We start from the raw sequence: 144,179 nt of genomic DNA on the forward strand, positions 1-144,179 counted from the left end.
CAGTTTCAATAGTTTGTGTCTTTTCCAATTTTTTTTTATGTTATTTACTATAATGATAAAATCTACTAATATTTAGACTCTTTTGAATCTGATTTCTGAAATAGGCCTTTGATAGTTTATGTAACAAGTACTTTCTGGTGGTGTTAAATTTAATTATGAGTGTAACCTGCTTCTATTTTAGTGTGGGATATATATGCTTAAGTTTTATTTTTGCTAAAATCCGTGGACAAAACCGTAACTGATCCGCGAGTCACGGATTGGATTGGAACCGAACCGTAGGACTTTTGGTCCGGACACGAATTTCATTTTGTAAAAACCGTGACTAGTGGTTTGGTCCTTGGATTTCTAGAAATCCGAACCGAACCGGACTGCGAGTAGCCCTAATTTGAACAATGTAAAGCTAGTGAAGTATATACTTTTTATAAAAAGTGGTCTGGGTACGTACAATAGTATTTTACGTTTAAAGATATGTTTTGTACATTTAAAAGAACATATATCCCTGTTTTTCCACCCAAAAAAGAAGAAGATATGATTATTTTACTATCACAAGGTTGAAAAATAAGTCATTTTAGTAACTATATCTCTCTGTAAATCAAATCAAGATCCATTTTATATTGTTATAAAGAGTTCTCCAAGTACTAAAAGACGAGGCAAAACAACTTTAAGAATAAAGAACTTTTGTTTATAAAAATTGAGTTGAAAGCAAACCATTTAAGAGATTGTCCGATCCACTAAGGTTATAACACTTTTTCGGTTATAACACTTTTTCGGTGTCTAACGTTCACTCTAAATTCCATTTTCCACTCATATTCCTTGAGATCCTTAATCTGTTTGGAGAGTCGAGAGTATTCAATTGCAATAGATCTTTTGGGAGAATTGAAAGTAGACAAGGCCATCTGTTTTAAATTTTTTGGGACAATTTTGTTGGTATTTATAAATTTTGTTTAACTATTACTGTTTTTTACAATATGATTTACCGAAAGTGGCTAAGTATCAACCATTGCCTCTCAAACTAAAAGCCTCCGTAATTTACTTTTTAGTCAAATTTCGTATCTCGATGCGGTGACCAGGCATCACTAGGTTGCTCGATTTCTCCGTACAATGGCTATACTCCTGGAGTTAGTCAGTAGCATAGCTATTGTCCAAAGTCGTGGTCGTGGTTTTGTGGAGGTGGTGTGAAAAGAGCGCTTGATCCAAAAAAAAAAAGAGTTCCATTTTTTACAAACATTTTCCATCAAAATCACCTCACTTTTCTTCCACTTTTGATTACATTACACCGTACTCAAAAAATTAAAATAAAACTCTTCAGAAGATAATTTTTGCCGAAGCAAACGGAGCGTTAGGACTTAGGAGATGCTTAACACCTTTTGGGCCCGTTTGGATGCTGGATTAGGTTTGGGGGTATTATGTTAGAAGGGAGGATTGAATAGTAGGAGGTTATTGGTTAATAAGGAATGACTCACATTGATATGATGTTTATGGATGTGGTATTAAATAGTACTTTGTTTGGATGATGTATTAGAAAATGGGGATAAAATAGTACTTGGTTTGGATGGAGGATTAATTGGGGGCATAAGGAAGGAGGATTGATGTAAAAAGCTGTTAAATGATTTTTTTTGCCCTCATGTAGTGTTTTTTGATAAAATTTGTTAGTTTCATTATAATTAGAATAAATATGTATTTACCATTAATTTTTGATAAAATAAATTCATTTAAACTAAAAAAAATTTAAGCCTTACAAATTTCGAATTTAAAAAATAAACGAAATTCATAAAATTAGTTTTGTTATAGTATTCTGTAAACTTTAATTTTTTGTTATGAATTTTTTTTAAAAATAAGATTTATATGGTTTATTAGTTTGAAAGTAATTCAGTTTATCTTTAAATTGTTTAAACCGGATATTTGTTTGAAAATGTTTAATAAAAATACTTCATAATTTTTAAAGTAGAAAATTTTATCATTTTTTAAAAATGTTTAATAAAACTGATATTTTATGAATTTTGTTGAGAAACCAAAATTTATAAAATGAATGGGGAGTAGATGGTGGTTAGAAACATGTGGGTGTTAGTTGAAATGCTTAAACCACAACCTCGCCTTCAAATATAAGGTTGGAAAATTTCAAACGTAGGGTTAGATCGTCGGTAACTTAATAAACCGGTAAGACCGGGATCGTACCACAGGGAATCAAAGATAGCTTAATCGGATTGTAGGTTTTATATGGTGGGATTCGGCGTTTAAGACGGCCAACTTGGTTTTGCTTTAAACGGTGGAATTGCTAAGTTAAAAGACTAGAAAAGCGGTTTGTACTTAGTTAAAACAAGCAGCAAGGTCTAGGGGATTAAACCGCCCGATGACTTAACCTATTTAATCGTTCTTCCTAACAACTCAAGCTCAAGACATAGACAATCTTGAAACCAAAGCACTCAACGTTAAAAGCCGAGCATAATCATGGTTTTAGCTCAGAAATGATTTAATCTCATTTAGAAAATATTTAACTCAAACGCCGGGAGCATTAAAAGCCCCAAGCCCCATGTGCAAGCCGAAGGTTAAAACTCCGGACAACACACGGTCAAAGAAGGTATTAGCCCCTTTGGTTTGGCCGAAAATTAGAGATTAAACCTTCTCCTTACTAAAATCATGATCAAGTCAAAGAAGAACCATTAAAACAACTAAGCCGTGAGGAAGATATCACCCCATGACCAAGCCTAAGAGACTACTCAACCATTAAACAAGAATAAAGCATGCTAGAAAATTGAGACATTAGATTTAACCAATAAAAACGGAAATAAACTTGATATTAATAAAGATTTAGTCCGTACAAACAACTTTAATGAACAGAAAAATTACAAACAACAATTACTTTAAGGTGTTCTTGAAGGAATTAGCTAAGAAGCTTGGAAAGCCATAATGGAATTTTGCTAGGAAAGTGAAAAAGACTTAAAGCTAGGTAGGTGTAGATAAAGGGAGAGAGAGAGGGGGATATTTATACAATTCACCCTCTCTCTCCACAAAAATTTCCCAGAACTTGCCAAAAGTGGCAAGTATTTCATAAATGGAAAGTTGAAAAAGGTGAACAAAACACAGATATTTCTCCAGGCAGTATCGGTACTGGCCAACTCCCAGTACCAGTACTGGGTCTTCAATTGACTGGAAAAACACAACTTCTGCCAAATGGGTACCAATACTGGCCTCTTCCCAGTACCGGTACAGGGTCTCCAGAAATTAGTGTTTGGACTGCCCTTGGTTTGAATGGCCCGACGACGACCCGACCACCTCTTGTCACTTAATTAATCACCCAACGAGACTTGGTGGGGAGCTGCCATGCGGCCTTGGATGCTTGGATGCTTCCAAAAGCAATCCATGGCGACAAAAACCGCCTTAGTTCCATGTTTTACGTGAAACTAAACAAAAACAACCTTACGTGCAGTATGGAATAAAAACGATAACTTAAGGAATCAAACGCTACAAATTAAAGGACTTTAAGCTCCAACATTATACAATCTTGGTCACTTATCATACCCCCCAACTTGAACGTTGCTAACCCCTAACAATGATATAACAAAATACTAAAGGAAAACCTAGCAATCCTTCCAACAAAACAACTACGGCACATGCTCTAACATAACCGACTTGCAAGAGTTCAAAAACCAATCCGTTTATTCCACAACAACTCACAACACGTTTCCAGATGAGCAACTAAACGCTAAACAAGTAATTAACAAGCATCCAACAGGCGTATCTACTATCAAAAGGCGGATACGACACTTCTAGCTACCTTTTAAACAAAAGCAACCATATTCCACAAAAAGGAGCTCGGAAACAGGCGCAGTGAACAAAAATGCCATGCCTTAATATGTAGATAGCACCATTAGAAAGAACACATAACTACAAACTGAAATCTTTGCTACCGAAAGGAAATATGCCACAAACTAAGCATGCCAACAATCAAAAGTTGAATCAGAACGGAATCAAAGCGTACTAAAGATCAACTAAGGGCTTTAAAGCTTATAACGACCTTGGTTAAACAAAAGAACGGTTAGCAAAACGAGTGGCGGCCATACACTAGGTTGGTTTACTACCCTTGGCCGCCACCAACTCCTAACTACCAAGGCCACCACCAACTCCTAACTACCAAGTCAAAGGCCACATGTGCCGGCCTCAACAAAAACTTCCTAAAACTACTATTTACGAATTCAACTACCAAAACTAAAATAAGATAGGATAGGTGGGCTGTCAACCACCAAGCACCTTGACAAGTAGAGGGATTTTCTAACAACTACTACCACCGACTCTAGTCGTCATCCTCATCTTCATCTTCATCTTCATCCTCCTCCTCATCAACCACATGTTCCTTGCCACCCCTTCGGGCGCTCGACTCACCACCACCACTAGTACCAGCCCTGTGCACAACCTCAGGCTCCTCGGGAGTGGACTCTCTCATATTTGCCTTGGTGGGAACATACACGTCACCCTCTCTCCCACATCTAGCTGCTATCCACAACATCCCTCTCTTGATAGCTAAGACATTTCTCCTTGTACGACGCATCTGAGTCTCGAGCTTCTTCTGGTTTGCCTGCACTGTCTGGAGTTGAGTAGCCATGATTCCCATATATTTCTCAGTCCTCCCGGATTGAGTCCTAGCACTAGGCATAGGGAAATCGAAGCTGTCGGGGAGAGCTGGCTGCGAAAGTGATTTGTTTTTCTCCAATGAGCCACCCGTAATTGGACCGGGAGTTCCGGAAAAAAGCTTTTCCGGAGTTAATACTCCTGGATCCTCGCAAATAGAGGTCACCATAGCCAGAAAAAGAATATTAGGCTTTGACGGACCCGACCGCTGTCTAAACTTCATCATCTCCCTCCAAATAAACAAAGCCCAATCAACCACCTCCTCACCAGAACCAAACACAAAAATCACCTCCCCATCCTCCTTGCGTGGTCACTTCTCAGACTCGTGGGGAAAAAGGTTATAGTGTACCACCGTATTGATAACCCGATATTTCTCAAACAATTTGCCATGGACACAACGGTCATTTTTCAGTGGTTTATCGGTAAGAGCATTTTGAATTTCCTCCTTTGTCTTAGACCATCCTTTGGCAGGGTACTTCATATGGAATCAATAAGGGTACTTCTTATCGGGCAATAAGGGTACTTCTTATTGCGCAATATCTCCTCACAATTGAGGTGATCGCCTTATTTAAATACAAGATGTACAAGAATTCCTCACAGTAGATAAAAGTTCACAAGACCGAACAGAAATTTACCCGTCACACAAACTAGGTACTGTCAACAGTGGACTGCTGAAATAACAATGTGGTGTTTAAGTAAGCTTAACATTTGTGGTTCCTAACACATGCGCTACCACAAATACCTAGTCATACTGATTACTACAACAAAATAGTGTCCCAAGAGATAAGAAAACAGGGCATACGACTGTTTGAATCGTCAATGGCTTCCATCAGTTGTACAAAGAAAGGACAAACGTACGCCTCTGCGTATGCTCTTCTGCAGTAATAATTATCTCCAACAAAAATTACATTGAAACATCTTTGAACACAACCTCAAATTTTCACATTTTTAACTATTTTTTTCACAGGAAAGCACTGTAGGCATAGCAAGTTAATTCTTTAGGTTGGTCCTTACACCCAGACAAGACATTTCTTTTGACTCTCGATGGAAAACAAAAACTACTTATTAATCTTTTCTTTTCTTTTCCTTGGAGCCAACCAGTCTAAAGTATGTTCCGTGAAGACATTTCCCTTTAGACAAAAGCCACAAAACGTCAAAATTGCTAGAGGAAAAAAACTCAAACAAGTCATGACCACTAATAAGTCTAAATTGTGATCAAGTATGGCTAGTGCCTCTCTTGCCTTGTATCCATCCCTTGGCCTACCAGATAAGATCAAGAAAAAACCAATCACTTGTGAATTGAGTGTTAGTGGATAATGTTTTAGATTTGAATCCCACAAATAGCTTAAATCCATGTGTGAAATGATATGGATGACATAAAAAATCTACAATAGGACTCAATCAAATAAGGCCATTTGTTTTGTAATCTGGAATTTCATCATTTGTTTTATAGAACAAATTTTTTTTTTTTTTTTGGGTACTAGGAATTTCATCATTCTGGTAAAGATTACTGCAAATCGAAGCCAATCAACAGTAAAACCCCTATTTCATGGACCGGAAATCGAAGCCACAGTAAAACCCCAAAACAATTTACTGCAAATCTAAGCTACAATAAAACCCACATATCAGTTGCACTCACCGGTGGTGTTACAGAAGAACGGGGTAAAATAATACCCAACGAAAAGAAGTCGCCAAACAAGGGCTTAGGTGGTGGGACCAGGTATAAAACAGGGGTATTACTAACACCCTTTCGTAATGAAGCATCCAAACAGGCCCTTTCTTTGATAAATTAACGGCATGGCGCCTTCAACAGAATCTTCATCTATAAAACGTAACCTGATTTAATAGTCCTTTTACAACAACGAATATGTATACCAAAAATGATTGAACAAATGTATCACAAGGCCAGACAATCAAGCTAAGGCTACACAGTTCCCCCCGATTTGGCTCTCAGGTTTATTAAGTTAAGCTTCATAACCTTTTGTTCAAGGATTTTGTCGTTCGACTAGAAATGGTTTAAACGTCATGAGCACCGCAATTGCCTCGATCACATTTAGGATGAAGAAAATCATGTGGTCACCTGCATTCAAATAAAGCAGTTAGTACTTGGTACAAATTTCATAGTAAAAGATAATATGTTAACATATGTTTTTTTGACAAGGAGCCATTTTGTTATTTTCATTACCGACTACTCTCGCACCCAAATGCGGGATGCCAAAATCCTTGCTTTGGCTTAGCCACGACCCTGGCTCCAATATGATGTAAGGCGCACGGCATTGCTAGCCCCTACCTGAAAGTATGGTCCAATTTGGACCATCCAAACAGCTGGCCTCGCAGATATGTTTTTCTGGGCCCTAAGCTCATAGGGCGCCTCTTGGACGAAAATGTCATGCACTATTGTACGTCCATCCAAGACATTATCCGCATCAAATGTGTGATGCCCAACAAACTGATTATGCGTCATGTATGTGGCAATAACATGATTCTCGACGTTAGAGATCCACTTTTATGTTGCCATTAACGAAGCCAAGTGACTTTTCGACGAGTGGTACCTATAGCACACTACTTGATGCTTCCTTGATAATAAAACTGATATGACAATGCAGTGGTGATGATGGAAGTTAATCCAAGATATGCTAGAAGCCACCTAAATGGCGTGTGTTCCTTGTCTCACATTGCTATTTCCACAACAATCAATTCTGCCACAGAAGTCATCCAATTTTCCATTTTTAGCGGCGAAAGTCGGTATTGTTAAGCATTTCATGACATTGCTCCCACACCACTACCAACCATTGATAAGCATTTTATCATTCAAAAACATCAACATTCGGAGAACCAGTTGGTGCTTAGTGAAGTTTGCTAGAGTATCTCAAAACTGAGCCAAAACTAAGTCAACTTAATTCCTAAAAGTACTTTCTGAACAAAATTCCAATTTTGGCCGCAATTATGTCTGTAGAATATGTAGAAGGCCAACAATGGGTGCTCGAAATTAGCCACAGAAAGCGGAAAAGTCAACTTAGTAGAGAGTTGTAACCTGGAAAGAAGGCAGCATCTTGACGCTTTTGTGTCCAAGAAAAGCTGCATAAGTTAATAGCATGAGTCTAAAGTTACATGAATATACATAAATGAATATACAAAAACAAGACAATAAAATCAAAACATAACTGTCAATATGCACAAGCACTTTCCAATCGAAAGCTATAGAGTCAACGTTGACTACAAGTATGGGTTGTTACTGAACGGCAACAAGTTGTCCCAGTAAGCTTTAATTATCCATCAGGTTTAGAAGTTTCGACTATAATCAATAAAGATGGAAGACAGAAGTCTAATGTTTGTTTCAAAAGCCTGATTGAAGTACTGATATGAACAAAATCAAACTTTGCTTCCCATCCTACTTTGTGCCGCTATTTTCTTCACTGGAAGTTATGCCAAGATCCTGTTTAAGCCTTAATACATGTTCAACATAGAGACATGTCATGTTTCAAACCGGAAAAAACAGACAATAATAGGAAATGTTAAGATGCATGTCTGACATGTTAGCTCATGTTTGGTGTAGGCGAACACTTTACACACGTTGCACACAAACCAAAGCACGTCAACGCTCCGTCCTGTATTTGCTTCCAAATTAATCAAGTTCAGTTTTCCTTCTTTAGACTAAACATCCTTAATAGGACAAGATGTTGACTTCATATAAAACAAAATTTAGGTCATTTTAAAATAAGGGGAATTTTTCACGATTAAAGAATTTGGGCGTTTCCATATTACAAACTATAAATTGATGAAATATTTTCTTATTAGTCCCACTAGGAAAAGCTGTACCAGGGATAATAAGAGGCTCTGATTATGCGTTCCCTCAACTTCAAAAGGGAAAATGGCTACCAAAATTAAGCAGGCACTCACATTGCTCCTCCACCAGCTGGACCGGCAGCTTTAAAAAGTGACATTGCAGTCATCGATATGCCATTTGCAGCTCCTCTTTGGTGTTGATCCTATCGTTGCAGTATCAACTCAAAGTGAATCATAGAAGACATAATGCTAGACAAATTTATAATTCCAAAAACAAAGAGGGGTAGTAATGGGAAAGAAAACCGAAAAGAGAAGAAAAATTACCACGGCTTTGTTTTGCAGTATGAACGTGCCAGTAATAATGGACACCTGGCAAAAGCCAAAATTGTGAGATAACTGTTGACAAAATTGAAAGAGGAAATCGGGATCAAATTCTAAACTCATCAAAAGCGGTATGCTTCTTGCATAGCATCAGGACAATCATATGCAACCATAATATTGCATGGGTGCATATTCTGTTGCGTTTCTAATTATAGAGTAGACCTTTTTAAATTTCTGGAAGTTAAAATAATATCTTCACATACCTGCACAAACGCATTCACCACTACAAATAAATGAATACAACTTGTCCCAAAAAGCTTTATCCTTTTAGCTTGAATCTACTTCGGTAGTTAAATACCAACATGACCTAAGAAGCACAAACATTATATGAAGGATGGTGCCGTGTTGGTATTGAGGTGATGCTTTAACATAGTATGAGAGCTAGGTTTTCAGAGGTTTTTCCCCTTTGTTTGTGCCATAGTTGCACTTTGTTTCGTCGTGATCCATATGTTCCTGATCCTTTGTTGACCTCTCCATGTGCGAGTCGAGGGTCGCACGTGCGGGAGAGTAACAGCATTAGTCCCACATCGGTTAATTAATACCTCAAAAACTAATATATGAGTTTGGGCGGCTTCTTCTGCCAATCGGTTTTGAGGTGGATGCCTTAAGAATACGTTTTTACTGTTTCCCAATGCAACAAAAGGATAACGAAAAACTATTTTGCTAAATGGCGAACTTGGAAGGGCTTATATAGAATCTCCAAAAGGTAAGTTTGCACTCACAGATAATATGTTCTTCACCACAGATGCGCAGCCTAGCAACAGTGAGAGGCTGAACCCAGTAAGCAGGGTCATGTAGGGGAAACTTGTCAATAGCGGTATGGTCAACACCTACAAGAGAGTAGTCATACATTATGTAAAATGAAGTCAGCATACTCTGCATTTGGAAATGCCAAGAAAACATCACGTTATGAGGATTAATTGCTTACTCCACAAATGCGAGCTACCATGATAGGGCCAAAAATCTTCTCTGCAATTGGATATAGAGAAAGTTGAAATACTAGAAGCCCAAGACCTGAATTTTGAATAAGCATTCAGAAATCAAATCTTCAGTACACGTGTTCTAATCTCTGAATAGACATTACATGCTAGGCAGAAAACTGGGTGGCTTGTCGGGGGTGTGAGCGAAGAGGAGAGTTAACAAACTTGTATTTTCCTAATAGATATCAATTTGAGTAGATACCAGTAGGATACTTTTGTTGTTTTTCTGGGATAACATTCTCCTTTTGAGTATCAAACAAATTTCCAGAAGGGCCACATGTGCTCATTAAGACCATCAAAAAATGTTTCTGGCAAGCAATAAAAGTAAGTTGAACTTGAGCCTGTACGATGCGACTAACACAAAAGCCAATGTCCAGCTATGAGAACACACAAAAAAAAAAGAAGCAAAAACTTGTCTGAAGAAACTAGCATAAACTCGTCAATTGAAGAGAGTGCCTTAAAGCTTTTTGGGATTTGGATGTGAAACAATTTCATTCAGACCACATCAAATGTAAATGTCTGAGTACACTGTTGACAACTGTACCTGATACAGCGAGAATTACTCCAACATTGTCAGTTGAATAGCTCAAGCCCCCGTCTTTTCGTGGGCTTTCGGCCCATAGTGAGAATATCTGCAGAAGGATATTAGTTTCCGCAGTTAAAAAAGAGAGATTATTTTCCACATATAAAAGACCTATCGACAGAAGAAAGAGAACTGGTAGAACTAAGCCAGTAAAGTATACTAACTAATGTACAAAACATATCCTCACACAAATTACTTGAAGAAAATCCTACTAATATAATTAGGATGCACACTATTAAATTTGGAGCAGGATAACAATTCTAACTACACCATGTAGCGTCACGGTAACAGTTCAGTATATGACTATATGTAAATGCATACGATATGAAAATAATACACCCAAGTAACACACTATATATGAACATCAAGTTACATAGAGAAATAAGTTTTGATAACTAAGATGCATATCAGACAAATTAAAAGATTTACATGCACTTAAATTGAAACTTACGTTAAGTCTTTAGTTGTCAGTAGAAGTGTAGAAGTATTCAAGCGTCAAATTCTATACAGTACTTAGGTTTTGTACATGATTGATTTGGATTTTTGACAACTTCATAAGTTCAAATTCGCATTTAAATCCATCTTCCGTTAATTGCCAGTTGTCAATCGGAAACTACTCTCGTACTTAATAAGTTCTTTGTTACTCCTATTATCTAACCTACCTTAGTGTAACACCTCATACCACGTCCTGAAACCGCACAGCGAATTGTTTCCTCATAATGAAGTGACACAATCCCTTTTCGGCGGCATATGACTTAATGGCGTGAAACAAAATGCACCATCAGAAAGTATTAAGACCATATATTACCAATTTACCACAGTGAGATACCAGAAGTGACGTAGGACAGGATTGACTAAAGGCCAAGTATAATCGAAACACAAAAACAGTTGATGTTTTGAGGCTGTGAACAGTGGACGTGAATGGTGAAAGAGGAGAAGAAGAAGGGCTTTAAGAAGATAGATCTAGGCCTCTCACCTAGGTTACCAAAGGCATCACACCTTAGGCCTCTGTAGCATCACACCATAGAATAGGATTGCATCACACAATCTTCAAAGCTTTAAGCTCTTGTAAATTCTTATTCATTCGACGATTTGTTCCTTCATATTCTCGAAGTACATCAATTTATCCTAATGTGTTTCATACCAAAGCCTGTTCTAATTCCCTAGATGGCCGTGTAGGATGAATGTGTCATCTAATGGTTGCATGCATTGAATCAAACTTCCCTAAATGAAAAGTTGAAACGCTCATGAAAAGTCACCGCCTTAAATATTCCAGCCAAAGGAATACAAATCAACCCAAAACAATGGATCTTCTGAAATGCTGAACAAAACAGTATGACTATCAAAGCTTGTTCCAAGAAGGTGAACTTCAGTTATGGACAAACCTCTGTGTAAGCCATATCATGAAGTGAGAAGATGCAATAAACAATGATTGAGGACATCAAGGGCCAGTTCTTGATTAGGCTATTCTTAGAATCAGGTTCTCTTCCTTCAAAGTCCTTGGTTATTTCTTTCTCAGTAGACCCACGGGACACAGCCTCCACTGCCGCAACCGAATCTTCACAAGGGTCCTTATGAATGTGTAATGTTTCCTGCCATTTAAACATGGAGAAGCTTAAACCCTGTAATATGGAAGTTAAGGTACTAAAGTCAACTGCGCAAAAGCCAGCAAGATAGCCAAATCATGATGTTAGACGTCCTCCCATGTTGACCAATAACATGTTTAAATGAAGGAGACCCAATTGTCACCTTTGTCCTCAATGGTGTTTTAGGTGTAAGAGTGAGGAATCCTCTGATTACTATGGCATCATCCTTAATTGCACGTAAACGCCTAGCACACAAATGCTACTGGTCCGCTTTAGGGGCTTCCGATACAACAAGAAATTAAAGTTTTGTGGAATTATACAATTTTCCAAATTTTTGGGAGAATTGGTGAGAGTGCCATGCCCTTTCTTTAGGATAAGTTCAATAATGTTAATTCTTTAATATGCTTCTTGCTTGTTTTTGGGCTTCAGTTCGTCCACCATTTAAGGGGATTCCTTTGTTTTTAATTTGTAGAAATTGGAAGGCGGTCTGTGATTTGTAGCTAGAACCTTGCTGGGTCCTTTTATTCTTCCTTTGGTGGACTACTTGTCCCCTCCCTCTCGTACTGATTGAAAAAAGGGAAAAGAAAAAAAAAAAGATGAATAAAACCCGACAATACAGCACCAGGATCATGAATGATGAATTATAAGGAAAGGGTTCAGGTTATTGTTGATACGTACCGGAAGTCGAAAAGTAACAATAGTCACCACCAATGCAAAAAATGATATAAATAGGCAAGGCAAGAAGTATGGAAACCTGCAGTAAAAGTTTGTATGTTGCGACATAAATACACTTTCAAGAATTCCAGGAGATTCAAACTGAGAGTTGAATACATGAATATAGCAGATTGAGCAAAAGATTAAGGTTACCTCCCGAATACAGAATCTTTGGAAAATATAGTTGGATATTTCTCTGCAGGCTAAATTCAATCGGAAAAATATTAAGGTCTTAAAACAAGATACTAGCACACAGACGAGGGATAAACACAAACTAGCTGCAGAAAGAAACCACCTTTCAGATATTCAAAGGAATCAATGCCTCATTAAGGATACTAGAAATGTACTAAGGGTCAGTTCCCCATTCCAGCCAAGGTGAGTGAAAATTGTGAAGGCCGAGAAATAGAGTTATGCCATAAGCCACATAAAGTATCCTCCAAAACTTAGTGGGAATTCACAGAACTCCTATTGAATTATTGGATTCCTTCTTCAAAGGGCGATAACTCTGCTTAGTCTTCTATAACCCAATTACGAGAACTCAAATGCAGCTCCCTAGTCTACAAAATTGAGTGGCCAAACCGTGTGAAAACAGGCATTCATCTTTTGGCTTTTTTGTCATGGTGGACTGTCAACCAAGGGAAGAGTTGGAGCATAGGGTTTGCCGGCTACGAAACAAGATGACGAATCCCACTATCATTTGGAAGTTGCTTATAGGTATTATGCAGCTATTTGAAGCGAACTACCATGCAGTACTGATATAAACAGAGGTCCTTAAATAATAAAGCTGATAGGGGCATTCTACAGTATATTAAAGCCAATAGTTTCATTAAGAAAATTAGAAGACAGACCATTGAGAACTCAATGTAGTCAATCTATAAGCTTACTTTTGCTGATGCAGTTTACTATTGAAGGAGGAAAAGGAATGCAGGTGCTTTTTCTCAGAAGAAGAGGACAATGTCAATTCTTATCATCGCAAATGAGGACAGTAGTAAAGAGGACAAGCGCTTGTCCCATCCCAAAATAACCCTAATATATACCCAAGCCATACCCTAATCAAAATAGTACATTTCTTTTCTTTTATACTGAGATGAAGCTATCCCGATAAGACTTTTTTCCTATGCTTAGCAAGCTCAAAAGTCTTATTGGGATGCTCACAACTACGATTTTTATGATATCCCCAGGACCTATTCACATTTGTCTCTTTTTTTTGTTGTTGTTGTTGTTGCTTTTCTTGGTTTTTTGGATCATGATCCTCTTTGTAGAAACCAAAGCACATTGAAGTACCTGAGCAAGAAAGCCTCCCAAAGCTGGGCCAATAATCAATCCGATACCCCATGCTGTACTAATCTGACAACAATAAAACATTCGGAATTTCTTTAAATCGGGAAGAAGCAGGCCACTTCAGGCATCAACAAATTATACGAATTGCAAGTACTAAGAACATAAAACTTACTGCTGAAATTCCTAAAGCTTGGTATTCCTCGCGGAAAATTTCAGCCGCATATGCCTAAGCACCGGAAAAGTAAAACAACATATAAAAAATAAGTAACTTTTAACAAATGTAGCATCTGAGACCTTTGAAACCTAAGAAGCATGAACACTTAAAGAAGGTGATGTGTTCATGTCCGACATGGGTCGGACAAGGACACTAATCGAACACATGACGATTCTCTTTTACGTGTGCATAATAGTGAACCAACAATCTTAATTTGGCCATGTGTCCGACACTCTTTTTTGCAACGTGTCCAACCCTTTCTTTGGTGTCTATGACGAATAAATTATAGGTGATCAAAGTAGGAATTTGACATATCTAACACGTTTGAGACGCTAACTTGTGATTTAAAAAAAAAAGAATCAGAATTCAACATATCTGTAGGATATTCAAAGTAGGAAAATAATAATTGTTTCAACAAATCATATTTAAATTCACTTAAATTTGTCAGAAAATCTTTTTGGGTATCTTGCGGATTCTTATGTCGTGCCCACGCCGCATTTTAAGAATTTCCTGAGTCTCGTGTCAGTCTAAATTCTTCTAACTTATTCTATCTTTTTTCTATTTAATTAGTGACATAAACTTACGACAATACTTATCTACACACACGCGCGCAACAATGCATTAAGATATATATTGCATAATGTATCCCCAACACGTTTATGTCCTTCCTTTTAGAGAAAATAATGTCTCTGTGTGTTCGTGTCATGGCGTATATGTGTCCGTGTCCAGTGTGTGTCTTAGTTTAACCCGTAACATTCCATATTACTTTCAAGTGTGTAAGAGAGGAATAAAATAGAATTGACAACGGTACCTTCACTGGCCCAAGTAAACCATTCAGACTTCCAAGAAGAAATCTTGTAGAGATGGCCATCCAATAGTTTACACTAAGACCAAAGAGTGTGTTGAAAATAACCCTAAAACGAAGCAAGGATCAAAATGTACTGAGAAAAAGTACATAGTAGGGAAGTTCTGATATAAAATGGACCAAAGAATAGTAACATAATTCAGGAAAACCCGGTTACTAACACTGCTGAAGTGCCTATGATCATGACCGGCTTTCGACCATATCGATCAGCTACCATTCCCCACAAAACGGATGTTAGAGCTCTTCCAAGCATAAATGAGGAGCCTTCATGGAATTAGCACATTATCAGAACTTTCTTAGATATTTAGACTGAGCCAATACAATATTACAATCATTAGTTGATGTATCTTCACTATCGCAAATGTGGACAGGAAATCAGCTCACCCACATAACCTGCATAGTAACCAATTTCTTCTTCTGTTTCGGCAACCTTGAAGTCCCTTATCTGCAAGAGAATCAAAGTTCATATGCTGAAGCTTATATTGTTCACGTATATTTTTGCAATCTTGTCACTGGATATACATTGAAGCTTCAAACCAAATGAGATAAGCTTTAAAAGAAATTCTCATGATCCACTCGGTGCACACAGGACTTCATTTAAGCTCATGGAGCTAGCTGACAGAAATTTCAGAAGTTATTTTCAACTTAGATGGAGAGTTATGTTGGAGCTATTTCAAAGTCTTCCTACTTCCTTCCATGTCACCTTTCTCATTAAAAAACTTCAAAAGCTCAAAGGAATTGAATGAGCAAACAAAAAGTTGAGAACAATCAGTCAAAAACAGACGTTGGTATAGTTATCTAAGAGTGGTAGGTAGCAGTTTCTAACGACCATAATGACATGGAAAGATGTTTTCTTTCCTGTTTACTCTTCTTTCTAACGGTATGTTGTTGCAACAATTATGGATGATGCAAGATTAACATGAATAGGCATGTTCATGCAAAAAGACAGTGGTTCCCAAGATAGCGGTTTGTGTTTTCATTTTTAACTCTTCTGATTAAAAAAGGCATATAAAAGGATCCTGTTTTTATTTGATATTATGAGTCAACCTCGACCAAACAATGTTATAGCACCTAAGAAGGAGAAACAATATCCCAGGTAGGGAATTAAGAACTTCTGAAACCATAAAATTGCCTTATGCAGATAAAATGGAAAGTAAAGCAAGATGGAAATACCAACTGTGGCAAGCATAGTAACATTGATCTGGAAACAATAATATATGCCCACTTTCGGTCTATCTTTAGTTCTTTACACGTGTGTGGACAGATATAATACAAGCTGATTATATGATTATCTATGAATTGTTAAAACAGATACTATCCCTATATCATCTTCAATATCATTCATCTATGTATGCTCACCATAAAATAAAGGAACGGAAAGAGAGACGATATTGGCAGCGCTGAAAAAGTAATAACAAAATAAATATGTTAGGGCTTGGACGTAAATGATTAACAAAACGACTTGACTAAGCCGTTGATAAACATTGCACAGAAAACAAGTATAGGCCATATACCATATTCCAGTTTTTTGTTTTGGAGTATATCGCATGACCGCTACACATAAGCAGGTATGAAAATCATTATTCCACTTTGTGATGATTTTCTAGTATTGGGTAGGGGTAGTCAATTCGCATTTACCTTGGATGGTGTTCTGTGACATTTTGTCCCTCATCTATCTGTTTCTTTGTGCACTTTCGCTCATACGTCAATCAAACCTATCAAAATGGTAGTACTGCTATATTGGTATCTAACTTCTGTTTTCCCTTTCATGGTAAAGTCGATCAAGCTTAGCCTCGGAAACAAATGGAAACTCTTGTTTGGCACTCACTGAAGATTATAAAGGGAAGGAATTTGATGTTTTTTCAAGTTAGTCCATGTCTACTTCTTTAGGTTTCGAGTCTCTAACCTCTTGACTAGAGCTGGTTACCATGATCTTCACTAGTTCATGCAGGAGCATAATATTCCATTCTTGTTTCTTTTCATGATGTTCCGTCATCAATTATTGGATAAATGGCAAGAAAGAAGAAAGCAAAGGTGACCACTATCATCCCATATAGGAAATTATCTCACTACCACTTACTTTTAAGCTGCCTGCTTTTGTAACGCTAACACATCTCAGCTCATTAGTACTAGAAATTATGACTTGTCAGTTATCACAAAATGCACAACTTTTTAATTCAAGTACTCAACAAGTATACAAGACAAAGACCAAGGACAAGCTTGTGTTCGGAGTTCCCTTCATTTTAAATGGATTCCAAGCACAATTTCATGACAGTTCCATCGAAATCTATTACCACGAATGGCACCTTTTGCAGACTAGTTGAAGAATGAATTCAACAAAGTTCACTTATTATCTGAAGATTTTTAAGTATCCTTGAACTCAACAAAATCAGGATTTTAGACATTACTCTAGTGCCAGTTCTCCAACTCCTAAAAGCCCATAATTCCAGATTCAAAATGACAGATTACAATGGCGCGAATTCAGGAGATTCAAGAAAATTCACCTGTGCAGAGCACCACAATCCATATCGAGACGAGTTCCTTGATGGGCATCCCGCGCTGCTTCTCCTTAAGCTCGTCCACTTTACATCCCGGGCAGTTTTCGTAGTAGTGTTTCTTGAGCAGGCTCTGCTTGTTTTCCCCTCCCATTTTGTATCAATCCCCAAATACTCAAATGCAGTTCAACTGCAATGCTTCCTTTTTTTTCCCCTTTATACAGAAGAAGAACACCATAATATAGTAGTAGTACAAAATAGTGTTAGAGACATAGTTGTCAAGCATATTGCATCTGCAAATGAGAAATTTATAATAGAAAACAGGAACAATAATACATGCATATAGCATTACCAACAAGAAACCTTCAAATGTTGTGCTCCAACGTCAACGTAATCGAGCTGGGAACATGGTAGTCCACATAAATAAATAAAAAAACACATGTATATATAGAAAGAGATTTAATTAACAAAACGTGAAATCTTAGAAACATTGGATCTTAGGAGGCAATAAACCCGAGGTCCCAAGCGGTGACACGGATGTGTCATGATTAGGCTTAACTCCGTTGCATCATTGCTCGCGTAAATGAGACGCTGACAGCTGAGATTCCGTACGAGAGAGAAGGCAAAAGCCAAAAGGAATACAAAAACAAATCGACCAGAGTTTGGACAAAGATAACCAATGAATGCGATGGACTAATAAAACCAATCTCCTAAATAATGATGTGCTAGCTTGGGTGTCTTGTTTCGATGGTTTCATCTGTGCTACCCGTCCATGATTTGAGCTGAATTTTCTTAAGATAACAGATTCTTACGCAGATACATAGTGTTTGGTCTGCTTAAGTCTTTGAGTCGTTCACCCTGGTGTGTTTTTTTCAGCGCTCGTGTCTTAAATTTGATAGTTTTAATCATTCTTATTTTATTGTGACAATATCTTTTACCTTCGGACACCCGAAATGAATTGCCTGTTGATAAAAACCATTCCCTTATTTTAAGATTTATTTGTTCAACTTTATAGAAGAAAATAAAAAGCCGTGAGACAATTGACTTGCTAAAGAGTGTAATAATTTGCGATTGATTCACGCGGAGTTAAGTCCCATTCATTCACAAAACTACAAAACTGGTCCACAAAGGACGACAACGGATGCAGGTCCACCCTGGGAGTGCGCATCTATGGTCCCATTCATATCAATCATATACAATTTGTTCACCCAAAGGTAACTTTGTCTAAAGATCTTTTATGCTACCAAGCACCCCGGTGCCAAGCGGGTGCCGAGCGGCATCCAACTGTTCATTTCGATACGGACGGCTCGGATTGAATCTGAACGCATACAGATCTGAATCGTCTATTACTTGGTCAAAATCCGAGCAGTCAATAGTCGAGATGAACGGCCGTCCGATACCGCTGCCAAGCACCACGTGCTTGGCAACATCTTCCAATCCCTTTTTCTCCGGTGTTGTTCCTCGGAGCTTTTTCGGGCTTTATAGCTTTTTTGTTGTCTTTATTCAATTTTTTTCGTTTCTATTTATTTTGTGTCAAATTTTTATGAATTATCGATTCGTCTCGACGAGAAGAATCAGAAAATAATTTTTTTTTTTACTTATACCCCAAAAAACGATAATTTAATGCAAAATGGACAAACGCGAAAAAAAATTTAGTAAGGACAAAACAGAAAAAGCCAGAAAGCCCAAAAAGCTCCTTAGAGGAACACCTGACCTCAGGCTCCTTTCTTGTAAACTTGATAGAAAAATTCGTGCGAAAGTTGTTTGAAATTAGCTTGCCTAATAAGCAAATCATACGTAAACAACTAAACACTTGTTAATTTATCAGACCAGACTTCTTCTTTTTTTGGTAAGTAAATTTATTTATACCAAACACGCATAGAAGCTACAAATCACAGGGGCATACTGCAAGGATATCAGAACAACAAAGAAAGGAAACCTATTCTCCGCGTGTTTGGTATAAATGAATTTACTTAACAAAAAAAATAATATATTAAAGCTACATGGCCCCTGCCTAAATATCACTATCGATGAATTTGGTCATCTCGAATCCCCGACAACTAAACCCAACATATGGTGTAGTGCAAACTTTTCCAAAAACGTGGCCCCTGGTTAGATATGACTTTGATTAAAGGTGTGTTTGGCTAGAATTATGCGAAGTGTTTTTTTTTTTTTTTAATTATTTTTGCTGAATTTCTATAAACTTGCAACAACATTTCCTAGAATAGTCACTTTTCTTGCCAAAAGGAATCTGAAAAAGAATAAAAGGAAGAAAAAAAAATCCCTATAGACTAAAGGAGTTCGAAAATGTCATTTTCTCTGTTTTGTTTTTTTGAAGGACAGAAAAGATTCTATTAATTTTTTAAAACAAATTACAAAAATTGAAAGAATTCTAAGCACAAGGCATCACAACGGGGGAAGGAGATAACATGAGAATACATGCCATCATATTCTCATGTTCATAAAATTTCAACCATCCAAAAATAAAAAGTGAAATAGAGCCGACTTGCCCCAATCTCATCCGATGGACTCGGCAGATACTTTACGAATCAAAGAAAAAGGATAACATTTTTCATGGGAAATCATAACATTTTGGTGCGTTTTATTACTTAAAAAAAACCCCGTAACCTTTTCAGTAATGCAGTTCGTAACATTTTCATTACGAATAGAAATATTTTGGTGCGTTTCATAACTTTTTAAAAAAAAATCTCGTGACTTTTTTGACAATAAGGTTATTAACATTTTCATTACAAATCATAATATTTTGGTGCATTTCATAATTTTTTAACTAAAAACTCATAACTTTTTAATAGTAATATATAATCAATTATGCAATCGGTCATGATCAAGAACAATCAATCAGGTAATCAAATATGTAATCTATTATGTTAATATTCAATTCCGTACCCAATTAGACAATATTATTAATTTTGCCATTGAGTACGATTGGAAAACAATGTGAAATCGATCACTCAATTGGTTTTGTAATCGATGAGTCTTGGCAAGTCCTAGAATCAATTGAAGAGTTTCAATAACACTTGTAATCGATTATCTTATCGAATTAGAGTATTAGTTATTTGTAATTGGGTTACGAGCACCAATTTACAAGGCACTAATAGTACATCCGCCGCTCATGGACTCACACACAATGGATGTAGTGTCCTGTGATTTATACTTTGTACTTCATACACGATATAATGATCTCTCCTACCGATTGGCAAAAAAAAATAGTACGTCCGCTGACCAAAAAACTAATAGCATGTCCTAAATATTATTGTCTCTTACAGATAACCTAAAACACATTGGTAAATTTATCTTGTCACGCCCTCGATTTTCAAGATAATTACAGATGATTTTCATAAATAAGACCTCACAATTATTTCGTATGATAACCCAAAGAGTCCAGTATTCCCATTTCCGTAATTGCATTTCAAGGTCCAATAGTTTCCAAAATATTACATCATTAGCTCAACGGCCCAAATTAACTTAAGTATCAAGTGTCAAAAGAATTAAGAATTTACAAATATTCCTTAATCAAAAGAGTTACAACTTAAGTTACAAATACATCTTTCAAAAAAAGAATTTACAAGGATGAATTGGTAACTCCTTTGGTTAGCTTTCAAAAAGGGTATGTCCACACTCCAAGCATTCCAGTCATGCAAACTACTGTCCCAAGTTAGCACCTGAAAATGATGTAAGGTTTGAGCTACACTAGCCCAGTAGAAAAGTCTACACAAACTCTATATGCAAATGAGATGAAAGACGCCGATGGAACATAGACTTTCGGATAACAAAGGAGCATGGATAAGACACAAGCACTATATTAGAAATTCAGAACGTAAACGAACACTTCACTCTTGTCAATTAACCTATCTTTGTTCTTTGAATTCCTTTTCACTCATCTTTCGATCTTCACACATCCACCTCATATGGTTACATTCCAACCGCTTAGTATCTCATAAGTTCCCTATGGATCCTTGATGGGCACACAAGAAATCCTTCACATCGTCACATCACGATATCAATCAAAAAACATTCCGGGCATTAGGACCCCGTATACCCAATTTACATTCCGGGTGATCATGACCCCGTACATCCAATTCTCATTCCGGGTTCTAGGGACCCCGTATATCCGATTCTCATTCCGGGTTCTTAAGACCCCGTATATCCGATCCATGTTCTGGGTGCTCGGGACCCCGTAAATCCAAATCACACATTTGGTTCCCAACTTCAGGTTCAACAGAAATCAGCCCTTACATTGCATGTTTCTCGTTTCATTGAATAGCTACCCTTTACGTCATCTTATCCTTCACCTGTTCTGAAACCGTCGTTAATTCCCCTTTTGGCATTCTACTAACCTTTCACTTCAAGTTAAACCTATACCCCACGCATCAACTACTCACTGCGGTTTTCAGTTTATTTTAGGCGGTAACATATCACATTTTATCCGTAATCCATTAACATCAATCCGTTGATCATAGTTTCCGTGATAATTAACTCAATAAGTTCATTCAAGTCCATCAGACAAGGTTTTATGTATAAAATAGGCAGCGTTCTCGAAATACAAGGAAGAATGCATTAACGAACCCAATAGAGTCGATGAAAGGCTCCAAGAACGGTTTGGAAGAACGTATGAAAAGTTGCTGAAAGATACTGTAGCAGCTCAATCACCTACCTGTAGGTGATTGAATCCTACCGGTAGAAGAGAAGAATTCGGCACTTTACCTACCGGTAGGTAAAGAAATCCTACCGGTAGAAACTGCAAACAGAAGAGCCAACATTTTGAATGAAACGACTTTGTACTTGGCCTACCGGTAGGTGATTGAATCCTACTGGTAGAAGAGAAGAATTCGGCACTTTACCTACCGGTAGGTAAAGAAATCCTACCAGTAGAAACTGCAAACAGAAGAGCCAACATTTTGAATGAAACGACTTTGTACTTGGCCTACCGGTAGGCAAACAAGTTCTACCGGTAGATGGATGAATACATTGAGCAGCTTGACCTACCGGTAGGCAGGAAGTTCCTGCCAGTAGCCTACCGGAAGTTCCTGCCGGTAGAAACTTGATACGTTGAGCAGCTTTTGAGCTGCTGCAGTACGTTTGAGCTGGTTGAGGGAAAAAGTTCTTACTTGTCCTACCGGTAGGCAAGAAGTTCCTACCGGTAGGGAGAGTGTTTTCGAGACGATTTTTGACAGAATTTTCAGATTTCGATCCAATCTCAATAACTAACAACACAAGCTCAAAAATGATACAAGAACACTCAAATAACATATAAAGAGAGGTAGAATTCCCTACCTCGAGTATCCAAGCCGAAACCAAAGAGATTAAGCAAGCCCTAGCTTCCGAAATCCCAATCGAGCTAAATACACCGAACCGAGCTCTATCCAACGCAATACAAGCCCGATTACGCAAGTAGAAGATGGAGTTGAGGTTGATTGTTGTGGATTTTGAGTTTGGAGGAGAGTTTTTGGGGGAGAGAGTGAGAGAGATGAAGAGAGCCGGGAGAGAGAGTGAGAGACCGAGAGATGGAGAAGGGAAAATAAATCCCCTGCCACACACCACACACATATATATACACCATATTACACTAATACCCATATCTCCCAAATCCTTGCACATTAACCCCCAACCAAAATTTCCGCATTAAACCATCATTTATCCCTATATAAACTTTAAAATTATATAAAGAAATTTACGGGTCTCTACATATCTCGTGACCATCACTTGCCTACCCATTAACTTCTTTGTTAGTGTTCCCTACTTGTTTATTTCGGATGACCAATTTCGCTATCCTTTTTAATTGGACTATTATATGAAAGTTCACTATGCAATTAAAGGTATTGTGAAAAATATTAAACAAGATAATATTTATATAAAAAAAGTTTGGGCCAAACATATTTGCAAACACTTTAAAAATTCTGTAAAAAAATGCCTCGACTTGACCTTTTATTTCATTATGACAATGATATCCTTTTGCCTTGGTAATTTTCGAGACCATTGTTCTTCAAAGAAGTATATTGTTTTCACTTAAAAAATAATTTTAGCTTCAATTTTTCTTCTTAAAAAGAAAACAGTAAAAGAACAGGGGCTAGGATGTGACGAGAGTTTCATGAAGGGAAACACAATGAATTGGACGGAAGACAACAGCGAAATCAGGAATCTAATCTCTCTTGGGTTAACTCAAAATTTATATACATGAACCAAGAAAAGTTTTATAATTAATGTCTAACAAATGTGTATATAAATACATAAATGTTCAAAAATGTATAAAAAAATGTACATTATTAAAATTGTACCTTACTGAAGTTGTATGATACGTTGTTTCAGAAAGTACAAATCATTTATTATTGATACAAAGTCGATATCTTCAACAAGTTCTGTTTTAATATAAATAATCATAGAATCCGCAAGAAAATGGGAATAGGAGGGGCTGTAGTGCACCCGCGACACTACATGCGGCGAAACTATGCAGTGCGGCCGATCCGACCGTCCATCTTGGCACGGACGACTTAGATTTAATCTGAGCTCTTACAAATCCTAGCTATCTATTGTTCGGATGAAAATGCGTGCCGTTCATTGCCAAGATGGACGGCCGAATCGGCCGCATTACACGTGCAGTGCAAGTGGTGCACTACAGCACCCCAGGTCCAAAAAAATGAGGTGGGCTAAAATTGATTGATTAAAATTTTACACATAAAAAATTTATATTTTTAAATTCACCTGGGCTACAGCCCTCCCTTGGTTGTGAATACTTCCGCCGTTGACGGAAGAGATAGAGGCGACGACGGACAAACTGGGATGTGCGGCAGGAACAGACAAATTGGGAAGAGGGACGACAATGGGTCTAGGGTTTGGTCGAAAGGGAAAATATTGGTTGCGCAAGGTTTGGTAGCAAGGGGAATTAGAAAGACAATGCGATTATTTTCTTTTTAATTCTTTTGGTTACCTATTGTTTAGGTAACTGGTAATGTGTTGTAATCTATTGTACCTTTTCTAAGGGTCTAAATTATGTCTTAAGCATATCTAATGACAAATGATGGGGTGCATATTATACACACCCAAATAAAAAGTGTATATTAAAAGCCTTTCCCAAATCTTGTATTTTTTATACTACACAATTTGATGTATCTTTTAGTATTGTTTGCATTGGAATATTGGTACGAAGTCAGAGCATTGGAATATTGGTACGAAGTCAAAAGTAAATGAAAACACACTTGAATTTTGTGATAAGAAGTTAATATGGCTCAACAAAGCAAAATAAACAACGCCCCGATAAATTTTTAATGAAAATAAGTATCTTTATTTTATATGAGAAAATTCATGAGCTCGTCCAAACTACCCAAACGTTGATTTGAGAGTGATTTGAATCGTGAAAAGCTACTGAAATCTACTTTTTATAGAAAGTGGTTTGGGTACAATACGTTATGTACATTTAAAGATATGTCTGTACATTTCAAGAAACATATATATCCTTTTTCTTCCACCCAAAAAAGAAGATATGACCATTTTACTGTCACAAGGTTGAAAAATAAGTCATTTTAGTGATTATATCTCTTTGTAAATCAAATCAAGATCCATTTATATTGTCATGACGAGTTCTCCAAGTACCAAAAGATGAGGAAAAACAACTTTAAGAATAAAGAACTTTTGTTTATAAAAATTGAGTTGAAGCAGCCCATTTAAGAGATTGGCCGACCCACTAAAGTCATAACACTTTTTCGGTGTCTAATGTTCACCCTAAGTTCCATTTTCCACTCCTATTCCTAATCCTTAGGTATTCCTTGGGATCTTGATTTGTTTGGAGAGTCGAAATTATTCAATTGCAATAGATCCTTTGGGAGAATTGAAAGTAGACAAGTCCATCTGTCTTAATTTTTTTGGGACAATTTTTTGGTATTTATAAATTTTGTTTGGCAACAGTGCCTTTTTTTACAGTAGGAGATTTCCCGAAAGTGGCTGAGTATCAACCATTGCCTATTACACTAAAAGCCTCCATAATTTACTTGTTAGTCAAATTTGTGATTTTAGAAGCCTCCATAATTTACTTGTTAGTCAGATTTGTATCTCAATGCGGTCACCAGGCCCCACTAGGTTGTTTATGGATTTCTTCCGGACAGTGGCTATACTACTGAAGCTAATCAGTAGTATAGCCATTGTCCAAAGTCGTGGTTGTAGTTTTGTGAAGGTGGTGTGAAAGGAGTGCTGATCCCAAAAAAAAGTTCCGAGTTGGAAAAAAATCACCTCACTTTTCGTCCACTTTTGATTACGGTACACCGTACTCGGAAAAAAAAAAAACTCTTCGAAACATAACTTTTGGTGAAACAAACGGAAAGTTAGTAGATGCTTAAACACCTTTTCATTGATGAATTAACGGCATGGTGCCTTCAACAGAATCCTCATCTATAAAACGTGCGGAGTAACACGATTTAATAGTTCTTTTACAAGAACGAATATGTGCACCAAAAATTACTGAACTAATCACGTGATTCAAGCTTTCACTTGAACTCAACAATGTATACAAGGCCACAGAATCAGATTTAGCTCCGAGGTTTATTAAATATTTAAATTAAGCTACATAAGCTTTTGTTCAAGGATTTTGTCGTTCGACTAGAAATAGTTTAAATGTCATGAGCACCCCAATTGCCTCAATCACATTTAAGATGAAGAAAATCATGTGGTCACCTGCATTCAAATAAAGCAGATAGTACTTGGTACGTGATAAGTGCCAAAATATACATATTTTGGCCCTCCAAACTACATTTATTAGTCATCTATTCTTGTTACTTTATAATTATTTTGTTCATTTTTCTGTTTATAGGTTGCTCGAGCTCGGTTTCCAAGATTTTGGATAAAAACAGAAGTTAGAAGAAGTTTTGGGGTTAAAGTGTTGAGTGCTTTGGAATTGGATGGCTAATTTAATATTAGACAATATCCGAGGGATCAACATGTGATTTATGCATTCAAACCCTATATAAACAATATGAGCCCCACTCAGCTCTGGCTGGGGAAAAGAAAAACGAAAAAGAAAGGAGCGGCTTTGGTCGACGAAACGAAAGATGCTGTTCTACATGGAGATTAACCCAACATCTTCTGATTCTCTCTGGTCCATGGGCAACTAATCATCTTTCTTAGGGTGTAGATGAAACCCTAACCAAGTAACTATGTTTTTATGTTGATTTTGGATTTCGATTGCCCAAACGATGCTTGTATAACATTGAGACTTGTTTTTATGATTCACCGTTATTCTTCCAATCTAGTATTATGTATTTGTTTTCTGTGATTGCAAATACATAGTTATACACCGATATTCTTTGTGCATGAAATTGAGAATTAGAATAATCTATGCCTAGGAAAGACAAATCGTGCCTAGATTAATTAGTTATAAAATCGAAGACGATTCGTGCCAATCAAAAATAGATTATGTCTGGTTTTCAATCACATGCAATTTTCTTGGCGATATCACTAGGGCTTGTAGCTTTTAGTGAATCAATGTTGTTTTGGTAGTCGGTTTCTTAAATTAACATAATCGTTTGGTTACGAAGTTAGGGTGGATTCAAAACCCTAAGACCTTTTTCCATATTTGAATTCGACATCTCTCTTGTTTTTAATTACTTAGATACTTTTAGTTAATCAAACTCCAATCACTCTTTCTTGAATTGAATTAAGAATCAATTTTAGAAATAAATAACTTAGCCTCTTGATCCTCGTGGTACGATACTTGGACTTAAATCACTATTCTATTTGAATTGAGGTTTTCGCTCAGTTTTAATTATTTATTTTTGGTGTGAAAACGACATACCAAATTTTGGCGCTGTTGTCGGGAATCAAAAGCACGGTTGTTTATTTTGAAGATTGGTTCGTATTTAATTCCTAGCTTAAATTTTATTTTATTATTTTTCTTTCTTTTCTCTCATTTAATTGTTTAGTTCAGTTGTTTTCGTGTGGACTACTTACTGTCACGTCAAGAATTTTCAGCTTGCTACAAGAAGACTTGAAGAGCTCAGTATTGCTATTGGGCCTCTCAAGACACTCCCGAGAGAAAGAGCACTATGAGTTTTTTGTTTTAGTAGTTTGCTGCATTAAAGCTACTAAGTCCACATTAGTTTAATACCATGACTGGATAAGTTAGTTTAATACTGATCTTCGTTAGTGCGCTATCAATTTAATACTATTAGTGAAGTCTGCACTGTGAGTTATTCTTGCTTTCACTTGCTAATTCTTAATTACTGTGAGTTTTCATTTAGTTGTTTGCTAGCAGCGATACTTGTTACACATAGAGTGGTGTTAATTTCATATGCTAGGGCGTCGGTCTTATCATCGAGACTTAATCCCTATTGACCCTGAGTTAGAGAGGACTCTTAAGACTATTCGAGCCGTTAAACGTTCCAATAGACCTAGCAACTCACTTTCAATCATGGCGTTACGCAATAATCAAGAGAATCAAGATAGGCAATTGAAGGAGTACTTTGCTCCCCCTGCATACACATCACCTTCTTGCATCTTGCTGCCCACGATCACGGCAGCTCAATATGAGATTAAGTCTCACACTCTTCAGATGCTCCCATCCTTTCATGCGCTTGACAATGAGGATCCTTTCAAGCATATTGATGAATTTGTAGAGAAAAGTTCCACTGTAAAAATTCAAAACTTTTCTGATGATGCCCTCAAGCTAAAACTTTTTCCCTTTTCACTTAAGGATAGAGCCAAAGATTGGCTTAATTCCTTGGCAACAGGGTCTATCACTACTTGGGCCCAATTACAGCAGGAATTCCTTACAAAGTACTTTCTCATAGGTAAGACAATCTTGTATAGGCAAGCTATCACAAGCTTCTCTCAGGTTGATGGCGAGCAATTTCATGAGACATGGGAAAGACTTAGTCAGCTTACTCGAAAGTGTCCCCACCATGAAGTTCCTAAGTGGCAGTTAGTACGTATTTTTTATGACGGATTGTCTGAACAGCACCGTCAAATGGTTGATGCCTCTTGTGGTGGGACTTTTATGCTTAAGACCCCGGACGAGGCATGGTTGTCATTTGATAACTTGAGTAATAATTCCCAACAACATGCCTCGGCCGCTAGAAGAGTTAATATGGTGGCCTCAAATTCCCAGTAGCAAAGAGGGATTTATGAGGTTGGGCACTCCAACGATTTCTCTAACCAAGTGGCCGCTTTGAACAAAAAATTTGACCAGCTTCTATCCCTTGGTCATGTTCCTTCTCGACCTTCTCAGCCTTCATATTTTCAGGAGGCTTGTGCAATTTGTTCGAGTCCTACTCACTTCGTGAGTGAGTGCCATATGGCTTCCCAATTCCCCGAGTTTGTTCAAGAGCACGTTAATGCTGCTCAAGGGTTTGCCAGACCCGGTAATGATCCTTATTCTAATACATACAACCTGGGATGGAGAAATCACCCAAATTTCTCTTGAAAACAACAAGCTCCGAGCAATTCTCTTGCTCCACCCCAAAGGCCTATGTTTACCAACTCTGCCAATCCTTCAGCCCACCATCCGACTCAGTCACTACAGCCATATCAGTACCATAATACTCCTCCACCTTAAAGAAACTCTGATTTTGAGGATATGGTGCTGTAAGCTCTCCAAGGGCTTGAGGCTAATTCGCGTAAAATTGAAGCGAATACACAAACCGTCAACTCTCACACACAATCCATTTCAAAGATAGAAGCCCAAATGGGGCAACTAACTAATGCACTCAGTCGACGAGAGGAGGGTAGGTTACCGAGTCAACCAGTAGGCAATCCTAAAGGTCAGTATGTCATAGAGAATGCACAAGCGAATGATCCTTACCATGAGCAAGCCAAGGCAGTAGTGACCCTAAGAAATGGGCGTGTACTTGACACTAGACCTGAGGGCAACAAGGGTACTTTAGAAGAGTCCGTCACTAACTCCAAGAGTTCTTAGGCTACGATAGACCAATCACCGTTGAGAGAGGATCCATTCTCTCCTCCTCAATCGAGCCCCACTCCTGGATCCTATGTACCCAAAGCACCATTCCCTACCCGGCTTGACTCTCTTTCTCCTCTTGGTAAGAAAGGTGCTACCATAGAAAATCTGATGGAGGTGTTCAAGCAGGTGACAATCAATCTCCCACCATTCAGCAAATCCCTTCGTATGCGAAATTTCTCAAGGACCTTTGCACCCAAAAGCGCAAAACTCGGACTCATGTGTCCAAAAAGGTCCTTCTCACCGAATAAGTGAGCTCTATCATCCAGCATAATACTCCTCCTAAGCTCAAAGACCCAGGTGCTCTAGTTATCTCCTGTGTTATTGGTAATCATTCTATTGAGCGAGCACTCTTAGACTTAGGAGCAAGTGTCAATTTGCTCCCTTATTCAGTTTACGAGCAATTTGGGCTTGGTGAGTTGAAGCCCACGTCAGTCACCCTCCAATTAGCTGATAGGTCAATTAAGGTGCCACGCGGCATTATAGAGGATGTCCTTGTCAAGGTTGAAAACTTTTATTTTCCTGCCGACTTCATAGTACTTGACACGGAACCGGTGCATAACCTTAGAACGCAAACACCTATCATACTCGATCGCCCCTTCTTAGCTACAGCTAATGCTAGCATCCATTGTAGGACTGAGGCGATGGATGTCTCCTTTGGTAACCAAACCTTGCGCTTAAATGTTTTCAATGCCTCCGAACAACCTCATCAAGAGGAAGACTGCTTTGCAGTTGACATGATTGATAACTTAGTAGAGGAGGCACTACCTTATATTCTTAATGAGGACCCATTAGAGGCATGTTTGGCTCATTTTGGCTTTAACAAATTTGATATAGACCAGTCTATTGAGGAGGTAAATGCTCTACTTGATGCTTTACCTCTCTTGGATTTTCCCCCTTGGAAAGCCGTAGTTGAGCCATTGCCTCATCTTTCTAGTACACCGGCTCTTCCCTCTATTGAGTGTCCACCCAAACTTGAGTTGAAGCCACTTCCGTCTACACTCAAGTACGTTTTCTTAAGACCGAAGGACGCCTTACCTGTTATCATTGCTTCTGACTTGACTGATGACCAGCAAAGTCAACTTTTAAGGGTGCTTGGAGAGCACAAGGGTGCCATCGGATGGTCTGTAGCGGACTTGAAAGGCATTGACCCCTCTGTTTGCATGCATCGCATATATTGTGAAGATCATGCGAAACCTACTCGTGAGATGCAACGGAGATTGAATCCGAATATGAAAGAGGTTGTGATGAAGGAAGTTGTGAAATTGCTTGATGCGGGTATCATTTACCCCATCTCCGATAGCAAGTGGGTGAGCCCTACCCAAGTGGTGCCCAAAAAGTCAGGCATAACTGTTGTTGAAAATGAGAAAGGAGAGTTGGTTCCCATGTGCACCACCACTGGTTGGCGCGTATGCATAGACTATCAAAAATTGAATTCCATGACTAGGAAGGATCATTTTCCATTGCCCTTTATTGATCAAATCCTAGAGAGGTTAGCAGGCAAAAGCTATTATTGTTTCCTTGACGGTTATTCAAGATATAATCAAGTGCTTGTTTACCCAGAAGACCAAAAGAAGACCACCTTCACTTGTCCTTTTGGTACTTTTGCCTACCGGCGGATGCCATTTGGACTTTGTAATGCACCTGCGACCTTTCAAAGGTGCATGATGGCCATATTTTCTGACATGGTGGAAGATTTTCTTGAGGTTTTTATGGATGATTTTTCTGTGTTTTGGGACCTCTTTTGAGTGTTGTCTCCAAAACTTGTCTAAAGTTCTTCAACATTGCAAGGAGACAAACCTAGTCTTGAGTTGGGAGAAGAGCCATTTTATGGTTCAAAAAGGTATCGTGTTAGGTCACATTGTCTCCAAGAGGAGGATAGAAGTTGACAAGGCCAAGGTCGATCTCATCTCTGGGCTTCCACCCCCTACTTCTGTTAAGCAAATTCGATCATTCCTTGGGCATGCAGGTTTTTACCGCCGCTTCATTAAAGACTTTAGCAAGATTTCTCGACCTTTGTGCGAACTCCTCGCCAAAGATACTCCTTTTGTCTTTGATGAAGCATGTCTGCAAGCTTTTGAGAAGTTGCGTGCTTTACTGTCGTCCACTCCGATTATGCAGTCCCTCGATTGGAACCTCCCCTTTGAGATTATGTGCGATGCATCCGACTATGCAGTTGGTGCAGTATTGGGACAACGGGTGGACAAGGTCCCTTATGTCATCTACTATGCTAGCAAGACTCTTGCGGATGCGCAATTGAATTACACTACTACTGAAAAAGAGTTGCTAGCAGTAGTTTTTGCTTTAGATAAGTTTCGTTCATATCTCTTAGGATCCAAGGTATTAGTGTACTCTGATCATGCCGTTTTGCAGTATTTGCTCTCAAAGAAAGACACTAAGCCTCGGCTAATTCGATGGATCCTTTTGCTACAAGAGTTTGATTATGAGATTCGGGACAAGAAAGGTTCCGAAAATTCAGTAGTGGATCATTTGTCTAGGATTCTGGTAGAAACCTTGAGTGACCCTCTTCCCTTCAAGGACTCATTTCCGGATGAGCAACTTTTTGCAGTGTCACAGGTCAATCCCCCATGGTATGCTGACATAGTGAACTATCTTGCTATAGGCAAAATCCCTTCGCATTGGTCCAAGCAAGACAAGGACCAATTCTTTACGCAAGTTAGGTTCTATTTCTGGGAGGATCCAGAATTGTTTAAGTATTGCCCAGACCAAATTATTCGTAGATGCATCCTTGAGAGTGAATTCCATAGTATTCTTGACTTTTGTCATACTCTTGAGTGTGGTGGCCACTTTAGTGGAAAGCGGACTGCCGCTAAGGTCTTGCAAAGTGGCTTTTATTGGCCAACTCTATTTAAAGATGCACATGAGTTCTGCCAAAATTGCTTAAGGTGTCAGCAAACCGGGAACATGTCGCATCAAGACATGATGCCACTTACCTCTGTTCTTATTGTGGAAATCTTTGATGTGTGGGGAATTGACTTTATGGGTCCTTTTCCGTCCTCATTTGATTTTGAATATATTCTTGTGGCAGTGGATTATGTCTCGAAGTGGGTGGAAGCGGTAGCTACTAGGACTAATGACCACAAGGTGCTGGTCGAGTTCTTACAAAGTAATATCTTTAGTCGATTTGGCTTTCCACGGGCAATCATAAGTGATGAGGGTACCCATTTTATCAATCGACACTTCGCGGCTTTAGTGCAGAAATACTCGATCACTCATAAGGTAACCGCTCCTTATCATCCTCAAACAAGTGGTCAAGTCGAAGTGTCCAATAGGGAGGTTAAGAGTATTCTTGAAAAAACGGTGAGACCCGACCGTAAGGATTGGTCTCTCCGTGTAGATGATGCATTGTGGGCCTATCGAACAGCCTACAAGACTCCCATTGGCATGTCTCCTTATCGGATGGTTTTTGGTAAGGCGTGCCACTTACCGATTGAGTTGGAACATCGCGCGTTTTGGGCCATAAAGAGATTGAACTTCGATATGGATGCCGCTGGTTCTACTCGAAAGCTCCAACTTAATGAGTTAGATGAGATTCGCAATGATGCCTATGAGAGTTCTAAGATTTATAAGGCTAGGACAAAAGCTTTCCATGATAAGCATATTAATCGTAAGTCATTTGAGCCTAACCAAAAGGTGTGGCTCTTCAATTCTAAGTTGCGTCTCTTTCCCGGTAAGCTTCGGTCTAGATGGGATAGTCCCTTCACTGTTGTACAAGTTTTTCCCCATAGTGCAATAGAGGTGCGGAACCCACATAATGGTAAAGTTTTTAAAGTTAATGGCCAACGTTTGAAGCCGTATGTGGATGGTATTTCGGATGGGGAGGTGGTTGAGTCTATTGAATTGTTCAACCCTAAATATTTAGACTTTTGAGCTTTCATGACGTCTGGCTGAAGACGTTAAACTTAGCTCTTTTTTGGAGGAAACCCAAGTACTATATGCATGAGTTTTCTTTGTTTTAGTCACTGATTCATTCTTATGTTTTTGCCATTTTTTAAAAAAAAAATTGTTATTCTTTTGTTTGCTTTTATTTTTTATATTTTGTTGTTGTGGAGGGTAACATTTTGCAAGTTCGTCCGTTCACGTTGGGGGTCTCCCTCTCGCTATATTGTCCCCTGCTTAGTTCCTCCTGTTCGAGGTGATATATTTCCTTTCTTTTTGCCATTTGTCCTATCTTTTAATGTTCATGGTTTCAATGCGGACATTGAATGGTGTAAGTTGGGGGGAGGGATCACCTTGTTTTACAGTCACTTTATTTCACAGTTAAAAAAAAATTAAAAAAATTGAAAATTTTTGAAAAAAAAATAGTTGGATTATTTTTACATGAGACTTGAGACTTGTTGAGATTAGCTATTGTTTGATTGAGCTGAGATGTGATGATCATTGCTTGGACATCTCTATGGCATTGTAGTTCTTTTTGCTAGCTTGTCGAGAGAAATTCGTCATGGCACTTATTCTTAGCACTTTTGCACTTCATGTTTATGTGGGCTTTGGTCGCTTTGTGAGTTGCATACTGACTGTTCTTAATGGCTTGTTTAGTGGAGACTTATGCCCATGTGAGTTTAGAGCCTTACCTTTTTTTTGGAGTGGGTGTCACATAAACTCTCATTTGTCATAGTAGAACATATTTGTAGTTGATCCCATTATCTTTGTTGTCAAGTATTGGGAACTTAATGTGATGCTTATTTATCTCTTGGGTTTGAAAATTTGCATGGTTGTGTTGCCCTTGGGAAAGGATTATAGGCCGCCTTTGATACTTTGGGCCAGTTTGTTTCTTTCTTTCATACATTTATCCCTTGTGAGCCCATTTGAGCCTCTTGCATGATAGCCTTTTCTTGTTGAGCTCTACAATCCATATTGTGTCTTGAGAGGGGATATTGGATCATGTGGAGGTGACTTGTTGAAAAGAAAAAAAGGGGTGAATCATATTCTTGGTTGCTGGTGATCTTCCCATTTTCCAAAAAAAAAAGTGCATAAAACCAATAAAAAAAATAAAAATAAAATTGAATGGAAAAGGGAGATACCAAATCATTATTGAAAGAGAAACACTTGATCATAATGTGGGATTGTGTTGAAAAATAGAAAAAGGAGATGTGGTGAAGTTGAAGAAAAATAAAAAGGACGAGAAGAGGGCACACTTTGTGAAAAACTTGCCCTATATGAGTTGTTGTGAGCCTATTCTCAGACACTTAAATATTTTACCCTACCCTTGAAACACTTTCCCTTACCTAACGCTACAAATTGAATTGAAAGTCCTATTTGATCCTAGGGGCAATGGGATGTGGATTGATGGAAAGAGAAAGTTCCCAATGCTTGCATTCTGTTCATGAGATCATGTGTCCACTTTATAGAGCTTTCTTTTCGTGTCTTTGTGTGTGGAATACTTTGTTTTCATGTTGCATAACTTCCACCGCACATGTTGAGAGTACATAACATGCACCTTGTTTTTGAGTGAATTCATTTGTTGAGTGCATGACACGGTAAAATTTGAAATCGAGGCTCGGTCCGGAGAGCATTTTTAGTTGTTTCTCACCTTGCGACCAAGGTCTTTATTCAGACACGTTAAGTGTAAGTGCCATGGCTTATTTTTATGATTTGATAGCCTCTAGAACTACGCTTGCCTGGTATGTTTCTGCGATGGTTTCATTTTCTTTGCTTGAGATATCGATGAGCTGTCTTATAGGTTTTTAGGTCTCTTGTGAAAAAGATTCACAGTGTTTGTGGGAGTTCATTGCTGTAAACCCCTCGCGAGACTGCACTCGTCCTCCAGGGATCGCCTAGGGGTTCAAAAGGCTTATTGCATGGGCTAAGTGCAATCGTGAGTCCTACGAAAGTGGCATAGTTAGAATATATCTTATTGTTTCCTTTGCTCGGGACTATCAAAGTGTAAGTTGGGTGGTGTGATAAGTGCCAAAATATACATATTTTGGCCCTCTAAACTACATTTATTAGTCATCTACTCTTGTTACTTTATAATTATTTTGTTCATTTTTCTGTTTATAGGTTGCTCGAGCTTGGTTTCCAAGATTTTGGATAAAAACAGAAGTTAGAATAAGTTTTGGGGTTAAAGTGTTGAGTGCTTTGGAATTGGATGGCTAATTTAATATTAGACAATATCCGAGGGATCAACATGTGATTTATGCATTCAAACCCTATATAAACAATATGAGCCCCACTCAGCTCTAGCCGGGGAAAAGAAAAACGAAAAAGAAAGGAGCGGCTTTGGTCGACGAAACGAAAGATGCTGTTCTACATGGAGATTAACCCAATGTCTTCTGATTCTCTCTGGGCCATGGGCAACTAAGCATCTTTCTTAGGGTGTAGATGAAACCCTAACCAAGTAACTATGTTTTTATGTTGATTTTGGATTTTGATTGCCGAAACGATGGTTGTATAACATTGAGACTTGTTTTTATGATTCACCGTTATTCTTCCAATCTAGTATTATGTATTTGTTTTCTGTGATTGCAAATACATAGTTATACACCGATATTTTTTGTGCATGAAATTGAGAATTAGAATAATCTATGCCTAGGAAAGACGAATCGTGCCTAGATTAATTAGTTATAAAATCGAAGACGATTCGTGCCAACCAAAGATAGATTATGTCCGGTTTTCAATCACATGCAATTTTCTTGGCGATGTCACTAGGGCTTGTAGCTTTTAGTGAATCAATGTTGTTTTGGTAGTCGGTTTCTTAAATTAACATAATCGTTTGGTTACGAAGTTAGGGTGGATTCGAAACCCTAAGACCTTTTTCCATATTTGAATTCGACATCTCTCTTGTTTTTAATTACTTAGATACTTTTAGTTAATCAAACTCCAATCACTATTTCTTGAATTGAATTAAGAATCGATTTTAGAAATAAATAAATTAGCCTCTTGATCCTCGTTGTACGATACTTGGACTAAAATCACTATTCTATTTGAATTGAGGTTTTCGCTCAGTTTTAATTATTTATTTTTGGTGTGAAAATGACCTACCAGTACGAATTTCACAAAAGATAATATGCAAAACACAATTGAGTTAACATATGTTTTGACAATGAGCCATTTTGTTATTTTCATTATTGACTACTCTGGCACCCAAATGGGGGATGCCAACATCCTTACTTTTGCTTAGCCACGACCCTGGCTTCGATATCATGTAAGGCATGCGGCCTAACCCCTACCTGAAAGTATGATCCAATTTGGCCCATCCAAACAGCTGGCCTCGCAAATATGTTTTTCTGGGCCCTAAGCCCATGAGGCGCCTCTAGGATGAAAATGTCATGCACTTTTATACGTCCATCCAAGACATTATTCACATCCAATGTGCGATGCCAAAACTGACTATGCATCATGCAAAGCTCAACTTTTATGTTGCCATTAACGAAGCCAAGTGACTTTTTGACGAGTGGTACCTATAGCACACTACCAGATGCTTCCTTGATAATAAAACTGATATGACAGTGCAATGACGATGATGGTAGTTAATCCAAGGTATGCTAGAAGCCACCTAAATGGCGTGTGTTCCTTGTCTCATACTGCTATTTATACAACCATCAATTCTGCAACAAAAGTCATCCAATTTTTTTCTTAGCGGCGAAAGTCAGTATTGTTAAGCATTTCATGACATTACTCCCACACCACAACCAACCAACCATTGATAAGCATTTTACCATCCAAACATCAACATTCAGAGAATTAGGTGGTGCTTAGTGAATTAGTTTGCTAGAGTATCTCAAAATTGAGCCAAAACTAAGTCAACTTAAATCCTAAAAGTATTTCCTGAACAAAATTCCAATTCTGGCAATAATATATGTCTGTAGAACATAGTATGTAATAGGCCGACTATGGGTGCTCGAAATTAGCCAAAGAAAGACGGAAAGTCAACTTAGTAGAGAGTCGTAACCTGGAAAGAAGGCAACATCTTGACGCTTTTGTGTCCAGGAAAAGCTGCATAAGTTAATAGCATATGTCTAAAGTTACATGAACATACATAAACAAGACAATAAAGTCAAAACATAACCGCCAATATGCACAAGCACTTTCCAATCGAAAGCTATAGAGTAAACATCGACTACTAGTATGGTTTGTTAATGAACGGAAACAAGTTGTCACAGAAAGCTTTAATTATCAGGTTTAAAAGTTCCAACTATAATTACGTAAATTTGGAAGATAGAAGTCCAATGCTTGTGGTTTCAAAAGCCTGATTGAAGTACTGAAATGAACAAAATCAAACTTCATTCCCCATCCAACTTTTTGCCATTATTTTCTTCACTGGAAGTTATGCCAAGGTCCTATTTGAGCCTTAACACATGTTCAAAACAAAGACATGTCATGTTTCAAACTGAAAAACAGACAATAAAACTAAAGCACGTTAGCGCTCCGTCCAGTATCTGCTTCCCAATTAATCAAGTTAAGTATTCCTTCTTTAGTCTAAACATCCTTAATAGGACAATATGTTGACTTCATATAAAACAAAATTTAGCTCATTTTAAAATAAGGGAATTTTTCCACGATTAAAGAAATTGGGTGTTTCCATATCACAAACTATATTTTGATGCGATATTTTCTTATTAGTCCCGCTAGGAAAGCTTTACCAGGGATAATAAAAGGCTCTGATTATGCATTCACTCAACTTCAAAAAGGAAAATGGCTACCAAAATTTAGCGGGCACTCACATTGCTCCTGCACCAGCTAGACCGGCAGCTTTAAAAAGTGACATTGCAGTCATAGATATGCCATTTGCAGCTCCTCTTTGGTGTTGATCCTATCATTGCAGAATCAACTCAAAGTAAATTTATAATTCCAAAAACAGATAGGGGTAATAATGGGAAAGAATAGACCGAAAAGAGAAGAAAAATTACCACGCTTTTGTTTTGCAGTACCAACATGGCAGTAATAATGGACACCTGACAAAAGCCAAAATTGTGAGATAACTGTTGACAAAATTGAAAAGAGAAAATTGGGATCAAATTCTAAACTCATCAAAAGCGGAATGCTTCTTGCATAGCATCAGGACAATCATATGCAACCATAACATTGTATGGGTGCTAATTCTGCTTCGTTTCTAATTCTAGAGTAGACCTTTTTATGCGGTGGAGTCCTTTGATGGAGATAAATGAGGGGGACGGCATCTGTAATTAGGCTCTGTTTGATAACCGGGATTGGCCTTAACTTGAGATTGGGATTGGGATTCTTTGAGGATGCAGGATTAACAATGAGGTCATCTGCCCATCCTCCACGTTTGTTTTGCATGGGATTCAATGATGGAATTGTTAGTACCATGCTTGTTTAGGACCGGATTAGATCGGATTACAAGTGATTTCCCTTTTTAATCCTCAACCATAAGAATAAAAGAAAAAATGCAGTTAACTATTGTCATTTTTTACCCCCCAAAAAAGTCAAATGATGTAAGGGTTAACTGAACCACTTTCTATGCCAGTTGAAAGTGGAAAACAAAATAAACAGAAAAGCAAAATGTTGTTCTCTACCTTGAAGTTGGAGGATGATGATTGATGATGAACAACTCACATAATAATCACATGGTATGGCACCCCAGATTGGATAAATCTACATGTCACTTTAAAGTTGCACAGATAATATACACAAGGGTAATTTGAGTATTAAGGTAACATACCATGGGCAGGTTGGTCATCTAGCATGGGTGGGCTTGGGATGGGATTACCAATACCTAGTCCCCCATGATATTACTAATACCCTTAGTTTGGGGGATTCAAAGTCCAATGTGACTAACACTTCAACCATGCATTCTCAAACCAAACGAAGGATTAAGGCCCCACCACCTTACTAATCCAATCTCATGAATGAAGAGGCTTCTCAAAACGGGTCTTAAGGTTTCCGATCCACGGGATGGATGGGTGAGGTAGTTGTTTGAAGAAGTATTATGCTGAGTTGATCACGAAATAGAGTGGCCATGGTCCCTTTTTACAAGGTTCTAAGCAATGATTCCAGGGATTGCAATGTTGAGATTTAAGCTAGCACTGAGGAAGGTCCTATGGTTTATGTTAGCAAATACTTAGCAGAACAGGTCGGTGAGATTTCTAATGAGGTTGAGGCAAGGTTTACAATGAAAGGGATTGATACTTTAAGAAACGCTGATAGAGGGGTGGAGATCTTCAATCTAAGCGGAGCCTTCTAGCTTCTAACTTTCATTCAAATGAGGTGGCTCAGATGGTCTTAAATCAAGATTAGGTCATTGACCTTAGTTGGTGCATTTCTGATTTTCATATAATTTGTGTTGTAGGTCTGTTGATAACCCCATTGGCATCTGCGCGACAGTTATTGGGCCTCCCATCCCTTTTTAGGGATGAGAAGGTGTTAGGGTGAAAAGTGAGCATTGTAGTAGATTCATTGAAGTCAAAGTTCTAAAACAAGGAATTAATCGGCGATTCCAGATTAATCAAGGCTGGCGGGGCCTATCCGATTAGGTCAGACTAACAATTAATTGCCGATTACTAATTAATATGCACCGACTAATCGCTCGCAGGTGGCCGACCGCTCAACTCGCGCCTAGCGACTTTTAGAACATTGATTGAAGTAGATTATGCAGCGGTGAAGGCATAACCGCTAGCATCCGCAATAAACCAGGTAATGAGGAACGGTTCACCATTTCCTCCAAATTTCAATAGGATGGGTTAGTTTGATATACTCCTCCTGATTTGGTCAGAAAAGGTTGCGAGAATGGAGTTTTGGCAGGTCGACGGAGTGGACAGCCTAGCAAATGGTTCCGTTTTGAAGAAAGATGACAACGAGTGAGGGGCGTGAAAATGAGGGCCGTGAGTGTAACCCAAGAGCGCGGCTGGTAGATTGACACGTTGTTAGCTGGGAGAGTTGGATACGGATCAAAAATGTCAACAGTTAGACTTGAAGAAAATGACGGTGAATGAAGGACACGAATGACTTTAGCTCCTCATAATTTCAAATTTAGTAGGATTCCACCACTGTTGGGGTCGGCAGCCCGATGCATGGCTAGAAGGGGAAAAGGCAGACAGGATTCGAGGGTAAAAAAGAACGAGTAAGTGGTGGGGGTTGGACACTTGGACCGAGTAAGGTAAAGACCCAATGTTGCAGCAAAGTTGTCACTGCCGAACAAGTGGGCTTAGTATGCAGTCCCAATCATTGTCATGGGGTGTTGGCATTTTAATAGCACGTTTTGTCCCACTCAACCAGCTATCAACCATTCTATGGCGGAGGCTTCAATCATTGTAAACACATATTACTATACCCGAGATTCACATTCTTCTCTTATTTCAGCAATGGTGTGAGAGGGTGTCAATGGGAGAGCAACAATGGTTTTTTTGCAGTGAAGTTAGAGAGGAGGGCGAAGAGGAAAGAGTAAGGGGAAATGGTGGTGTTTGATAGGGCAGATAGAGCTCAGGAAACTTCGATAGGTTAGGTAGAGCTTTGCTGACACAACATGATACGGGTGTGGGATACGTACAAAATGCTCAAACTGGATATAGCTAGCATTTTGAACGTTTTCTAACTGAAAGATCTTCATTTTGAAAATACAAAGCAACAGCTGCATCAGATTCTTGCTATTCCTGAAGGTGTGCTTCCATCAGGTAATTGGGAGTTCCACTTATTTCTTCTAGATTGCATGCTGCAGATTGTCAAAGTTTACTTGATAAAATTTTGGTTAGGATACACTCTTGGTCTAATAAACTTCTGTCATATGGTGGCAGAGCCCAGTTAGTGACTTCTGTTCTGTTTAGTTCCCAAGTTTATTGGAGCTCTATTTTTTTTCTTCCTCAAAAAGTACTTAAAGAGGTGGAAAATATATTGAGGGCCTTCTTTTGGTCTGGTCCTGAGCTAAAGAATACATGTGCTAAGGTTGCATGGATGGATGTTTGTGTTCCCAAAAATGAGGGTGGTTTGGGCTTTAGGGCTCTAATGGACTGGAATAAGGCAGCTATGGCAAAACATTTATGGGCTATTGCCCTTAAGGCTGATACCTTGTGGATAAAATGGATTCATATATATGTAATTAAGGATCAGTGTTTATGGAATATGCCTACTCTTACTTTTGCCTCCTGGACCATTCAAAAGATTTTCAAGCTAAGACCTATGGTGCAGCCTTGGATTACTTGTGTGGTAGGGAATGGAAGAAACACCTTTTTATGGTTGGATAACTGGCACCCATTGGGGCCTTTGTTTGCAAAGTTTGGTTCAAGAGTTGTATACAATTTAGGTAGGAGCCTTCAAACCAAAGTTGCTTCTATCATTGTCAACAATTAGTGGCAGTGGCCTAGGGTCAGACATCCAGATATTAGAGAAATTTTGAGGACCGCCCCAAACTCTTTGGTGCCTAAAGTATCTCATGAAGACTCTGTAGTGTGGAATCTGAACCCTAATGGCAAGTTCTGTAAAGACCTATAATTTCAAAAAAAATATTTAAAGGTTTAATAGATATTGAAAATTGAGGAAAATGTTATTTTTGTTAAGATTATATGAAATTGGGGTTAATGTAAAATTTGTGGAATTGACTTGATTTGGGGTTAGTATGCTAGAATCGTAATGGGAGGGAGTGCTAGTGTAATTTTGTGGGTGTGTGAGTATATATAGAAGAATGTGTGTGTAGGGGATTAAAAACCCCATATATCTCTCTCTCCTCACGTCTCTCTCAGCTCTCTCCCTCTGTCTTCGGCTCTCTCTCTCTCTCTCTCTCTCTCTCTCTCTCTCTCTCTCTTGCTTCTTTGAGCTCAAAAACCCACCAATCGACTGCAACACCTTCATACTTCGAGCTTTAATTCATCTCTTACGTGAGATTCGAGCCTTGGATCGCATGGGTTTGGGCTTGGCTTCGTTCTTGGAGGATTTCGGAGCTTTGGAAGCTAGGGCTCATTCGTTGATCTCGTGTTTGAAGCTTCTAACCTTGAGGTAGGAATTTCTAATTCTCTCTATATGTTTATGAGTTGATTCGGTGTCTAACATGTACCAAACCTAGATTTCTCAGATTTCGTTCACTGGGTACATGTAGCACCCTTAACTGCTACATATACCAAAACCCAGATTTTATGTTCTGTTCGCTGGGTACATGTAGCGCCCTTAACTGTTACATGTACCAAACTGAAATTTTTTGAAAAGTTTCTCCTTCCATGGTTTGGACCCCCAATACTTCTAATGCCTCCTCGACACTTCCAAACCACTTCCTAACATGGTTACTTGTATCTCGATAATTAGTCGCTCTCGTGTCCTCGGGCCCTTGTTCTTGGGAATTCAAAGTAGGAAGTTAACTTGAAATAATGTCAAATGGTGTTTATGCATTAGAGTGATTATGGGGACCTTTGAGACATGTTTATATGATGATGCAAGTCTAATGTATATATTTCTTAGTGTGATATTGAGGTTTGTGAATTGAAGAATATTAAGGGATGATGAATTAGACGTTGTGGACTTGTTAAACACTGTGTGTGACGACAAGGCTGGTTGCTAAATAGAAAGTTGGATAAATCATGAACGAAATACGAGAAGTTTACACTTAATGCCTTGTAGTACGAGGGATCAATTCAGATAAAGAGTTTGGAAACAATATGGAAGTATGAGTTAATATGTGAACCGTCTGCTTAACATTGATATCTCACTCTTATCTACATTCTTCAAATTAGAGTCTTGGAAATACATAGGATGAAAAGTGATACAAATGATGTGAAATAGATGTACGGGGTCATGACTATCCAGAATGTATTGTGGGTATATGGGGCCCTAAGACCCGGAATGCGAAATAGATGTACAGGGTCACGAGTACCAGGAATGTATTGTGGGTATATGGGGCCCTAAGACCCAGAAAGTTTCTTAAGGTCACTATTTGATGTGTTAATGGAGAATGAGTTACTTGGACGCATGTTCGACCTCTCTGGGAAACGTACGAGGTTCTCAAGACCCGAAATGTAAGTCATTGAATATAGAAACGTGCGAAATGGAATCATGGATAAAAAGGAAATACAAAGGATGATTTATAGTTTGACTAGCGATAGTGAAGTACTCCTTGAGTCTTCAGTATCCATCATGAAGTTGGTGTCCATTGCATTCCCCTTTCTTAGTTTAGGCCTCATTTCTTTATGTTCAAATCTCCTCATTTGCATATAGCTTGAGCATAGATTTCTCTACTTGGCATTTGTTTTGCTCAACCCTATCAATCTTTCAAGTACAACTCGAGGACATTAGCATGGAGTGCTTGACGTGCATGCAACTTCTTTCGAAAGCTAATATTGGAGAATTACTTAGACATTTTTTTTTTGTAAACTCTCATTTGGGAAGTTGTAATTGTAACTTTCGTTCATATCCTTGATTTAGGAGTATTATAATCACTTAACTCATCTTTTGACTAATCTTTATCAATTTGGGGGCGGGAGTGTCGTTGTTGCAATCTTTTGAACTTGTTAGTACATAGTAAATGAATATGAGGAAGTCTTTTGGGTATTTATGAGTATATCGCGGTGGATTTTCCTTTTAAAGCTAATATTATTATTATGTTGAAAATTGAGGGCGTGACAAGTTCTCTGTGCAATCTGCCAAGCATGCCTTCAGGAATCCTAAACATTTGGTAGCCTAGTACATTATCCAGTGGTTGTTTGATTTAAACGTGCTATCCCCAGATGGTCCATTATCCAGTGTTTAGCTGTCTTAGGCAGGTTATCCACCAGGGATAGATTATAGGTTTGGGGGGTGAGAGCATATTCTCATTGTGTTCTATGTGCCGATGCAGTTGAGAATCATAATCATCTTTTTTTCCAATGCTTCTATGCTCTCCAGTTTTGGAGGGGTTTGCAGACTAAACTCAATGATCCTTGTTCATTCAATGGGTTACCTGAGATTGTGGAATGCATGGGACAAGGTCATAGTGGTTCTGAGTTCTCTAGCTTGGTCTCAAAAATTGTCCTAGCAGCAGCTATTTACCATATATGGGGAGAGCATAATAGAAGAATATTTCAACATTGTGGCCTTAGTGTTCAGCTGTTGGTGGCAAAAATTGTAACTAATATTAGAGCTTGCATATGTTCATGGCGAAGAGTTCAGAGGTCAACTGCAAACTTCTCTCTCTTCCCTTTCGCACCTTCCAGCTCGGATTTTCAAAGAAACTTGATGTTTCGGTTTTGAGTTTCAAAGTGTAGGTCATGGTATTTCGGTTGTCCGTTTTGTTGTTAAGAATTCTAGTTTTGGTGGTCATGTTGACCATGTTGTTCTCTGGGGGATGCCCTTGTGATTTGTATCTTGTTTCTTTGTTCTAAGTAATATCTTCAATTACCCAAAAAATCAAAAAGGTCCAACAAAGAGGAGGAGAATAAGGGATTCGGACCTAGCATTGACCATATTGAAGCTTGTTTGAATTATATACCCAATGAGATTAAAGCATGGCGAAAGTAGATCGGAGCATGGGCTTGTGTGTGTGTTTATGTTTTCTTTTCTTCTTGTGTGTATCATGGGCTGCAGGGCATGCTGTTCTAAGAGAAAAGTTTTATGTGGGATTTACTCCATAACATACGTGTTCGAATTGATCCCACATCGGTTAATTAACACCTCGGAAACTATTATATGAGCCTGGGCGGCCCCTCCTCTCATTGCCAGTTGGTTTCGACTTTAAGGTGGATGTTTTAACATGGAATCAGAGTTAGATTTTCAAAAGCTCTTCCTCTTTGTTTGTGCCGTAGTTGCACTTTGTTTCGTTGGATCCATATGTTCCGGATCCTTTGTTGACCTCTCCACGTGCGAATCGGGGGTCGCACGTGTGAGGGTGTTGGAATTGGTCCCGCATCGGATAATTAGCACCTCAAAAACTAATATATGAGCTTGGGAGGCCTTTTCTCTCATTGCCAATTGATTTCGAGGTGGATGCCTTAACTTTAGGTTGTTGACCTCTCCACGTGCGAGTCGGGGGTCGCACGTGCGAGGGTGTTGGAATTGGTCTGGGCGGCCCCTCCTCTCATTGCCAGTTGGTTTCGACTTTTGAGGTGGATGTTTTAACATAGAATCAGAGCTAGATTTTCAAAGGCTCTTCCTCTTTGTTTGTGTCGTAGTTGCACTTTGTTTCGTTGGATCCATATGTTCCGGATCCTTTGTTGACCTCTCCACGTGCGAGTCAGGGGTCGCACGTGTGAGGGTGTTGGAATTGGTCCCACATCGGATAATTAACACCTCAAAAACTAATATATGAGCTTGGGAGGCCTCTTCTCTCATTGCCAATTGATTTCGAGGTGGATGCCTTAACTTTAGGTTTCTACCACTTTCCAAGTGGAACTGAAGGATTCCAACGAAAAACTATTTTGCTAAATGGCGAACTTGGAATGGTTCATATAGAATCTTCAAAAGGTAAGTTCACACTCACTGATAATATATTCTCCACCACAGATGCGCAGACTAACAATAGTGGGAGGCTGAACCCAGTAAGCTGGGTCATGTAGGGGTAACATGTCAATAGTGGTATGGTCAACACCTACAAGAGAGTAGTTATACATTATGTAAGCATACTCTACATTTGGAAATGCCAAGAAAACATAAAGATATGAGGATTGATTCCTTACTCCACAAATGCGAGCTACCATGACAGGGCCAAGAATCTTCTCTGCGATTGGATATAGAGAAAGTTGAAATACTAGAAGCCCAAGACCTAAATTTTGAATAAGCATTCAGCAATCAAATCTTCAGTACATGTCTACTAATCTCTGAATAGACATTACATGCTAGGCAGAAAACTGGGGGGCTTGTCGAGGGTATGAGTGGAGAGGAGAGTTAATGAACTTTTATTTTCCTAATAGATATCAATTTGAGCAGATACCAGTAAGATACTTTTGTTGTTTTTCTAGGATAACATTCTCCTTTTGAGTATCAAACAAATTTCCGGTAGGGCTACATATGCTCAACAAGACCATCAAAACATGTTTCATGCAAGCAATAAAAGTAAGTTGAACTTGAGCCAGTACGAAGTGACTAACACAAATCCCAATGTCCACTACAAGAACACAAAAAATTAGCGAAAACTTGTCAATTGAAGAGAGTGCCTTAAAGCTTTTTGCGATTTTGACGTGAAACAATTTCATTCGGACCATATCAAATGTAAATATCTGAGTACACTGTTGACAACTGTACCTGATACAGCAAGAACTACTCCGACATTGTCAGTTGAATAGCTCAAGCCCCCGTCTTTTCGTGGGCTTTCAGCCCATAGTGAGAATATCTGTAGAAGGATATTAGTTTCCACAGTTAAAAAAAAGAGATTAGTTTCCACATGTGAAAGACCTATTGACAGCAGAAAGAGAACTGGTAGAACTATAGCCAGTAAAGTATAGTAACTGATGTACAAAACATATCCTCACACAAATAACTACTTGCAGAAAATCCTACTAATATACTAATTAGGATGCACTCTATTAAATTTGGAGCAGGATAACAATTCTAACCACACCATGTGGCGTCTTGGTAACAGTTCAGTATGACTATATGTAAAATGCATACGATATGAAAATAATATACCCAAGTAACGCACTATATTTGAACATCCACTTACAATAGAGTAATATGTTCTAATAATTAAGATGTATATCAGACCACTTAAAAGATATACATGCATTTAAATTGAAACTTGTGTTAAGTCTTTAGTTGTCAGTAGAACTGTAGAAGTATATATTCAAGCGTCAACTTCTATACAGTACTCAAGTTTTGTACATGATCGATTTGGATTTTTGACAACTTATAAGTACAAATGCACATTTAAATCCTATCTTCCGTTAATTTCCAGTTGTCAATCAGAAACCACTCTCATACTTAAGAAGTTTTTTGTTACTTCCATTATCTAACCTACCGTAGTGTAACACCTCATACCATGTCCTGAAGCACATGGCACACCGCATGGCGAATTGTTTCCTTATAATGAAGTGACACAATCCATTTTCTGTGGCATATGACTTAATGGCGTGAAACAAAATGTACCATCAGAAGTTTTAGGACCATATATTACCAATTTACCACAGTGAGATACCAGAAGAGATGTAGGACAGGACTGAATAAGGCCAAGTATAATCAAAACACAAAAACAGTGGCTGTTTTGGAGCTGTGAACAATGGACGTGAATGGTGAAAGAGAAGAGAAGAAGGGTTTAAGAAGATAGATCTAGGCCTCCCACCTGGGTTACCAAAGGCCTCTTTACAATCACACCAAAGAATAGGATTGCATCACACAATCTTCAAAGCTTTAAGCTCTTGTAACTTCTTATTCAATAAATGATTTATTCCTTCATACTCTTGAAGTACATCAACTTATCCTAATGTGTTTCATACCAAAGCCTGTTCCAATTCCCTAGATGGCTGTGTAGGATGAATGTGTCATTTAATTGTTGCATGCATTGAATACAAATCAACCCAAAACAATGGATCTTCTGAAACAATAGATATATCAAAATTTGAATTTTGGTTTAATAAAATGGACGATCTGATTTATGTCAATGATAATAAAGAGAAACTGTCCATTTTACAAAGCAAAATTCAATTTTTGATACTCTTATCGATATCCGATCAAGTTTATTTTTTGCATGGATACACTATTATGTGGAGTCTACAAGATGAACAGTTCAGATCAACAATAAATACACGGTAGGACCGAAAAAGGTGGTGGTAAAAAAGTAAAATTTTTCACCGCCAGCGGAAAGAATTTAATCTCTATTCCAAAGGAGTAGAATTTTAATCCGTTGTTATCGTAGCGATAATGGAAGGATATGAGTAATTCAATTGTAGTCCAGTCAAACAAACGCTCCAGAAAGGATGAGTAATTCAATCAGACTAATAGTGGGGTAATAACCATGTCACATCTCCCGAAATATTTTATATCCCATGCTTTGTAGGATTAGTTGTTCAAGGAATACGAAAAATTCTCCATCTGTTGTTGCATGCACATGTCAGAAATAATTTCACCCGGGGGATCTGTATCCACGTCTAATCTGACTGATCAAACAGACCCAAAAAGCATTATTCCCTGATTAGTCTCTTCGCGAAATCGCAGTCTTATCTCCACGAATCCCGTCATCTACTTTAAAGTAAAACATTTCTTCAGTAGCTCTGGAAAATTAATAAAGAGATAAGTTTCGACTTCGACCATTCTTGTTTCCTACGAGGTTAGCTTATCACTAATCAGCATTCGGCACCTCTCTCTCTCTCTCTCTCTCTCTCTCTCTCTCTAGCTCTGCATCGTAATTGTCGGAGAATGATCGGAGCTCAATTCTGCGTTCCTACATTTCCGGCGTCCGGGGGTCGTACACATCAACCGTATGCCGGCCGTCAAATTCGGAGCCCACTCAATTACTCTTCTTGTTGTTTTTCTTGTTCTTCTTTTCGCTTTTCATTTCAATTGGATCACGGGAAATCTCGTAGATCACAAATTCTCGTGTCCTGTAACTCCTCTCCCTTCCTAGGTATGGCTTTACTTTGTTGTTGGTGGATATGGCAAGCACGGAATGATTTTATTTTCAATGGAATAGCTTGGGCAACGGATGCTGTTAGTAGGAAAGCGCAAGGTGATTTTTACTAGTTTCAGGAAGCTAACACTAAAGTCCTCCATCCCCCATTGAGTTCCTCTTTGATGGGGACCTTGGTATGGCAGCGACCTGAAATGAATGTGCTGAAGATAAACATCGATGCGGCGGTTTGCAGGAGCTCAAATACTATTGGCATAGGGGCAGTGGCTCGAAGGGATAATGGTCAGGTTATAGGTATTTTTCTAGCTATTCATGATGAGATCAACTCGTCCAGAATTGTTGAAGCTTTGGCCATTCGCAATGGGTTAAAACTGGGGACTGTTCTAAAGTATCCTAAGGTGCGTATTGAATCGGACGCGGAGGCAATTGTGAGGAGTTGCAGTGATGATCAAGACCCTTCCTCCGATATTGCAGTAGTTATTCATGATTGTTTAGTCTTGAAGAAATCTTTCACTTCCTGTGTTTTTGGCTTTGTTAAACGTAAATGTAATAGGGTTGCGCACTGTTGTGCTCAAAAAGCCATTTTCAATGGTATGTCCAGTCTGTGGACGTCCATTTTACCCCCATGGGGTTCTCATCTCTCTGATGTTTAGGCTTTGCTTATCAAATAAATAACAATTTTCCCACCTTTTGCCACAAAAAAAAAGAGCTGTAGGGTATAATTAGAAATTTTTCACGGGCTAAGAAAAAAAATACTGGACTGCGAATAGTTGCCCCCTAACTTTTTTTTGGGAGAATTACATCTCAGTGGAAAAGAACTGCAATTTAAATACAGATATGTAAGAAGCCGTTTGTTAGGGTTTAAAAAGGGAGGGAGTGACAGAAGAAGGGTGTTCTGTTAGTAGGATAAGGTAGGAGGAGAGAGCTTATCCTTGGATTTGGAGGGGGTCTTTAAACTAACGACCCAAGCATTAGGCTCTGTTTGGAACTCAAGAAAAAAAAGGAAATTTTTTTAAATTTTTTTTATTGTTTGGTTGAAGGAGAAATAGAGAAGAAAATAAAGATTTCAAGTTTAGTAAATAGTAAATTTTCCCTCCCATCTTCCTTCTCTTTTCTTTTCCTTTACTTTCCATAGGTTCCAAACGGATTCGGATGGAGAAGTCAGAAGTAAATGAAAATGCACTTGAATTTTGTGATAAGTAGATAATATGACTCAACAAAGCAAAATAAACAAAGCCCCGATATATTTGTAACCAAAATAAGTATCTTTATTTTACATAGCATTTTGTATGAGAAAATTCATCAGCAGGCTACTCTAAAACATTGATTTGAGTGTGATTTGAACTAGGGCTGCTCAAAAAATTCGGTGAACCGTGAAACCGGTCCGGACCGAACTGATTCATACCTTTTGGATTTTGTCCGTGGATTAATGGTCTGGACACAGATTGAAAAATTAGAAAACCGTGACTCGAGATTCGGTCCACAAATTTTCATTACGAAAACGTGGACTAACCAAACCGGACCATGAGATATTTATTTTATATAAATAAATAATATATGTGTGTGTGTATTTATATAATTAATTGTTAGTAATGTTAAAACTTTTTTCTACCAATTGTAATATTTTATATTAATAATGGGATATAGTGTAGATGCATATAAAATATAGGAGGTAAATCTAGTTTTTTTTTTTTTTTTTATAAATTATGGGTAACCCTAGTTCAATTTCAGTAGTTCGTGTCTTTTCCAAATTTTTTTTATGTTATTTACTATAATGATAAAATATACTAATGTTTAGACTCTTTTGAATCTGATTTTTAACGTAGGCCTTTGATAGTTTATGTAACAAGTATTTTCTGGTGGTATTAAACTTAATTCTGAGTGTAACCTGCTTCTATTTTAGTGTGAGATATATGCTTAAACTTTATTTTTGCTAAAATCCGTGGACAAAACTGTAGATCCGCGAGTCACGGATTGGATTGGAACCGAACCGTAGGACTTTTGATCTGGACACGAATTTCATTTTGTAAAAACCGTGACTAGTGGTTCGGTCCTTGGATTCCTAAAAATCCGAACCGAACCGAACTGCAAGTAGCCCTAATTTGAACAATGTAAAGCTAGTGAAGTATACTTTTTATTGAAAGTGGTCCGGGTAGAATAGTCTTTTTACGTTTAAAGATATGTTTTGTACATTTAAAAGAACATATATCCCTGTTTTTCCACCCAAAATAGAAGAAGATATGACTATTTTACTGTCACAAGGTTTAAAAATAAGTCATTTTAGTAATTACATCTCCTTGTAAATCGAATCAAGATCCATTTTATATTGTTATAAAGAGTTCTCCAAGTACTAAAAGACTAGGCAAAACAACTTTAAGAATAAATAACTTTTATTTATAAAAATTGAGTTGAAAGCAAACCATTTAAGAGATTGTCCAACCCACTAAGGTTATAACACTTTTCGGTGTCTAACGCTCACTCTAAGTTCCATTTTCCACTCATATTCCTAGTTCTTACATATTCCTTGAGATCCTTGATCTGTTTGGAGAGTCAAAAGTATTCAATTGCAATAGAACTTTAAGGAGAATTGCAAATAGACAAGGCCATCTGTTTTAAATTTTTTGGGACAATTTTGTTGGTATTTATAAATTTTGTTTAACTATTACTGTTTTTTACAGTAGGATTTACCGAAAGTGGCCGAGTATCAACCATTGCCTCTCAAACTAAAAGCCTCCATAATTTACTTTTTAGTCAAATTTCGTATCTCGATGTGGTCACCAGGCCTCACTAGGTTGCTCATGGATTTCTTCCAGACAATGGCTATACTGCTGGAGTTAGTCAGTAGTATAGCCATTATCCAAAGTCATGGTTGCGATTATGCGGAGGCGGTGTGAAAGAAGCGCTGATCCAAAAAACGAAGTTCCGCGTTTGACAAACATTTTCCATCAAAATCACCTCACTTTTCTTTCACTTTTGATTACATTAAAAAAAAAACTGTATTCGATAGATAATTTTTGCTGAAACAAACGGAGTGCTAGGAGATGCTTAACACCTTTTCTTTGATAAATTAACAGCATGGCGCCTTCAACAGAATCCTCATCTATAAAATGTAAAATGATTTAATAGTCCTTATACAACAACGAATATTTTCACCAAAAATTACTGAACAAATGAATCACAAGGCCAAACAATCTCGCTAAGGCTATACATTTCCCCCCGATTTGGCTCTCAGGTTTATTAAGTTAAGCTTCATAACCTTTTGTTCAAGAATTTTGTCGTTCAACTAGAAATGGTTTAAACGTCATGAGCACCGCAATTGCCTCGATCACATTTAGGATGAAGAAAATCATGTGGTCACCTGCATTCAAATAAAGCAGTTGGTGCTTGGTACAAATTTCATAGTAAAAGATAATATGTTCACATATGTTTTGACAAGGAGCCATTTTGTTATTTTCATTACCGACTACTCTCACACCCAAATGCGGGACGCCAACATCCTTGCTTTGGCTTAGCCACAACCCTGGCTCCAATATGATGTAAGGGGCGCGGCCTAGCTAGCCCCTACCTGATGGTCTAATTTGGCCCATCCAAACAGCTGGCCCTAAGCTCATAAGGCATCTCTCGGATGAAAATGTCATGCGCTATTGTACGTCCATCCAAGACATTATCCACATCAAATGTGCGATGCCCAACAAATTGATTATGCATCATGTATGTGGCAATAACATGATTCCCGACGTTGGAGCTCCACTTTTATGTTGCCATTAACGAAGCCAAGTGACTTTTCGACGAGTGGTACCTACAGCACACTACTTGATGCTTCCCTGATAACAAAACTGATATGACAATGCAGTGGTGATGATGGAATTTAATCCAAGATATGCTAGAAGCCACCTAAATGGCGTGTGTTCCTCGTCTCACATTGCTATTTCCACAACCATCAATTCTGCCACATAAGTCATCCAATTTTCCTTTTTTAGTGGCGAAAGTCAGTATTGTTAAGCATTTCATGACATTGCTCCCACACCACTACCAACCGTAGATAAGCATTTTATCATTCAAAAACATCAACATTCGGAGAACCAGTTGGTGCTTAGTGAAGTTTGCTAGAGTATCTCAAAACTGAGCCAAAACTAAGTCAACTTAATTCCTAAAAGTACTTTCTGAACAAAATTCCAATTCTGGCCGTAATATATGTCTATAGAATATGTAGAAGGCCAACAATGGGTGCTCGAAATTAGCCACAGAAAGCCGAAAAGTCAACTGAGTAGAGAATTGTAACCTGGAAAGAAGGCAGCATCTTGACGCTTTTGTGTCCAAGAAAAGCTGCATAAGTTAATAGCACAAGTCTAAAGTTACATGAATATACATAAGCAAGACAATAAAATCAAAACATAGCTGTCAATATGCACAAACACTTTCCAATCGAAAGCTATAGAGTAGACGTTGACTACAAGTATGGGTTGTTAATGAATAGCAACAAGTTGTCCCAGTAAGCTTTAATTATTAGGTTTAGAAGTTCCAACTATAATTACTTAAATTTGGAAGACAGAAGTCTAATGTTTGGTGTTTCAAAAGCCTAATTGAAGTATTGAAATGAACAAAATCAAACTTCGCTTCCCATCCTACTTTTTGCCGCTATTTTCTTCACTGGAAGTTATGCCAAGATCCTATTTCAGCCTTAACACATGTTCAACACAGAGACATGTCATGTTTCAAACCGAAAAAAACAGACAATAATAGGAAATGTTAAGATGCATGTCTGACATGTCAGCTCATGTTTGGTGCAGGCGAACACTTTACACACATTGCACACAAACCAAAGCACGTCAGTGCTCCATCCTGTATCTGCTTCCAAATTAATCAAGTTCAGTTTTCCTTCTTTAGTCTAAACATCCTTAATAGGACAAGATGTTGACTTCTTATAAAACAAAATTTAGGTCATTTTAAAATAAGGGGAATTTTTCACGATTAAAGAATTTGGGTGTTTCCATATTACGAACTATAAATTGATGCAATATTTTCTTATTAGTCCCACAAGGAAAAGCTTCACCAGGAATAATAAGAGGCTCTGATTATGCGTTCACTCAACTTCAAAAAGGAAGATGGCTACCAAAATTAAGCGGGCACTCACATTGCTCCTCCACCAGCCGGACCGACAGCTTTAAAAAGTGACATTGCAGTCATAGATATGCCATTTGCAGCTCCTCTTTGGTGTTGATCCTATTGTTGTAGGATCAACTCAAAGTGAATCATAGAAGACATAATGCCAGACAAATTTATAATTCCAAAAACAAAGAGGGGTAGTAATGGGAAAGAATAAACCGAAAGGAGAAGAAAAATTACCACGGCTTTGTTTTGCAGTATGAACATGCTAGTAATAATGGACACCTGACAAAAGCTAAAATTGTGAGATAACTGTTGACAAAATTGAAAGAGGAAATCGGGATCAAATTCTAAACTCATCAAAAGCGGTATGCTTCTTGCATAGCATCAGGACAATCATATGCAACCATAACATTGCAAGGGTGCATATTCTGCTGCATTTCTAATTATAGAGTAGACCTTTTTAAATTTCTGGAAGTTAAAATAATATCTTCACATATCAGCACAAACGCATTCACCACTACAAATAAATGAATACAACTTGTCCCAAAAAGCTTTATCCGTTCAGCTTGAATCTACTTCGGTAGTTAAATACCAACATGACCTAAGAAGCACAAACATTATATGAAGGATGGTGCCGTATTGGTTTTGAGGTGATCCTTTAATATAGTATCAGAGCAAGGTTTTAAGAGGCTTTTCCCCTTTGTTTGTGCCATAGTTGCACTTTGTTTTGTCGCGATCCATATGTTCCGGATCCTTTGTTGACCTCTCCACGTGCTAGTTGGGGGTCACACGTGCGGGAGAGTAACAGAATTAGTCCCACATCGGTTAATTAACACCTCGAAAACTAATATATGAGCTTGGGTGGCCTCTCCTCTCATTGCCAATCGGTTTTGAGGTGGATGCCTTAAGAATACGTTTTTACTGTTTCCCAGTGGAACAAAAGGATAACGAAAAACTATTTTGCTAAATGGTGAACTTGGAAGGGTTTATATAGAATCTTCAAAAGGTAAGTTTGCACTCACTGAAAATATATTCTTCAACACAGATGCGCAGCCTAGCAACAGTGAGAGGCTGAACCCAGTAAGCAGGGTCATGTAGGGGTGAATTGTCAATAGCGGTATGGTCAACACCTACAAGAGAGTAGTCATACATTATGTAAAATGAAGTCTGCATCTGCATTTGGAAATGCCAAGAAAACATCACGTTATGAGGATTGATTGCTTACTCCACAAATGCGAGCTACCATGATAGGGCCAAAAATCTTCTCTGCGATTGGATATAGAGAAAGTTGAAATACTAGAAGCCCAAGACCTGAATTTTGAATAAGCATTCAGAAATCAAATCTTCAGTACACGTGTTCTAATCTCTGAATAGACATTACATGCTAGGCAGAAAACTGGGTGGCTTGTCGGGGGTGTGAGCAGAGAGGAGAGTTAACGAACTTGTATTTTCCTAATAGATATCAATTTGAGCAGATAACAGTAGGATACTTTTGTTGTTTTTCTGGGATAACATTCTCCTTTTAAGGATCAAACAAATTTCCGGTAGGGCCACACGTGCTCAATAAGACCATCAAAACATGTTTCTCGCAAGCAATAAAAGTAAGTTGAACTTGAGCCTGTACAATGCGACTAACACAAAAGCCAATGTCCAGCTATGAGAACACAAAAAATTAGCAAAAACTTGTCTGAAGAAACTAGCATAAACTTGTCAATTGAAGAGAGTGCCTTAAAGCTTTTTGGGATTTGGATGTGTAACAATTTCATTCAGACCATATCAAATGTAAATGTCTGAGTACAGTGTTGACAACTGTACCTGATACAGCGAGAATTACTCCAACATTGTCAGTTGAATAGCTTAAGCCCCCGTCTTTTCGTGGGCTTTCGGCCCATAGTGAGAATATCTGCAGAAGGATATTAGTTTCCGCAGTTAAGAGAGAGAGAGAGAGAGAGATTATTTTCCACATATAAAAGACCTATCGACAGAAGAAAGAGGACTGGTAGAATTAAGCCAATAAAGTATACTAACTGATGTACAAAACATATCCTCACACAAATTACTTGCAGAAAATCCTACTAGTATAATTAGGATGCACACTATTAAATTTGGAGCAGGATAACAATTCTAACTACACCATGTAGCGTCTCGGTAACAGTTCAGTATATTACTATATGTAAATGCATACTATATGAAAATAATATACCCAAGTAACGCACTATATATGAACATCAACTTACATAGAGTAATAAGTTTTGATAACTAAGATGCATTTCAGACAAATTAAAAGATATACAATGCATTTGAATTGAAACTTACGTTAAGTCTTTAGTTGTCAGTAGAAGTGTAGAAGTATTCAAGTGTCAACATCTATACAGTACTTAAGTTTTGTACATGATCGATTTGGATTTTTGACAACTTCATAACTTCAAATGCGCATTTAAATCCATCTTCCGTTAATTGCCAGTTGTCAATCGGAAACTACTCTCATACTTAATAAGTTCTTTGTTACTCCTATTATCTAACCTACCTTAGTGTAACACCTCATACCACGTCCTGAAACCGCATGGCGAATTGTTTCCTCATAATGAAGTGACACAATCCCTTTTCGGCGGCATATGACTGAATGGCATGAAACAAAATGCACCATCAGAAAGTTTTAAGACCATATATTACCAATTTACCACAGTGAGATACCAGAAGTGACGTAGGACAGGATTGACACAAGGCCAAGTATAATCAAAACACAAAAACAGTGGCTGTTTTGGGGCTGTGAACAGTGGACGTGAATGGTGAAAGAGAAGAGAAGAAGAAGGGCTTTAAGAAGATAGATATAGGCCTCCCACCAAGGTTACCAAAGGCATCACACCTTAGGCCTCTATAGCATCACACCAAAGAATAGGATTGCATCACACAATCTTCAAAGCTTTAAGCTCTTGTAAATTCTTATTCATTCAATAATATGTTCATATTCTCGAAGTACATCAATTTATCCTAATGTGTTTCATACCAAAGCCTGTTCTAATTCCCTAGATGACCGTGTAGGATGAATGTGTCATCTAATGGTTGCATGCATTGAATCAAACTTCCCTAAATGAAAAGTTGCAATGCTCATGAAAAGTCACAGCCTTAAATATTCCAGCCAAAGGAATTCAACTGAACCCAAAACAATGGATCTTCTAAAACTACCAAACTACCCAGTGCATTTATCATGGACCGCATCAAGAAGCTTACAGCACGCAATCACAGAAATGCTGAACAAAACAGTATGACTATCAAAGCTTGTTCCAAGAAGGTGAACTTCAGTTATGAACAAACCTCCGTGTAAGCCATTTCATGAAGTGAGAAGATGCAATAAACAATTATTGAGGACATCAAGGGCCAGTTCTTGATTAGGCTATTCTTAGAATCAGGTTCTCTTCCTTCAAAGTCCTGGGTTATTTCTTTCTGAGTAGACCCACGGGACACAGCCTCCACTGCCGCAACCGAATCTTCACAAGGTTCCTTATGAATGTGTAATGTTTCCTGCCATTTAAACATGGAGAAGCTTAAACCCTGTAATACGGAAGTTAAGGTAGTAAAGTCAACTGCGCAAAAGCCAGCAAGATAGCCAAAATCATGATGTTAGACGTCCTCCCATGTTGACCAATAACATGTTTAAACGAAGGAGACCCAATTGTCACCGTTGTCCTCAATGGTGTTTTAGGTGTAAGAGTGAGGAATCCTCTGATTACTATGGCATCATCCTTAATTGCACGCAAACGCCTAGCACACAAATGCTATTGGTCTGCTTCAGGGACTTCTGATACAACAAGAAATTAAAGTTTTGTGGAATTATGCAACTTTCCAAAATTTTGGGAGAATTGGTAAGAGTGCCATTCCCTTTCTTTAGGATAAGTTCAATAATGTTAATTCTTTAATATGCTTCTTGCTTGTTTTTGGGCTTCAGTTAGTCCACCATTTAAGGGGATTCCTTTGTTTTTAATTTGTAGAAATTGCAAGGCGGTCTGTGATTTGTAGCTAGAACCTTGCTGGGTCCTTTTATTCTTCCTTTGGTGGACTACTTGTCCCCTCCCTGTCGTACTGATTGAAAAAAGGGAAAAGAAAAAAAAAAAAAAGATGAATAAAAACCGACAATACAGCACCAGGATCATGAATGATGAATTATAAGGAAAGGGTTCAGGTTATTGTTGATACCTACCGGAAGCCGAAAAGTAACAATAGTCACCACCAATGCAAAAAGTGATATAAATAGGCAAGGCAAGAAGTATGGAAACCTGCAGTAAAAGTTTGTATGTTGCGACATAAATACATTTTCAAGAATTCCAGGAGATTCAAAATGAGAGGTGAATACATGAATATAGCAGATTGAGCAAAAGATTAAGGTTACCTCCCGAATACAGAATCTTTGGAAAATATAGCTGGATATTTCTCTGCAGGCTAAATTCAATCGGAAAAATGAGGTCTTAAAACACGAGAGAGTTACAAAAACAAAAAAGGCAAACAAGATACTACCACACAGACTAGGGATAAACACAAACTAGCTGGAGATTCAAAGGAATCAATGCCTCATTAGGGATACTGGAAATGTGCTAAGGGTCACTTCCTATTCCAGCAGATCTCTTAAAAAAATTCCGTAATTTAAGTAAGATGAAATGAACAAAAGCAGGAAAAGATACGAACTAAAGAGGGAAAGAAACCTTTACATATTGGAAGCTAAGAGCAAAATACAATTACAAAACTGACTTGCTGCTACCTTTTGCTAAGATTATGTAATAACAGAGCTACAGCATATTTGATGAATGACACCAAGTAGTTACGTACGCATACTGGCACATTCACAAAGAATTATTATTGTAGTCAAGCAAAGGAAGCAAAACCAAACAAACACAACGTCAATCCAAATTTCACACCCCTGTAAGTCGACAAGTAAAAAAGATTTAGGACATCAGCATCAACTTTCTCGGATAACAGACGCACAAGTCTGAAACATTCAACTTTGATGAGGGAATGAAGAAAAGCAAGCTTAGGTATCTAATCTCCAGAAATTTTCTTTTTTTGGGTGAAGAAGTCATGCATGTGACATTGCTGAGATTATCAACCAAGGTGAGCTAAAATTGCGAAGGCCAAGAAATAGAGTTACTCCATAAGCCACATAAAGTATCCTCCAAAACTTAATGGGAATTCACAGAACTCCTATTGAATTATTGGATTCCTTCTTCTAAGGGTGATAACTCTGCTTAGTCTTCTATAACCCAATTACGAGAACTCAAATGCAGCTCCCTAGTCTACAAAATTGAGTGGCCACACCAACAGTGTGAAAACAGGCATTCATCTTTTGGCTTTTTTGTCATGTGGAGCATGGGGTTTGCCGGCTACCAAACAAGATGAGGAATCCCACTATCATTTGGTAGTTGCTTATGGGTATTATGCAGCTATTTGAAGTGAACTACCATGCACTACTGATATAAACAGAGGTCCTTAAATAATAAAGCGGGTGGGGGCATTCTATAGTATATTAAAGCCAATAGTTTCATTAAGAATATTGGAAAAAAGACCATTGAGAACTCAGTGTAGTCAATCTATAAGCTTACTTTTGCTGATGCAGTTTACTATTGAAGGAGGAAAAGGAATGCAGGTGCTTTTTCTCAAAAGAAGAGGACAATGTCAATTCTTATCATGGCAAATGAGGATAGTAGTAAAGAGGACAGGAGCTTGTCGCATCCCAAAATAACCCTAATATATACCCAAGCCATACCCTAATCAGAATAGTATATTTCTTTTCTTTTATACTGAGATGAAGCTATCCCGATAAGACTTTTTTCCTATGCTTAGCAAGCTCAAAAGTCTTATTGGGATGCTCACAACTATGATTTTTATGATATCCCCAGGACCTATTCACGTTTGTCTTTTTTGTTGTTGTTGTTGTTGTTGTTGCTTTTCTTGGTTTTTTGATCACTGGCCTTCATCTTTTAAATAAAGTTTAGGACATCCACCATGATCCTCTTTGTAGAAACCAAAGCACATTGAAGTACCTGAGCAAGAAAGCCTCCCAAAGCTGGGCCAATAATCAATCCGATACCCCATGCTGTACTAATCTGACAACAATAAAACATTCGGAATTTCTTTAAATCAGGAAGAAGCAGGCAACTTCAGGCATCAACAAATTATACGAATTGCAAGTACTAAGAACATAAAACTTACTGCCGATATTCCTAAAGCTTGGTATTCCTCGCGGAAAATTTCAACCGCATATGCCTAAGCACCGGAAAAGTAAAACAACATATAAAAAATAAGTAACTTTTAACAAATGTAGCATCTGAGACCTTTGAAACCTAAGAAGCACGAACACTTAAAGAAGGTGATGTGTTCATGTCCGACATGGGTCGGACAAGGACACTAATCGAACACATGACGATTCTCTTTTAGGTGTCCATAATAGTGAACCAACAATCTTCATTTGGCCATGTGTCCGACACTCTTTTTTGCAATGTGTCCAACCCTTTCTTTGGTGTCTATGACAACGAATTATAGGTGATCAAAGTAGGAATTTGACATATCTTACATGTTTGAGACGCTAACTTGTGATTTAAAAAAAAATTCAGAATTCAACATATCTGTAGGATATTCAAAGTAGGAAAATAATAATTGCTTCAACAAATCATATTTAAATTCACTTAAATTTGTCAGAAAATATTTTTGGGTATCTTGCAGATTCTTATGTCGTGCCCATGCCGCATTTTAAGAATTTCTTTGGTCTCGTGTCAGTCTATATTCTTCTAACTTATTCTCTCTTTTTTCTATTTAATTAGTGACATAAACTTATGACAATACTTATCTACACACACACACATGCGCAACAATGCATTAAGATATATATTGCATAATGTATCCCCAACACGTTTATTTCCTTCCTTTTAGAGAAAATAATGTCTGTGTGTTCGTGTCGTTTCGTATATGCGTCCGTGCCCGGTGTGTGTCTTAGTTTAACCCATAACATTCCATATTACTTTCAAGTGTGTAAGAGAGGAATCAAATAGAATTGACAACAGATACCTTCACTGGCCCAAGTAAACCATTCAGACTTCCAAGAAGAAATCTTGTAGAGATGGCCATCCAATAGTTTACACTAAGACCAAAGAGTGTGTTGAAAATAACCCTACAATGAAGCAAGGATCAAAATGTACTCAGAAAAAGTACATAGTAGGGAAGTTCTGATATAAAATGTACCAAAGAATAGTAACATAATTCAGGAAAACCCGGTAACTAACACTGCTGAAGTGCCTATGATTATGACCGGCTTTCGACCATATCGATCAGCTACCATTCCCCAAAAAACGGATGTTAGAGCTCTTCCAAGCATAAATGAGGAGCCTTCATGGAATTAGCATATTATCAGAACAATCTTAGATATTTAGACTGAGAGCCTTCATGGAATTAGCATATTATCAGAACAATCCTAGATACTTAGACTGAGCCAATACAATATTACAATCATTAGTTGATGTATCTTCACTATGGCAATTGTCGACAGGAAATCTGCTCACCCACATAACCTGCATAGTAACCAATTTCTTCTTCTGTTTCGGCAACCTTGAAATCCCTTATCTGCAAGAGAATCAAAGTTCATATGCTGAAGCTTATATTGTTCACGTATCTTTTTGCAATCTTATCACCGGATATACTTTGAAGCTTCAAACCAAATGAGATAAGCTTTAAAAGAAATTCTCATGATTCACTCGGTGACACAGGACTTCATTTAAGCTCAGGGAGCTAGCTGACGGAAATTTCAGAAGTTATTTTCAACTTAGATGGAGAGTTATGTTGGAGCTATTTCAAAGTCTTCCTACTTCCTTCCATGTCACCTTTCTCATTAAAAAACTTCAAAAGCTCAAAGGAATTGAATGAACAAACAAAAAGTTGAGAACAATCAGTCAAAAACAGACGTTGGTATACTTATCTAAGAGTGGTAGTTAGCAGTTTCTAACGACCATAATGACATGGAAAATATGTTTTCTTTCCTGTTTACTCTTCTTTCTAACGGTATGTTGTAGCAACAATTATGGATGATCCAAGATTAACATGAATAGGCATGTTCGTGCAAAAAGACAGTGGTTCCCAAGATAGCGGTTTGTGTTTTCGTTTTTAAACTCTTCTGATTAACAAAGCCATATAAAAGGATCCTGTTTGTATTTGATATTAGGAGTCAACCTGGACCAAACAATGTTATAGCACCTAAGAAGGAGAAACAATATCCCAGGTAGGGAATTAAGAACTTCTGAAACCATAAAATTGCCTTTCGCAGATAACTTGGAAAGTAAAGCAAGATGGAAATACCAGCTGTGGCAAGCATAGTAACATTGATCTGGAATATAGAGTAATTTAGAAACAATAATATATGCCCACTTTCGGTCCATCTTTAGTTCTTTACACGTGTGTGGACAGATATAATACAAGCTGATTATATGATTATATATGAATTGTTAAAACAGATACTATTCCTATATCATCTTCAGTAGCATTCATCTATGTATGCTCACCATAAAATAAAGGAATGGAAAGAGAGACGATATTGGCAGCGCTGAAAAAGTAATAACAAAATAAATATGTTAGGGCTTGGACGTAAATGATTAACAAAACGACTTGACCAAGCCGTTGATAAACATCAAACAGAAAATAAGTATAGGACATATACCATATTCCAGTTTTTTGTTTTGGAGTATATCGCATGACCACTACACATAAGCAGGTATGAAAATCACTATTCCACTTTGTGATGATTTTCTAGTATTGAGTAGGGGTAGTCAATTCACATTTACCTTGGATGGTGATCTGTGAGATTTTGTCCCTCATCTATCTGTTTTCTTTTCTTTCCTTCTCGCCTGTTCGAAACAAAATGTGTTTCTAACTTTGTGCACTTTCGCTCATACATCAATCAAACCTATCAAAATGGTAGTACTGCTATATTGGTATCTAACTTCTGTTTTCCCTTTCATGGTAAAGTTGATCGAGCTTAGCCTCGGAAACAAATGGAAACTCTTGTTTGGCACTCACTGAAGATCATAAATGGAAGGAATTTGATGTTTTTTCAAGTTAGTCCATGTCTACTTCTTTAGGTTTCGAGTCTCTAACCTCTTGACTAGAGCTGGTTACCATGATCTTCACTTGTACATGCAGGAGCATAATCATTCCATTCTTGTTTCTTTTCACGATATTCCGTCATCGATTATCGGATAAAGGGCAAGAAAGAAGAAAGCAAAGGTGACCACTATCATCCCATATAGGAAATTATCCCACTACCACTTACTTTTAAGCTGCCCGTTTTTGTAACGCTAACACATCTCAGCTCATTAGTACTAGAAATTATGACTTGTCAGTTATCACAAAATGCACAACTTTTTAATTCAAGTACTCAACAAGTATTCAAGACAAAGACCAAGGACAAGCTTGTGTTCGGAGTTCCCTTCATTTTAAATGGATTCCAAGCACAATTTCATGACAGTTCCATCGAAATCCATTACCACGAATGGCACCTTTTGCAGACTAGTTGAAGAATGAATTCAACAAAGTTCAATTATTATCTGAAGATTTTTAAGTATCCTTGAACTCTTAACAAAATCAGGATTTTAGACATTACTCTAGTGCCAGTTCTCCAACTCCTAAAATCCCACAATTCAAGATTGAAAATGACAGATTACAATGGCGCGAATTCAGGAGATTCAACAAAATTCACCTGTGCAGAGCACCACAATCGATATCGAGACGAGTTCCTTGATGGGCATCCCGCGCTGCTTCTCTTTAAGCTCGTCCACTTTACATCCCGGGCAGTTTTCGTAGTAGTGTTTCTCGAGCAGGCTCTGCTCGTTTTCCCCTCCCATTTTGAATCAATTCCCCAAATACTCAAATACAGTTCAACTGCAATGCTTCCTCTCTCTTTTTGCCCCTTTATATACAGAAGACGAACACCATAATATAGTAGTAGTACAAAATAGTGTTAGAGATATACTCCAGTTGTCAAAGCATATTGCATCCGCAAATGAGAAATTTATAATAGAAAACAGGAACAATAATACTATGCATATAGCATTACCGACAAGAAACCTTCAAATGTTGTGCTCCAACGTCAACGTAATCGAGCTGGGAAAGAGATTGGATCTTAGGAGGCAATAAACCCGAGGTCACAAGCGGTGACAGGGATGTGTCATGATTAGGCTTGACTCCGTTGCATTACTGCTCACGTAAATAAGACGCTGACAGCTGAGATTCCGTACGAGAGAGAAGGCAAAAGCCAAAAGGAATACAAATTACAAATCGACCAGAGTTTGGACAAAGAAAACCAATGAATGCAATGGACTATAATAAGAAAGCTCTTTTCCGAAAACGAAAAAAATCTCTTATTTTTTAAGAAAGTAATTTCAAGTTAAAAAATTATAAATTTATTAAAATTTAAAAATATGCAATATGAATCTTATTTGAAAGATCTCATCGAGATCTTTTATACGATGCAAAAAAAAATTAAAAATTTATTTTTCATTTATATTATTTTTGAATTTAAAAATATGAAATAAGCTGCTTATTTTTTTAAAAAATTTCTGGAACGAAACCTAAAACCAATCTCCTATTGATGTGCTGGCTTGGGTGTCTTGTTACGATGATTTCATCTGTGCTATCCGTCCGTGATTTGAGCTGAATTTTCTTAAGATGAGAGACTCTTATGTCGATGTATAGTGTTGATCTGCTTAAGTCGTGTTACTCACCCTGATGTGTTTTGTTGCCACGTACATGTGCATTGAATATTGATTCACGTGGGGTTAAATAAGTCCCATTTATTCACAAGGTAAATGCTAACCGGTGCTGACTAGCGCTGGTTACGTGGGGTCTCAAAGAGTCATAATGAATAGTTCCATACAATGTCAGGCACACAGAAAACGATATCAGCAGGCGTAAGTATCATTGGACTTCTATACACTTTTGACCTCAGTTTTCCTCCTGACAACCCACACCCACCCACGTGACCCACCTACCCCCCAAACCGATTTTTCATTCCTCTTTTCTCACATTTACCCCCGCCAACCCAGCCCCCCTCCCTTCTTTCTTTCTTTCCTTCCAGTTTGGTTCTTTTTTTCTTTTTCTTTTTTTTTTCTCTTTATTTCTTTTTTTTTCTAGTTTGAATTATTTTCTCCTTTTTAATTTTTAATTATTTTTTTTATTTGTTTCTTTTTCCATTTACCTCCTTTCTTTTTTTTTTTGGTTAACTGAAATTTTATTTTCAATTAAAATTGACTTTATACTTAATAAATTTATATTATTTTAATTAATTTATTAATTTATCTTAACAATGAATTCTGGTTGGTGGTAAATTTCGGTGTATAATTGCGACTATTTATGGGAGATGCTCTCCCCACTACGAACATCATTCTTAAATGACCAACTATCTGAAATTGAAAAGTTGTAGTCATCCATTGTTCTGCCCCGAATTTTTCACTGCGGCGTTCTTAAAAAATTTTGTGTACATAGTCTGTGAAGAAAGCCTAAGTAACCATGCTACTAATCAAACTATTATTTCTTACATTTAAAAAATTTGTTCTTTCTTTCTTACACAATAGGTTCAAGTCTAATTCTAGGTTTTGTAAAGTAATTGAGAGAAAAAAAAAATGTTTCAATTGATCATGTTTATCCAACTATTTTTTTCCCATTTTTTTGTCCTTTATAGATTAAAAATATAGTTACAAAAATAAGTGTTCTAATTTTCAATCCGTTTGAACCGGTGCAAAGTTGTTATTTTTCTGATTATTTCATCCTAAATGCTCATAATAAATTTTTGGCTCCAAGACCTTTCAATGGACACGCTAAGAGAGTCTTGAAATTAAATAATGAGTCTTAGGGTGTTTGTTGCCTTAAACCAAAAAATTCATTATGACCATTTAAAATAAAATAATAAAAAAAAACGATATTTGCTCTGATTTAACTGAATTGAAAATTAAAGTACTTAAATCTTGAATTATATTTTTAAATATACAAAGGGTGTATTTATAGAAATTAAATAAATAAGATATAAGTAATTAAATAAAGAAATAAATTAAAAAGTAGGGGGACCCGGGGGCTTTGCTGCCCCCATGGGCACAGTAGCCCCTACTAAGCCCCTAAAACGTTGTCGTTTTAGTTATTAAAAAAAAAAAATCGAAACCAACCATTTGCAATCCTATGGAGCAGAAACGTGATTATAAGAGCCCTAGAGACAAAATTTGATTATATCTCTTTAGAATAATATGATCAGAATAAAAATATTTGCACATCCGTTCAAACGGATTAAAAATTGAGGCACTTAATTTTTTAACCATATTTTTTAATATATAAACGGTCTCAAAAAATTAAGTGCTCAAATTTTTACTCCATTTAAATCGGTGCAAAGATCTTGTTATATGGTTAAAAAAATTAATTTGTACCGATTTAAACGGAGTGAAAATTTGAACACTTAATTTTTTAGACCTTTTATATATTAAAAAATATGGTTAAAAAATTAAAGGCTTCAATTTTTAATCCATTTGAACAGGTGTGCAGATATTTTTATTCTGATCATATTATTCTAAAGAGACATAATTAAATTTTGTCTCTAGGGCTCTCATAATAACATTTCTGCTCCATAGGATTGCAAATCGATGGTTTTATTTATTTATTTTAACTAAAACAGCAACGTTTTTTTTTTTTTTTTCTACATTGTAATAAGCAAATTAGTATGGATAAGCAAACTTAACAACAATACTAAAAAAACACATCACATTGTAATAATTAAAGTTACAAGTCTTTTAGCAAATAACCAAATTCCACCCATTCCATAACCAAACTTAACAACTTTTACCAATAACCAAAACTCAATAATCAAACCCAATAACCAAATTCAAAACTAAAAAACACCCCACATTAGAATCGTCTCATCGAGAAGAATAATTTGGTGTGGTCGGGTGCGTGATTAGAACTCATTTGTAATTGGACATAGGTGCATTGCGTATTGTGGGGGTTTTTTTATAGGGATGCAAAAATAACCAATGTGGTGGTAAAGTTTGTTAAGTTTGATTATGTACTAAATGGATAATCAAATGCTGACGTGGCACATTTTGGTTATTGATTTTGATTATTCTCATTGCCGATGCTCTAAGTTAGTATCAAAAACTAAAATAATACTTGGTGATAATAAAATGGAAGCGGAAAGGAGCCCCAAAATGGACACAGTATACAAGACTAATGTGAAAAAAGAAATTTTTTTTAAAATGTAAATGTAACCATAATGCTAAAAATAATAATAAGTTGAATAGATATTTTTTTATTTCACAATAGGAATTCAAAATATGAAAAAAGAAAAAAAAATTTGACCAAACCCCTTGTATTGCTTCTCCCATTGGACTGGTTTGTGAGAGAAAGGGAGAGGAGAGGAGGGAGTAATTATTAGCAGTTTGCTCTCTAACTCTATAAGATCTCAGGTTTGAAACATCTTATGTGGAATCAACTTCTTTGGAGGTAGTCCATAGACTCATACAGAGCTTTGTTCTGTCTTTAATTAGAATTCTCGCAAGCGAACGGTTGAATTGGTCTTCCGAAATTAGTCGAGGTATACGAAAATTGATCTAGACACCTGAGTTATCAAAAAAAAATTACAAAAGTGGCTTTAGGTGTTAGAAGTGGCTTCAGGAGTAATTTTTTAATCTCGACTCCGTTCCGCTAACAACTTATTTCACTTATTTCGTTTTGTCCTTATTTAAATTTTTTCTCGTTTGTTAGTTTTCCGTCAAATTTTTTGACTTTTTGATTCATCTCATCGAAAAAGTAAAAAAAATTTCCTTCTACCTAAATATTTTGAACAATAACCACTTTTGCGTAAAAAAAAAAAAAGAGGTTGACTTTTTTTTTACTTAAAAGTGGTCATTGTTCAAAATATTTGGGTAAAAGTATTTTTTTTTTTCCTTTCCAAATCAAAAAGTCGCAAAAATTTGGCGCAAAACGAATAAAAGAGGAAAAAATTCAAGGAAATTGAATTCTACACTTTATTTTTTGACATCTACACTCTTTCTTTTGGATTTTAGTGTTGTAAGTGCATGTAAATTTTTTGCTAAAAGACAAAAAAAGAATGTAAATGTCAAAAAAGATAGTGTAGAATTCAATTTCCAAATTCAATTGTGAAGTGAAAAACTCCGAGACATTGTTTGGGGGCAAAGTTGTCACTTACAAATTACTTTGCAAAAGAACGTGGGCTGCCCTGTCTTCTCTGAGCAGAAAGTACCACTTCTTAGCTGTCTCTTAAAAGTTGGGCAATGAACGTTTTACAAAGGACATTGCAAATTCAATAGCGGGACCGTATCCATTCACAAAACTGGTCCAAAAAGGACGGCGACGGATGCAGGTCCACCCTGGCGGTGCGCATCTGTGGTCCCATTCACATCAATCATAGTGTACAATTTGTTCACCCAAAGGTAACTTTGTCTAAAGCTCTTTTATGCTATCAACCACCCACGGTACCGAGCGGCATCCAACTGTTCATTTTGATACGGACGGCTTGAATTGAATCTGAACGCATACAGATCTGAACGGTCGCCCGACACCGCTGCCAAGCACCACGTGTTTGGTAACATCTCCCAATCCCTTTCTTCTCCAGTGTGTTGTTCCTCAGAGCCTTTTCGGGCTTTATAGCTTTTTTGTTGTTTTTATTCAATTTTTTTTCGTTTTTATTTTTTTTGTGTCAAATTTTTATAAACTATCGATTCGTCTTCACGAAAAGAACTAGAAAAATAATTTTTTTTACTTATATCCCAAAAAAAATGATAGTTTAACACAAAATAGACAAACGTGAAAAAAAAAATTGATCAAGGGCAAAACGGAAAAAGCCGGAAAGCCTCCATTCTTGTAAACTTGATAGAAAAATTTCGCGCGTATAAATGAATTTACTTTTAAAAAAATATATACATGGCCCCTGCTTATATCTTTTTTTTTGAAAGAGGCCCCTGCTTATATCACTATCAATGATTTTGGTCATTTCAAATCCCGAAAACTAAACCCAAAATATGGTATAGTGCAAACTTTTCCAAAAACGTGGCCCCTGGTTAGATATGACTTTGATTAAAGGTGTGTTTGGCTAGAATTATGCGAAGTTTTTTTTTTTTTTAATTATTTTTGCTGAATTTCTATAAACTTGCAACAACATTTCCTAGAATAGTCATTTTTCTTGCCAAAAGGAATCTGAAAAAGAATAAAAGGAAGAAAAAAAAATCCCCATAGACTAAAGGAGTTCGAAAATGTCATTTTCTCTGTTTTGTTTTTTTGAAGGGCATAAAAGATTCTATTAATTTTTAAAAATAAATTACAAAAATTAAAAGGATCCTAAGCACGAGGCATCACAACGGGGGAAGGAGATAACATGAGAATACATGTCATCATATTCTCATGTTCGTAAAATTTCAACCATCCAAAAATAAAAAGTGAAATAGAGCCGACCTGCCCCAATTTCATCCGATGAACTCGGGAGATACTTTACGAATCAAAGAAAAAGGATAAAAAATTTCACGGGAAACCGTAACATTTTGGTGCGTTTTAGTACTTAAAAAAACCCTTGTAACCTTTTTAGTAATGCAGTTCGTAACATTTTCATTACGAATAGAAATATTTTGGTGCGTTTCATAATCTTTTAAAAAAAAATCTCATGACTTTTTAACTATAGGGTTATTAACATTTTCATTACAAATCATAATATTTTGGTGCATTTCATAATTTTTAAACTGAAAACTCATAACTTTTTAATAGTACGTAATATATAATCAATTATGCAATCGGTCATGATCGAGAACAATCAATCAAGAAATCAAATATGTAATCTATTCTGTTAATATTCAATTCCGTACCCAATTAGACAATATTATTAATTTTGTAATTGAATACGATTGGGAAACAATGTGAAATCGATCACTCAATTTGTTTGGTAATCGATGAGTCTTGGCAAGTCCTTGAATCAATTGAAGGGTATCGATAACACTTGTAATCGATTATCTTATCGAATTAGAGTATTAGTTATTTGTAATTGGGTTGCGAGCACCAATTTACAAGGCACTAATAGTACATTCGTTGTTCATGGACTCTTACACAATGGACGTAGTGTCTCGTGATTTGTACTTCGTACTTCATACACGATGTAATGATCTCTTCTACCGATTGGCAAAAAAAAAATAGTACGTCCGCTGACCAAAAAACTAATAGCACGTCCTAAATACTATTGTCTCTTACAGATAACCTAAAATGCATTAGTAAATTTATCTCGTGACCATCACTCGCCTACCCATTAACTTCTTTGTTACATAGTGTTCCCTACTTGTTTATTTCGGATGACCAACTTTGCTATCCCTTTTAATTGGACTATTATATGAAAGTTCACTATGCAATTAAAGGTACTGTGAAAAATATTAAACAAGATAATATTTATATTTAAAAAAAATTTGGGCCAAACATATTTAAAACACTTTAAAAACCCTGTAAAAAATGCCTCAACTTGACCTTTTATTTCATTATGACCATGATATCCTTTTGCCTTGGTAATTTTCGAGACCATTGTATACTTCAAAGAAGTATATTATTTTCACTTAAAATAATTTTAGCTTCAATTTTTCTTAAAAAGAAAACAGGTAAAAGAACAGGGGCTGGGATGTGACGAGAGTTTCATGAAGGGAAACACAATGAATTGGACGGAGGACAAGGGCGAAATCAGGAATCTAATCTCTCTCGGATTAACCCAAAATTTATATACATGAACCAAGAAGAGTTTTATAATTAATGTCTAACAAACATGTACATAAATACGTAAATATTCAAAAATTAATAAAAAAATGCACATTATTAAAATTGTACCCTACTGAAGTTGTATGCTACGTTGTTTCAGAAAGTATAAACAAATCATTTATTATCGATACAGAGTCGATAACTGTTTTGTTTTAATGTAAATAATTATAGAATCTGCAAGAAAATGGGAATTAGAGGGGTTGTAGATTGTAGTGTACCCGCTGCACTACATGCGGCGACACCATGTAGTGCGGCCGATCCGACCGTCCATCTTGGCACGGACGACTTAGATTTAATCCGAGCTCCTACAAATCCTAGCCGTCTATTGTTCAGATGAAAATTTGAGCCATCCATTGCCGAGATTGATGGCCGGATCAGCCACACTACATGTGTAGTGCAGGTGGTGCACTATAGCACCCCCGGGTCCAAGAAAACGAGGTGGGCTAAAATTGATTGACTAAAATTTTACATATAAAATTTTATTTTTTTAAATTCACCTGGGCTACAGCCCTCCAAAATTTTTAATGAAAATAAGTATCTTTATTTTATATAGCATTCTATATGAGAAAATTCATGAGCTTGCCCAGGCTAACCAAACGTTGATTTGAGTATGATTTGAACCGTGAAAAGCTACTGAAGTCTAATTTTTTATAGAAAATGGTTTGGGTACAATACGTTTTGTACGTTTAAAGATACTAGCAGATGCCCGTACCTAAAAGCACGATGGAATGTATCTCTGACTGCTCTACGTAATAGTTGTGATCTCCACGAAGCGTTACCATTTTGAGATATTTTCCTATAGTTTATATAGAGATATATTGCCTACAAAGTGAAGATAGAGAATGACAAGTTTGTTAGGAGAATGAATTCCCCTTACCTTTTAAAAAAGAAATAATCCGATGGTTATAAATTTAACATGAAGTGATCCAACAGTTGTAGAGATTATTCTTGTTTATATGCCTAGACATTTTTTAACAGAACCCGCTCTGTTTTATATATAGATGTTTGTACATTTAAAGAAACACATATATCTTTGTTCTTTTTTTCTTTTTTCTTTTTTTATATATCTATATATCCTTGTTCTTCCACCCAAAAATGAAGATATGACCATTTTACTATCACAAGGTTGAAAAATAAGTCATTTCAGTGATTATATCTCTTTGTAAATCAAATCAAGATCCATTTATATTGTCATGACGAGTTCTCCAAGTACCAAAAGATGACGAAAAACAACTTTAAGAATAAAGAACTTTTGTTTATAAAAATTGAGTTGAAGCAGCCCATTTAAGAGATTGGCCAACCCACTAAGGTCATAACACTTTTTCGGTATCTAATATTCACCCTAAGTTCCATTTTCTACTCCGATTCCTAATCCTTAGGTATTCCTTGGGATCCTTGATTGGTTTGGAGAGTCAAAATTATTCAATTACAATAGATCCTTTAGGAGATTTGAAAGTAGACAAGTCCATCTGTTTTAATTTTTTTGGGACAATTTTTTGGTATTTATAAATTTTGTTTGGCAACTAGTGCCTTTTTTTACAGTAGGGTTTCTCGAAAGTGGCTGAGTATCTACCATTGCCTATCACACTAAAAGCCTCCATAATTTACTTGTTAGTCAAATTTGTATCTCAATGCGGTCACCAGACCCCACTAGGTTGCTTATGGATTTCTCCCGGACAGTGTGCTTGCGACCAAAGATAGTATTCCTGGGTGTTTAGCCCGAAGCGTAGGGCTCTCAAGTCAGTTGCAGAATAACTCGGTAAGACCAAGATCGATCCACAGGGAGCGGTTTATCGAAGTGAATTGCTTAATCGGTCTAAGTGGTGGTTTGTAGCCGTAGGTAGCCAACCCTTGATTTTTGGTGATTGTTTTGGTGAATTTAGATTAAACTAAAATTATGGTTGCAAGTATTTAAATGATAGGCTCGGCCAAGGGTTTACACCACCTATAACCTAAATAATTCAATATTCTCACTAATTTACACAATCAAGTACCACTGGTATTTTGTATGCTCAACCGAAAGATTATGCTAAGTGCGATTGAATTTCTCTATTGAGTTGGTCGAACCCTCAAAAGGACAGCGACCCAGTTTTATGCGTGCCAAAATTGACTGTCGACGCATAAGCAAAGGCTTAACACTTTTGAGTTTCGAATCGATTAAAGGAGAAATTCGACTACACATTCACATACAATTAATTTTAACAGTGAGAATTATTGAATTACTTAGGCCATAGGATGGTATTCACCCAGGGGCAAGCCTATAACGACTACGCCTCCATTGATAAAGGACTTGCCAAGGAAAAGTTAAAAACTACTAAAAACATAATTACTTATTATTTACGTGAATATGAAAGATCGATACTAGTGCGCGCCAGAAAGATGTTTACAACGGAGGTAAGCCAAAGGCGTTCCGTTCTTAACCTTTAAGGGGTTCGCACTAATATTAACCTTAGATTTAAATTTAGTGTGAGAAACAGCCGAGTAGTTTGCGAATACTCACAACCAAATCTCAATCTTTACTTTTTAAGAATTCAAACTAAGAACTAATCAGTCTAACAACTTGGAAAGAAATCGAAAGGAAAATTACAAAACTACAATCTTATTCCAAGCAACAAATATTACAATGCAAATTACAAGGGCCTAGGCCCTAAATGCTTCCAAAGAGTACTGAGAAAACTAAGGGAAAAAGAGAAGTTCTGGCAAAGGAAAAGGTATGCTAGAGTGAGAAGACTCTCGCATTTTTTGGCTGAGAGAAGAGAGAGAAGAGAAAACTCCTACCGGTTATCTATGTATATTTTTGCTTTTAAAATTTTGCTCTCAACTACTGATTTCTTTTGGCTGCTACCCAGCCTATATCTCCCTTTTTCCTTTTGGCTGCTACCCATATATATACAAAGTTTAGAGTTGAAGCAAAATGATCCAGTGTGGTGCACACATGAGACTTTGAGAAATGGATCAACGGTTTAGATCAATGCCAAAGTACGATCGGATGCTCTGGGAGCCAACACGTGGGCTGGGGTTGAATTCCATCGTGCTGATTTGAAAGGCTGTGTAACCCATGTGTAATTACTGCCCACAGTGATTGAAAGTGGGCTGAAAAAATGATCCAGTGCTATGAGACGACTAATAGGCAACCACGTTGAATAATTTTGGTAGTGTCATTATCTCAATGTCAGTATCCCGTGGGCTTTGGCATGCCGACAATTGCATTATTAATCTACAGCAAATTCAATGCATATTCATTAGTCCAATTTTCGTTCCTACAGATTATCTCTACTGACTCTGCTCTGCAGTGCTCCGTTTTGTGTTCGATTGGGCTCCGAATCCAGTCAAAACTCTTATTTTTATTTGGACTTCATGGTGACAATATTGGCGTCATTTTTGCGCGCTTGTGCGGGTGGGCCAAATTGGATGTCGAGAGCAACAATTTATTTTAAATTACGTGAAATCAAGATAAACATACCTTACGCGCAATATCATCTAAAATATTCAATAATAAACATAATTATATAGAAAATGAGATATATTAAGCACAATAATATACAATATTGTGTGCTCATCACAGTGGTTATACTATTGAAGCTAATCAGTAGTATAGCCATTGTCCAAAGTTGTGGTTGTAGTTTTGTGGAGGTGGTGTGAAAGGAGCGCTGATCCCAAAAAAAGGTTCCGAGTTGGAAAAAAATCACCTCACTTTTCGTCCACTTTTGATTACGTTACACCGTACTCGGGGGGAAAAAAAAAAACTCTTCGAAACATAATTTTTGCTGAAACAAACGGAAAGTTAGTAGATGCTTAAACACCTTTTCATTGATGAATTAACGGCATGGTGCCTTCAACAGATTCCTCATCTATAAAACGTAGCATGATTTAATAGTTTCTTTTACAACAACGAATATGTGCACCAAAAATTACTGAACTAATCACGTAATTCAAGCATTCAGTTGAACTCAACAATGCATCACAAGGCCAGACAATCAGATTTAGCTCTGTTCAAGGATTTTGTCCTTCGACTAGAAATGGTTTAAATGTCATGAGCACCCCAATTGCCTCGATCACATTTAGGATGAAGAAAATCATGTGGTCACCTGCATTCAAATAAAGCAGATAGTACTTGGTACGAATTTCACAAAAGATAATACGCAAAACACAATTGAGTTAAACATATGTTTTGACAAGGAGCCTTTTTGTTATTTTCGTTACTGGCTACTCCGGAACCTAAATGGGGGACGCCAACATCCTTACTTTTGCTTAGCGACGACCCTGGCTCCCATATCATGTAAGGCGCGCGGCCTTGCCCCTACCTGAAAGTATGGTCCAATTTGGCCCATCCAAACAGCCAACCTCGCAGATACGTTTTTCTGGGCCCTAAGCTCATGAGGCGCCTCTAGGATGAAAATGTCATGCGCTATTATATGTCCATCCAAGACATTATCCACATCCAATGTGCGATGCCAAAACTGACTATGCATCATGTAGAGCTCAACTTTTATGTTGCCATTAACGAAGCCAAATGACTTTTCGACGAGTGGTACCTACGTCACACTACTTGATGCTTCCTTGATAATAAAACTGATATTTGATTTGTCCCATTAACACAAAACTACAAAACTGGTCCAAAAGGACGGCAATGGATTCATGTCCAGCCTGGGAGTGCGCATGCATCTATGGTCCCGTTCATATCTCAATCATAGTGTACAGTATATTTGATTTGTTTAACTTTTTCTACCTGTAAAGCTCTTTCTCGCGCGGGGTGTTGTTTCTCTGAGGAGCTTTTTCGGCCTCTTTTTTTTTCGTTTTTAAACTTTCGTGGATTATCGATTCATCTGAACGAAAAGAATCAAAAAAATAATTTTTTATTTTTATCCAAATATTTTTTAAAACATCCAAAATAAAGCCCAAAAAATGATAATTTGACAAAAAAAGAAAAAAAAATGCGATTTTATTTTTTGAATAAGAACAAATAAAAAAAAAAGCCAGAAAGCCCAAAAAGCTCCTTGGAGGAACAACACCTGAATCTCGTTTTAATGACATGAATCCCTCAATTTCTATGGGTCGACTGTCGTAAATTTGAGTCTTTTATGAAAACATCTCTCAAACTATCATCATTTTTTTTCTACTTAGTCTTCAAACTACGAAAACCACCTATTTCGTCCTCCAACTATCCACATCCCACCAATTCAAATTATATTTCCATTCAAGCCCATAAATATAACAAAAATTCTTTTGGTATGAAACACTCGAATGGGCGAATCCAATTCTAAGCACAAATTTGAGTAAAATTTTCATTAATTGCATTGTTGTAAATTTGAAGGGGACAAATAGCCTTGCAAATTTTTTGTAAAAATCAGAGTCTCCCTTAACTTGGGTAAAACTCAATTTGGTATTGTCACATCCCAAACCCACAAAGTAAAAATCCATGACCCGTCCAGTGATTTTAGAATCACCTCAGGCTTTTACTAACTCATGTGTGCAAAATCCTTTTTAAATTAGTAATAAATATGAGTATAATAATATACTCAGAGCTGTCTAATTATCGTGCAATCAAAGTACATACTCGCCTAACGACATTAAATTACAACACTGTAGCCCACAATTGCGGCACCACCACATAAATAGAGCTTTTAATTATTACAATGTCAAATAAAATTATCTATTTCAACAGTAGCACATCAATCATCAAATGTTAAACCACACGACGGTGGTAGCGCCAACCTTACCCACGATATTTTGAACGGGTTTCATAAACACAACCATTTCAATTAGTTACGATATACAAAGGTTACATAATTGACATAGGATAAATCTTTGTGCAAAATATTCAATAACTCATTTGTAATTTTCAACATAATATAACCATAGAGAGACAGCTAGAGGGAGAAAATCAACAATTTTTAGGCTCGAAACTGTTATAGAGAGAGAGAGAGAGAGAGAGAGAGAGAGAGAGAGAGAGAGAGAGAGAGAGAGAGAGAGAGAGAACAGCAAGATGAACTGATAACTTTTTTGGGGAGCGACCCCGTAAAACAAGGGATGATGAGTGCCCAGTACACCCGGATATTTCCTTCTTCCAATAGGCGCCAAATCTCTGCCCAGACGCGCTAATATAATCAATCTTTCATAATCTTTCTTTTCAGTTTGATTCCATGATTTTCTTAGAAATCACATTTCTCATTTCATGCTCGATATCCACTTAAAACTTTCTCATACAAGACATTATTCTCATATATTCAACGCATCATATCGATGCATTTTACAAAACATTTATAAAAATACTATTATGTAACCAACGAATATTCGTAACTCACCTTTAAAGCGTGAACCACAAAAATGGACAAACGGGCTAAAATCAAATCTGATTATTCTTGGTCGATGGATATGTGCGACGAACGAGACGGTCATCAGTAGTGGCGGCGTTGCAATGACAATAATTTATCTTATTACTAGTGTTGTGTCCGTAATAATTTAGTATCTCAATGCGGTCACCAGGCCCCACTAGGTTGCTAATGGATTTCTCCCACTAGTCAGTAGTATATCCATTGTCCAGAGTCGTGGTTGTAGTTTTGTGGAGGTGGTATGAAAGGAGCGCTGATCCCAAAAAAAAAGTTCCGAGTTGGAAAAAAATCACCTCACTTTTCGTCCACTTTTGATTACGTTACAACGTACTCGGAAAATACCAAAAAAAAAAAAAACCCTCTTCGAAACATAATATTTGCTGAAACAAACGGAAAGTTAGTAGATGCTTAAACACCTTTTCATTGATGAATTAACGGCATGGTGCCTTCAACAGAATCCTCATCCATAAAACGTAGCATGATTTAATAGTTTCTTTTACAACAACGAATATGTGCACCAAAAATTACTGAACTAATCACGTGATTCAAGCATTCAGTTGAAATCAACAATGCATCCCAAGGCCAGACAATCAGATTTGGCTCTGAGGTTTATTAAATTAAGGTTCATAAGCTTTTGTTCAAGGATTTTGTCGTTCGACTAGAAATGGTTTAAATGTCATGAGCACCCCAATTGTCTCGATCACATTTAGGATGAAGAAAATCACGCGGTCACCTGCATTCAAATAAAGCAGATAGTACTTGGTACGAATTTCACAAAAGATAATACGCAAAACACAATTGAGTTAACATATATTTTGACAATGAGCCATTTTGTTATTTTCGTTACTAGCTACTCTGTCACCTAAATGGGGGACGCCAACATCCTTACTTTTGCTTAGCGACGACCCTGGCTCCGATATCATGTAAGGCGCGCAGCCTAGCCCCTACCTGAAAGTATGGTCCAATTTGGCCCATCCAAACAGCTGGCCTCGCAGATACGTTTTTCTGGGCCCTAAGCTCATGAGGCGCCTCTAGGACGAAAATGTCATGCGCTATTCTACGTCCATCCAAGACAGTATCCACATCCAATGTGCGATGCCAAAAACTGATTATGCATCATGTAGAGCTCAACTTTTATGTTGCCATTAACGAAGCCAAGTGACTTTTCGACGAGTGGTACCTACAGCACACTACCAGATGCTTCCTTGATAATAAAACTGATATGACAATGCAGTGATGATGATGGCTGTTAATCCAAGATATGCTAGAAGCCACCTAAATGGCATGTGTTCCTTGTCTCACACTGCTATTTCCACAACCATCAATTCTGCAACAAAAGTCATCCAATTTTTTCGTAGCGGCGAAAGTTAGTATTGTTAAGCATTTCATGACATTACTCCCACACCACAACCAACCATTGATAAGCATTTTATCATCCAAACATCAACATTCAGAGAACTAGGTGGTGCTTAGTGAAGTTTGATAGAGTATCTCAAAACTGAGCCAAAACTAAGTCAACTTAATTCCTAAAAGTATTTCCTGAACAAAATTCCAATTCTGGCAGTAATATATGTCTGTAGAATATAGTACGTAAAAGGCCAACAATGGGTGCTCGAAATTAGCCACAGAAAGACGGAAAGTCAGCTTAGTTGAGAGTTGTAACCTGGAAAGAAGGCAACATCTTGACGCTTTTGTGTCCAGGAAAAGCTGCATAAGTTAATAGCATATGTCTAAAGTTGCATGAATATACATAAACAAGAAAATAAAGTCAAAACATAACCGCCAATATGCACAAGCACTTTCCAATCGAAAGCTATAGAGTAAACATTGACTACACGTATGGTTTGTTAATGAACGGAAACAAGTTGTCACAGAAAGCTTTAATTATCAGGTTTAAAGTTCCAACTATAATTACATAAATTTGGAAGACAGAAGTCTAATGTTTGCGGTTTCAAAAGCCTGATTGAAGTACTGAAATGAACAAAATCAAAATTCATTCCCCATCCAACTTTTTGCCACTATTTTCTTCACTGGAAGTTATGCCAAGGTCCTATTTGAGCCTTAACACATGTTCAACATAGAGACATGTCATGTTTCAAACTGAAAAACAGACAGTAAAACCAAAGCATGTTAGCACTCCGTCCAGTATCTACTTCCCAATTAATCAAGTTAAGTATTCCTTCTTTAGTCTAAACATCCTTAATAGGACAATATGTTGACTTCATATAAAAAAAAATTTAGCTCATTTTAAAATAAGGGGATTTTTCCACGATTAAAGAAATTGGGCGTTTCCATATTACAAACTATATTTTGATGCGATATTTTCTTATTAGTCCCACTAGGAAAGCTTTACCAGGGATAATAAGAGCCTCTGATTATGCATTCAATCAACTTCAAAAAGGAAAATGGCTACCAAAATTCAGCGGGCACTCACATTGCTCCTGCACCAGCTGGACCGGCAGCTTTAAAAAGTGACATGGCAGTCATAGTTATGCCATTTGCAGCTCCTCTTTGGTGTTGATCCTATCATTGCAGTATCAACTCAACGTAAATCATTGAAGACGTAGTGCGAGACAAATTTATAATTCCAAAAACAGAGAGGGGTAATAATGGGAAAGAATAGACCGAAAAGAGAAGAAAAATTACCACGGCTTTGTTTTGCAGTACAAACATGGCAGTAAGAATGGACACCTGACAAAAGCCAAAATTGTGAGATAACTGTTGACAAAATTGAAAAGAGAAAATCGGGATCAAATTCTAAACTCATGAAAAGCAGTATGCTTCTTGCATAGCATCAGGACAATCATATGCAACCATAACATTGTATGGGTGCTAATTCTGCTTCGTTTCTAATTCTAGAGTACACCTTTTTATGCGGTGGAGTCCTTTGATGGAGATAAATGAGGGGGACGGCATCGGTAATTAGGCTCTGTTTGATAACTGGGATTGGCCTCAACGTGAGAATGCAGGATTAAAAATGAGGTCATCTGCCCATCCTCCACGTTTGTTTTGCATGGGATTCAATGATGGGATTGTTAGTACCATGCTTGTTTAGGACAGGATTAGATCGGATTACAAGTGATTTCCCTTTTTAATCCTCAACCATAAGAATAAAAGAAAAAATGCAGTTAAATATTTTGTCATTTTTTACGCCCCAAAAAAGTTGAATGATGTGAGGGTTAACTGAACCACTTTCTATGCCAGTTGAAAGAGAAAAACAAAATAAACAGAAAAGCAAAATGTTGTTCTCTACCTTGAACTTGGAGGATGATGATTGATGATGAACAACTCACATAATAATCACATGGTATGGCACCCCAGGTTGGATCTACATGTCACTTTAAAGTTGCACAGATAATATACACAAGGGTAATTTGAGCATTAAGGTAACATACCATGGGCAGGTTGGTCATCTTCATGGGTGGGCTTGGGATGGGATTAACAATACCTAGTCCCCCATGATATTACTAATACCCGTAGTTTGGGGGATTCAAAGTCCAATGTGACTAACACTCCAACAATGCATTCTCAAACCAAACGAAGGATTAAGGCCCCACCACCTTACTAATCCAATCTCATGAATGAAGAGGCTTCTCAAAAGGGGTCTTAAGGTTTCCGATCCACGGGATGGCTGGGTGAGGTAGTTGTTTGAAGAAGTATTATGCTGAGATGATCACGAAATAGAGTGGCCATGGTCCCTTTTTACAAGGTTCTAAACAATGATTCCAGGGATTGCAATGTTGAGATTTAAGCTAGCACTGAGGAAGGTCCTATGGCATATGTTAGCAAATACTTAGTAGAACAGGTTGTTGAGATTTCTAATGAGGTTAAGTCAAGGTTTACAACGAAAGGGATTGATACTTTAAGAAACACTGATAGAGGGGTGGAGGTCTTCAATCTAAGCGGAGCCTTCTAGCTTCTAACTTTCATTCAAATGAGGTGGCTCAGATGGTCTTAGATCAAGATTGGGTCGTTGACCTCAGTTGGTGCATTTCTGATTTTCATATAATTTGCTTTGTAGGTCTGTTGATAACCCCACTGGCATCCGTGCGACAGTTATTGGGCCTCCCATCCCTTTTTGGGGATGAGAAGGCATTAGGGTGATAAGTGAGCATTGTAGTAGATTCATTGAAGTCAAAGTTCTAAAACAAGGAATTAATTGGCGATTCCAGATTAATCGCTTGCAGGGCCTATCCGATTAGGTCCGACTAACGATTAATCACCGATTACTAATTAATATGCACCGACTAATCGCTCGAAGGTGGCCGATCGCCCTACTCGCGCCTAGCGACTTTTAGAGCATTGATTGAAGTAGATTATGCAGCAGTGAAGGCATAACCGCTAGCATCCGCAATAAACCAGGTAATGAGGAACGGTTCACCATTTCCTTCAAATTTCAATAGGATGGGTCAGTTTGATATACTCCTCCCGATTTGGTCAGAAAAGGTTGCGAGAACGGAGTTTTGGCAGGTCAACGGAGTGGACAGCCTAGCAAATGGTTCTGTTTTGAAGAAAGATGGCACGATGCATGGCTAGAAGGGTAAAAGGCATACAGGATTCGAGGGTAAAAAAGAACGAGTAAGTGGTGGGGGTTGGACACTTGGACTGAGTAGGGTAAAGACCCAATATTGTAGCAAAGTTGTCACTGCCGAACAAGTGGGCTTAGTACGCAGTCCCGATCATTGTCATCGGGTGTTGGCATTTTAATAGCACGTTTTGTCCCACTCAATCGGCTATCAACCAATCTATGGCGGAGGCTTCAGTCATTGTAAACTCAGATTACTATACCCGAGATTCACATTCTTCTCTTATTTCAGCAGTGGTGTGAGAGGGTGTCAATGGGAGAGCAACAATGGTTTTTTGCGATGAAGTTAGAGAGGAGGGCGAAGAGGAAAGAGTAAGGGGAGATGGTGGTGTATGATAGGGCAGATAGAGCTCAGGAAACTTCGATAGGTTAGGTAGAGCTTTGCTGACACAACACGATACGGGTGTGGGATACGTACATAATGCACATAATGCTCAAATTGGATACAGCTAGTGTTTTCTAACGTTTAGATCTTCATTTTGAAAATACAATGCAACAGCTGTATCAGAGTCATGCTATTCCTGAAGGTGTGCTGCCAGTCAGGTATTTGGGAGTTCCACTTATTTCTTCTAGATTGCATGCTGCAGATTGTCAAAGTTTACTTGATAAAATTTTGGTTAGGATACACTCTTGGTCTAATAAACTTCTGTCATATGGTGGCAGAGCCCAGTTAGTGACTTCTGTTCTGTTTAGTTCCCAAGTAAATTGGAGCTCTATTTTTATTCTCCCTCAAAAAGTACTTAAAGAGGTGGAAAATATGTTGAGGGCCTTCTTTTGGTCTGGTCCTGAGTTGAAGAATACATGTGCTATGGTTGCATGGATGGATGTTTGTGTTCCCAAAAATGAGGGTGGTTTGGGCTTTAGGGCTCTAATGGACTGGAATAGGGCAGCTATGGCAAAACATTTATGGGCTATTGCCCTTAAGGCTGATACCTTGTGGATAAAATGGATTCATACATATGTAATTAAGGATCAGTGTTTATGGAACATGCCTACTCCTTTTGCCTCCTGGACCATTCGAAAGATTTTCAAGCTAAGACCTATGGTGCAGCCTTGGATTACTTATGTGGTAGGGAATGGAAGAAACACCTTCTTATGGTTGGATAACTGGCACCCATTGGGGCCTTTGTTTGCAAAGTTTGGTTCAAGAGTTGTATAAAATTTAGGTAGGAGCCTTCAAACCAAAGTTGCTTCTATCATTGTCAACAATAAGTGGCAGAGGCCTAGGGTCAGACATCCAGCTATTAGAGAAATTTAGAGCACCAACCCAAACTCTTTGGTGCCTAAAGTATCTCATGAAGACTCTGTAGTGTGGAATCTGAACCCTAATGGCAAGTTCTCTGTACAGTCTGCCTAGCATGCCTTCAGGAATCCTAAACCCTTGGTAGCCTGGTACATTATCCAGTGGTTGTTTGGTTTAAACATGCTATCCCCAGATGGTCCATTATCCAGTGGTTAGCTGTCTTAGGCAGGTTATCCACCAGGGATAGATTACAGGTTTGCGGGGTGATAGCAGATTCTCATTGTGTTCTATGTGCCGGTGCAGTTGAGAATCATAATCATCTTTTTTTCCAATGCTTCTATGCTCTCCAGTTTTTGATGGGTTTGCAGACTAAACTCAATGATCCTTGTTCACTCAATGGGTTAGCTGAGATTGTGGAATGGATGGGACAAGGTCATAGTGGTTCTGAGTTCTCTAGCTTGGTCTCAAAATTGTCCTAGCAGCAGCTATTTACCATATATGGGGAGAGCGTAATAGAAGAATATTTCAACATTGTGGCCTTAGTGTTCAGCTGTTGGAGGCAAAAACTGTAACTGATATTAGAGCTTGCATATGTTCATGGCGAAGAGTTCAGAGGTCAACTGCAAACTTCTCTCTCTCTTCCCTTTCGCACCTTTCAGCCCGGATTTTTGAAGAAGCTTGATGTTCCGGTTTTGAGTTTCAAAGTGTAGGTCAGGGTATTTGGGCTGTCTGTTTTGTTGTTAAGAATTCTAGTTTTGGTGGTCATGTTGACCATGTTGTTCTCTGGGGGATGCCCTTATGATTAGTATCTTGTTTCTTTGTTCTAAATAAAATCTTCAATTACCCACACAAAAAAAAGGTCCAACAAGGAAGAGGAGAATATGAGGGATTCGGACCTAGCATTGACCATATTGAAGCTTGTCTGAATTATATAACCAATGAGTATAACCAATGAGATTAGAGCATTGCGAAAGTAGATCGGAGCATGTGGCTTGTGTGTGTGTTTATGTTTTCTTTTCTTCTTGTGTGTATCATGGGCTGCAGGGCATGCTGTTCTAAGAGAAAAGTTTTATGTGGGATTTACTCCATAACATACGTGTTCGAATTGGTCCCACATCGGTTAATTAACACCTCGGAAACTATTATATGAGCCTGGGCAGCCTCTCCTCTCATTGCCGGTTGGTTTTGACTTTTGAGATGAATGTTTTAACATTGTATCAAAGCTAGATTTTTAGAGGTTTTTCCCCTTTGTTGTACCATAGTTGCACTTTGTTTCGTTGGATCCATATGTTCCGGATCCTTTGTTGACCTCTCCACGTGCGAGTCGGGGGTCGCACGTGCGGGGGTGTTGGAATTGGTCCCACATCGGATAATTAACTCCTCAAAAACTAATATATGAGCTTGGGAAGCCTCTCCTCTCATTGCCAATTGGTTTCGAGGTGGATGCCTTAACTTTAGGTTTCTACCACTTTCCAAGTGGAACAAAAGGATTCCAACGAAAAACTAGTTTGCTAAATGGCAAACTTGGAACGGTTTATATAGAGTCATCAAAAGGTAAGTTTGCACTCACTGATAATATATTCACCACCACAGATGCACAGCCTAACAACAGTGGGAGGCTGAACCCAGTAAGCAGGGTCATGTAGGGGTAACATGTCAATAGTGGTATGGTCAACACCTACAAGAGAGTAGTTATACATTATGTAAGCATACTCTGCATTTGGAAATGCCAAGAAAACATAAAGATATGAGGATTGATTCCTTACTCCACAAATGCGAGCTACCATGATAGGGCCAAGAATCTTCTCTGCGATTGGATATAGAGAAAGTTGAAATACAAGAAGCCCAAGACCTGAATTTTGAATAAGCATTCAGCAATCAAATCTTCAGTACATGTCTACTAATCTCTGAATAGACATTACATGCTAGGCAGAAAACTGGGGGGCTTGTCGGGGGTGTGAGTGGAGAGGAGAGTTAACGAACTTTTATTTTCCTAATAGATATCAATTTGAGCAGATACCAGTACGATACTTTTGTTGTTTTTCTGGGATAACATTCTCCTTTTGAGTACCAAACAAATTTCCGGTAGGGCCACATATGCTCAATAAGCATCAAAACATGTTTCTCGCAAGCAATAAAAGTAAGTTGACCTTGAGCCAGTACGAAGCGACTAACACAAATCCCAATGTCCACTATGAGAACACAAAAAATTAGCAAAAACTTGTCAATTGAAGAGAGTGCCTTAAAGCTTTTTGGGATTTTGATGTGAAACAATTTCATTCGGACCATATCAAATGTAAATATCTGAGTACACTGTTGACAACTGTACCTGACACAGCAAGAACTACTCCAACATTGTTAGTTGAATAGCTCAAGCCCCCTTCTTTTCGTGGGCTTTCGGCCCATAGTGAGAATATCTGCAGAAGGATATTAGTTTCCACAGTTAAAAAAAAGAGATCAGTTTCCACATGTGAAAGACCTATTGACAGCAGAAAGAGAACTGGTAGAACTACAGCCAGTAAAGTATACTAACTGATGTACAAAACATATCCTCACACAAATAACTACTTGCAGAAAATCCTACTAATATAATTAGGATGCACACTATTAAATTTGGAGCAGGATAACAATTCTAACCACACCATGTGGCGTCTTGGTAACAGTTCAGTATGACTATATGTAAATGCATACGATATGAAAATAATATACCCCAGTAACGCACTATATTTGAACATCCACTTACAATAGAATAATATGTTTTAATAACTAAAATGCATATCAGACCACTTAAAAGATATACGTGCATTTAAATTGAAACTTGTGTAAAGTCTTTAGTTGTCAGTAGAACTGAAGAAGTATTCAAGCGTCAACTTCTATGCAGTACTTAAGTTTTGCACATAATCGATTTGGATTTTTGACAACTTCGTAAGTACAAATGCACATTTAAATCCTATCTTCTGTTAATTGCCAGTTGTCAATCAGAAACTACTCTCATACTTAAGAAGTTCTTTGTTACTCCCATTATCTAACCTACCTTAGTGTAACACCTCATACCATGTCCTGAAGCACATGGTACACTGCATGGCGAATTGTTTCCTTATAATGAAGTGACAGAATCCATTTTCTGCAGCATATGACTTAATGGCGTGATACAAAATGCACCATCAGAAAGTTTTAGGACCATATATTACCAATTTACCACAGTGAGATACCAGAAGAGATGTAGGACAGGACTGAAATAAGGCCAAGTATAATTAAAACACAAAAACAGTGGCTGTTTTGGGGCTGTGAACAATGGACGTGAATAGTGAAAGAGAAGAGAAGAAGGGTTTAAGAAGATAGATCTAGGCCGCCCACCTAGGTTACCAAAGGCTTCTTTACAATCACACCAAAGAATAGGATTGCATCACACAATCTTCAAAGCTTTAAGCTGTTGTAACTTCATATTCAATAAATGATTTATTCCTTCATACTCTTGAAGTACATCAACTTATCCTAATGTGTTTCATACCAAAGCCTGTTCCAATTCCCTAGATGGCTGTGTAGGATGAATGTGTCATCTAATTGTTGCATGCATTGAATACAAATCAACCCAAAACAATGGATCTTCTGAAACTACCAAACTACCCATTGCATTTACCACGGACTGCATCAAGAAGCTTACAGCACGCCAATACAGAAATGCTGAACAAAACAGTATGACTATCAAAGCTTGTTCCAAGAAGGTGAACTTCAGTTATGAAACGAACCTCTGAGTAAGCTGTACTATGAAGTGAGAAGATGCAATAAACAATGATTGATGACATCAAGGGCCAGTTCTTGATTAGGCTTTTCTTAGAATCAGGTTCTCTTCCTTCAAAATCCTGGGTTATTTCTTTCTCAAAAGACCCACGGGACACAGCCTCCACTGCCACAACTGAATCTTCACAAGGTTCCTTATGAATGTGTAATGTTTCCTGCCCATTTAAACATAGAGAAGCTTAAACCGCTAATATGGAAGTTAAGGTACTAAAGTCAACTGCGCAAAAGCCAGCAAGATAGCCAAAAACATGATGTTAAACTTCCTCCCACGTTGACCAATAACATGTTTAAACAAAGGAGACCCAATTGTCACCTTTGTCCTCAACGGTGTTTTAGGTGTAAGAGTGAGGAATCCTCTGATTACTATGGCATTATCCTTTATTGCACTTAAATGCCTAGCATACAAATGCTATTGATCCGCTTTAGGGGCTTCCAATGCAACAAGAAAGCAAAGTTTTGTGGAATTGTGCAATTTTCCAAATTTTTTGGAGAATTGGGCAATGCAAGGATTTTTTAGGATAAGTTCAATAATGTTAATTCTTTATCGGACAGAATATGTTTCTTGCTTGTTTTTGGGCTTCAGCTTGTCCACCATTTAAGGGGATTCCTTCGTTTTTAATTTCTAGAAGTTGGAAGGTGGTCTGTGATTTGTAGCTAGAAGCTTGCTGGGTCCTTTTATTCTTCCTTTGGTGGACTAGCTGTCCCCTCCCTCTCGTACCGATTGAAAATGGGAAAAGAAAAAAAGATGAATAAAAACCGACAATACAGCACCAGGATCATGAATGATGAATTTAAAAGCGAAGGGTTTAGGTTATTGTTGAAACCTACCGGAAGCCAAAAAGTAACAATAGTCACCATCAATGCAAATAGTGATATACATAGGCAAGGCAAGAAGTATGGAAACCTGCAGTACAAGTTTGTATGTTGTGACATAAATACACTTTCAGGAATTCCAGGAGATTTAAAATGAGAGGTGAATACATGAATCTAGCAGATTGAGCAAAAGATTAAGGTTACCTCCCGAATACAGAATCTTTGGAAAATATAGCTGGATATTTCTCTGCAGGCTAAATTCAATCGGAAAAATATTAAGGTCTTAAAACACGAGAGAGTTACAAAAACAAAAAAGGCAAACAAGATACTACCTCACAGACTAGGGATAAATACAAACTAGCTGGAAAAAGAAACCCGCTTTCAGAGATTCAAAGGAATCTATGCCTTTAAGTAAGATGAAATGAACAAAAGCAGGAAAAGACACGAAATAAAGAGGGAGAGAAGCCTTTACGTATCGGAAGCTAAGACTCAAATACAATTACAAAACTGACTTGCTGCTACCGTTTGCTAAGATAGTGTAATAACAGAGCTACAGCATCTTTGATGAATGACACCTAGTAGTTACGTACGGATACAGGCACATTCACAAAGAATTTTTATTGTAGTCAAGCAAAGGATACACAAACCAAACATACACAACGTCAATCCAAATTCCACACCTCTGTAAGTCGACAAGTAAAAAGGATCTAGGACATCAAAATCAATTTTCTTGGATAACAGACACACAAGTCTGAAAACATTCAACTTTGATGAGGGAATGAAGAAAAGCGAGCCATAGAGCATCCATAATGGCCTAACCAAAACTGGATTGCCAAAAGTTGCCACATCAGCTTTTGGTTATCCATTTAAGGGATTGCTAAAGTTAGCAATGTCAAGTCCCACATTGGTTATTTTGTGCCCATAAAAAAATTGAGTTAGCAAAATTTCAAATCTAACGGTCAGTTTTTTTCTTCTCAATCTCATGGTCTACATTGAATGGCATTCTGAAAGTGAAGAGCATTTGTTAAAATCCATAAAGTGATCAACATTGTTAAATACACAACCACTTGCCAAAGTGGAGAGTGAGTTTCACCTACCAATAAAAACATTTGCTTTATGGGGAGTGAGTTTCACTTACCAATGATGGTTGTACTTGATTGAGAAGATGTGGGGTTCAATAAATTTGGTTATTGGCAAAAGGTTGCTTATTTTGATTATCCAATGGCCAAAATTTGATGAGTTGCTAAGAGGTTGCTAAGTTTGGTTATTCCAATGTGAGCTCCTTTTCGAGCAAACGTTGCTAACTTTAGCAACCTTTTGGTCTTGATTATTCCACGACGGATGCTCTATCTAATCTCCAAAAACGGACTCCGACATTGCTGAGATTATCAACCAAGGTGAGCGAAAATTGCAAAGGCAGAGAAATAGAGTTACTCCATAAGCCACATAAAAAATCCTCCAAAACTTAATGGGAATTCACAGAATTTCTATTAAATTATTGGATTTCTTCTTCAAAAGGCGATAACTCTGCTTAGTCTTAACTCAATTACGAGAACGCAAATGCAGCTCCCTAGTCTACAAAATTGAGTGGCCACGCGGCCCACGCAAACCGTGTGAAAATAGGCATTCAGCCTTTGGCTTTTTGTCATGGTGGAATGTCAACCAAAGGAAGAGTTGGAGCATGGGGTTTGCCTGCTACGAATCAGGATGAGGAATACCCTATCATTTGGTAGTTGCTTATAGGTATTATGCAGCAATTTGAAGCGAGCTACCATGCAGTACTGATATAAACAGATGTCCTTGAATAATAAAGCTGGTAGGGGCATTCTATAGTATAGTAAAGCCAATAGTTTCATTAAAAATTTTGGAAGACAGACCCTTGAGAACTCAATCTATAAGCTTACTATTGCAGATGCAGTTTACTATTGAAGGAGGAAAAGGAATTCAGGTGCTTTTTCTCAAAAGAAGAGGACAATGCCAATTTTTATCATGGCAAATGAGGACAGTAGTAAACTATTTATATTGGCAAACGAGGACAGTAATAAAGAGGACAGGTGCTTGTCGCATCCCAAAATAACCCAAATATATACCCAAGCAGGACCCTAATCAGAACAGTACATTTCTTTTCTTTTATACTGAGGTGAAACTTTCTCGATAAGACTTTTTTCCTATGCTTAGCATGCTCAAAAAAAATTAAGATTTTGGACTATAGGTTCTGTTTTATAAGATTAAAAATTCGGATTTGTACCTTCTATTTGACATTAAACTACGATTTTTATGATATCCCCAAGACCTACTCACATTTTTCTACTTCTTTTTTCTGTCGCTTTTCTTGGTTTTTGGATCACTGGGCTTCATCTTTGAAAATAAAGTTTAGGACATCCACCATGATTCCCCTTTGTAGAAACCAAAGCACAATTTAGTACCTGAGCAAGAAAGCCTCCCAAAGCTGGGCCAATAATCAATCCGATAGCCCATGATGTACTGACCTGACAACAATAAAACATTCGGAATTTCTTTAAATCAGGAAGAAGCAGGCCACTTCAGGCATCAACAAATTATTCGAATTCCAAGTACTAAGAATATAAAACTTACTGATGATATTCCTAAAGCTTGGTATTCCTTGCGGAAAATTTCAGATGCATATGCCTAATCACCGGAAAAGTAAAACAACATATAAAAAATAAGCACCTTTTAACAAATGCAGCATCTGAGACCTTTGAAACCTAAGAAGCACGAACACTTAAAGAAGGTGATATGTTCATGTCCGATGTCGGACAACGACACTACTCGAACACATGATGATTCTCTTTTAGGTGTCCATAATTGTGAACCAATAATCTTCATTTGGACATGTCTTCGACACTCTTTTTTGCAACGTGTCCAACCCTTTCTTTGGTGTCTATGATGTAGAAATTATAGGTGATCAAAGTAGGAATTTGACATATCTAACATGTTTGAGACGCTAACCTGTGATCTAAAAAAAAAAAATCATAATTTGACATATCTGTAGAATATTCAAAGTAGGAAAATAATAATTGTTTCAACAAATCATATTTAAATTCACTTAAATTTGTCGGAAAATATTTTTGGGTATCTTGAGCATTCTTATGACGTGCCCATGCCGCATCTTAAGAATTTCCTGAGTCTCGCGTCAATCTAAATTCTTCATAACTTATCCTATCTTTTTACTATTTACTTAGTGACATAAACTTACAATAATACTGATCTATGCGCGCGCGTGAGCGCGCACACACACAACAATGCATTAAGATATATATTGAATAATGTATCCCCAACACGTTTATGTCCTTCCTTTTAGAGAAAATAATGTCTCTGTGTGTTCGTGTTGTTTCGTCTATATGTCCGTGTCCGGTGTGTGTCTTAGTTTAACCCGTAACATTCCATATTACTTTCAAGTGTGTAAGAGAGGAATCAAATAGAATTGACAACGGATACCTTCACTGGCCCAAGTAAACCATTCAAACTTCCAAGAAGAAATCTTGTAGAGATGGCCATCCAATAGTTTACACTAAGACCAAAGAGTGTGTTGAAAATAACCCTAAAACGGAGCAAGGATCAAAATGTACTCAGAAAAAGTAGATAGTAGAGAAGTTCTGATATTAAATGGACCAAAGAATAGTAACATAATTCAGGAAAACCCGGTTACTAACACTGCTGAAGTGCCTATGATTATGACTGGCTTGCGACCATATCGATCAGCTATCAATCCCCACAAAACAGATGTTAGAGCTCTTCCAAGCATAAATGAGGAGCCTTCATGGAATTAGCATATTATCAGGACAATCTTAGACAATTAGACTGAGCCAATACAATCATTAATTGATGCATCTTCACTATGGCAAATGTGGACAGGAAATCAGCTCACCCACATAACCTGCATAGTAACCAATTTCTTCTTCTGTTTCTGCAACCTTGAAGTCCCTTATCTGCAAGAGAATCAAAGTTCATATGCTGACCCACACACAGGTATGGATTGAAATGAGATCAAAGAAACATCCCTTCGTCATTTAATTTATATTGTTCACGTATCTTTTTGCAATCTTTTTACTCAACAGATATACTTTGAAGCTTCAAATCAGATGAGATAAGCTTTAAAATAAATTCTCATGATTCACTCGGTGACACAGGACTTCATTTAAGCTCAGGGAAGCTCAGGGAGCTAGCTGACGGAAATTTCAGAAGTTATTTTCAAATTAGATGGAGAGCTATTTTGGAGCTATTTCAAAGTCTTCCTACTTCCTTCCATGTCACCTTTCTCATTAAACAACTTCAAAAGCTCAAAGTAATTGAATGAACAAACAAAAATTTGAGAACAATCAGTCAAAAACAGATGTTGGTATAGTTATCAAAGAGTGGTAGAAGTTTCCAGTGACCATAATGACATGGAAAATATGTTTTCTTTCCTTTTTACTCTTCTTCTGACAGTATGTTGTAGCACGCATCATGGATGATGAAAGACTACCATGAATAGACATGTCCGTGACTCTGCAAAAAAACAGTGGTTCCCAAGATAGTGGTTTGTGTTTTCATTTTTTAACTCTTTTGATTAAAAAAGGCATATAAAAGATTCCTGTTTGTATTTGATGTTATCAGACAACCAGGCCAAACAATGTTCTCGCACCTGAGAAGGAGAAACAATATCCCAGGTAGGGAATTAAGAACTTCTGTAACCATAAAATTGCCTTTTGCAGATAACATGGAAAGTAAAGCAAGATGGAAATATAAACTGTGGCAAGCATAGTAACATTGATCTGGAATATAGAGTAATTTAGAAACAATAATATATGCCCACTTTCGGTTTATCTTTACACGTATGTGGACAGATATAATACAAGCTGATTATATGATTATATATGAATTTTTAAAACAGATACTATTCCTATATCATCTTCAATAGCATTCATCTACGTATTCTCACCATAAAATAAAGGAACGGAAAGAGAGACGATATTGGCAGCGCTGAAAAAGTAATAACAAAATAAATATGTTAGGGCTTGGACGTAAATGATTAACAAAACGACATGACTAAGCCGTTGATAAACATTGCACAGAAAATAAGTACATGACATATACCATATTCCAGTTTTTTGTTTTGGATTATAACACATGACCGCTACATATAAGCAGGTATGAAAATCTCTATTCCACTTTGTGATGATTTTCAAGTATTGGGTAGGGGTAGTCACTTCGCATTCACATTGGATCGTGATCTGTGAGATTTTTTCTCCCTCGTCTATCTGTTTTCTTTTCTTTCCTTCTCACCTATTCTTGTAAAGTTTTTCTAACTTTGTGCACTCTTGCTCATTCGTCAATCAAACCTGTCAAAATGGTAGTACTGCTATATTGGTATCTAACCTCTGTTTTCCCTTTCATGGTAAAGTGGATCAAACTCAGCCTCGGAAACAAATGGAAACTCTTGTTTGGCACTCACTGAAGATTTTTAAGGGAAGGAAGTTGATGTTGTTTTAAGTTAGTTCATGTCTACTTCTTTAGTTCTCAAGTCTCTTGACTAGAGCTGGTTACCATGATCTTCACTAGTTCAAACAGGAGCATAGTCATTCCATTCTTGTTTTTTTTTTTTTGGTCATGATGTTCAATCATCAATTATCGGATACATGGCAAGAAAGAAGAAAGCACAGCGACCACTGTATCCCATTTAGGAAGAGTTGTTCACAAGTTTCACACAACACATTTCTGAATATGTGGATCATTTAAAGAGTTTAACCACTTTCTTTTAAGCTGCCCATTTTGTAACGTTAACACATCTCAGCTCATTAGTACCAGAAATTATCTGAAGTTATGACTTGTCAGTTGTCCCAAAATGCACAACTTTTTAATTCAAGTACACAAGACAAAGACCAAGGACAAGCTTGTGTTCGGTGTTCCCTTCATTTTAAATGGATTCCAAGCACAATTTCATGACAGTTTCATCGATATCCATTACCACGAACGGCACCTTTTCAGACTAGTTGAAGAATGAATTCAACAATGTTCACTTCTTATCTGAAGATTTTAAAGTATCCTTGAACTCAACAAAATTAGGAATTTTTAGTGCTAGTTCTCAACTCCTAAAATCCCATAATTCAAGATTCAATATGACACATTGCAATGGCGTGAATTCAGGAGATTCAACAAAATTTACCTGTACAGAGCACCACAATCCATATCAAGACGAGTTCCTTGATGGGTATACCACGCTGCTTCTCTTTAAGCTCATCCACTTTACATCCCGGGCAGTTTTTGTAGAAACGTTTCTTGAGCAGGCTTTGCTTGTTTTCCTCTCCCATTTTGAATCAATACCCAAATGCAGTTCAAAGGCAATGCTTCTTCTTTTTTTAAGAAGAACAATGCTTCTTTTTTCCCTATACAGAAGAAGAACAACAAAATAGGACTATATAGTATTAGAGATATAGTAGTTGTCAAGCATATTGCATCTGAAAATGAGAAATTTAGAACAGAAAACAGGAACAATAATATATGCATATAGCAACAAGAAACCTTCAAATGTTGTGCTCCAACATCAACGTAATCTATCTGGTACACAGTAGTCCACATACAAACACACATATATATACAAAGAGACTTAACACGGATATCTCATGTTCTTTTGTAAATCAAGTGTCCGACAACCTTACAAGCACTTCGCCTAGTCGTGGGACCAACTTATTGCCCACTTGCGAAGGTCCCAATTATAGTCGGAGCAAAATCTGTATGAATTGATTTCAAAGAAATTGATAGCAACTGAAAGGTTTTGAACCTAAGATTTTAGAAACATTAGATCTTAAGAGAGAGCAAACCCGAGGCTTATGTCATGATTAGGCTCAACTCCCTATGTCATGATTAGGCTCAACTCCGTTGCATCGTTGCACATGAAAGTGAGACACTAACAGCTAGATTCCGTAAGAGAGAGAAGGCAAAAAGGAGAGTACAAAGTAGTACTATATAATTTTGTTCATCGTCCCTTCCTTGTGATTGGTGGAAATTATGTAGGACCTACGAAATCAATACACTTTTTGGTAATAATGAGTTAATTGGTGGTGAGTTCCATACAATTTCTACTAATCACGGGAAGAGCAATGTTCACTCTCTTTAAAACTTTAAAAGATGGTGAACAAAATTAAATCGAAGTCAAATCGACAAGAGTTTGGACAAAGTAAACCAATGAATACAATAGACCAAACCAATCCCTTATTTTAAAATGGGTAAAGTATAGATTATCCCGCGGTCTTTGGCATATCACCTCCCTCACATTTGTAAATGATCAATTCAGTTTCCGATTAAAAGTGCTAAGCTAACACCGTTAATAGGAGATGTTAAAATGACTGTTTGATACCCTCTATCTTCTTTTCTTCTACATTTTTAGCTTGAAAACTGTCGTTTTGTTAATTTTCCAACTAAAACACAAACTAACCCCGATTATATTTTTTCTTATCCTGAAAAACGCTTGAAATGAACAATAACGCAGCTTAATTAATGTAAAAGATAACAAAAGCAGCTCCACTAACAAAAGGAGTAGATTTAACAAAACAAAATAAATAAATAAAACAAAAATTCACCCGCAAACCACCGCCACCCTCATCCATTGCAACTCCCTCATTAGAAGCCTCGCCCCTAAGTCCTTAATTTGCATTTTGGATTCTGGACTTGTGGATTGGTTTTAGTTTCCATGAGCAGAATTTTAGGGTTACAGAGCTGACGAAACATGTACATGCATACTCATGGATAATGAACAACGTTAATTGAATTCGGGAACAAATTTTGGGAGAAAGAAACTGCGTTTTCTGGTCTAACTAAGAAAGGATTTCCGGGTGTAGATCTAGCCATATGCATTTTGCCTTTGAATGGTGGCGGTGGTGGATCAATGAAGAAACCCAAATTCGATGCACACAACACACGGAGAGAGAGAGAGAGAGAGAGAGAGAGAGAGAGAGAGAGAGATCTGACTCAAGCCAAAAGACTACAAATCCATGATGAAGCACAAATTGGTTGCATAACTGTGGGGCTTCAATTTTAGGCTAGGTTTATCTACGGTGGCTTAGCTAGGAATCTATATAAGTAGGTGCACTTTTTGAACACATTTCAATCAAAAAAATTCATACCAAACAATGTTAGAATAATAAATAATTAACGTTCGTGCTGAGAATTGAAAAACCTAACCTATTTATTAAGAAAGTAACATACATAGAATATAAAACAAACAAATTTGAATTGTCTTAACGGATCAAGTCTAAGAGCAATTTACTACACAATATTTAGCAATCTTGCTTCCATTGTTAATAATTTCTAAAGTATAAAACCCAAAGCCATGGTTTAGGCACTTTTGAATTATGGACATTATGCATTAAAGAGTTCCAAAGAATAAGTGGCCATTGGCCGCTATTATTTGCATTAGACATCTCATTTCGCAAGTGTAATGACATTGTTCTAATATGTCAAATAAAATTGAGAATGAATGACATTCGAAATGTCTTAGAGTGATTAAAAGTAAATTTATGAAATACAATTATCAAGACAAAATGCCAAATATACATTTTTAAATTTTGAATTCAAAAAAAAAAAAAAAACAATGGGAGCGTGTGCCCCCGCTTGTACTCCCTCCACCACTGTTTATCCAGATCTTCTGTGAGGATTTTCCTGTGTGAGGATCTTGTGAAATTTTCACTTTGGACTCGACAACACACAAACATATCATTGAGAAGGTTTAATGGTCCACAACAACCATCTTCATTTTCAATGCAAAACCGCGCTGTTTTAGACAATAAAAATATAACGGAGTAAAATCACCGTTTCTTTTTCCGTTTTCTTCTTCCTTTCGTTTCTTCTTCCGCGGTCTTCTGCTCTGGGTTGTAAATTTGGGCAAGGACCAGCTCCTTTATGGTTGTAGTTGGTTTGCATAATAATATTTGAGCTCACTAAAAAAAATATTCATCTCGAAGAAAAGAATTGAACAAGTAAAAAATTATGATTGAAACACAACTTTTTTGAATGAGAACAATTATAAATCAAAAGTACAAATTTTTTGAGTGTTTTTTTCCTTGTAAAAAAAATTGTGTTTACATCGTGATTCTTTACATTTTTTATTCCTCGCCGAGAGGACGATCCAATAATCCACAAGCATTCTACATGACCTTAAGTTTGATAATGTCAAGTTGGTAACACTGAAGAAGAAATGGTGATTTACTCTGTTACATTTTTATTGTCTAAAACGACCCGTTTTGCTTTAGAAATAAAGAAGGTTGTTGTGGATCATTAGATTTCTTCATTGGCCTGTTGTCAAGCCTACAACAAAAGCCTCACAAGATTCTCATAGAGGATCTGGATCCAGTTTGAAAGTGGTGGCGCGACTTGTGTTAGTATCGGTCTGGGGTAAGAGGAAGGGGTAATGTTGTCTTTTAACAAAGAGGTACAACTACGCCTTTTGTCAATGTGGAAGTAAAATATAACTGTGGCACTTTAATCCGAAACTATAAAGAAGTGAATTGGTCATTTTCAAATGTGAGGGTGTTGATGTGCCAAAAGCCTGTACCACAGGGAGATAATGAATACTTTGCCCTTTTAAGATTTATGAGTGTTTTCAGTAGTGAAAAAATTGTAAATTTTTATTTGTGGTTGAAAAGTTATTAGATGTTTTCGATAATAAATAAGTTGTTGAAAAAGTCAAGTTATTTTCGATAGAAAATAAGTGTTGATGAGTTTGTGAGTAGTGTTATAGTAATAAAAAAACTTTTGTTGACAACTTTTTTGTTAGTGGAAAAGAGGAATTGGAGGATGGTGTTGTGGAATGGTGTGCACAGCACCGTATTGCGCATATTTGAGCCGTCGGATGCACGATCTCATCTCGACAATAAATGACTCTCGATCGTTGGTTGCCGAGATGAGATTTGAGCCGTCGGATATACGATCCGATGGCTTAGAGGTGCGTAGCACGGTGCTGTGCACCTCACTGCACAACACCAACCGGAAGTCTGAAAAATAGATGGTAAAATGTTGAAGCTTTTTTATTAGTGAAAACGAAATGGTAAATGCGTTAAGTTTTTAGTATTTTTTGTTAGTGGAAACGGAGCTTTACTCCCTCTCTCCCTAACTAAATGTCTACTGGCTTGTAACTAAATGTTTGATCTGCAAACTTAAGCCTGTAAAAACATGCATTTGTTTTTGCTTAAAAATTCAAATTTTTTTCACAACTTAAAATAACTCATTAATATCTATTGATTTTGAGAAAAAAATTAATTGAATTTTTAACGAAAAAATGCATCTTTTCAAAAGTCTTTCAGTCTGGACATATATGTACATTTATTCATGTGAAGTTGAACTCCATTAATTCACAAAAAACAAGAAAAAAAGGGCAACGGATGCTGGTCCCACCCTAGGACTGCGCTGGGCATCTATTGATCCCATATCGATCAGAGTGTACATTTTTGTTAGTAACACAAAAGTTAACTTTGTCTACCTGTAAAGATCTTTCTCACGTGTTGTTCCTCTAGGGAGCTTTTTGAGGTTTTCCCGTTTTTAGTAACTTTTTCTGCTTTATTTTTATTTATTTATTTTTGCTTTTATTAGCTTTGCATCAAATTTTTTTAGATTATTAATTCGTCTTGACGAGAGGATTGAAAAATTAATTATTTTTAATTTTACCCAAATATTTTTGAAAAAAACTTAGATAAAATCCAAAAAATGATAGTTTCATTCAAAATAAACCAACGCAAAAAAAAAAATTTCAAAATGCACAAAAAACTTCTTAGAGGAACAATATCTCAGTTGACCTGAATCCTCAGTTTCTATTATGGTCGACTGTTAGGGAACCCGTCTATGGCCACCGACCGGTAGAGCTACAAACGAGCCGAGTTTTGCCTTGCTCGAGCTCGGCTCGCCTTAGTTTTCCTCAGCTCAAGCTCGGCTCGAGCTAGAATCGAGCTGAAATACGTGGGCTCGGACTCGGTTCGAACATAAATTTAAAAGCTCGAGCTCGGCTCGGTTCGGTTCGAATGGCTCATTCGGTACATGTATGGGTATTGGTATATTTATGTGTGTGTGTGTGTGTGTGTATATATATATATATATCGGGACGGTTCAAGAGACACCTAAAAAAACACCCCAAATCTCAATCTCATAGTTTCCGATCAAATTTTTGTGATCCGAATCGTTCAATGTGTGCAGAATGTGATTTTAAGGGTGCCCGGAAGAAATTAGCAAAAAAATGACTGGAAAGGCTTCATTTGAGTAGTTTTTATTTGAACCGTTCAATAAAAAACTCTTCGGATCAAGCCCTTCCTGATCATTTTTTTTGCTGATTTCTCTTGAGTATCCTTAAAATCACGTTCTGATCATATTGAGCGGCTCGGATCATCAAAATTTGATCGGGAACTATGAGGTATTTTTTAGGTGTTTTTTGGGTGTCCCCGAAACCACCCCGTGTGTGTGTGTGTGTGTGTATATATATATATATATATATATGTATGTATGTATATGTATATGTAAGCTCGAGATTGGCTCGAATGGCTCGTTTGCTATATGTATGTACTGTATATGGCAGCTTGCGAGCTCAACGAGCCGAGCATCAAGTGGCTCGAGCTCGGCTCGTTTATGAAACGAGCTGAAAATGTTGGCTCGGTTTATTTGCTTAATGAACCGAGCTCGAACGAGCCGTTAGCGAGCCGAGTCACGAGCCGCTCGCGAGCGGCTCAGTTCGTTTGCAGCCCTACTGACCGACTTTATTAGGGCCTTGCTAGTGGACTCTATGGCCATCGACCGGCTTTATTAGGGCCTTGCTAGTGGATGGTGAATTTATGATTTTAATTTGGGTAAAACTCATTGGTATAGGGTTGAGTAAAGAAGTTGGGTGAATTTTTGAAGAATTTTACTCAAATTTTGAGTTTGAGTAAATAGAGAAAAATTGTTAGAAATGCTCTTAAGAGATTATTTTAAAACTTTTATCTCAATCCGATATTAGTGAGTACTTAATCAAAAAAAAAATATTCTTAGATCTTAAAGTAGTTTGAGCGGATTAAAATTTTCGGATCTTATATTGAGTTGAATTTTGTATGGTCTCTTAAGAAAATTGATTATGTCCACACGGGGATCTTTCTCATCATGACGCAATGCATTATTTGTGTGGTGGTCGGAAAACATTACTCTCGGCGATCGGCTGATGTGGTTGCCAATCAGTGTGTGGACGTGGTTATTGAGCATACCCAATGCCTCAATTGGCTTTGGCGTGGCAGGCTGCTTTGGAGTTTGCAGGGACATTGGGAATGGATTTGTTCGTGGTCAAGGGGACGCACATCAGCTCTTCAAGATTTTGAGCATTGAAATGGTATGAGTGGTGGATGTGGAAGTTAATGTGTTTTTTTTTTATCGAATTTTTTTTTTATTAATTCACAAACCGAAGTTACAGAAATTAACAGGAAACGGAAAAAAGGCATCATAACCAATGACCTTCATCTCAACTATGTTGGCAACTAGATCAAGGACAATCACAAGGACGGAACTAGGATTTTACCCTAGCAGTGGCGAAATGTATACTAAAAAAATTTAAAAAATTGTGTTTCAATATTAATAGTCATCAGCTCCAGAAAAAATTAAAAGAACATAACAAAAACTAAACTAAATGATGTTTGTCATTTACACATGGAGTATAAAAGAAGACTAATTTTAATTTTGGGCATCGATAATGGCATAATAATTAAATTTCTTTAATTTTTTTAGGTTAAGTTGTTTTAGTGTTAGAGTGTAGAATATTTTTTTCTTAATTACACATCATCATTTATATTATTTCACTTTGGCCCATTAAATTTATTTTTGGAATACTTTTTTGGATCTCCTTTCATTAAAAAAAAATATAAGATTTATTACTAGTATATAATAAAAAATAAGGAAAAAAACCTAGCAGTGACGAGACTACAAAGTTGGGGATAAAAAAAAATTGTCACATATAATAATTGCATTTTTTAAAATTCTTGTCATGGCGGTCGCCACCATTAGACTTCCTTTGTTCCATCCTTGGTTAGCATGTCAGCTGGCGCAAGTCATTATAGGTCATAAATTATAATGATGCAATATTATAGTGTATGGCCATTTATTATAAATTCTCTCACCAAAAGTGCAATAAAAAACTCTTAACCAAAACTCTCTCTTAAATCAAGTCTCGCAAAATACTAATTTCCACAAAAAAAAAATATATATTTACTGGCTTCTCCAATCCAAATGGACGAATCTTCAAACAAACAAACAAACAAACAAATTAATGAAGTGCGGAGTCTTCCAATATTGGATTTGAGCAAAAAAATTCCACACACAATCCTTCTCAAATACGAGAATGACTATGTGTGGGGATAAGCTCATTCAATGTGCATTTGAGACATTTCGTTTGTTTGTTTTAGCAGACTTTCAGTGAAGACTCCTGCAGTCAGTTTCAATAACAACGTATGAGGCCCTTGTTTGCCACCAGCTAATAAAGTGGGGACCTATTAATTCAGTGGGAAATGAATTTCATTCGGTCCTTTTCGATTCCCTCGTTCAACAATAAGTTGATAATATTCTCTCATTAAACACCTAACCATCATTCTCAATTGAATGAAACCAAAAAGAGAGACCAAGACTATTTGAATAGTACACATACGTACTTGTCAGCAAGATAATTCCCAGGTCAAGAAGTCCTCCCATTGTAACTTCTGATCTGGTTCTTAATTCTCGATCTTATGAATGTTATAGTTGGAATGGTCTCGAAAGACAATTTAAGGAATCTATCTCCAACTAATTAATTAAAAGTGGCACGAGACGCTGAGATATACGTGATTATAAAAAGTAAGGAATACAGCTGTCTCCAAATAATGTTTTCTAATGAACCTGGCTATATTTGAATCAGATTGATCACTCTTAATCTTGGTTATCTCATTAGTTTTGATTGCATAGTCATAGTTGTAGATTTGATTGGGTTCAAGCAAAAGTATACTAAATTAAGAATACAAGAATATCCACGTGGTTGTGTTCCCGAAGCACTGGAAAATCTGTGTGTGTGTATATCTCCTCGTACTCATTAATTTTCCTTATGTTGGCTTGAAGACTCATCTTTCTGCATGACTCGATATCCAACCTAATAGAACGGCTAATTTGGAGATAGATCTCATCCACTGTTTATTAGCAGGGATTCAATTAAAGTCGAGAAAAAGTTCGTAAAGACTGATCCTCAATACAAAAATGCATTGCACTATTAATAGTTATCGGCTCCAGAAAAAAATAAAATAACATAACAAAAACTAAACTAAATGATGTTTGTCATTTACACATGGAGTATGAAAAATGACTAATTTTAATTTTGGGCATCGATAATGGCATAATAATTAAATTTTCTTAATTTTTTAGGTTCAATTGTTTTAGGGTTAGAGTGTGAAATTTTTTTTCTTAGTTACACATCATCATTTATATTATTTTACTTTGGCCCATTGAATTTAGTTTTAGAATACTTTTTTGGGTCTCTTTTCTTGAAAAAAAAAAGAAGAAGATTTATGACTAGAATGTAATAAAAAAATAAGAAAAAAAACCTAGCAGTAGCGAGACTATATAAATTGGAGATAAAAAAAATTGCCACATATAATAATTGCATTTTCTAAAATTCCACTAGACCTCCCTTGCTTCCATCCTTGGACAATCATATGCCACCTGCTAGCCAAGGAAGCTCGTCAACCCGAAAAAAAAAAGAAAAAAAAAAAAAATTGATTCCCATAACAGATAGGGGAGCACAGTACAAGCAAAACAGTGCCGAAAACATATGAAAAATGAGCACAATTACTGACTTTGTGAACTTCACGACCTCATCCAAACCAACTGAATCCTGACGAAAATTTGAAAATGATCATTGCCGAGACCACCTAACCTCAGTTATTTCTAGCAAAGGAAACGTTTTCAGTGCAGGGCCCAGTGTAGAAAAGTAGACAGAGCATCTTCAAATCTTCAGCAAACACTTGATTGCAGGAGTGACAGAACATTAATAAGCACATGATTGAAATAGATTTGTACCCGGGAAAAGAGAAAAAAAAAGATTTGTACAAAAACATTGGATGGAGCTCGTCGAGTTTTCCATTTTTTCTTTGGAAAATTTTAAAATCAGCTCAGTGGGCTGATAATAGTGAGAGTGTGAATGTGTATTAATGAGTATAAAAAGTACATAGAACTGCGTGTTTTTCTCGTCTTATAGTGTGTTTATCGTCAGCCCATTAGGCTGACAATAGCAAGACCGTTTTTCTTTTACGAATATGTTTGATGTTTCAATCATGTACTTATTGATGTTTGATCAAGTCAATTTTTTGTGTAATGACAAATTCTACAAAGTGAACAATTCCGATCATTCTTGATCTCGGGCCCACAGAGGCCTAAAACTAGACCAGGAACTAGACAATGGAAATTGGACAAAAGCTGTACATGTCCGTTATTACACATCAACAAACTTTTCTATGATACGCTATAGCGGTTGCTTTTAGTGGGTGTTCGGAAAAAATTATTTGGACAGATTTTTAGATTCTACCATCTAAAAATCAGTTTATAATATTTGTCAAAAATTCTACATAACTAATTTTTCAAATTCACAGATTTTGGAAACCTAAAAAAGGAAAGAAATTTTCAAAATTTCAAAGTTGGATTTAGATATCTTTTCGAATTCTACAATACAAATTCTCAAAAAAAAGAATGAAATTCGATCTCCTCATCTCCCAGCTGCAGCAAACAGGTTTGAACAAGGTTGTTTAACATATATTTTTACTTACCCATTTTGATGTTCCACACAAATATTTCGATTGTTTCAATTTGTTTGGAATATTTTTTGAAGGGTCCATGTAAGAAATCAATTTCGTTGGATATCGGTAAGTGCTTGCTCCATGCGTTATTTTTTTGGTCAATACGATTAGAGACCAAAAAAAGAACATATGGATCAAACACTTACTGATATCCAGGTAAACTGATTTTTATAGATACCCTTCAAAAAAAATTAAATAAATTAAACAGCTTAGATCATTTGTATGAAACCTTGAAATGATCCATACAAGGTGTTGTACACAAAATTGTTGTATGCATAGCATTTCTCATATCGATTATACATCATAGTGTACAATTTTGTCTACCTGTAAAGATCTTTCTCACGTGTTGTTCCGCTGGGAAGCTTTTTGAGGTTTCTACCTTTTTTTTTATTCAATTTTTTTCACTTTTATTTGCCTTGCGTCAAACTTTTGCGAATTATTTATTTGTTTCGACAAGAGGAATCGAAAAAGTAATTTTTTTTTTTTACCAAATATTTGTACAAATATCCAAGATAAAGTCCAAAAAATAATAGTTTGATTCAAAATAAACCGATACGAAAAAAAAAATTGAATAAAAAAAAAAGAAGAAGCCAAAATGCTTTTTAGAGGAACAACACCTCAGTCTCATTTTAATGACATGAATCCGTCAATTTTCTATGGGTCGACTGTAAGGGCATCTCTCAAACATTTCCTTATTAATTAGTACTTTGAGTACAAGTTTCACGACCTCATCCAAACCAACTGAATCCTGACGAAAATTTGAAAATGATCATTGCCGAGACCACCAACCTCAGTTTTATTTCTAGCAAAGGAAACGTTTTCAGTGCAGGGCCCAGTGTAGAAAAGTAGACAGAGCATCTTCAAATCTTCTGCAAACACTTGATTGCACGAGTGACAGAACATTAATAAGCACATGATTGAAATAGATTTGTAACCGAGAAAAGAAAAAAAAAAGATTTGTACAAAAACACGGGATGGAGCTCGTCCAGTTTTCCATTTTTTCTTTTACGAATATGTTTGATGTTTCGATTGTGTACTTATTGATGTTCGATCAAGCCAATTTTCTATGTAATGACAAACTCTACAAAGTAAACAATTCCGATCATTCTTGATCTCGGGCCTAAAACTAGACCATGAACTAGACAATGGAAACTGGACAGAAGCTGTACATGTCCGTTATTACACATCAACGAATTTTTCTATGATACGCTATAGTGGTTGCTTTTAGTGGGTGTTTGGAAAAATTTATTTGGACAGATTTTTAGATTCTACCGTCTAAAAATCAGTTTATAATATTTGTCAAAAATTCCACATAACTAATTTTTCGAATTCACAGATTTCGGAAACCTAAAGAAGGAAAGAGATTCTCAAAATTTCAAAGTTGGATTTAGATAGCTTTTGGAATTCTACAATACAAATTCTCAAAAAATTCTCAAAAAAAAGAATGAAATTCTCCTAATCTCGCAGCTACAACAAACAAGTTTGAACAAGGTTGTTTAACATATATTTTTACTCAACCATTTTGAGGTTTCACACAAATATTCCGATCGTTTCAATTTGTTCAGAATATTTTTTGAAAGGTCCATGTAAGAAATCAATTTCGTTGGATATCGGTAAGTGCTTGCTCCATGCGTTATTTTTTTGGTCAGTACGATTAGAGACCAAAAAAACGTATGGATCAAACACTTACTGATATCCAGCTGAACTGATTTATTATAGATAGCCTTCAAAAAATTTAAATAAATTAAACAGCTCAGATCATTTGTACGGAACCTCGAAATGATTCAATACAAGGTGTTGTACACAAAATTATTGTATCCATAGCATTTCTGCATATCGATCATACATCATAGTGTACAATTTTGTCTACCTGTAAAGATCTTTCTCACGTGTTGTTCCGCTAGGAAGCTTTTTGAGCTTTCTACCTTTTTTTTGTTTTTTTTATTCAATTTTTTTCGCTTCTATTTGCTTTGCGTTGAACTTTTGCGAATTATTTATTTGTTTCAATGAGAAGAATCAGAAAATTAATTTTTTATTTTTACCAAATATTTGTACAACTATCCAAGATAAAGCCCAAACATTAAACAATAGTTTGATTCAAAATGAATCAATACGAAAAAAATTTGAATAAGAAAAAAAAAAGAAGCCAAAATGCGTTTTAGAGGAACAACACCTGAGTCTCATTTTAATGACATGAATCCCTCAATTTTCTATGGGTCGACTCTAAGGGCATCTCTCAAATATTTCCTTATTAGTACTTTGAGTACAAGTTTCATTTGAAATCACGAGGCCTTGCTTGATAGCAGTAGCGGCTTCAGGAATTCTTCGAAGGGTAAAATTTAATTTGGCATAGGGTTGAGTATAGAAGTAGGGTGAATTTTTAAAGAATTTTACTCAAATTTTGAGTTCCAGTAAAAAAAAGTAATACTGGTTAGAAATGCTCTTAATTAAGAGATTAATTTAAAACTTTTATCTCAATTCGATATCAATGAGTACTTAATCAAAAAAAATTATTCTTGGGTCTTAAAGTAGTTTGAGCGGATTAAAATTTTCCGATCTCAGATTGAGTTTAAATTTCTACGATTTCTCAACAAATTGATTATGTCCACACGGGCGATTTTGCTCATCATGAAGCGATAAATTATTTGTGTTGTGGTCGAACAACATTACTCTGTGCGATCGGCTAATGTGGTTGCCAATCAGTGTGTGGACGCGGTTATTGAGCATACCCAACGCCACAATTGGCAAGGGCGTGGCCGGTAGCTTTGGAGTTTGCAGGAATGCTGGGAATTCATTTGTTCTTGGTCAAGGGTACGCACATTAGCACATCAAGATTTTGGGCAATGAAATGGTATGGGTGGTGGATGTGGAAGTCATTGTTGAAGATATTAGAATATATATGAGTTTTAACCTTTGTTATAATATGTGTGGCCCGTGATCTCTTCTGGCTCGAGTCCTTCCTCCGCTGGTCCAATGTTTGCCTAGCCTTCTCCTCGCCGCCTGCACAATGAGCGCACGACTAAGACCTGGCCGGGGGTTGCCCGGCAAGGCCCTCCGGCGAGAGGATAAGTACGTGTAGGAAGAGAGGAAAGAGACTAGGGTTTTGAGTGGTTAATCGCGTATGAGCGTGCGTACCTTCGCGGAGGTGTTATCCTTCTATATTTATAGAATCTCTTTGTCTTGCTCTCCAAGCACAGGCATGTGCCTTGCACGGGTTAGATGACGCTATCGTGACGTCACTAAATAAATCTGATAACCGTTTTGGTGCGAGCTGGCACATTCCACGTGCACTCATGGTTATCCTTTGGTGTAACCGCCTCAGCACGTGGGGCGACACGTGAGTACACAGGTGGCCGAGCCCATGAAACCGTGGGTAGCCGAACTTGAGGTTCAGCCGAGCTCGACCGCCTTGATTGCATGTGGAGGCATGACCCTGTATGTGGCCGAACCCAAACGTGGCCGAGCCCGACGTTGATCAGAGCTCGGCGATAGCCGACGTTAACTGAGAGCCGAGCTTGACTGACACCTTTGATCCAGGATTTAGATGAATGCCCCACCCATCGACGATTCTCGGCCATGGTCCAAATGTGGTCACGATAACCAGCCACAGTCGGCCAAATTTTGGTCACCCACAATAGCCCCTCAATCTTTGCCGTCGCCGAGCACGTGGTAGAGATTGATTTTAAGTTCAGGCCGAACCTGTTCACTGATTGCGGCTGTAGGACGCGTACGGCTATTAACCGAGCCTAATTCCTTTTAACGACCGTCGTAATATATGTCCCTCGAAAAATAGCTCCACATGTCTTTTTGCAGTTGGGCACGGTTTACGATAGGGCGGCTAGGGTACGTGAAGCCCTGCAGGGTTGTCCCATCGTCGCCACGTGTCAAGCATTGGTTGGCAGCTTGGTTCGGTGGTGCAGAGATGGGCGGGAACTTCAAATTCCCTAACCCTAGGTCTATATAAAGGGCGAAGGGATGAGAGAGAAAGCTCACGAACCGTTTCTCTCTCTAGGACGCCATTGCCAGACCTCCATCTCAGGCTTCCTCAACCTCCAGCTTCGATTCAGTCCCAAATCCTTTGAAAGACTTCAGGTATACGTTCGATCCTTAGTTCTTTTTACGTTTCCATAGTTTTTATGTGCTTTCCCACTCGTTTCTTGGGATTTCTTGCTCTGTATGAACAGTGTCTCGCTGGGGATGAACAGTCCGTTCATCTCCTAGGTTCAACCTGTTCTTCCGAGCTTCAGTAGAGGTTAGGGTTTGTCTGGCCATCATTGGAATCGACCGAACCTAATCATTTCGACTTAGCTGATGTAGACATTGGCCGAGCCCCACTTGGTTGTAGACAGGTTCGGCTGACGATGGAGTTGGCCGAACCCTCGATACTCAGTGTTGGAGATCCCCGAGTCTGAAGCCTTAGTAGGATGATACTGGGTGGGCCAGTAGGTTAGCCGACCGTAGTGAGATCCTTGCTTTTGCCAACGCCGAGGTTCCTCATTATATTCCTTCTGTTTTGTTAGGTCTGGCTCACCTGGTCGTAGTCATTTCTTCCGACTCTGAGAGCTCAGAGGACGATTCTGGGGACTTGGTTATCCGAGAATACTTGAAAAGATATAGAAGCCGACGTCAAGCTTCTTCAATTGCTTCGAATATGTCGACGGACTCTAGTGACTCTAACGCCGAGCGTAACTTTGAATACGCAGCAGATGAGTTCGATACCGAGCCTGAAATTTCGTTTTCCCAATCAACCAACTCCGAGGCCGAGCCCCAGCTGGGACCAGAGGCCGAATCTAGACTTCATTCCCAGGCCGAAGCCGCCTCTTCAGCTCGATCGGGGCATAGTGAGACTTTTTCTGAGAACAAAGAGGTCGCCGACCTCTACGAGAGGGGTCAGGTTTGTCCACATGCCCACTTTTTCAGTGGGGAGCTTGGCGAATATCAGAGCTTTTGCCGAGACTACGATATTCCTGACGATGTGGTCATCAGTCAGGTGGCCAGTAACCGTATCCGGGATAGAAGAGAGCAACATCCCGAGCACATAACAGTGCCCTTAATGGCCATTTGTGAAGCCGGACTGCGGTTCCCCCTTCATCCCTTTCTGAGGGAGCTGCTAGCTAGGTTTAGTCTGGTCCCCCATTTCTTCGCTGTCAACAGCTATAGGATTGTGATGTCAGTCATTAAGCTGAAGGAGCTTCATAACATTGAGTTTACAGTGGCCGACCTATTTCATACGTATATAATGTCTAAGCACGGTCATACCGAGCGTAGGTACCTGTCCACACGCAGGGGTAAGACGCCCCTGGTGGACGGTTTGCCCGATACCGACAAGTGGGCGAATTTTTATGTTGAAGTCAATGGAAATTATGAGTTCGGCGACCAGTCCAACCGTCGGTACGCCGTACCGAAGATAAAAGATTTCCGAGGTAGGTTTCCTTTAATTTTAGTTTTCTGCCGAACCTACTGTTGCTCTTGTGTCCTTGTTTCCCTCAATGTAGTTTGTCATCCTTTGTGTTGTTTGCAGATCATAGATCTATCACGAAAACTCAGCAGTCTTTGGCCGTTGAGAGGCATACTGAGATTTTGATTTCCCAAGCTGTTAGAGACGCGCCAACGTTGCTCGGCTACGAGCCATCATACCGAGGTAAACTTAAGAGAAGGGAAGAGGCTGGTGGGCCGAGCAATAGCGAGGGAGTAATTAAGAAGAAATCTTCGACGGGAGAGAAGCATCAGAAGAAGGGAGAGAAGAAGCAGAGGGAGCCGAGGGTGAAATTTCCTACGTTTCGGAAACCGGTAGAGTTTTGGTTTAAAGAGAGCCTACAATCCGAGCATTCAGGTGCGAATACTTCTCCCCAAACACCACCATCCGAGCACGCCGGCCAGATGGGGAGACGAAATGTCGTTCGTGTCAATCTCAGAGATGGTGCTGCGGTTCGGCAGAAAGACTCTAATGTCGCCGAGCCTGCGGAGAAAAGACAGAAAATAACTCACGATTTTTTTCCATCTAAGCCGTCAACACCGCTCTTGAGTGACAAAGACAAAACAGAATCCTCAGCCGCGGGTGGTTCCAGAATGGTTGAGAAGTCGTTGGGCTCGGCTGGGCCGGTTGGTGTTCCTGAATTTGCCCCATCTTATGCCCTTGCCGAGGGTAGGGTCGTCAATGTTGAAGACTCGGTGAAGATGGAGCCAGGATTAGCCGTTGCCGTGCTTCAAGGGCTGGCTCTTCCTCGTGATATGCAGAAGGTACCCGATGACCTTCAACCGAGCTTGGTGCACGCAAGTGCTTATTTAGTTCAGGTTTGTCCGAACGTCTTTATTTTCCTCTTGTACCGTGCCAGTTTCAAGCTTCGTTTTTTGGACATAATCGTAATTCGACTTTCTTACTTGTTGATTTTCAGGCTGGTCAAGCTCTTCTGCGTGCTTCGAATAAAGCCGAGCTTGTTTCAGCAGAAAGGTCTCGATATCGTGAAGACCTTAAGACCGAACGAGACAAGGTGAAAACTTTGAAGTCCAACTTGAAGGTTGCCAAAGCTCATGCGGCCGAGCTCGAGGCTGAGAAGGTGGAATTGGAGGAGAGAGCTAAGAAAGCCGAGCGTGAACTGGGTAAAGTTCTCAGGAGGGAGAAGAGAAAGATGAAGGAAGTAGATGGGAAAGCTTATCAGGCCGGGTTTGACCGGGCGGGTGCCGAGTATGTGAGGGAAGCCCGTTCCATGGTTAATGATGAGGTCAAGTCGAGAGTTCCAATTGCCTACCGAACGGGGTATAAGGACGGTGTGAAGGCCGCGTGTGCTGTTATGCAGCTGGAGCCGGACTTGAATTTGACGAAGTCGATTCCTGCACCTGTCACACCCGAGCTTGTGCTACCGTATACCGAGGAGGAATGCGCACCTCTCCCTCCTGAAGATTTTCCCGACAGTGACGATGATGTAGAAGAGGTTTCTGGTGATGAAGGTGAAACAAGGGCTACCCCACAAACTGCTGTTGGTGCCGGCGGCCAAGTTGATGACGGTTCTAAGAAAACTGTTGATGGTGATGGCGCTGATGGTGAGCAACAGAATGTCGAAGGGAATGCCGAGGCTGGAACTGGAGCTGATTTTGTCGAGGCTGCTGGAGATGCTGCTTAAGTTTAAATAGGGTCATTGCTTACTTTCATATTTTCTGTTGTAATTGCTCATTGTGGTTTTTCCTTATTTGGCCGAGGCTGCTTGATCCGAGCTAGGATTCTTCCGTGTCGTATGTAACTAGGTTTATGTAAAGCTGAACTCGAATGAAAGGATTTTGTAATGTTTTCAACCTTATGAGTTGTCTGCAACACTTGTTTCTCTCCTTTTTGAATGATGACTTCTGTGTTTGCAATGTATTGTCAGACATGTTCTTGCTTGTTCGTATCTGTTTTGGGATTTGTGGTTGACCGTAGCCCCTACTTTGGTGTATGTAGCCCCCACTTTGGTCTATGTCCGGCTGAAGCATATGGATGTTGGCTGTGGATTTGCCGAGCTTAGAACAAAGTAGTGTAGGAGAATTGTGGAGAGTCTGCCGAGCATAGTATTGTGTTCGGCAATTTTGTGGCCATCGGTTTGAGTGTTGTTACTTGTGTTTTGTTATTCTTTTGGTCATCTTTGCTTACATGACATATATCCGTGGCCTCCGTATGGATCTATGTACGGCTGGAGCGTATGGATATTCTCTCGTTGTTGTAGTTGATAGCTATAGATTTGCTGAGCCTGGACCAAAATTTAGTGGAAGTATGAGAGACTGCCGAGCATGTAGTTCTGCTTGGTCTTTTATGTTAGTCTTTTAAAGTGTATTGAGTGGTGGGGCTTTGTCGAGGTGCAAGCCCCTAGCTAAGTTGGTTGAGTGATATGTTTGTGGGTGGTTTGCTCACCAAAATGCGAGTGTAACCAGGCTTTGGCCGACCTTAGAGTCTTGCCGAGCCGAACCGGAACCAGACTGTTTTGGTTGGCTCGGTGGACCTGATGTCCGTTGTGCTTCTTTTGGGCAGTAATATTGGCCGAAGCGGAGGCATAGTAGCCGTTTGTGGGTGTGACCGAGGTCATCGTTTGTGGTCGGCAAGTTTTGCCGAAGAAAAGCACAGAACAAAAAAAAATTTTTTTTTTTTTTTTTTTTTTTTTTTTTTTTTTTTTTTTTTTGAAGTTTGCAAATGACAACTGTAAGACAATTTTTCTTTGATTTCCCAAACATGGAAGTACAAGTTGAAATAAAAATACTTGTGCCGAAGCCAACTTAAAGGAAGAGAGTGTAGACAGTGGCCGAACATGAGGCACACTGTTCGGGATTTCAGCTACATGTACGCCTTCTTGAGATTCTGTGCATTCCATGGGTTAGTTAGAACTTTCCCATTCATGTCCTCCAGCACGTAGGCACCTTCACCAGCAACTTTTACGATTCGAAAAGGCCCCTCCCAATTGGGCTTGAATTTGGTTTTCTTGCTGGCTTGCACAACTTTTCTCCAAACCAAATCGTCCGGCTTGAATTTTTTGATTCGCACGCCACGATTATATCCCTTGGCCACCTGTTGCTGGTAATCAGCAAGGTGCAGGCGAGCGTCATCACGCTTCTCTTCTGCCAAAATTAGCTCCTGTGCGATGGCGTCGTCGTTTGTTTTGGGGTCAAACGTTTCTGTCCGGAGAGTTGGAAACTTGGACTCCAATGGGATGACGGCTTCCATGCCAAATGCCATCGAAAATGGTGTTTGGCCCGTTGATCGCCTTGGTGTTGATCGGTAGGCCCATAGAACGCGTGGCAGTTCTTCGGCCCATTTTCCTCTCTTGGAGTTCAGTCGACGCTTGATGCCGGCACAGACAGTTTTGTTCGTGGCCTCTGCTTGTCCATTTCCTTGTGGGTAGGCTGGGGTGGAGTTGAAGAAGCGTATCCCAAATTCGGCACAAAGGTTTGTGAGGTCCTTGCCCACGAATTGAGTTCCATTATCGGAGACGATTGCGTATGGGACGCCGAATCTGGTAACAATGTTTCGCCATACGAATCTTCGGACATCCGCCTCAGTTGTTGTTATGAGAGGCTCTGCTTCAACCCATTTGGAGAAGTAGTCTGTGGCTGTAATCAGAAACTTGAAGCCTCCAGGAGCTGTAGGCAGCTTTCCCACGATGTCAAGCCCCCATTGGGCAAAGGGCCAGGGACTAGTGATGGGCGAGAGGTCCTGAGCTGGCTTTTTTGGGATAGGTGAAAACAGCTGGCACGGTCGACATTTGCGGACAACCTCTTCGCAGTCTTTCTTCATGTTCTTCCAGAAGTAGCCTTGACTCATGGCGCGTTGACACAGGGAGCGGCCGCCAGAGTGACAGCCGCAACTTCCTGAATGAAGTTCCGTCAGAATTTCAGGTATTTGGGTGGGGTGGACAACCAGGAGGTACGGCCCAGAGATGGATTTCCTGTACAGTTGGCCGCTTTCAGAAAGCCAGTAGTAAGCGGCCTTATTTCGCACACGGTAAGCTTCCTTCTTGTCTGTGGGAAGGGTGTCGTGCTTTAGAAACGCAACGATTTCATCCATCCAGCTGGGACCGAGTTCGACATTGAGTACCTCCAGAGTGGGTTCAAAGGATGGGTGGTCAATGCTGCCGAAGTTGATGGTTCTGAATTCTGAGGTTCTGGATGCCGAGGCGAGGCCCGCAAGTGCGTCCGCGTGCGCGTTGTGCTCGCGGTTGATCTGTTCAATGCTGAAATTGTGGAAATGGGAGATGAGCCTGGCTGTTTCGGTTTGGTATTTCAGCATTCTAGGGTCCCGCGCTTCATAGTCGCCAAGTACTTGGTTGACGATGAGCTGGGAATCGCAGTAGACAGCGAGGTTGGTGACATTCATTGCGACGGCTGAGCGTAAGCCGGCGAGGAGGGCCTCATATTCTGCTTCGTTGTTGGTGGCTGGGAAGTCGATGGTGATGGAGCTTTCATGAAGTGTTCCACAAGGTGAGACCAAGACTACCCCGGCTCCGGCTCCGTTGCTGTTGGAAGCCCCGTCGACGTTAAGCCGCCAAGTTTCTCCTTGAAAAAGGTGCCATTGTTTGGTTGATGGGCTAGTATCTGCAACTTCCGTTGGGATAGGAGCATTGAGTACCACTGTGTCTTCTGGGGTGAGTTCCGCTATGAAGTCGGCCAACACCTGGCCTTTGACTGCTGTTCGTGGCTCAAAGCTGATGTCGAAGTTTGCAAGTTCGACAGCCCATTTTGATACACGGTTGGAGAGATCTGCCTTTCGAAAGATAGCTTTGAGCGGGTGCTCCGTTAAGACGACGATGGGATGTGATTGGAAATAAGGCAGAAGTTTCCTGGCCGCTGTGACGAGAGCAAGTGCCAATTTTTCAAGTGGTAGGTAGCGTGTCTGAGCTGGAAGGAGCGTCTTGCTTGTGAAGTAGATGGGTTTGTCTTCGGCGCCCTCCCGTCGTATGAGTGCGGAACTTGTTGCGTGGGCGGACACGGCGAGATAGAGATATAGAATTTCGAACTCTTTAGGTTTCACCAGCAGCGGGGCGGAATTTAGATAGTCTTTGAGTTCGGTCAGAGCAGATTCGCAATCCGGGGTCCATTCAAAGCTGCGCCGGCTTTTTCCCTTCAAGGCGTGGAAGAACGCGTGGCACTTGTCCGATGATTTGCTGATGAATCGGTTCAAAGCGGCTGCCATCCCAGTGAGCCGCTGTACTTCCTTGATTGTCCTTGGTGGGCGCAACTCTTTAACTGCCTTGATTTGGTTGGGGTCGGCTTCAATACCTCTTCGAGTGACAAGGTGCCCGAGGAACTTTCCTGCGCTTACTCCGAATGCGCACTTCTCTGGGTTCAGTCGAAGCTTGTGGTACTTGAGAATTTCGAAGACTTCCGCCAAGTCTCGCAAGTGGTTGGATTCCTGCTTGCTCTTGACGACCAAATCGTCAATGTAAGCCTCCACGGTGTAGCCAATTTGTTCTTGCAACATCTTGAATATTGCTCTGTTGAACGTCGCACCAGAATTCTTGAGTCCAAAGGGCATGACGCGGTAGCAGAAGATGCCATAAGGCGTGATGAAAGCAGTTTTCTCCATGTCGTCAGGGTCCATGGCAATTTGGTGGTAGCCACGGTAAGCATCCAGAAAGCTTAGCCGAGCATGTCCTGCTGTTGCATCCACGAGTTGGTCAATCTTTGGAAGTGGGAACCAATCTTTTGGGCAAGCGTCGTTGAGATTGGTGTAATCCACGCAGACTCGCCATTTGCCGTTTTTCTTCTTAACGACAACGGTGTTCGACAGCCACGTTGGGTATTGCACTTCTTGAATTGCATTTGCTTCTAGCAGACGCTTGACCTCTTCGGTGACGGCGTCGGCGTGTTCGGCTGCGGAGCGCCTGGCCTTTTGGACGACTGGTTTTGCGTCTTTCTTGATATTGAGAGAGTGGCTGATGAAATTTGGATCGACCCCCGGCATTTCGTTGGGGGTCCAGGCAAAGACTTCCATGTTCTCCTTGAGGTACTGAAACATTTCTTCGCGGTCGACCTCGCTGATAGAAGAGCTGATCAAGAAGAAACGGGAGCCATCTTCGTTGATCGGCATTTTGACGAGATCTTCCTCTGCTTTGTCTTCGGCTTTTTGGCCAACGTCGTCGGTCACGTTCAAATTGGGTACTTCAACACATTGTACTTCTTTAGCTTTGGCGGAGTTGTGGACGGCTGAGACGTAGCACTTTTTCGAGGCGACTTGGTCACCTCTTAGATCTTCTTGTCGTCCGCCGGAGCCGATGAAGCGAACAACTTGGTGGTAGGTTGAAGCGATTGCTTGCATGTTGTGAAGCCAGGTTCGGCCAAGAATTGCGTTGTACGGGCTTGGCACGTTGACGACGATGAATTCGACGGTCAACGTTTTTGAACCTGCGACGACCGGAAGGAAGATCCGTCCAAGTGGCCAAACTGGTGCCCCGTTGAATCCGATGAGAGGGACTTCGGCGGGTTGTAGGGCCGATTCTGGAAGGTCGAGTTTTTTGAACAAGTCGTAATACATCACCTCTGCTGAGCTTCCCTGGTCGATGAGAATTCGCTTAACATCATGGACTCCGATTTGCACGGTGACGACAAGAGCATCAGAATGTGGAGTTTGTACGAACTCGAGGTCGCGCTCCGTGAAAGTGATGGTCCACCTGGGTGTTTCGTCCGGACGCGGGCGTTTTGACCCGGGTCTTACCGCAAGCACTTGTTTAGAAGTGGAGGCGCGATCGAGGTCGGCTTTGAGATGTGCTTCGGATTCCTTTGTCATTGGGCCGTGGATGACATGTATCGTTGGCCGCGGCTCGTTGGGGTTGGGATTTCCGACAGGTGGGCGGGCTGGCGTCTTTGCTCGATCAATGTATTGGTCGAGATGGCCTTGGGCTGCTAGTCGTTCCAACAATGCTTTGTATGGAGCACATGCCGTTGTGTAGTGGCCGAGCTCATTGTGGTATGAGCACTTCTTTCTTGGGTTCTGATCCGCCTGGCCGTTGTCCGTGCCCAGTTTGCCTTGCGGCCACTCAAACCATGGTTGCCTCATGATTTCCTTTAGGAAGGACCAGATGGGTTCTTTGAAGTGGGTGGTTTCAGCCACGTAGTCGTGCTCCTTTGGCTGGCGTTTCTTCCCTTCCTTGATGTTGTTGACGTGCTTCTTTGGGTGGGATTGTTGAGTTGCGACTGGTGTCTGCAGCTGAGGGGTTGTTGTTGTTAGGGAAGCTGTTGAGTTGGGAATCCCCTGAGCGGCCCGGTCTGCGTAGAACTCTTCAAGAGCACAAAAACGTTCCACGACACGCATTAATTCTCCCATGCCGTGCGGAGGTCGAATGGCCAGTTCATCGAGTATTTTGCTCCCAGATTCTAACCCATTTTTGAAGGTACGCGCGGCCCAATACTCATCGATTCCGGGAATTTCATTGAAAAGTTGCCAGTACCGCTCCGCGTAGTGCCTGAGTGTTTCATTTGGGAGCTTCCTCATCTGGGTCAAGGATTCAGGCTCCTTCGCTGTTCTATTACTGGTAATAAAACGGGTGTTGAAGGCGCGTTCAAGGTCAGCCAGGTTCCGTATGGATCCAGCGGGCAATTTGTTGAACCACTGGAGTCCAAGAGAGCCGAGGCTGGATGGGAACGCTTTGCATTTAATCTCGTCCTTTGTAGTGCACAACTCGATGGTTTGACGAAAGTGAATGAGGTGAGTGTAAGCTTCACAAGTGCTTGGGTCGAACTTGGTGAATTTTGGTAGGTGGAAATTGGGTTCGGCGATAGTGTTGATGATGTGGGAGGTGAAGGGTGAGATACCGAGGTCTTTTAGTTGCCGTTCGAATCCAGGGCGCGGTGGTTTGCCAAGCTCGTCCGTCCGCGGCCTCTTTGGGTGCTTCTCTCTTTCTGAGGTTTTCTCGCGTACACGGCTGCGAAGCTTGTCCCGTAGGTCCGTTGTCTCCCTACGGGGGTGGTTAACCGACTTCTCTTTTTCGTAATAGGTTTTGTTCCCATCCTCCGCCCCTTCGATCCGCACGCTTTTGCCATTCCGCCGAACGTCGTTTTCATTATCCAAGTTTTCTGGTGGTATCCCCCCGAGGCGTTCAGAGACGTGGCGCCTGGTTTCGACGGAGTCTCGGCTTCGGCGTGAGGCCGTCGTGCGAGAGAACTCCGCGCGACCAGTCGAGTACGTGCTCGTGAATGATTCGGTGTCCCTGGTGCGGGTCCGCTCATGGTGGGACCTTGAATGGTGTGTACCAGATGTTGCAGGTCGTTTGTAGAGGATAATTTCCCGGGCGTCTCCCTTTTCTGGCGTAAACCCTAGGCGGTCTTTGACGGAGACGCGATGGCCCGCCTCGTTGGTGTGGTCCCGCGGCGGAGGGGGAGGAGGGGGAGGAGAGTTTCTTCGCTTCCGTCGTCCGCCTCCGGTGGATCTGGAGGCAGCTGGGGTTGCGTCCTGCATATGTTGCTTCATCTGGGCTACTTCCGCCCTCAGCGCTGCGAGTTCGTTGTCTCTTTCGTCGTCTCGCCGTTGCAGAAGGCGGATGTAGGCCGTTGTTATGTCGTCTGCGGCCGGAGAGAGCCCAGAATCCGGTGGTAGTGAGATGGACATGTGCCTTTCTGCAAACGGTGGGAGGATCGCGTTTCCACTGGTGTCTTTGGCTCCAGAAACTGAGACGTTTGGTGGATCTCCGCCCATCGCCGCTGAGTTTTCGTTCGTCTTTTTGAGAGGAAGGTGAATTGAAAGAGCGTTTGAGCCGTTTGGATCAGAGGCTGAGAAGTTCACGTCAGGTTCACCAATTGTGTGGCCCGTGATCTCTTCTGGCTCGAGTCCTTCCTCCGCTGGTCCAATGTTTGCCTAGCCTTCTCCTCGCCGCCTGCACAATGAGCGCACGACTAAGACCTGGCCGGGGGTTGCCCGGCAAGGCCCTCCGGCGAGAGGATAAGTACGTGTAGGAAGAGAGGAAAGAGACTAGGGTTTTGAGTGGTTAATCGCGTATGAGCGTGCGTACCTTCGCGGAGGTGTTATCCTTCTATATTTATAGAATCTCTTTGTCTTGCTCTCCAAGCACAGGCATGTGCCTTGCACGGGTTAGATGACGCTATCGTGACGTCACTAAATAAATCTGATAACCGTTTTGGTGCGAGCTGGCACATTCCACGTGCACTCATGGTTATCCTTTGGTGTAACCGCCTCAGCACGTGGGGCGACACGTGAGTACACAGGTGGCCGAGCCCATGAAACCGTGGGTAGCCGAACTTGAGGTTCAGCCGAGCTCGACCGCCTTGATTGCATGTGGAGGCATGACCCTGTATGTGGCCGAACCCAAACGTGGCCGAGCCCGACGTTGATCAGAGCTCGGCGATAGCCGACGTTAACTGAGAGCCGAGCTTGACTGACACCTTTGATCCAGGATTTAGATGAATGCCCCACCCATCGACGATTCTCGGCCATGGTCCAAATGTGGTCACGATAACCAGCCACAGTCGGCCAAATTTTGGTCACCCACATAATAATTTTTTTTTTTTGGTATTTTTGGAACGGCCCCCCCCACCCCCCACCAGGTAGCTCCGCCCCTTGTCGGTAACCCACTTCAATTCGTTTGAACCGGTACAAAAATCTAATTTTTCTTATCATTTTCTCGTAAAATGATCATAATTAATTTTTGGTTCTAGAGCACTCATAATTAAGTATCTGCTTTTTATTTGGTTCTACGGCTCTCTAACAACCTAAGTGCTCCAATTGGGAAATTCAAGCTCTACTCGATTCAAACTGTTGGGTCAACATGCACTTGGTATTGAATCTTACAGTAATTTCACTTTGTCCGAGTGGTTAAGGTTTCTACCAATGAATGCTTTGGGCGCAGGAGTTCGCGTTCCTCTAACTCCATATTGTGTGTTTCCCTCTTTCCAAAAACCTCTCTCTCTCATTCTCTCATTTTGGCATAAATTCCCACAAAGTTGTATTCCCCCCCCGCCCCCCCCCGAATTGGAGAGGAATGCGATTCATTTGGACAATAAATTTTCCACAAATTTAGGATTTTGCTGCTTGTTATTTATTTATTTATGGATTATGGTGTACTTGAAAAGATATATAAATTAATTCACAAACATGTTGATTTACATACTTGTATGAATTAGTTACGGATTAGCTAGTCCTTTTCGATATCAATTTTATTTTGTGATGGTGCTCAGCAAGAGGGAAAGTGGGATGCAGTGACTCCCCCTCTTAGTGAGTTGAAGTTATGTCGTATGTAAAGGGAGAAAGCAGATGCATGGGTTTCCTTCCACGAATACAATTGGTGCCACCCCACATGAAAATCCTGGCTCCGCCCTTGGTTACCGAGAGAAAAAAAAAAGTGGGTTATAGCAAGCTTGATAATGATACCAAGCTTTTGAAGCACTTAAGGCTGTCCGATTAAGATTAAAATTTAAAACAATAAATAGGAAAAACTGGTGTTGGACTGCCCTACTACTTGATAAGGCAGTTTTGTTAAAGTGCCCCCCAAATCCCCTTTTTTGTTGCAGTGCCTGCTTAGATATAACGTTGAAGGTGTGTTTTGCTAGAATTATGCGAAGTGTTTTCTTTTTTTAAAATTTTTTTGCTGAATTTCTATAAACTTGCTTCAAATTTTTCTAGAATAGTCATTTTTCTTGCCAAAAGAAATCTGAAAAAGAATAAAAGGAAAGAAATATCCCTATGGACTAAAGGAGTTTCGAAAATGTCAATTTCACTGTCTTTTTTTTAAACGGCAAATAAGATTTTATTAATTTTTTAAAAGAAATAACACAGATTAAAAGGATCCTAAGCACGAGGCATCACAATGGGGCATGAGAATACAAGTAATCATATTCTCATGTGCACAAAATTTCAACCATCCAAAATAAAAAAAGTGAAAAAAAAAAAAAAAGGATAGTCCAAGTAGTAACTAGCAAAAGGTGCCCCTTTATCAGGATAAGGTTATGAGTTGGAGTCTCAACGTAGGGCCTCATTCTCTATCCCCTAGATTAGAATAGAGTAACTATCAAAGGTGATAAGGTTATGGGTTGGAGTCTCAACGTAGGGCCTCATTCTCTATCCCCAAGATTAGAATAGAGTAACCATCAAGGGTGATAGCTTAGTTGGTCAAGGCTTACTCTCAGGGCCGGCTCATAAGTTTTGGAGGTCGGAAGCGAATCTTTTGAATGAGGCCATCCTATATTTTTCATATAAAAGTGATCTACAAAGAGTCATAAAAAAAAAAAACCAACACAAAAGATTTACCATTACAAAATAGAAGCATATAATTATCCCAAAAAAAAATGCAACTATTACAATACCTCAAAATCCATCATTTGAAAATTATTCTTCTCACACTTTTTGCTGCAAACGCGCTGATTAAGTCTCTATAGTCAAGCTGCTTCACCAACTCCTTCTCGATAGACAACATAGCCAATCCATTTAAACCTACTTGGTAGAGGTGGAGAGTTGGAGATAGTAAAAGAGAGGCCTCAAGGAATTCTGTGTGCAAGTATTTTCCGTCCACAGTCGTTGGTTGTTGTCTTCCCTCCCCTTCGACTCCTCAAGCATGAAGCGTTTCTAGTTCCTGCCGTACTTACTCCTTATGATCGGCTATATCTTCTTTTTTCTTTTTTGATCTTTTTTGATTGGCTATATCTTCCTTGCTAGTTCCTGCCAACCCTTAAGTTATTTTTTTTTCTTTTTTTTTAATGCATTAGTGTTTCTAATGAATAATTCCACAATTTGGGCTTATTTTGTGGCTCCTAAATTTCAATTGGGCCTATTTTGTGGCTCCTAAATTTCAATTGGGCCTATTTTTTTGTAAAGAAGTCTAGTACAATTTTTTGTAGACCATATCTATATAATATGACAGGGAAGTTTTTGAATTCCTAAATTGTCTCCTATATTTTGGACCCTAGGATCGGTACACATTTTTTCGACGGCTGAGATTACAGTGTAGAGAACCGAGGGATAAATTTGGAAAAAAAAAATACTACTAAAAGGCCACAATTTCGGCTGAGATTGGTTCCCTATGATTTGGGGAATTAACGTTACCACATTTACCAAATATTTTGAATGGTATATAGATTGTGTGTATTTGGAATGGTATATTTGGAAAGTATACCCGAAATCAATTATCCGAAATCACAGGAGGATTGAATGGCATATTTAGAAATCAGTCCAATCAGCTAGCCGAAAATTAGGGTGGTTTTCAAACGTTTTTTTGTTTAAATCAGTAAAAAGATCAAATGTTTGTTTATTATTAGATTTTATTCTTCATACTATCTTATACCTTCTTAAGTTATATTTTGGACCCTAGGATCGGTACACATTTTTTCTACAGCTGAGATCACATGATAGAAAACTGAGGAATAAATTAAACTTTTACTAAATCCTGATATCCAGATTTGTTGTGAGGGTAAAAAAAAAAACTTGGATTGTAATCACTTCCGAAATTGCCGATTGCCAAATGTAATGATTTCCGAAATTGCCGATTGTAAAAAAGGAAAGACTCATTAGGAAATGCCAACACATTCAATTCAAAAAAAAAGAAGGAAAGATTCATTAGGAAAACTTTTCAAATTGCAAAATAAATGAAAGATTCAATTACATTAAATTTGATTTTGTAAATACTTAACATTTTTTGAGCATTCCCAATCACACATTCCTGTGCCTAATTTGGAAATCTGATTTCCAAACCCCTTTCTTCCCCCCCCCCCCCCCCCCCCCATAAACTGAAAAGGAAACATAAATCCTCGACATGGCATGGGCAACATTATGTGATTAAGGTTTACAAGAATGCACTAATTAATAGGTTTTTAACACATCCATACAAACTCTTTACAAAGTACACTGTAAAAAGACGCTTTTTGTGAGCTTATAGTGTTTTTTTTTTTAATCTTTTCAATGAAAGGGGAAAAAGCTACTCCGTAGTAAAGAAGATAGGACATCTTTAAATTTGACAACCAAAAAATCTTGGGTAAATTTCAATGACCTCCCTTGAAGTTTCTGACAAATGCAAGGACCTCTCATCAGGTTCTTAAAATTACTCTTTCCTACCTTACTTTACATAATATTTTATGGATAGTAAAAAAATTTGCCAATTTCCGAAGAAAAAAACTATCAACGAGACAGTCTTATTGTCTAAAGTGTCATCTTATTGGAAAACTTTTCAAATTGCAAAATAAATGAAAGATTCAATTACATTAAATTTGATTTTGTAAATACTTAACATTTTTTGAGCATTCCCAATCACACATTCCTATGCTTAATTTGGAAATCTGATTTCCAAACCCCTCTCTTCCCCCCCCCCCCCCCCCCCCCCCCTCCTAAACTGAAAAGGAAACATAAATCCTCGACATGGCATGGGCAACATTATGTGATTACCCCCCCCATAAACCATAAACTGAAAAGGAAACATAAATCCTCGACATGGCATGGGCAACATTATGTGATTAAGGATTCGGTGATTTTTTTGTGATTAGGATTCTGTGATTTTCGTGGCAGATTGATTTTGTGAAAGGGTCAGAGGTAAATCTTACAAACTGTAGTCCGCTAAGTCACAGGGTATGGATTATTTTAATTTCTAACATTTTTTTTCCCTTAATGCAGGTCATTTAACTTATGGGTTTACCGATAAATCAACGTACATGATATTCCACCAACGCCACTACTTCAACCCATTCTAGGTTAGTTGGTTATTCATGGTACTGCTTCCGATTCTATTCATCTTCATTTGTTTGTTTGTTTCTGGCAAGTTTCTTCGTTTTATTGTGTCCCATTTACAGGATGAATAGTGAGAATATTAATCCTAACATTGCTCGATGCAATCGAAAGTTTAAAATTATGAGTATATAATCTTAATCATGAGTTTATATAACCCGTGCTATATATGCACGGAGAGTGTGAAAGTATGAAGAACAATAAAAAAAAAAAAAATAGAATACGAATTAGCTTCTTTTTTTTCCAGTGTATGAGAAATAACAATGATATGAAAACTACATATTTGTTCTTTTTATTACCGATCGTATTCCCTTAGTTTTTCTTTTTCCTTTTTCCTTTATCATGATTTATGCTTCATTCTAGGTTTCCTGACATGAGTTTGTAAGGAAGATGGGTGGGTTTTGTATACTGCATTGTAGCGTCAATGCCTCTGGTGGTTTAGTGAGTTTCGTGTATTTTGATGGTTTTTGATCTAGCTGATTTTTTTTTTCCTTTAAGAATGGCTAAGTTTTTCTTATGTTCCTTTTCTACTATTTTTGCTTTATCGATTGCTAAACTTTAATCATGTTATGTAGAAGGAATGATGCTACCTTATCCCTTTTTGTTGGATTACAATGGACAACTTTTTGTGGGTTTCTTCATTTGTGGGTCTTGGATTGAGTACATAAAAAAAAAAATCATATTATTAACCCATCTGATAATCTATGGTATTATTTCAAAAGATACATCTCTATTACTCCTTATACCTCCTTACAAGGGCCCTAACATGTACTGTATGTAATAACCAATATTCTAGATAAAATTATTCTTTTGAGGACCAAGCCCAACCAAATTCGCACAACAAATGTATAAGACATCAATGCAATTATATTTTTCTAACACAATAATTTAATTATATTTGGCTCTTCTACTCTTAACACAATCCAATTTATGTTGTAGCTTGATGTGTTTTATTTTAGCAAAAGCTAGAGATGTCTCTAGCATATGATTCTGGCATTAAGCGGGTAATTCATTAGCACACTTTTGTCGGGATAAATTCATTAATTTGTCATTGGTATCTTGCTTAAGTAGGTCAGAGAATTTTCACATGACTCTACGTTTTACAGCAACAACGGGTAATTGGTAACAACAGGTGAGGCATCCAAGTATTTGTCAGAAACTGAAATATTTCTTTTTGTCACCATTTTGCATGATTAAAGTGGTAACAACATTTTTTTGGCATAATTAACGCATGGAGTAATTGTAAACCTTTTTTTTTTTTCATTTTTTTAAACTTTGTCTCATTAGAATATGTGTAGTTATTGACACTCTTTTAAACATTACCATATATGCATCGATGAAAATATTATGATGTTAACCAAACACACCGCAAACTGGAGTTTTGTCCCCATTTTGCTTTTACAAGAAATGATTCTTGCTCATTAATTATTTCTTTAGGCTGTTATTCATGTTCCTAATTGTGCTTTTTGGATGAAGTAGAAATGCCTTGATACAAAAACTCTTGGGAGGCAGATGGAGGGACACATTTCAAGAAAATAAGACCTATGTTGAACACCTCCCCCCCCCCCCCCCCCCTACATTTGTGTATCAGATTTGACTCTATATAGATTTTTAGATTTTTTATGCATGTTAAAATTGGATTCTATGAATGCAACATGGTATTGGTTTTGAGTTTTATGGTTTGGATTAATATAGTTCAGTGTGTATCCTATCCATGCAATTAACTAGGTATATGTGATTATCATTGGTAGTGATGTACACATGGGTAGATGATTAACAAATAAAACTTTTTATTGCGGAGTGTTGCAAGCATAGGTAATTAGCATAACAAAGTTTTGCAATAACAAAAATATATTGCATCGAGACTAACATTTTACCTATAGTGTAACATGTGGTTTGATGAGCTGTACTTAGGTTGTGACTAAGTGTTTAATTGATTATAGGCTGAGTATTCATTTCATTTTTGGGCTAGGTGTTCCAAACTACTAGAATTGGGTGTTCATATATATTTTGGTTGGGTATTCAAAGAATGGCTAATCAAATAATATTTAAGCAAAAACATTTATTCTGGGTGTTTATGTGACCATTTTTCTTAAGCTATACAGTTGTCTCTATCAATAGATATGTTGTGTTATTATTAGTTGAATTTGTTGGACAGGTGTTGGTATATTTCACGCAAGGTTAGTATATTAATTTGCGCATGCTGATTGTTTGAGCCATATATTGTACGCGAGTTTAGTACTATTTGTTTCTGTGTGCTGATTGTTCAAATCGTGCCTTCAAGCACGACTCCGAATCAATGCATATGCTTGAACCGTGGTACACTTAAATTTTTGACTTGCTGGAATATTTTTTGAACCTCAATTTGACATGTGCATATACCATACTTTACTTTGTTCCTACCCAATTTTTTCAACATGTCCTCCCTTTGCTCATTGTTTGACCCGTACCTTTAGTTGTCTTCAAAACGTGCAGCGCCGTGCCTTTAGGCATGGGCATTCGCTAGTATATATATATATATATATATAGGAATCCTAAAAATTTGGAGGCCCTCATTTTTAATTTTTTTCGGAGGCCCGAAGCGCTCGCTTCCCTCGCCTTGGCTATAAGCCGGCTCTGCTTACTCTCTTTGGGTTTGGGTGAGATAGGAGGTACCAAGTTCGAGTTATGCAAGCGGTGCCCCTCTCGAATTTGGTCCTTCTCCTCTGTCTGGCTTTGGCCCGCTAGTCCTTGGTGGGGCAATATTTGCTATGGCTCTTTGGTCCCTCTCGGGATTCGCCGTGGGTCTGGAGTCCCCATGGTCATGCCCAGAGAAGGATTGCTATGCCCGATCGCCCCCTCCTCCACCCTTTCTTGTTTGTAGAAGAAAGTGAAAGGGCAATGTTTAGTCTTTCGAACGTTGACATAAATTCTAAGCCACATAATGCGTGTGCGAGTGCGGGTGTGAGAAACTCGAGCTTGAAAGCGTCTTTCAAAACTCCGCCAAACAACTAGAATTCGTGAGTGCGAGAATCGAGAGCTCGAGCACTGAGCTATGATTGAATGCGGGAGCGAAAGTCATTTTGAAGGATTACGTGACTAAGAAAAAAATTCATTTCACACCAACTTCGGTGGATTGGGTTGCTTTAGGTGTACTGGCCAATAATCCCCTATGATTGGGCCAAGCTTACCATTTTTTAGCCATCTTATTGGGTTTAGTTAGAAGAGATTGCATCCTCTCCAGTCTCTCAAAGAGAGCCCACGGTCTAGCCCAACCCATTTTTTTTGGGTTTTTTTTATGGGTCAGTTTGATGATTGAAAGTGTTCACTACAGGTTTCATTTTGTTATTATTTTCATTCTCTTCACAGTTGATAGCAATATAACTTATCAAATTAACCACGCGTTAAACTATGCCTGTATTTAGTGAAATTTTGGTTGTCCAAACCCGATCTCATGCTTGGTTGCCTACTTAGTATGAATTCATAAAAAAGAAAAACAAACAAGTAAAAAAAAGAAAAAGAAAAGTAATTAAGGTTATATTGTGCTTTTAACTTGAATTACATCAAAAAAATCAAAATCAAAATGCAATTTGGTTATGGTGCTTTATAATTTATTTATTTTTAACTTTCATCACCATTTTTTAAATTAATTATGGATCTTGATGAAAGAAACAAGAAAGATAAAAAAAAATTGATGTTTAACTTGTTCATTTTAAATATTTAATAAAAATATAAATGCAAAAAGTCAAAATATTTTTTTATGTTTTTTGATCAATATTAAGTTTTATGTTCTGAAATACGATATTAATTTTTAGTATCTATTTGAATTATTCCAATTAAGATTAATCCAAAAAATACAAATATTTGAGCGAAAGATAAAAAGAAATAAAGTATGCCAATAAAATTTGATTACCCAAATAAGTTCTAAGCCTCAATATTAAAAGAGTTAAAGCATTAGACCATGACAGGAGTTTAAAACAAAAAAGAAAGTAAAGTGGGTTGCCAGCTATGGGTATTAAATCCTTGACCTTATGGGTAAGAAATGAAAGCCTTCCCGCTAGACCAGAAAGCTATATAATTATAATGTTGTTACATTTTATATCTATTATAAACTGTTGTTCGAATTTTTTTTAACAGTTGCCCCAGTCCGGGGGTTGCCCAAGCCCACGGGCTTACCCTGGGCCTGCCCTGCCTGTATTGGGCATGAGCTTGCATGCATAGCACGCGAAACAACTAAATTTACTCCTAACTACCAAAGGTATACTCTTTATTCATGAAGTTGAACCAATGAAACTCGATCGATTCCAACACTAAATTCTGATTATAATTTTGAACAACATAGATTTAGAGAAAATAATTACACCAGTGCACAGCTCTAGTTTAAATATTATTCAACCAAAAATTAGAAAGAACTACGTACCATTGCCCAAATAGGCAGGATTAACAAAACGATTATTAGTGTTCCACTAACTAAAATAAGTAATTATTTTTCGAATTAAAGGTGATGGATTCATTGGATTGTGAGAGAATGACTTGTCTCGTAAAATGAAAAATAAATACTTGAAAAATAAGAACCTTAGCGGAATAGGAAAAACCAGCTGACATGAATATGAAATCATTTCTTCTACTAATTTCTAAGACCAAGAGGAAAAATCAAGATGTAATTAAACTTGATTATCTTAAATTTAAATAGTACTTAAGGGCATCCATCCATGCCCTATTTTACAGCACATCACTTAATACCAGCCAAGATTAAATGCATAGCATCAGGAGCAATCAGCCTTAATTTTTAAGCAGAGTGACTGCTAATGATGTTATATCATTTTTCTTGGGTATATTATCGGGCAAACCACAATTACAACTCCTGTAGTTTGAGTGATGTGCAAATACACCCCCTCACGTTCACTTGTAGTACTGTGCATAGCTATGTTGCGCAGCATGCTACAGAACAGAGTTCGATCGATCTACCGAAATCCTCCACCAAAAGTTGGAGCCCAGTAATCTGCACCATTGTCACTCCCAACCTGCATTGTGCATGATATTGGAACTAGGCACAGCCCTCTACTCCTCAAGTCCTTCTTTGCTTCTTCACCAGATTCCTACAAATGTAAGCCCAATTTAATATGTCAAATTGTACCAGAATCATTAAGCTTTATCATATAAGAGGAGAAGAAAATTTAAGGGATATATCTCGAGTTTTTGTGTAATTGTTTTCTGCTTTGATACAAGTTTTTTTGCTTGCTATTCAGATTGCATGATCGTTTTTTTTTTTTTTTGAACAGATTTTTTTTTGGATAGTGATAATGCCAAAACTGTTTTTGTTGGTGTCAAAACTCCAAAACATAAAAGTCTTGTACATTGCACATGGTACAAGCCTTTTGTGTACCAGAGTTTTGGTAACCACAAAAACAGTTTTGGCATTATCATTTTCCTTTTTTTTATTAACCCTTGAAAATAGTACAAAAATTAACCGGATAAGGGGCATCACACCAAGGGCAAAACATCACAACAACGTTGGCAACTAGGCCCAAAAAAATCATACTCCTATGTCATTCCAAATCCAAACAAGAAGGCTAGAAGCCCAGATGGCAAGGCACCAACTAAGGCAGAGCAAAATTCTCAAGAAAACAGGCCCTCAAGAGCCAAAAATCATAGAAATATGTCTCAATGAGGAACATGATCATTTTTTGCATTGATATCCAATATAGTCTTTCTTATTTGGTATGTCCAATATTCCTTTATGTTTTAAATTTTTATGATAAATTTGTTATATTCTATAGCTTAATTATGACTTAATTATTTTTAAAAAAAATCACTAGTCAAACAAATTGAATCATATTTCAGAATAAAGAACCTGGATTCAAATCATTTTTTTTACTATCCACGATTGATTCTCCATTGATAATTGTTCAGGGGTTCTAGTCTATTTATTATCGGATTTATTCGCTTTACGATAAATTCATCATTTGTGAAATTGATAATTTCTTAATGGAATCATGATCAATTTGAACATGACTAGTTTATTCCATTTTTGCTATGGACCAATGGACATGATAATTAGACAACAAAATGTGTCATATTTTGTTAGCTAGTTATTATTTTACCTTGATTATTACTATTTTTATGATAAATGTATCATGCTTGATAATGTCAAATTTATCAGATTGACTTTTAATTTTATTTTATATATTTTCTTTCTTCCATGGGAATAGGTTCTGGAATGACTTCCAAGTTTTGGCAAGAGGAAGATTTTTTTTTTTCCCATATTCAAAGATTCGAGAGAGAGTATTGAAAAATGAGATAAGAGAAAAGATTCAAAGAGATATTTTGGTTTACTAACATCTACTAGTCTTTTTAAAATCTAAGGTACTAAATCATAACCCCAAGTTTAAATTGTTCCGTCCATCCTATTTTGTTTACCCACTTTTTGATGTCCGTAATTGTTTGTCCATCTTAAAAGTAAATTAGCAAAGTCCTATGAATTTTTCTTTTTGCCATTTCCTCTTGAATTGAAGTGTCCAATGACAAAAAAAAAGTGACAAGTTCAATTTCCAATTAAGGTTACTTTTGAAACGTTCAGAACTCTGAAGTGTAGTGATTATGTTCGCTTTCTAGAATGGACAAAAATGAAATGGGATAGAGCTAGGGAGTAGGTATACCTACAAGAACGAATATAGAAAGGGACCACTAATGAAGAAGCCAATTTTTTTTTTATCTTATAGTAGTGCCCAAATTCCAAAATAACCCCTAAACTCTCACCCAAATGTCTCCTAATGATCAATTTAGGAATTTTGAACATCGTGTGTTTAATTGATATTCTTCTGATAATCTCTTTAATCTTTTTCTGAGATTAATAATTTTTTTCTTTTATTGATGAGTTAGACTTTTTGTGCTTCATTGATTGATCTGGACATTTTAGGCCCACAGGTGTTTCGGGCTTTGTCCCTTAGATGTGGTTGGGCTTTGGTCCCAAATGGCTGTATTTTTAACTTTTGGTAGGAATCCCTTTTCCCTCTCCCAATTAATAAAAATTTTATTTTGCCGATAAAAAATATTTATTTTACTGTTAAAAAAAATTCCAACTTAAATGTTGATTAGGTAAGTAATTAACTAAATATATACCTGCTCAGAAGCTCCTTTTCTCTTTATGCAATTGTCATTCACCAGCTATTCAAAAGTAGATTGACAAATTCATTAGTTTCTCAAAAAAAAAAAAAAAAAAAATTCATTAGTTTGGGGACCATGTTTGGTTTTAATAAACCTAGTTATCATTAGTCCCTTTTGATTCTTTTTAGTGGCATTAGACAGGGGTTAAAGTCTGTAAAGCTGGTTGCAATTGTGCTCATATCAGTTCCTTTGCAGAAAAGATGAGATATTCTATAGTATGTTCAAATTTTTATTTTACCAAACACAGTACATGCTTCTGAGGATGTAATGGATCCAATAAAGCTTACCTGACCAGGGTCTTCAGGGAATAAACAACTCTTCTCCCCCTGAACCTAAAAATAGTTAATAATTATCATTAGTCAATCAAGGCCGCATGATTAACAACTAAAAAATTATTGATAATATTAAGATCTCTCTCTCTCTCTCTCTCTCTCTCTCTCTCTCTCTCTCTCTCTCCTTTTTTTTTTTATACATAACTTCTGGAATCTAAGTTTTTGAATGGGAAAGATTTTAGAGTCGTCACTTGATTCACCACCCCTTAATTTAGAGGACTTGGATGAATGAGCTAGGTATGTTGACACATGACCTAACGCATAAGTAGGAATGACAAACGAGTTAGGAATGAAAACTTTACAAGCTTCATAAATATGTGTGAGATCGAGCTAGTTTTAATGAACTGAATCGATCTAGAGAAGTTTGAATATATGGCTAGAGAGTGGATTTCAAATACCCATTTTTTTATAAATGACTCTCTTAATTTTTTTAAGTCACTTTTTAAATTAACAACCAGTATTTACACTTCTACTTTTTTATTCTTCTCTTCTAAGTTGAAAGCGGAATACTAATAATTGCTATTGGGAATGAATATCCACCATGGTTGATATCTTCTTCTTCTCTTTTTTTTTTTAGCTGTTCAAAAAAAAATATCCACCATGGTAGTTATATAATGATGAGTGATGATAATGAAGATGAAAATTCAAGAGCTAGAAAACGTGTTTGATGCTTTTCTAGAAGAAAATGATGAAGGAAGTTTATGCTAATTAATTTGATGGAGTTTTTTTTTTTAACAATATTGTGTTTGCTAAATTTTCTTAATCTTTTTTTGATTTGCAAAAAGATCTTGATTAACCTTAGAAAACGAATTACAAATATTAAACAGCCGGGGCAAGGATATAAACAGCATCACGACGGGGAAATTTTCTAAATCTAATATTTTGTGGTGATGTTGTGCTCACTATATTCTATTTTTGTGTGAATTTTCAAGTCAGAATATATGTGAAAATATTGCGATGGATATATGATTTAATTGTTTGATTGGTTTTTTTTTTTTTTTTTTTTTGCCACGGCGATATACATCAGCGGGGGTTAGTGGGGGTGTTAGAGTTAGCACGGGGAGACCAGAAGCTATCCATAGCCCTAGTCCCCTTTAATTGTTTGATTGGTTTTGATCGAGTAAAATCAGTGGAAGTTTGGTGGGTTTCTTAATTAAATGCTAGACACCAAATATAATTGTTGAGAGTATTTTCGTCCAACAATTAAAAAGCCTAAAATGCATATAATGACTTAATTTTAATCTTAATTAGGTTCCCCATGGCAGATACTTAATTTAACAAGATCAATGGTAGTAATTAAGGGAATTACTTACAGAACGTTGTGGCCTCGTGTTTCCTGGTCCATTGCCCAAGTACGGTAAGCTGAGGGCCTGCGTTCATTGTGGGGATAAGATCGATAATAAGTAAGACGTGGAGTAGTACTTTTTACAAACTTCAATAACTAAAAGGATGTTGTAACACCGGGGGCGGGAGGCTATAAAAGTGGGGAGATTGTAACACCGGCCCCGTCTCATATCGAAAGTTTACATGGATGATATTGGGTATATAACAAATTAATCCTTTGTATTACTACTAGTACTTTGAGTTTAAGCATTTTAGGTCATGTGTACTATGACTTGTGAATCAAAATCAATATGTACTAGGCCAGTGGTTTGCTTGGGCGTTACAAGGGCGTTACAAATGGTAACTGAATTCTCTTCTATGTACCATAACTTGTTTAATGCAAGCCATAACTTCTTCTTTTTTCAACTTTTTTTAGTTCAATGGTCAGGGCTGTCTAAACTAGCCTATGCGCACTTTGACTATTTTTTTTTCGGTCCAGTCAAAGATAGGTTATTCATATCAAGACTATGAAATTCACAAAAAATTCTTCTTATGGCCTCTGACAGTCGAACCAAAATAAAATAAAATAAAATAAATTGTTTAAACAAAAGAAGAGGGTATAAAAGTAAAATATCACCTCAACTTGACTCTGAAGGAATCTAATATACCCAATAGCTTCTAGCAAGACGGAAGCTGTGTCAGTCTGCAAGAGGGAAACAAAAAAACATGTGTACTTTAAACAAGCAAATTTCAGTGAAAGAAATACAGTACTACTATAAGGACACCCCTACTTCAATATATATATATATATTGAATTAATAAAATTTTGAATAAGAATTCATGACTTAAAAGTTTGGATTACAACATTTTGGTCATAAATTTGGAACTCGATCATCAAGTTATGAGTTTGTATCTTGATCATATTATTAATTTTTAAACACATGTTTTGAATATCTATGCAAATGTTTTAAAGGTCATACAAAATATTACGAACTCGAAAGTGATTCAAAAGGGGTGCGTACCATGCACACCTGAAAATATGTGTAGTGTAGCATTTCGTGATTTTCTGTACACAATTTTCAAATCCTACTTGTATCAGCATTAGTTTTCAATTGAAAAGAAAAAACTTTAGTTTTCAAATTGCATTTCACCAAAATTTGTTTCGAAAAAGATATAGTATAACTCGTTGTGGTCATTTCCTATATATCATTGAAAATAGATGATTTCAAGAATTTGAAATCATATATCATGTAAATTTGTAATGTACCAAAAAAGTGGACCTTTTTCTAAAAATGGAGAATAGATGGGGTAATTTCAACCATTCAATCAAACAAGTTTCTCTATCTTTAGGAGTAAAATACTTTTTACTTCTCTAAAAAGTTTCATGTTTGAAACCCTAGAAAGTGACAAGGAGAATAAAGAAAAATAAATAAACTTTCATCTTTCGGATAAAGAGAACTTCTCAGCTGATAAAAAAAAAAAGATAACTTCTCTCTATGGGTGTCCTTGTAAAATTAGCCATGGAATAATCAACATCTTCCAATGTGATAATTTCTTAAGTGGTTGTTCATGCACGCATGATAAAACCCACCACGAGCTCATTTGATGATTCAAGTCATTTTTTTTTTTTTATCAGGATTCAAGTCATTTATTTGATTGGCCTCGATTTGTTTATCATTCATTTAGAGAGTTAGATAGATCAAAATTCAGTATCCGTCTGTACAAAAAGTACTTTTCAAAAGAAAAAAATGGACAGTCAAACTCCGTTGTTCATTTTTCTTCGACCAAATATGATTTGACCTAGTTTTGCGTATGGTTGAATAGACACATTGAGGCTTACAAAAGAAACGGATCAAATTGTTGAATAGAATCGTAGCGGGTTCCGTTCTGTGTACCATATGAGAGGAACCACATACGTGAGGTATCATCACACGAGAGGATCTCGATTCAAAAGCTCTCGACACGATCAGAGTTCTTAATTAATTGTGATGGTTAGAGACTTTAGAGCATTCATACCTTCCCAAATGGCGAAACAAGCTGGTGAAGGGCGGTTATTCTGTCTCCTAATTTCTCCTTCCTAACCTGCTTAACAAATCAAGAGAGAAGAAAACAATAATATCATGAGTGCTTGCAATAATTGTCTCACCTTTACCATGCCATTTTAAAGATATTCTTCTTTTGTGGTTGAGATGAAGATAGCTCAAGAATCATCTTCCACAAAGAAATGGACAATTAAGAGAGACAAGTATAGAAATCCAAAATGAGAGAGAGAGAGAGAGAGAGAGAGAGAGAGAGAGAGAGAGAGAGAGAGAGAGAGAGAGAGAGTGTATTTACCTTGAAAGATTGCGTTGATGAAGGTTGAACCCTAGCTTTCTTAAGTGCCCCACCAGTTGCGGTGCTGTTGCACTAAAAGGAGTAGAAAGGAAAATATTACTTAGAATTTTCTTTTTTACTACCACTGAAAACGCCCCTAATGTCTATCTAGTAAAATCCAATTAGTTTCTAATGTATTTTTGGATCAAATTATATATGGTGCTAAATTGAGTCTAGAATTAAAATCCACTTTTACAAAACAATATTGAAGGATAATCTTCGAAAATATGATAAGGATGAAATGTCCCTTTTTTGGCCACACTTTATACATCAGACAAGGTTAGGTGAAAGTTAATGAGTTAGTTCACTATGAGAGTTCAGAGTCTATCCAGAGTCTTGAACCTATAAGAGTATCTCCAATCCAATACTCTATTTGAGAGTATCCAAATACTCTTTTTTATTCATAAAGTGATTTTAGAGGAAATCACTATTCTTATTTACTCCAACCACAAACCCTCTATTTTTCCCTCTAAAATCACTTTACGAAAAAAAAAAAATTTTTTTATACTCTCACAAGGATATGGTTGGTATAAAAATTTAGTAAGAAAAGCTTACAAGGACAAAAATGTCTTTTAAAAAGATGAATAGTGTTATGGAGATGATCCTCTATATTTTCTCTCACCCTCTAAATATAGAGGATCAAAATCCAATACTCTCAAATGGAGGAGGGTTGAGAGGATGGGTTGGAATATTTTGCTACTCTCAAATAGAGATATAGAGTATGTGTAGGAGATGCTCTAAGAGCATCTCCAATCCAACACTCTATTTGAGAGTATCAAAATACTCTATTTTATTCATAAAATGATTTTAGAGAAAATTACTATTCATATTTACTCCAACCACAAATCCTCTATTTATTCATAAAGTGATTTTAGAGGAGATCCTCCATATTTTCTCCCATCCTCTAAATATAGAGGATCAAAATTCCATCCTCTCAAATAGAGGAGACTTGAGAGGATGAATTGGAGGAATTTCATATTCTCAAATGGAGGAATAGAGCATGGGTTGGAGATGCTCTAAGGGAGTACCAGGTATTACCATTGGGCCATTGGGCTACAAGCCGGTTGGTGAATCGCTTTTTAAAAGTATAAATTTCAAAACTTCATCTATGAATTCTACTAGGACAAACTACCAAACGTGTTATCTGGTATTTTACTGTATTGTCACAATTACAATAAATATTACTCATTCTATCCCAATTTAAATGTCACATATGATTTTTCGCACCAAATTAAAGAACTCAATGAGCACTTTAATCTGGTATAAGAAAATAAAAATAAAAATAAAAATATGTAGAAGTATATTTCCTTGAGGTTTTAAAAAACACAAAAAACTGTAAGGAATATTTAAATTGAGATGGAGGGAGTACTATATAAGGTCAGATATATGCTCGAATGTAATTTTTTTTATTTGCATTTTGTTTGTTTTGTAGACAGAAATAATCTTGTTCTTTGTTTTTCGATGGAAAATCTTGTTCTCGTGTACCTCCCAAAGTTTTAGTTCACCACAAAAAATTAAATAGTTTTTGGAAGATTAAAAAAAAAGTACTTCCGTGCAAAAAAGTTATTGAGATATTTAGTTTGGTTGGACAAAACTCATAACTTGTGCACGGAAACACTTTAATTTTTCAATCTCAAAATTACATGAATTTTCGTAGTGGATTAAAATTTTGGAACGCGGTCTAACAAAAACTCTCTCTCTCTCTCTCTCTCTCTCTCTCTCTCTCTCATACCTCTGACGACCGATCCGGTGGGGGATGCCTCCCATCTGCCTTGTTGTTAGAAAAATCCAACATGTTACTGCTTAAACTTGTGACACAAGATTTTGGTGAGGAAGCAGCCATCATTTGAGACCAATTAGCAGGCTTTCCTCCCTCACAGTCTACCACAGTATTTCCATGGCCATAAACATAAGTACTGCTTGATGATGAATTCTCCTGCTTTACTTCTGCAGCAGCTGCTCCGCCATTTGAAGCCTCCTGGTGCTGCAGCACTAGTTGTTCTTCCCAATTCTCCATCTTTTTAGCAGCTTGAATAATAGGGCTCATACCAGGCTTATCCTCTTGATCACCGACCATTCCTCCCCTACAAAATCCATAATATCCATACCTAAATTCCCTTTTATTTATTTATTAGGCGAAAGAGAAAATTTATTCAAAACTCAATAAAGCGTACATCGAGAAAGAGAAGGAATCAAAATAAGCATCAACCCTTTAAGTATATGTCCTTAATTGGTTTTTTTTTTTTTGTATCAGCAATATGCATCCCAACGGTTGACACCGATCTACTAGAAGATCATGTGCAACAAATCAAACCTCGAAAGGGAGAGCAACATATTCAACAAGCGTGTTATATTTTAATTTATTAACGAAAATAGACCGATATTTTAATTTATTAACGAAAATAGACTGATAATATCTAGCTAGTTTTATTTAGGTAAAGGATATGAAGCTAACAAAAAGTGGAAAAAAAAAATTCAAGGTCGATCGATCTATATATGTAGTTCTTGTTTGGAAAAATGATTTGTGAACTCGAAAGCGTAAATAAGAAACCCAATTACATGTCTAGAAAACCTTTCAGGTTGTGTCGGATCTTAGTATTACAGAAGGGAAAATAGAGGAAATTAGCCAAGCAAAATTGATTTATTTTTCTTTTTCTTAAGTGTTTCCCTTTGTAAATTCGAGATCCTAACACAACCGTTGAGGGATATGCATAACAAGAGCATCAATTTTCGTTTGGCTTACAAAAACCCATCATAATTTAGGTGTAACTTTGTTTTTTCTTTTCTCTTTTTCCTTCAGGGTTGTAGTGAACTTTCTAGTTCTTAATTCCTTCTCTTTTACTCGATGTACCTTTTTCGAGTTTAATAAAATCTTTTCTTTTGCCGAGAAAAAAAAACAAAAGATGAAAGAGAAGATATTAGACATGTAAAATACAATTTCAAAAAAAAAAAATTCAAAAAAAGACTAGCGAAACCATTTGAGCCTAGGAAGTGTGTGAGAGAGAGAGTTACAAGAGAAGTTGACTCCATGACTCTGGAAGATCCTCATGGTTTTCTTGCCAAGCTGGTGGTGGCATGTACTGAGGGAAGAGAAATGAATTTTGGGGGAAGAGACAAGCTGAAGGTTGTTGGACAGACGGTGGTGTCGGCAGCGGCGGCTTCATGTTACTGATCATATTGAACCAGTTAGGGCTTCCGGACATCATTTGTTGCACCGGCGAGCTCTGCTGCAACACATGACCTCTATTCATCTCTCTCTCTCTCTCTCTCTCTCTCTCTCTCTGCTTAATTATCACAAAAACCAAAAGCAAAAATTTCCCCCAAACAGGTAACTCCTTGTCTCTCTATTCACTTTGTAGCTCTACTACTCTCTCTGGCTTTCTCTTTCACTTTTCTCCTCATCAGCTCCCAAACAGGTCTTTGTAGAAACTTTGGGAGGTCTTCCTACTTTGAATTAAGTAGTTGAAAGCGTGTGTGAAAGTGAGAGAGAGAGAGAGAGAGAATGTTTGTGTGTTTGAATCGTACGGGGGGTTTGAGAACTTATGTCTTTGTTTATTGGAAAATGCTACGGTGGGTTCGCCTGTTCCGTATGCACCTTTCGAATTGTCTTGAATTCATTACATCTCTTATATAAATTTATAAAAAAAAACATTAAGACAAAAACACATATAACATACAAATGTAATGAATTGAAAGTTCATGGAATGAATTCGGAAATTCTAATCGCAAGGAAGAATTGCAGGAAATCACGTAAAAAAAACGCGTTCGAGCCCATTCTGGGTCTTACAAAAATTAGTTCACCTCTATGAATCTAAAAACAATACTTATCGATATCCGTTGAAACTGATTTTTTACAAAACTCCATAAAATAATATAAAAAAAATTATGGATATTTTTCTAGATTTTGATAGAATCCGAAATGAGTCCAAACATATTTTTCTTTGCGCGATTTCCTGCAAATCCTCCTTGCGAATAGCAGAGCTCATATGAATTTATGGGCAAATGTCATCAATTTAAGATTAATGTTATGATTTTTTTTTTTTTGCAAAATGTTATGAACTTAAAGGTATTCTTCTTTTTTTCGGTTTGACAATCTGGAGCGTCTGTGCCAGTCTCTTTTTTTTATAAGCAAAAAATTTATTAAGAAAAACTTGACAAATGATACATCAAGTCGAGAGAGGGGAGAGGAATCCAAGCAAGAATTGGATGAAGAAAAAAAAACCATCTATTAGGAAAGCCCGAAAATTATTCAATGGGCCAAACCCGAAACACCTAAAAGAGCAAAGCCCATACATACATCAATCACCTATGAGCCTACCCAAGAAGCCCAAAACCTAACCCTAACCAACAACACAAGCTACTAACGCCGTCCCCCAAGAGCCGCCGTTCCCCACCACCTAACGACCACCACATCCCCGAGCATTCTACCCCCTCCAGAAACATGCAAGGAAACTCGAAATCTCTGGTCAAATTGAAACCAAACACTTGATCTGATAATCATCGGCGGCCCACGCCAACACCTCCACCGACGCCACCACTAGACTTCACAAACAAACCGCCAGACTTTTCAACCCGGAGGACTGATCAGATCACACTGGAAGCACGAAAATAGCGTCAGAGCTAGAGACGCCAGAGATCACCCAGCAGCCACACACGGAGCCTCCAAACACGCCACCACCTGCCGCACGAAAACCACCTCGCCGTAAAGAGTAGGACGAAAGAACAGAGAAAGGATGACCTAAAAAAGTTTCAAACTCATGAAAAATATAAAGATTTTTTGAATCTTATTTGATAGTTCTCGATTAGTTTTATTATACAAAATTTTTCAAACTCATGAAAAATATTATAGATTGAAATATATAAGTGATGAAAATAACAAAAATTTCAAAAATTGTCATTCTTTTTGGAACGGAAAGAGAGTAAGACGAAAGAACAGAGAAAGGATGACGTAAGGGGAATAGAGACAAAAGAGAGTAGTAGATCGGTTAGGGAAAGGGAGAGAGAAGAAAAAAGAATAGGAGAGAGAGAGAAAAGATCGGCAACCACCGCCCCACCGTAGACCCCACAAGCAGTCGGACCCCACAAACGGTCCTCGAGATACGACGCTTCGGACCCCACAAACGACCAGAGGCACCCGACCATTGAGATCCTGCCACGTTGCCGCAAGCCACCAACGCCTCCGTCTCCACGCATCGGGGCCAGGATTTGAAACAAAAGGAGGAGATAGAAACGGAGCAAAAAATAGAGGAGAAGAAGGGGAGAGAGCGCTTTAAGTTCACCTCGACTAATATTCTCTTTAGTCCAGTCAAAGGTATATCATCCACAGAACTAAAAAATTCATAAAACGGTCTTGCTATTGTTAGTACAGTGGACTGACGATAAGTACACTAAAAAATAAAGAAAATATGTAATTCTATATACTTTTTGCACTTTTTAATACACATTCACACTTATTATTGTCAACCCATTGGGCTGATTTTAAAATTTTCTTTCATAAAAAATTATATTCATGCAGCTTCATCCAAAGAAATCATTATTCAGTCAATTATTTGGGAAGTAAATCCACCAACTAACCAAACTAAATTTTGTTCAAGGAGGTGCGTTCGGCACACCCTCATAATTACCGGAGTGTATCGTAGCATTTTCCTGATTTCATTTCGGTCTCGTCTTTCTTTATGAATTAACCCTCCTTTTTCTTCCTTTCTTCCTTTTTAAGCTTTATTACTTTTTCTTCTTTGCTTTCCCTCTTGCTTTTGCTTTTTGTTAAAGTGGGGACGAAAAAAGTGATGGCAATCGATCTCAATAAATTGAAAAAGATAGATAAAACTAGACCAAGTATTAGATCCCACTAAAACAACGGTTGGTTGCACCATATTTCCACACTATCAAGCTTTTTGTTTTTATTATAACCATCTGTACGTCTCAGACGATTTTCGCGCAGTTGAACTAATTTTCGAAAACCAATCCTTCCATACGTTCGCTAACAGAATCTTATTTAAAATCAGAACAAGATCTATATGAATTGATTCCAAAAAAATTAATCGCACATGGAACTTTTAAATCTAAGACTTTCGGAAGGAGTAAGCCCGTAAGCCTCAAACATTGACGAGGAGCCAACCCTTCAAGTTTCCACACTATCAAACCTGATAGGGTAGTTTCATTCGGTACAAGTACATCGATCATTGCGGGCCGGGTTCTACAACGAGGATTAAAGTGAAAACTTTACCAATCTAAAGTAGATCGGTGAAAGGTGTAAAAAGTTGGAGGTTAAAGTAAGTAATCACTTTCAAAGGTTAATTAATCCACTGGCTCACCTAGATTTGAAGGACAATCACAGTACGAAAAGTTCTGTATGGGGGTGTTTCGGCCTAAAGAATCCATTTTTGGATTTCACTTTAATTTGTCCTTGTTAAGTAAACTTACGCAGGTGTTATCAAAATCTAAAAAAATTCACTAAAGGCGAAAATAATCTGGAGCAGAAATTTATTTAAAATTATTTTTTGTTTTTATTCAAATAAAATTTATGTTTGGGTTCATCATTATTTACATTTTAGATTTCTCTCGTCAAGACAAATCAATAAATCACAAAAAAAATAACACCAAAACTAATAAATGTGAATTTTTTTGAATAAGGACAATAAAATAATCCGCATGTTATTAAAGCCGAAACGGACATGCACAACTTTTTAAATGACAAGAGAAGTCCGAAATGATCTATACTTCATTCAGGAAGCATCAGCGAACAAAACCATTCGTACACAGGAAAATTAATCTGAAAAATTATTTTTTTAGTTTTTAGACTTCTCTCATCGAGACGGATGATTAATCTGAAAAATGAAACACTAATTCAACAAATATTCAAAAAAGACGAACAAAACATATAAAACGAAAAAAGAAAAAAAAAAACTTTACCAGAACTCACCCGAAGTATACATTGTTCTGGAGATTGGGTTTTCAAGAATTTGACAGCAATAGACAAAAAAGTTAACGGCGATAATTTACCAGCCAAGTAGTCTACAGGACCCACCTACAAAAAAAAATTGAGCGTATGAAGACAAAGGGTCCGATCTCCTCTGTTCCGAAAATTTATGTGCCTACGTGTCAATGGATTTTCCAACCGTTAGTTTATGAGTTTTTTTTTTTTATGTTTTAAATTCAATGGCCAAAAAATCCCTCGGCACATTGGATATCCTGCCTCTTGAAGAAGAGACAATAAGCTCATACTATTTTGATGATCCTATGATGATCGTAGGATGACGTCAAAAATGGTGATTTTATTTTCTTAACATTAAACAATCATTTTTTAGGCATGTGCATAGCAAAGATTGTTTGGAAAGTGTGTGGTGTATTCTCTGACAGTCTGACAGTATAGAATATAAGCAAATAATTAACTAATTAATCTTCTTTCAGAGGAACTAATTTAATTTAACTTTTAAGTAAGATCATTAGATATGTGTGAGAAAATATTAACCTCGTGAGGGTACAGAAAGGCGACCGACACCCACAGATATCAAGGTTTGACAAATAAAATTCCATTTCTAACCCTAATGACTATCCCAAGAAATTCTCTTTAGGCACTGTTTACTAATCACCAAAAAAAAAACTATTGTGATTAGTTTATTTTGGTAACTTATTATTGTAATCTGGGCAAACAAATGTGTGTTGTTCAAATCTTTTGTACCGAAAAATTCTATACTTTAGTTCCCGACAATTTTTAGTCACAGGATTACACAAAAATATCTTTATAGAGAATAGTGGTACATACACTTTCATCGTTTATTAGTGGGATCTAATTAAAATCCCGACCAAGCCCACATGATCATCAGACAAAATATTAATGTTACGCACCGCACGATTTTTCGCCCTTCTAACTCTTCCTTGAAAGAAGTAGGAGGGAATGTTGTAATAGACATGAGGACATCCTAGTTTGGTTACCGAGTTTAGTACAATCCAAATTTCTTTACTCTTTTTTTTTTTGCTAAAAATGTTGCGATGTTATGAATTCATATGACAAAAGCCATTAATGCGATACAAATATATTAATAAATCGATTAAAAATGCATACTAAATACACCTCAAATAATACGTATAAATGTGTGTGTATACATATATATATGTAATGTATATAGATACAGACACATATATTGTCACACTTTCCATAAATTAGTTGAGTCATTCTCCTAACATGCTAGGGTTAGTTCACCCAGCTGCCACCCTCGTACACTTTCCTCGTACACTTTCAAATGAAAGGTCGGGGGTTAATTAATTCTTGTCAAAAAAATTAGGAGTAATTAACTATGGACTAAGAGAGAAACTTATTCATGGCTCCACACAATCTCAACCGTCCAAAAGTATTTTCGACAATCCAGATTGAAAAATGATCTATTAACTTAAACAATCTATTAACGTTAATAATAGATTATTTTCAATTCGAATCGTCCAAAATACTTTTAGATAGCCGAGATGAAACCGTGAATAAGTTTTTCTCACGAACTAACGTCTGATTAATTTTATTCTGCTTGTAATAATAAAAAAATAAAATACTATCGTCACACCTCAATTAGTTTACGAATTTCTCCATAACAAAACATTCCGTAACGAAACGACAGTTTCAAACTGAACAAGAGGACAATGAAATTCTGTTCAAAAAAATAAACTGAACAAGAAGACAAAGAAACCCAGAAATCCCGAGCCTAAAATTGGGACTGATCATAGGGACTTGGGATCTTATTCTTTTCGGGCGATCTGAGCGAAAGTATTCAAAGGGCAGTGTGGGAATGGGGATGATGTCTGTCTGGACCGTACTGCCAAATCTTTGTCGGGGGCTCGCTGTCTTTTTCTTGTGAAAATCAATCCCCCCACACTACTTTATTCTTCAATACTTTATTTTATATTTCTATTCTCTTGTCTCTTTTCCCATCTCATTCCAAGAAACCAACTCCTCCCTCTTGTCCTCACCCGTCGGTTCATATTCCTCCTCTTTTTTCTATTCTATTTTTTTTTTATAACAGATGTCTGGAATAGCTTCCGCAAGTGCACTTCGATTATTTTCGGAGCCCTGAAACTACCGATCGGGTAAATCTCCAATGAGAATCCCAAAATTTGAAATTAATATTTGACCTTCATGAAATTTAAATTTGCGACCTCTTGGAAGGCAAATCGATCATTTAGTTATTTTCTTGTACACACTAGTTTGCTTCATTCAGTCAATACACTTTCTGTACCGAGACAAGTGTATTGGCTGTGTTCAACCAGTAAGTCTACGCACAGCATTTGTGCAGACATCATGTGAGGTCCATTACGAATTCTACACAAACATATGAATATGTGCGTAGAGTATGCGCAAATATCTGCGTAAGTAGCACAGGTGATGTTCACCAGGGAGATTTATTAATTAGCTTAAAGAATAAGGTGTACCGGTTGGGGAAGGACTGCCAGTGATGTACTATACTGGAGACCGGAAGGTGGGGGGAGACGTCAAGTCCGCAAGGCCTTTAAGTAGTTCGACACATAGCTTGGTTGTAGATTTACCACATGAGAGAAAGAGATTGATAAAATCCACAATAATGAACCTAAAACGAAATAAGACATCAACGGCGCGTCCGACAGACGTGACCACCGTCCCGGACAAAAGTCGTCCTAAACAGCCCTCAGCTGATCCGTCCGGCCGTCCTTCTCTTTTCGTCCAATTCCAAGCCACGCACATCAATATCAACTCAAAGGGGTCTCTATATATTGTTGTAGTATTGCCCAAATAGATGAGACATCTCCATTCCGATAAAATTCTTACTTATTTTTCGTTTTACAAGATAGGTCATTCTCTCACTCACAATACATCACTTTTAATTTTGAAAATAAATAGCACTTATTTGAGTCAGCAGAACGGGGTAATCCCCTGCTAGATTAGACAAAAAAAAAAAAAAACATGACAAAGCATGACTTAACTCAAAGTGGTTCCATTCCACCTACTATATTCTGATACCAATCATGCTTACAGACTACACGTGAACATTTGTGGATATATATGTACAACAGTATGTGCAATATTATTCCTAACATACTAACGCAAACAAAAGTATCTGTTTTTCGTTTGTGTCAAAATTGTAGGCTTTTAATGCACTAGAGTTTTGGCATAAACAAAAATAGTTTTAACATTATCATTTTCTTATTCTTAACAAGAAAATTTGTAGCCTAAAGAACACTAACAATTAAATTTTGTGAATTATTGCAAATAAAATTACTTTTGCGGTGTGGGTACTTGTTATGTTGCATGTAGTGCCATTTTGGTCTATGCACCATGCATTCAAATTTTATGTGCTCGTGTAGGGTCTACTTAATGATCGAATTGGTTCATTTTGTAAAACTCATTGCGAACATCAAGCATGTCAAAAATTTTTGTTAATTAATTGGATATGAATGGATACC

General features: G+C 37.8%; 3 protein-coding genes across 22 annotated transcripts; 1 reads left to right on the plus strand and 2 right to left on the minus strand.

Moving 5' to 3' along the window:
• Positions 1-6,382: 6,382 nt before the first annotated feature.
• On the minus strand, positions 6,383-94,300 carry LOC131327179 (protein ZINC INDUCED FACILITATOR-LIKE 1-like). 16 transcript variants are annotated; one of them, XM_058360207.1, is made up of 19 exons: positions 18,025-18,255; positions 17,864-17,910; positions 17,521-17,725; positions 16,376-16,416; positions 15,401-15,461; positions 15,178-15,280; positions 14,963-15,065; positions 14,110-14,163; positions 13,941-14,003; positions 12,810-12,859; positions 12,621-12,696; positions 11,742-11,948; positions 10,318-10,405; positions 9,722-9,807; positions 9,516-9,623; positions 8,737-8,781; positions 8,527-8,615; positions 7,661-7,704; positions 6,383-6,706 (listed from the first exon to the last, which is right to left on the minus strand). In XM_058360207.1, the coding sequence occupies exons 3-19, from the start codon at positions 17,663-17,665 to the stop codon at positions 6,612-6,614; spliced, it is 1,458 nt and encodes a 485-aa protein (XP_058216190.1). In that variant the 5' UTR covers positions 17,666-17,725; positions 17,864-17,910; positions 18,025-18,255; the 3' UTR covers positions 6,383-6,611. The 16 variants fall into 16 exon arrangements, 12 of the variants coding, with proteins under 12 accessions (XP_058216190.1, XP_058216191.1, XP_058216193.1 ...); XM_058360208.1 differs by having other exon boundaries at positions 18,001-18,191; XM_058360211.1 differs by lacking the exons at positions 6,383-6,706; positions 7,661-7,704; positions 8,527-8,615; ... (14 more) ...; positions 17,864-17,910; positions 18,025-18,255 and adding exons at positions 51,942-52,257; positions 53,182-53,225; positions 54,034-54,122; ... (13 more) ...; positions 63,739-63,938; positions 64,100-64,140.
• Positions 94,301-109,286: 14,986 nt separating this feature from the next.
• On the plus strand, positions 109,287-111,629 carry LOC131327138 (uncharacterized). The gene is made up of 2 exons (XM_058360153.1): positions 109,287-109,700; positions 109,802-111,629. Exons 1-2 carry the CDS (start codon positions 109,287-109,289, stop codon positions 110,525-110,527), a joined length of 1,140 nt encoding a protein of 379 aa, XP_058216136.1. The 3' UTR covers positions 110,528-111,629.
• A 15,578-nt stretch (positions 111,630-127,207) lies between these two features.
• Positions 127,208-137,354, minus strand: LOC131326320 (transcription factor bHLH68-like). Of its 5 annotated transcripts, none has more exons than XM_058359063.1 (9): positions 136,767-137,354; positions 135,487-135,838; positions 133,716-133,787; positions 133,398-133,463; positions 132,019-132,084; positions 131,372-131,428; positions 130,014-130,058; positions 129,682-129,726; positions 127,208-127,658 (listed from the first exon to the last, which is right to left on the minus strand). In XM_058359063.1, the coding sequence occupies exons 1-9, from the start codon at positions 137,003-137,005 to the stop codon at positions 127,524-127,526; spliced, it is 1,077 nt and encodes a 358-aa protein (XP_058215046.1). In that variant the 5' UTR covers positions 137,006-137,354; the 3' UTR covers positions 127,208-127,523. The 5 variants fall into 5 exon arrangements, with proteins under 5 accessions (XP_058215046.1, XP_058215045.1, XP_058215048.1 ...); XM_058359062.1 differs by having other exon boundaries at positions 133,398-133,466; XM_058359065.1 differs by lacking the exon at positions 129,682-129,726.
• Between the last annotated feature and the right edge of the window lie 6,825 nt (positions 137,355-144,179).

Source organism: Rhododendron vialii, chromosome 5a (assembly GCF_030253575.1).
Source record: "Rhododendron vialii isolate Sample 1 chromosome 5a, ASM3025357v1".
Classification (NCBI taxonomy): Eukaryota; Viridiplantae; Streptophyta; class Magnoliopsida; order Ericales; family Ericaceae; genus Rhododendron; species Rhododendron vialii.

Excerpts from the sequence above, each read along its gene's own strand:
- LOC131327179 (XM_058360210.1), bottom strand. The coding sequence starts at position 63,883 with ATGGGAGGGGAAAACGAGCAGAGCCTGCTCGAGAAACACTACTACGAA. Across the intron at positions 38,244-38,340 it reads TACTGCAAAACAAAAGCGTG|GATCAACACCAAAGAGGAGC; the intron begins GTAATTTTTCTT and ends CTGCAATGATAG. Across the intron at positions 6,707-37,382 it reads AGATGTTGCCTTCTTTCCAG|GTGACCACATGATTTTCTTC; the intron begins GTTACGACTCTC and ends ATTTGAATGCAG.
- LOC131327138 (XM_058360153.1), top strand. The coding sequence starts at position 109,287 with ATGGGGAGACGAAATGTCGTTCGTGTCAATCTCAGAGATGGTGCTGCG. Across the intron at positions 109,701-109,801 it reads CAAGTGCTTATTTAGTTCAG|GCTGGTCAAGCTCTTCTGCG; the intron begins GTTTGTCCGAAC and ends GTTGATTTTCAG.
- LOC131326320 (XM_058359062.1), bottom strand. The coding sequence starts at position 137,005 with ATGAATAGAGGTCATGTGTTGCAGCAGAGCTCGCCGGTGCAACAAATG. Across the intron at positions 132,085-133,397 it reads TTGTTTCGCCATTTGGGAAG|ACTGACACAGCTTCCGTCTT; the intron begins GTATGAATGCTC and ends TCCCTCTTGCAG. Across the intron at positions 127,659-129,681 it reads GAAAAGGAGCTTCTGAGCAG|GAATCTGGTGAAGAAGCAAA; the intron begins GTATATATTTAG and ends TTACATTTGTAG.